Below are 136947 nucleotides of genomic sequence, written 5' to 3' on the forward strand. Positions count from 1 at the left end.
GGTGAGAGGAGCAGGAGGAAAGCAGGGGCACATGTGGACCAGAGGGAGTGGTAGTGTAGGGAGCAAGTACTGTGGGGTTGTGTCTTTAAAAGGTATCAGTGAATTCCTCATCCCAGAGGGAGGGGAGGAGAACCCATCTCAGAGAAGAGCAGGACATGGGGAGCCCTGTGCAATGCAGTGTGGCTCCTCCTGGTGCCCTGCCCCATTGCTACCCCCAGTCTCTCCCACTGCCCTGAGCCATTAAACTACGTGGAAAAATCAACAGCACTGTGGTGTCCCCCATCTCCTTCAGCCCAGCACTGTTCAGTCTGGCAGTTCCCGCATCCCTACCCTGATCTGAGCAGAGACCCAGCAATGCCCCCAAGAAACACATCAAGCCCTTGTTGGGGGCTGCTGGCCCAAACGTCTGGCACTGGGGATACACATAGGAACTGTTCCCGGTGTCGTTCCCTCTACCCACCTCCTCCCAGTGCAACAGCACTCACAAGCTGGCCAGTTACCAGAGAAATGGGGCAGATCCTGCCCTGTTCGCAGCCCCTTTTCCTTACCATGTATCTGGGCTCAGCTGTTGCCTTGCTGTGCTTGTCTCTGCCTGGCTCCCAGCTTGGCTTTCGTTAAGAGCTGGGGTCATGCACAGTGTATTAACATGCTTAGCCTTCACCCACGACATGGTTAAGCTGTATTCCCAGCCCCATCTGTGTGAGAAGGTGGCAGCAACCAAAACCAGGCAAACAGAGGAAGAGATGGAACTTTGCAAAAAGAAAAACACCTTTATTTTTAAACTCTTTCTTTAAAAACGTATTTGTAAAAGTTTACAGCATAAAAATAATATCTCATGGCTATAAATGTGACATAGTACAAATCCTACAAATACATCTGTAAACCTAGGAAAATGTTAACTCTTTGGTACCTTAGTCCAAACTCTGTTTTTTCCTTTGCCCTCAGGATGGTTTCTGACAGACAGCGTGGAGGCAGGTGCTGTTTCTGTTCAGAGATGCTGCAGAGTAACAGCATGATGCCAGCAAGCCAGCACAGCAGGACGGGGAGATGGCAGAGGGCAAGCTTTGGGCAAGCTTTACAGTTATGGTGCAATCCATGAAGGAGGAAAGGACAGGAACAATGGGACGCTGCAGGCCTCCCAGCATGAGCTGGCTTCCCTGCCTCCTCCCACCTCTGCAAGAGTCATCTCTCCAAAGTGCCGCTGGAGCTAAATTGGAGCAGTTCCCCTGCCTTTGCCAAAGCTAACTGGATCCGTCTTGGCATATCCCAGAGACTTCAGCCCTCCGGGTGAAACATGGGAATTATGCTGGGAGCCCAGCAACCCATGTGCTGACCCATGAAATTTTTGAATGATACCTGGCCTGCCCTGGGCAAGTCCTGCAGACAACATGGTACCTCCACTGTTACAGTCAGCCTTGGCTGCTCAGCATCCAGGCTGGGCTGCAATCTGCTGCGGGAAGGACCTGTGCATGGCCCAGGAGCTGCCCGGCACCCAGTGGGGACCTGCAGCTGCCCTGGCTGCTCTCTGCCTGTGCAACCACCTGGGGCGAAGGCTGCCAAAAGGCTGCTGAGGGCTGCCAAAGAGCAACCTTCATGTTCTCCAAGTGGGAGCGCAGCCAGGCTGCGTCCAGGCTCCCGGGGGCTGGCTTGGCAGCCCACTGCTCTCCTGTCCATGTGGGACATCCTGTGGTTTGCACTGTGAACTGGCCACACCAACCCTGGGATCTGAGCTAAGCACCGAGCCCGGCCAGAGCCCTTCCTCGCGCCTGTGCATTGGAGCATGGGGTTTGCCTCCTTAGCACGTTAGCTGATATCTCATTTTAGAAAAAGCCCCCAGAAGGAGACATCTGTGAAATCCCCTTCTCCAGATCTTCCCCACAGCCAAAACCTAACCCACTGCCCAGTACCCTGCATTTGTGGTGCTGTCTCTCCCCCAGCCCAGAGCCCTGACTGGGAAGAAGGGGAAGAGCCATTTCTCACTTCTGGCTGATTTCCTCCTGGCTGCACATCTGCATTGCACTTCTGCCTCCCGTCCCCGTGGGACTCTGCCACAGTCCCCTTGGCAGGTGAACAGAGACAATTTAGTTACAAGTAAAGTCCGCTGTGCTCTAGATTTCTTAACACGACACAAACAAACACTAAACGTGACACTCTCACTTAAAAAAATAATAACACGCTCAAACTGAGAAGGACAAAAGGATTAAAACCGGTGCACACATCAGTCTGAGAAGCATCTTAAATGTGGAAAGAGACACCAGAGTGTCGCATTAGTTTCTGGGATACACTTAGGTATGTATGAAATAGTGACTGGCAGTAGGATTATGCATATACTGGTGCTGATAACGATGTAACAGCTGTAGAGTAAAATATAATCTACAAATAAAAGATATTGCACTAGAGATGGGCCCAAGCTGTGGCATGTGTCCCTTTTTGGGGGGCTCAGTTTGGGTCCACCTCTAAACACAAAAACACATCCAAACAAAAATACTAATCATCAAAACTAAAAACCTGGAGGGACCGGTTCCCTTCAGAGTCTCACTGGAGAAATTATGGCTACAAAACTGATGGGCCCAGAACTGCCGACCATTTCTCCTGGCCCTCACCCGGCGGGCCACGCAGGGACTGGAATGTCGGCAGCAGAGAGAGAGGGAGCTGGGGGCTGGAGCTGGCTCCCCGAGCGGAGAGAGCTTGTCTGGGGGGCTGCTGTAAGCCTCAGCCCTGCCAAGCCCTCTCTTTGAGGAGAGCTGCAGGGATGCTTAGCAAAACGTGTTGGCTTTGCCCGGCTGCCAGCCTGTCCCTGGCTGAGAAGATCTGCTCGCTGCAGCGGGTGTGCATGCCCTGGCTGAATGGTGATGGGAACAGTTGAGTAAGAACAGGAAAGTACCACAAAGTGCAAGACTTGGCCCTTGCAATCACAGGGCCAAAGGCAGATATTTGGTCATATCTCTCTGGAGTGGAGAACGGTACCATTGTACAAAGAGTCTGGCGTACCTACTTTAAGAAGGAAGAGGGAGGTGGGGTTAGCACCCCGTCAGCAGCCAGAACAGGTTTTGATGCAAAGAATAATTGCAATAAATCTACAAATGGGACAAAATGCAATAGGCATCCAAGTGTAGCTAATGCCGAGCTAACAGGACAGGATACCTGAGTTCCCCCAGAAGGGAGAAGAAATAGATCTCCTCTTTCAGGACAGTGGAAACTATTTGATAGTGGGAAATTAGTAATTTCATTAGTAATTTATCTGTACAAGATGGAGATTACTACGGGATTTGTGAAGTAAATAAGCAAATGGCCAAAGGGAGGGTGAGAAGGGGTTAATTGATGGGGAAATCTTTGGGCTGGACAGAGGTAGTAAAAGCAGCTCTCTAGGGTTGCTCTTGATGCTAGAAGTATTTAATATGTTTATTAGTCAGTCCAGCCCAAAAATAACAGCTTGTTAACAAAATGTGCTGATGACCCAATGTCTGGAACAGCGGGGAGTATCTTGGTTAGAAATGCTGGAAGAGTAGAAAGACGTAGGTGCTTAGATTGGTCAGAGGATGACTCCAAACTACCAGTATGTTGTGGCTGGGAAAAGGCCAACATTATCCAAAGCTACACCAGGCAAGTCAAATCCAGTACAGACCAGAACTATTAATGCCCTATGCAAGGTCTAGATTTGACCTCACCTGGAGTACTGGGTACTTCTGGTCACCTTTGATAGAGAAGGACAAATTAAAAATGGAGCTGGTGCAGACAGGGACTATTAGGATGATCCGATGTGCCATCCTACGGGCTCAAGTTGCAGTGACACGGATCCTACCAAGCACCTGACATGTTAGAAAAATAAAGTGGTCTGACCCCAAGGATCTCATGAGTTACTGCTTCTCTGCGGTTAGGATCATTTAATGAACTGTGGCCACAGAAGATGGCTCCTTCATTACAAGCAGAAGGAACAGAGCATGGAAAAACAGTTGTCATTCACAGTGTTTCCTACGGATGGTGGGGAATCTGACCACATGGGCTGAAAATATACTCCACCGGCTGCCAATAAAAGTACTATTTCTTATGTTCACATTCTACCAAGGGCATCAGACCACAAAACATCTACTTCTCTTTTAGCTGCATAAATGGCAGCATTGCAACGATAGACCACTTAAAACAGAAGCTGTTTTGCTGGGGATTTTTGGCAGAAGTTTCATATTTTTAAAAAAAAATAAAAAAATTCTTAGTGGCTTTGAGGTGGAAGAAGCCCAGCAAGATGCTGATTGAATTTCTGAATTTGTAAACCTGCATGTGCATTTTTTGTAGGATGCACAGAGATGTGCATGAGTAGGGCAACGAAGGGGTTAATGGGAATGGGGGGCATGCAGCGAACAGAGCTCTGTGCAAGGCAAAACTTCTCCTTTCAGAAAAAAACCCCTGCTAGTTTCTACGGTGTCAGAGCTGTAGTTCTGGGGGCCTAGCTTTCATCAGTGCAGAGGTGGGGTTCACCACTGATTTCAAAAGCCTGGTGTTCCTCCTGCTTTGAGTCTCCTCATTCAAGTGGCAGCTGAGAGCACCAGAAGTCCCAGTCCTGCCTGTGAGAAGCAAGAAAGGAGGTGAGAAGCAGGAGGAAGGTCTCTGCCCTTTTATTCTTCAAAACACTTTCCAAGAGAGAGGAATCCTCCCCGATTCCTCTTGCTCTGCTTGGTTCCCCATGACACTTCATCCACAGCCCTGACAGGCTGCACGTGGCTGTGCCTGACCCCTAGAAAGTGGCAGGGTGTGAGATACAGTTCAGCTGGGACCAAACAGCTTCCCAGCCTCTCTCCCTCTCCCTCTTTTGAGATGTCCGTGGGTTGGTGTTCTGGCATCCTTATTGCTCCCCATAGTCTTGCTATGACTCAGGAGGGACCGGTGAGACCTCCCATTCTGAGAAAGGGTGTTTGGGTGAACAGTCTATCAAAAGGGAGCCCTTGCTTCCCAAAGATAAGGCACAAAGATTTTGCAGCTGGCAGGGTTATATGATTTCCCAGCAGATGAGCTGGGCTTAGTGGCAGTAGATTAATGAATAGCCATATTGCTTCCTTATACTGGCCCTGGCTAGTGGATTAATATATTTGTTCCCTTTAAATCTTCAATGGAGAATAATTAGCTTAGTGTCCACACAGACAACACGAACAACACTGGACTGCCCTCTTTGCTACTACAACAGAGTCATTATGAGAGCATTTTGAGTTCCTGGCATGCCCTTGGGGCTCCTGGTGCCATGCTGGGCACAAAAGGGTTCGGGGTGCGACAGCCCCTCTAGGTGTGTGCAGAGCTGTGCCCCAGAACCATAGGTACCTGTAGTGCTTGTGACACTCTATCCACCATAGAAGAGTTATCAAGAAAGGAAAACGGTGATTCAGTATCTCTGAGACGCTGGCTGGTCTCTCCAGGACTTGGCTGTGCTTGGAGGAGAATCTACCCAATGTACTCTTGATCTCCAGCAGCTGAAGGTTGATGTTGCAGGTTCTCTACACCCCAGCAATGGGCTCCAAGCAAATCATCTGTCCCGGTTGCATTTCACAGAACCATGGTGTGGTTGGTGCTGAGACCATCAGAGAAGTGCTGGTGCAGAGGAGATGAAACTCATTGCCATGGAGGGGGAAGAGGCTGGAGTATCATCTTAGCAATGCAGAAAGTGGCGTCTCTTGTGGACATCCAACCCACGTCTTCCACTTGAAAAGAAAATGTTGGTCTGTGAGATGTCTCCCTCCTGCAGTGGTTTGATCATTGAGGAGGATGTGGCAGTGATCTGGAAGGTTGCTGGCACTGAGCCACCTCTTTGTAAGGGGGAAGGGAATGGCAATGGGGAAAAGTCTTTAATTCCCCACCCAACACTGGGAGATGGGAGGGAAGGAGGAATGCTGGGACAGGTGGGGATGTCCCAATGTACAAGCGCAAAGCATGGCTCTCTGTGACGTCTGGGTCAGCCCTTCAGCTGGTCTCACTGTGGGGAGATGCAGAGTCAGCCCAGCTCTGACTACAGGAAACTCTCCTCCACCTCTTGGTGCCCTGTGGTCGGCTCCTGGCAGCCTGCCTGTGGGTCGGATTCCTGCTCCTCATCCTGCCGGAGGCCCAGAGGGCTGTCACAGGATATTGTAGATGATGTGTTGGCCTCGTTCAGCGTAGAGCTGAAGGGAGACAAGGAGGAGAGAGAAATGAGTGCCTTGTCCCAAGTGTCCTGGTGAGAGAGGATTCCCAGCGGCTGAGAAGCGCGTCAATCTCCTGGCAGCCCCAGTCTATCTGAGTAGCTTTCCACAGGGGGGCAGACAGTATCACTTGGGTCTATTCAGCCCTCAAACACAACATACAGCCAGTTGGGCTCTGCGGGCTGTGCACCCCAGTGTGCCCTACTCCTTGTAAGTGGGGGTCTCTTTTCCCCAGCTGTGCCAGCTGATGTACGGAGACATGATATGACACGACACCTTATCTTAGCTCACATCCCAGCTCCTCTGGTTCATCTTCATCCCTGCAGGCTCATGCAAGGTCGCAGCACTTCAGATGGGGATGACGCTGCCCTCCTTCTCTCCTGGTAAACCCACCCCTGGTCTGTCCCATAGCAGAGCGTCACCATTTCCTCTTGAGGCCCCCATTTTCAGATTTGGGCAGTGGGGGGAAGGGACAATATTTAGAAGTGATGTTTTTACCTGGCCCGGCTGATGGAGACCTCCTGAGGGAGATCGCAGACTGCCTCGGGTTTGGGGTCGGGAAGAGGGATGATATAATCATTCTCGCCCCCGTTCTGGTGCACGGCTGTGTAGAGGATGCTGCCGGTGGGGGAGCTGGGAGTGAGCCTGGCGTTGTTCAGCCCAGGGATTGTGGGTCTTGTGCGGACAACAGCAGGGTGGTCACTCTTCATGAACTCTTCATCCACCTGCTGGTACCTCTGCTCTCACAGGGCAGGTTACCAAAGAAACGGGAAGGTCTTGTGAGTGGAGAAAATGCACTTGTGTTATATTTGCTTTCCCTGTCTGCTAGGCTTTTTCTAGAAGGGCTGGCATCTTCTAGCTTGGTTCAGCTACCCTGTCTCCACCAAAACCAGGTCATGAACATTTCCTAAGGGAGAGATCAGGGGCACAACTCCACAGCTCCAAAATACCAAACAGTTGGAGGCAGGTTTTTGATCTCCTGCCAGTTCTGATTTCCGCAGTTGCTGAGATACCAGCTGCCTGTCTGGCAATGCCAGTTGTCTCAGCAATGTCCCCAGGATGCCCAAACCACCTTCGTGCTGTTCAAACTAATGCAGCCTTAGTCACAGCAAAATCCTCTGGCACAGCAACACTAAACACTGGTCTCCAAACCCTGATTGAGGGCTCTAACCAAGGCAGCATCCTCCACAGAGCACTGACCCTCTTCTGTCCCTCCAGCACAGGGTCCTTTGAACATACCTTTCTGTAGCAATCCACCAAGAGGTTTCCCATAAGCACCACCAGCTGTGAGAAGGATGGTCTGATCTCAAACTTCTCCTCCCAGCACTTCTGCATGATATCGTAGCTAACAAGAGAGAAGAGAGAGCACTCTGGTGAGTTAGCAGGTGGGGAAAACAGAGGCAGAAATGCTTCTGCAGTTTGTGTAGGGCAGGCCCAGGGCAAATGCATATGGGCAGCACTTACATTTCATCAGAGGCGTGGGTGGGTTTGGACATCCGATAGCCACGTTTGATGGCGTTGTAGAACTGTTCGTTCATAGGCAGTTCGGGGTATGGAGTCCCCCCTGGGTGTAAAGGGAGAGCAGGAAATCAGGCTGGTGGATTGCCTGCCACCCCCATGCCAACATGCATTTCACACCAAGGTTTCCTTTTTTCTTTACCTTTCCTGTTTCATTTCACTTCTAAATGGCAACGTCAGCATGGGAAAGAAGGAGACAGGGAATGAAGTGCTACTCTGACTGGTAAGGTTGGGACTTGGGGATTAGAAATGTATTTCTATCGTCTCTGGGAAGGGATCCTACTAACATGCTATCAGACCTACAGACGCCACCATGATCTCTAGGGCACTTACCTAGAGTGAATATCTCCCAGAGGAGAATCCCAAAAGACCACACATCACTCAGGGTGGTGTAGAGGTTGTTGAAGATGCTCTCTGGAGCCATCCACTTAAGGGGCAAGAAGGTCTAAAAGGAAAAAAATGGAACAAGAAGAGAGTCAGCTGCATCTACAGCACTTGTTTCAACAGGTGAGAGTCTGACACCCAATTTACAAGCAGAGAAGACCCTTCAGAGCTGTCCATCAGCCCAACACATCTGCTGACATCTGCTGTCAGCTACTTCTTGGAGGGACCAGTTTCCTCTTTCCTTGTGCAGGATGAGCTCAGCAGGCAGGAGGAAAGAGTGGGTGTGCTACATCCATTTCCATCACTGTCTGCCATGACGAGCTGTCATGGTGTGCGTTCTCTGTTTCCTAGTTCTTGGGGAGTCCACTGACTTGCACAACGTGACCACAGCATTCCTGAAGGGAGTCCAGGCCAATCTGGACTTTGGAAACCTGAGACCAGGCTGGAGAGGGCTGTGGGATGACCAGAAAAGAGCTGAAGGACACATCCAGCTTTTTCCTGCTCTTACTCACTCAGAGTGATACACGAAAAGGAGCCTCACTTGACCAGCTTGTATGCAGCACTGGCTGTGCTGTTCCTGGGATTCGCTTGCACAACGAATACCAAAATAATCTCCAGGAAGGATTGCAAAGGGGCCCAGTTTCATTTCCCGTTTTGGAAGGAAAACCAGCTAGGCCAAGGCTGGACTGGAAAAGCCCAGCCCCTCTGCAGGAGGGTCTCCCTGCCCAGGCACTGAGTGCCTGTCTGCCATCCCATGCAAATGGGAGACAGCATGAGAGAAGTTAAGTAGTTCATAGAGTAGATAAAGATTGGGGTTCGAGAGGCCTGGCTCTACTCTCAGCTCCCCCAGCCTCAGTTTCTCCGGGAATTACATGGCCTGCTTTGCTTGGGGTTGCATGTTCCCAAATGCCCCAGGGCTGGAGTGGGCATGCTGCTGTTGAAGTCACAGGGGAGGTTCTGGGGAAGCTCAATTACAGCCTCATCCTCTCCTGCCTCGAAAGATTGGAGACGTCTTTCTGGAAAGTAGCTGCTCGCAGGAAAACACTTCCTCTTACCCTGTGGTCTAGTGGTTAGAGCAGAAGTCTGTGAACCTCTTCCCAGTGTGTCCAGTGACTCACCGCAGCACTGTCAAGCTGCCTAACCTTGCACTCCTCCTGCCTGCAGCTCAGGACCAGACTCAGCGCCATGCAGGGAAGGGATGCAGCACTGCTGCCAGTGACAGGCTGTGCTGGGGACAATCCTTAGTTTTGCTGCTGCTGCCCAGGTTCTTCTGTAAGAGCCTGGAGATATGGGCATGCAATACTGCTACTCCAGAGCGTGCAGAGCACATCAGGTGTAGGATGGTTGGCCGTTGACACCATCTCCTGGGAGTCCTGCCCTGTCACCACCCCAGGGCACAATGATGGACAGGTGACTCACAGGGGGAGCATGTAGGGGGTGCCAGGCCCAGATCCCTGGGAAGAAGGGGCTTGCGTGGCTCAAGGTACTCACGCTGCCTTTGGAGATATAGTTGGAATCCCTCATGATGTCCCTCGCCAGGCCAAAGTCACAGATCTTCACCAGCTTCCCCTCGCAGATGAGGACGTTCCTGGCAGCCAGGTCACGATGCACACACTGTAGGGGGAAGGCAGGGCACTGTCACTGCAAGTGGCCCCCAGACAGCCCGAAGAAGCAGCCCAGCTCCAGCACTAGCCCATTTCTGGGGCTACAGGGACAGGGGTCACCTCACATCATTTGAGGCATCTCCTCCACCTCTAGGGACAACCATGGCTCAAGGGCACTAGCAAAGCTACCACATTTTCGCTGCGCACCTGGACTGCTACCCCTGTGACAGCAACAGGCATACAAATCTGGCAAGGGCAATGTGAACAACCCAGCAGAGAGGGGATTGCCAGGGCCTGACCAAGCAAGGGGGCTGGTAGGCTGGCAAGGAGGGGGTGTCTCCATCTCTGTTTGGACAATCCAACCCAGCAGTCTGAAGACATCAGAGTTACACCAGCCTAGCTTGTGCCTCCTGGTTTGCCAGCATGTTGGATGTTTTCCATATGAACAGCCCAGAGGTTTGCTCAGGACCCTGCCAGACACTACTAGTGAGCATGATGATATTACACCACTGTAAAGTGTGACTGTGGGAAGCTGGGAGCTCCTCTTCTGTGCTCCATGGGGGAGCACTGACCATGCACTTTTGGGGATCAGACTGTCTGGCTGGAGGCAGAGAGCCAGGAATTTCTCTCCGCATGTCATTGATGCCATCCCTACCCCTTTTCTTATCCCTGCCCTGTGTGATGTTTCACACGGTCCAATTATATTACTGCCTGCCCTGGGCTATGCCAGACCTTAGGAAATCCCAGAGCCTAGTCCTCTGTTGTGGCTTAATTTCCACTAAAGAAGCACTTCTGATGAGGCCTGGAGAGCTCAGAGCATGTGGTGCAATAGGGGTGTCCATGGAGAGTAGTAGCTCTGCTGCAGAGTGCCTTGTGCTTTTGCACAGGGAGGTTATCACTGTTTGGTCATCCTGGTAAATAGGGATGATATAATACCACAGCTGTGTTGCACATGGCTTGGGAGGAGCTCCGAGTCAGGGAATTTGAGGTCTGAAGCTCGATCTAAGCCAGGGTTAGCTGTCACGTGCAAATATAGTCATGCTGATCCTCAGGGCTGTGTTTCCAAAAAGAAGTGGTCAGCAACTCTTCAATTGCATGGCCACTTCTCCCATGAGGAGGTTGGCATGGACAGAGGGACAGTGAGCGGAAGTTGACCACAGGACACAGCAGAGCATTGTTGGCCTCCACCGCTGCAGGCACCATGGACCAGCCGGGATACATACATTTTTGGAAGCCAGGAACTCCATCCCATTGGCCACCTGGAAGCTGAAGCCCACCAAGTCCATATAGCTGAGGAGCGGAGACTCGTTTATCAGTGTCACCCGGTCTGTTCTTTCAGGAGCTGGAGGGCAAGCAGAAATGGATGTTGGTGTTACTCAGCACACTCATGGGCTGCCCGCCAGTGGAAGGACCCACTGGGGATTGCTCTGCCTCCAGCAACAAAGGGACAGAGCTGGGAGCTCCCATCGTGAAGGCATCTGCCACCACTGCTGGACTCGTCCCAAAGGTGACCTTTCCAATATGGACGATCCGTCTCTGCAAGCAAAGGCATCCAGCGCCCAAAGTGCAAGCACCTCTCCCTCCCGCTATGGCTGAGCTGTTACCTGACGGGGAATAGCTGTCCAGCTCATACGGGGTGCCGTAGTTAGAGGACTCGATGTCAGCGTACTTGACTTCACCCTTCATGTCAGACATGGGCACATAATCCAGTGAGTCGTCCTTGCTCATGTCCATGTAGCCCCCGTCGCTCTCCACAGACAAGGAGAGGTGACTGTGGGGGCATGTAAAGAGGCTGTTCAGATCCAGAGGGGAGGAGGAGATGCAGGGGATGGGAACAATGATTTGTGGGACTGCAATTCCTGAATCCTCAGCCCCGGCACTGAAATGTCCCACACAGCAGGGAAAGAAGCCCTGCATCATGCATGCAGAGAAGTGCAAATGACACTGGAGGCCTCCTTCCACCACCTAACAGCTCTGGTGTCCTCAGGGCTAGCTTTAAACAGCCCTGCCATCTTCCCCTGCGGGTCTCCAGGTATCCTTGCCCACAGGCTGCAGCTTCTCATGCCCACCTTGCCTGGCAGAGCACAGGCTTGGCTCAGCACACGAGCTCAGCACTGGGGAGGGCAGGAAGGGGAGGCAGGGCCATGCAGCTCCACAGGCACCCACAGGGCAGGACGGCAGGAGACCCAAGCCAGAGTGGGCAGGTGAAACCCTCCACCTTGGTGGTGTATGTTCCCAGGCTGGCCAGGTCTGACCTGGAGAAGACTGAACTGAGCAGGCAGGACACAACTCTTTGTCCACAGTTAAACCTTCCCAGTTTGGATCAGCAAACATCTGCACCCTTGAGCACCTCTCCCTTGCGTGACCAACAACTGCATCTGGGAAGCAGCATCTTGAGGCCTTCCACATGATGGTGCTGGGCAAGGGAAACCTGCTGCATGGCCAGAGCTGTCGGGCATGTCCCCACGGGCTTGGGAGGCTGTGCTCGGTGCTTAGGAGGATCTCAGCTGCCTTCAAGCAGAAAGCACAGGGGGCAGCTGTGCTGATGTCCTAACACTGCTCTATTTTACTATTGTTTTGGCGTGCTGGAAGGAAATGCTGCTTTCTAATTTCCCATGGGACCGTTTCTGTGCACTGATCTGCCTGCATCCCTTACAGCTGGCAACTGGATGAAGGACCATTTTCCTTTCCTTGAAGCACCTCTTGTGCAACTGCACTCCTTCTAGCACTTCTCCCTTAGGCTCAGTAGCAACGAGACCTGCCCTGAAAATGCAGAGCTGAGGTCTCCAAGGGTTAAGACATGCTGGGAAACCCTTCGTCTCCATACTCGAAGTGTAGCTGTGGTTATGCCAGTAAAGTTAACGATGCCAGGGAATATTCCCAACTGGCATGGAGCAGCCAGTGTGTGTGCTAGCAAACTCAGTCTCCAGGACACACAGATTGCCTCTGCTAACTTCCCGTCTGCCAGGAGCTGTTTGGAGGTGGCTTGTTGGCACATGGGCCAGTCTCACAAGGTAAGAGTGGCCAACTCTGTCCCAGTGCTGGGCCAGTGTTTACTTTACTGGTCTGGAGGAAATGTAGGTATCCTTCCTGGCAGTACCAGCCTCCCTCATTGATGGGGGCTAGGATGGGGTAGGCACCAGGGAGGAGGACAGTGCTGCTTTCCAGGTACCTCTGCACATGGTCCTCCTTGGCGGTGTTCCCGTACACCTCTGCCTCTCGCCGTGCCTTCTCTCCATAGGACTGCAGGAAGGTGTGCTTGTTACGGTGCAGGTAGTCCACCAGGTCCCCATAGCGGCAGTACTCGGTGATGATATAGATGGGCCCTGGTGGGAGAAAGCACCTGTGTCAGCCCTGCCTCAGCCCCGCTCACTCCCCGGGGCAGGGAATTTCATCCCACAGGGACATTACCAGATTGCAGGATATCTAGGCAGGGCCAGGGGGAAAAGCCATCTTTCTGGGTACCGAGCATTTTTGGAATTTGAAATTTGTGTTTGGGGAGGGAGGTGGGGGTTAACAGAAACACGCCTTCTCAGTTTTAATCAGGTTGGAAAGAAAGGCTTTCAGAGCCCCACAAGGGTTTCCTAGGGGAAGGGTGAATCATTCTGAACCAGAAAACAGGAATTATTCTCTCTGAGGACAGTTCTCCTACTCAGAACAGCCCAGGGCAGCAGGGAGAGGAGACAAGGCGCCCAGGGTTCATCTACCTCCTTTGGTGCAGGCCCCCAGCAAGTTCACGATGTTGAGGTGAGGTCCCAAGTGGCTCATGATCTTCAGCTCGGACATAAGGGCTTGCTTCTCGCTGCTCCGGGCAGTGGCTGTTGGGGAGAGCCGGTGTGAGCGGCAGGGTGAGGAGCGGAGCACATGGGCACCATTCGGCCTCACAGCTTTGGGATGGGGAAAGGTATGGTGCGGGGACAACTCACACTTGAGCATTTTGACCGCCACTTTCATGGTGGACTGCGAATGGCTCAGGCCATGGGCTGTTGCCTCCACCACACGTCCAAAGGCACCGGAGCCTAGAGTGCGTCCTGCAAAGAAACAGCGAGGAGACAAGATTGGCAGTACTCCTCGAGAAGAGGTGAGGCGAGGAGCTTGGAAAAGGCAAGTCCTCTGTTTGAAACCACACCAGCCTTGCTGCAGTCATCCTGGTGGGCATGGAGGTGGTGTTTGTGGTTGGGGCTGGTTTCTGTCCGGCTGGGAAGGGAAGGAGCTTCCAGCCATAGGAAAGGATAGCCAGGAATAAACCAGTGCCTCATGCCAAAGGGAGCAGCTGGCTTCCCACCGTGGTCCCAGATGGTCCCTCTGTCCCAGGACCACATCGTATCTTGAGGGATCTCTGTGCCCTTTCTGGGTTGGTCTCTTTTGGAGATCCCAAACCCATTACCCCCAGACAGCCAGAACCCCAGGGGTCCATCAGTGGGACCTGCACAGCCTTTACCTAACACCAGCTTGTCCCTGGGCACCTCCCAGCTGGAGTCGTAAGGCAGCTGCATGGGATCCACATAGATGTACTCATGCCCATCGGAGCTGACTGACTCAATCACCTTCCAGCGGATTTCATAACGAGGTTTCTGGAAATGGGAGCAAAGGGGAAAGAGAGATCTGAGGGGCTGAGGATCAGGGAGGGCATGGGGGATGTGGATGGGCTTTGTCAGGGAGTCTTTTGTCCCTGCAGCCATTGCCCCATCTAGCCTACAGATGCCGGGGGGGCCACGGTCCCTGGAATGGGTGGGATATCATCAAGCCCATGCCAGCAGGAGCTCACAGCTTTGCTCTTCCCAGCCACCCTGACATGGGGGTACCACTGTGGCAGCCTGGGAACGCTCTCCTCTTTTACCTTCTGCCACAGGACAATCAGGATGATCAGGGAGATGACGGTGAGGACCAGCAAGGCCAGGATGACAGAGATGATGACCACTTTGAACGGCAAGGCTACAATGATAACAGGGACAGCAGTTAGAATCCTCCAACCTTGCATGGCCTGGGTACCCTGGGAAAAGGAGGGGACAACAGCACAGAGGGATCCCTGCACCCTTCCCCTTTCCTCCTCTAGCCACCATCCCCCTCCTGCTACACAACTCCCCCCAGACATCGACCCTGAGCTCTCCTCTGGGTGGGGGCAGTCCCTGTCCTCTCCTCCTGGGCAGACCTGCCCAGCACTCGCAGGGCCAGCACCCAGGGATAACGGGGTGATGGGTTGTTACAGCTTGTTGAAGGGCTTCCTGCCTTGGGAGAGGTTTGACCATGGGAGGCTGTAAGGAGCTAGAGGGGCTGGTTTGCTTGGGGGAGAGCTGGCAGCTCTGGACCTGGGCTTAGATCATCATTCCTCATATTTGGGATGTTCAGCGCATGGATGTTTGAGTCCGTGGCACCATCTAGTGACCCACGGGCTAATAACAAGATACCAGGAACCTGCTCAGGCTCTCTCATCTCACCTCCCTGGAGGGATGACCCTGCCAGTGGATATAAGGGCTCCAGACTCCTCCTGGAGCAACCTTTCCTGCTCAACCCAAAGGAGGCTTCATTTTGGGCAGAATACCCAGGCTTCCTGCCTTCGAGGTCTGCAGCCATCAGAGGACAGTCCTGGCTCTTAGCACCTCCATGCTGGAGGCACAGAGAGGGAAGTCTAGCTCCCCATCACCTGCTCAAACGCCTCCCGCAGCACTCACCGTGTGGGACCAGAGTGATGTCCTGGGAGTTGGTGCCCAGGAAGTTTTGCACGGTGCATCTCAGGAGCAGGGGCTCGTCCACCCTGTGCAGCTGCAGGGTGCTGTTCACGCGGTACACCTGCAGCTTCGCGTGGTACGTGGCATTGGTCTGCAGACCGATCTCCGCGGACTCGTTCCCCAGCAGCCGGGTGGGCTGCCCCTTGGTGCTGCACCTGGTCCGGGGGAGGATAAAGGCACCTGAGAGGCAGCTGGGACCACGCACCACCATGGGATGCCGGGCATGTGGGACAGCAGAATACAATAAAATAATAGTCTATTATTCTAATGAATGTGAGAGTCCAGCCATTCTCATGGGCTCCATCACTCCGCTTACCATTTGATGTCGCTGCAAGTAGACCAGCTGATCTCCGGCTGGGGCATGCCTTCAGCAGAGCATGTTACGGTCTGCTCCCCACTGCTGGCACTGCTGTTCTCCTTGAGGTCCACCACTTTGGCTGGCACTGAAACCAAGAGACAGTGATGGGAATTAATCCTCCTTTCTGACTGCAGGATGGAAGGGGAACGTGATTCCACTGTACCCCTAACATGGCCTGGGGGTGAGGAGACAGTGAGGTAGGACTCATCACATCAATCATGTTTTATTTTTGAAAGCTAACAGCAAAAAGAGAAAGGTTTGAGGGGGTTATGGAGGAGACCTGCCCCCATCTAGCTTGCTTGGAGAGCACAGGCAAGCACAGGGAAAAGTCCTGGACATCAGAGCTGCGCAATCATCTCTGCATCTACTACCTTGGGCCAGGGCATGAAGGCCAAGCTGCTGGTTTCTGCACTGCCTCCCTGTCCTCCTGCTCTGAGACCAAGCGTGAGATATCTCAAATGAGCATGTTTCTTGCTTGAATGCTCTTCCTTTAACCAAAACCACTCTGGAGCTGTAGTCAGAGGAGTAAGGGCTTCAGCCTGAGGGTCCTGAGGCAAAGGATGGAGCCATCCCCTGAGACTGCCCCCACACTCCTCAGCCCCATGTCTGCATGCCCATCCTCACCATTTATCTGCAGATGGAAGGACAGCTCCTGCTCATCGTCCTCATTGGAAGCCCGGATGGTGTAAAATCCTCCTTCTTCCTGCTTCACCCGTACCAGCACCAGAGCCGTCTGGTACCTGGAGGAGACACAGTCCCCAAGTGATGGGTGTGGGAAGGTACCTCAGGACTGACAACGCTTGGAGGTGACCAGCGCCCATCCAACTGAGGCATGCTCAAAATTCACTCACAGAAAGGCATTCAACCACCAACCCATGTCCAACAAGTGATTTGCAGCTTACTTTGTGAATTATCCCCTCCCTGCACCCCGGTGAGGAGTGATGGGCCCTCACCTGGTTTCTGACAGATTCCTGCTGGTGATGGTGAACTCGCTGTTGCTCTCCACGGTCAATGTCTTGTTGTTCTTCAGCCACACGATGTTGGGTTGTGGGTAGGCCTCCACCTCCACCTGGATGGTGCGGCTCTTGTGGACCTCAGCATACACTGTGCTGGGCAGGTGGGTGTGGAAGCGCACGAAGCCACGCTCTGAGAGGGGGCAGGGGATAGGGGGGGTCAGAGTTAAAAAGAGACCCCTCTCCAGCCCTTTGGACAAACATGGATCTGGCACAAAACACCCTGAACACACAGAAGTGGTGGGGCAGCTCCAGATCCATCCCTCAAGGCTTCAGGCTTGCGTCCAAAGGGAGTGGGGGTGCAGAGCCACACTTTGGAGTAGGGGAGCTCATGAGGCAGGCAGCACGCAGGGAAAAGGCTGTTATCTTGTAGGGATGGGGCAGGTTCCTTCAAATTACATGAAAGAAGGACAGATGCAGATGGGAGGTGGCAATTTGACCTCACAGTGCATCGGCACTGCACAGTGCAGAAGAGCTCTCACCCACACCCTCAAGTGTCTTAAAGGGTCACAAAAGCTGTGGTGGGGGGTTTGGGATGTTTTGAAGCCAAGAAGTGGGCAGGGGTGACTTGGGGTGAGGGCTGTTTTTTTGCCATGGCTACTAAGGGCAGAGGCGAGGAGGGGAGGGAGCTGGAGGTTGTGCGGAGAGAAGAGGGTGTCACCCTGGGGTATCCTGCCTGGATGCCCATGTGGTTTGCTGGCTTTGGGCACGTGGGCAGCGACGCACCGATCACATGGACCGTGATGTCTTTCCGATCCGTTTTCTCATGGTAGCCCTCAGAGACGTTGCAGACGTAGGTCCCGCTGTCCTCCAGCTCCGCATTCTGGATGATGAGGATGGAGCGGATCTCATGGGTGGATCCGGGCAGGAAGTCAGTCACCGGCTCTACAGCCTTCCCTGCCTGCACAACGGGGACAGGAGATATGGTCTGAGAAGTCAAGAGCATGTTCTGCCGTTGGAGCTACAAAGCCAGGCTCACAGGGAGGGAGGAAGAGGGGGTAGAGGACCCCAGTCTGGCTGCCACAGGGACAGGGAACATGCATTGATCAGAGGCCACTGAGACAGACAGCCTTAATCCAAGGATCTCCCCATCAAGCCTCCCTGTGTGGCAGCATCATCATCCCACAGCTTCTGCCATGGGGTGAAGCTTCCTATGAAGCTTCGCCTAGGATATTGATGAGTGATTGCCATGGGACATCTGGGCGAAGGCTGGAGCTGCTGCCCGGAGCCTGTGGGGCTGGAGCACTCACTTGCTTGCGAGGATAATCCCAGTTGAAGTTGACTAGCTCATTGCCGCTCACGGTGCACATCAGGGTAACGTTTTCTCCCTGACGCACTATGGTCTGCACTGCGCTGATGGAGACGTTCACAGATGACACTGTGGGAAAGGTGAAAGAAAGGAATGAATAATGAAGGAAGGGATGAGTGGGCACCCAGTCCATTTATCCTGCGTGGACTGGTCCACTGGAAAGTCTCTTCCCTGAGGGATAGAGCTGACACTTTGGCAGAACCCATTGTCTAATGGAGACAGGACTAAATCCAGCCTCCAAATTGATCAGGGGCATCGCTAAGGAGACAGGGGGAGAGCTTTGCTGTCCCTGCCATTGGGCTGAAGGAACAGCCACAGCAGGTGCACAGGTATGCTAAGACAATGGAAGCTCACCCTGGATCCTGTAGACATAGAAGGTGTCTGAATCCACCTCCTGGTCATCCACGATTGTCCGACAGAAATAGGTCTTATCCTCAAAGAAGCCTTTGAATCCCTGTTGTGGGTCATAAGCAGCTGGGATGGGGTTCTCCACCTTTTTCTCATAGAGGGTCACCTGCATCTGCGGGTTGGTCACGCGGCATGGGATGATGGCCTCTGTGTAGCCCGTGATGAAGATAAAGAGCTCTTCGGAGGTGATTGTGGGGAGGAAGACTAGGGAGGGATCTGTGGGAGAGAGGGAACGCTGGTTACGGAAAGCTGCTTGAAGCTGAACCAGGGCTGCTCTGTGCTCCTTCAGGACTGCTCCAACACAGGGCTCTGTCTCCAGACTGGTGGGATGCTTCTTCCCTTAATCCCCATGGCAAAATAGAGCTGCAATGTCGCGGGCTTGCCAAACCTGTCCTGGGAGGGTGAGAGAGACCCAGACGCTGCCGCCTAGCACCGTTGCCTCCCCCACCACTTGTCCCAACACACCACACATGGGTCTCTCCCATGACCTGGCATACCAGAGACATGCCACAGCCAGATGACCTGCCATGAGGGCTCTCCTGCAATGGGAGGAAGGATTTTGAGAGGCCAGTCACTTGGAGACAGGACGATAATCCAAAGACCTCTTTCTCCTGGTTGTTAAACCCTGTGGAAATGCAGAGACAAGGACATGCTGTCCCCTACCTGGAACGTAGATGTACAGGGCTTTCCTCTCTGCTGGCTCTGGAACCTGGTCAGGGCTGTAGGTGCACGCATACTCCCCGGTGTGACGGCCCGTCACGTTCCTGAGGGTGAGATTGCTGACGAAGACACCATCCCTGTGCTCCAGCGAGGCAGTGAGGGGCTGACCCTCCCGTTCCCAGACCAGCGCGCCATCCCCATAGCACAAGAGGGAGAAGGTGCTGTGGAGGCCGAGGACAAGCTCAGTGTCTTTGGGTTCGATGTGCAGCCCGCTGGCCCCGGATGTTACCTCCAGCAGACCTGGGAGAGGAGGGAGATGAGACCAAATTGGATTCCTCTGAAATCCAAGGAGAAGCACGCTGGAGCACAACCTCACACCAATGTATTTGGTTTGTAGTGTCAACCTTTACACTGAAAAATAACCTTCCTGGATTTGTCCTCCTTGGCGTAGCCACCACTGACAAACACATGCTCTCCTCAGAAATGTCCTGTTGACGTAGACCTTCGTGGGTCACCCTTCATTCCCTGTACCTCCTGAAAGCCTTACTGGGGAGGAAATAAGACATCACGGGGTTTAGCAATGTTCAAAGGTGCCCATCTTGTCTGTGGCAATGCTGGGTGGAGAACCCCCCATTTTATGCTTTAATTATGTCTGTCCCCGTCCAACCTTTCTGTGAGGTAACTGCGCCCTCAGTGCCACCCAGTGCTGCCCAGTGTCACGGGGCGGTGAGGAGCAGAAGGCTGGCTTGGGAGGGATTTGGGGCAGCTGTTGAAACGGTGGGTGTGAACAGAGATGTGCTGGGAGGCAGCCATGCTGTGATGCTGTTGCACCAGCCCAAGTGGCATCCTTGGTGAGGACGGGGCTGGAAATGGGGGTGACCTGGGCCTCCCCCACGTTTGCTCACATTCTTGGCTTTTATGCATCCTGTGAGCTGGTCTAGATGGCCTGGGGAGCTGGCAGTACAGACAGTACTGCTGACCCCAAAATGAGCCTGTCTCTGCAAAGGCAGAGGTAGGTCTCAGATGCACCTTCAAAGGCTTGGAAAGGCCATGCGTTTAGCAGGCAAGGGGGAGAGGAGGAGATGAGGCAGTTCCCTGCTCTGCTGGCTGCCTCTCCACAGGGACAGTGTCAGACGGGACACAGACCAGGCTGAAACAATGTCAGTTTACAAGAAAGTGAAAAAGGAATGAAAGCAAAACCTTGCAGGAAATCCTTTGGAAGCAATAGAGCAGGCAAGGTCTTCCTGAATGGCTCCCCGTGTCTCTCCCAGCTTCCTTGCTTCACCCTTTGCCCAGATGTCCCAGTGGGGCTGGGATACATGCTCCTCCCAGGTGTCCCCACGGGTGGGCAGGGCAGCTGGGGACAGCGCCCAGGGACTCGCAGCAAGGCTGTAAACAGCCCAGATGCAGCCAGGTGCCCTGCTGCCTTGCTGTGGGGGGTTATTGTATATATGGGGGTCTGACCGAATCCTTCCTGCTGTGGGGGTGTCCATAATGTCCAGATAATGTGGGTTCTCGGGTGTCTGCTAAGGGCTGAGCGCACCTGGCAGTGCTCCCTCTGCAAAGGTCTCCTCCTTCCACCCAGCTGTGCGTCAGCACGAAGCAGGTGGGGACTTTACATCCACCCTGCCATAGGATTGGGTCAGCATAAGCCCATGGACCTGAGTCATTAGGAGGGACAGATGGCCTGGAGCGCGCTGTGCACCCCTGTGCCTCCCCACGGCATTGCCCCTTTCCTCCCCCTTGCCCTGGAGCAGGCATCCCAGGGCAGCATCCCCGTGCAGGCCCCAATCCTCTACACACCTCCCCAGCCACAGCACTCACCGGTGAGGATGAGGAGCCAGAGAGATGTCTTCAGAGAGGGGCACAGCATGGCGGGCTCCGTGGCTCGGTGGCCAAATCCTGCCAAGAGCAAAGCAGGATGAGCACAGCACTGCTGGCAGAGGAGGGGTCCCTCGGCCACCCCGGGCAGGGGAGTTCCCGAGCTCTCACCCGAGCCCCGGGCTCCCTTCTCCACCTCAGAAACCTCCCATCTCTTTCCAGTTTTCAGCCTTTCCCTCGTGGTGGGATGGTTAGTTCCCCCTCACGCTGGATCTGCAGAAGGAGCTATTTCTAAAGCATCTCCTGCTGGTAAACAGGGATTTTGCTGGAGGCTCCAGCAGTTGTGTCAACTCTTGCTCATCTCTGCTCGAAATGCCACTCCACCCGCTGCAGAGCCCTGCCTTTCTCCCTCCCTCTGCTCTACCGCTTGCCTTTTTTTCCCTTAGTTTTTGTTTCCCTCACTCCCAGTGAGATAAAACTTGCTAGCAAACAGATCCCCCTCCAACCCTCCCACATTTTCTGCTCCTTCCGATGAAATAAAACAAGCCCAAGGAAACCCCACAAAAAAAGGGTTTCTTGTATTTGACTTTTAAATATATATATTTTAAGGGAATATTTAAGAGGGCTTTTTAGTTAAAAATCCCTTTTACCAACATTTCTCAAGAAATTTTTTCCACAGAGCGTTTTCAGCCCTCCCTGGTGCAAACCGAGAGCCCAGAAGAGATGAGGCCAGAGCTCCCTAAGAGCAGTGGGGTCTGTCCCCCGTGTAATGGGGTGACAGGTAACCTTCCCCATCTTGCCTGCAGCGATGGGGGTGAGTATTTCTGAAAAGCAAAATGAAGAAGCTAACAAGGGGAAGAGTAAGGGGAAAGGCTTCCTCTGTGCCTGGACAAAGCTGGGGGGAAATGAGTTCAGTAGTCCTGAACTTGGTTGGGGATGGTCCCGCATGGAGCTGAACTTCACAGCTCAGCCACGCTGCAATCCGGGGCTGAGCTCCTGCCCTGCCACTGCGCCACCTCCCCTCTCCCAGCGCAAGAGGCATTTTGAATCTGCTCCCAAGGCAGACCCCAAGGAGAAGCCCCTGTAATGCCGGCACAGTGCTCTGAGGAGCTGCTCGCCAGGCACGAGGACGGCTAGTGGCAATCTGGACTTGCTGACCTGGCCCCAGGCATTGTCTCTTCCTGAGCGGCTCTGCTGCCTCTTGGCCCTGGAGCGGCCTCCTGGACTGCTTGATGTTAAGGAGGAAATGGTTTTTAAATGACGTGCGCTTGTCAGATGTTTTTATTATTCTCTTGCTTTGGCTCAACAAAAGTCTGATCTACCAGCAAATCCTTCCAGGTCTCCAGCTTATTCAGCAGCTTCCCTCTCCCCACTCCAGAAAACCCCTCTGTGACTCCTTCTCTCTTCTGCATTTGCCAGAGGGGATGAGAGCACTTACGGGGAAGAGCTGGGGGTGGGTAGGATGAAAGGACCGAGGTGAAATTCAGGCTGTAAATGAATGTGACCTCACTGCACCCACCCAGAGAGCACCAACCTGCAGGAGAGAGCAGGAGGATGGACAACCTAATCTCGCTGCCCCCCAAGGCACTGCCATGAAGAACAATTAGCTTTGTTTCCCAATTCTCCTTTAGAGAGGTGTGTGATTCATCCATTATTCAATGTTCAAGGTTGTAAGGACAACTGGGATCCTCTCCTTTCACCCCTCCCCACCTGCATGCACAAGCCAGGCTGTATTTGCGCCCCCCCGCCCCCCCCCCCCCCCCCCCCCCCCCCGGCAAATAAGGTCTGCAAATAGCCAGCAGCTAAGGTCTTCCCAAGCTCATGCCCAGTTTTTAGCTGCCTGTCCAGCTTCATGGCTGTCACTGTTAGTCCTGTTGCAGGCGAGATCTTGGCTTCCTCTACCCACACAGACAGGTCCCTCACTCCACCAGTGATCTCTGCAGGATCACTGATGGGGCAAACCACTGCTCTGCTGCAGCCGGGGAGCCGGACGCGGGTGCATGCTGGTGCTGGGCTGGCATGGCTGTTGCTTCGGCGAGCAGTGAGAGCCCTGCAGCCTCTGGCTGCCGCCTCTGGCTGCCTCCCCTGTGTTTGTAGCTGGTTTTAATAAAGCTGCTGGTTTTGCAGAAAAGCATTTCTCTTGGAGATGCTTCCCAAGAAGAGTGGGAGGGTGGCAACGTCTCGCAGAGTGGTGACCTCTCCCTTGTTTGTCTGCTCTGGCCAGGGCGAGAGGCATGCTCAGAGATGCTGAGCTGTGCATGTCCTGCAGGATGCACGCAGAGCCTGGCTAGCAGAAGGACAAACCTTTCTCTCCCTGTCACGAGGACCTGTGTGCTTGCACATGTGGGTGCACACAGGCATTTCACAAGGGATGCAAATGCACCCAGCTCACTGCCAGTCTTGAGAGCACTTGTTTCCCTCCTCAATCTCAGCTTTTGTTCTCAGCGAGAGCAATAAGATGCACCCTGTGAGTGCCAGACAAGGAGGAGCTGAGGTGGGTGCAGCCCCACTCAGTGATCCAAAAGCAGGTGCCCAGACATTATCCCACCCAGGGACCCAGACACAGGCACCTACACGACGCTCAGCTGCCTTGGATTGTCTCCTCCCAGCCCTATGGGTGAGCAGGGTGCCACAGACCCCTCAGACTCCTACATCCTTCCCACGGGCCAGGACCTGAGCATTTTCAAGCCACGGGACCGTTTGCCTCCACCCATCCTGGCACATGCCTGGAGGCCGGGGAGGTCCTGCAGCGATGCCGCGTCTAGCGCCCTTCACTCAGCCTTGCAGCTCCATGGCAGCCTCCCACCTTGCAGCCGCTGAGGTGAAGTCCCAGCTCTCCATCCCCGCGTTATACCCCTCACCATCCTCTCCTTCCTGCCAGCACAGGTACAGACCTTCCCTCTGCCCCTCTCTGGCACCGTGATGCCAGGGCAAGCCGTCCCCGGCCTGGCAGGGCAGGGAGCTTTTCTCTTGAACTGCACTGTTTATTATTCTAGAAGAGGAATTTGGCTGGGAGACAGGAGGTCAGCTGGCTCACAGGGAGGCCGGGCTGGCTGGGCGATGCAGCCCCGCGCCCCCACTCAGCCCCACACGCCTGTGGGGTGGCTGCACTCTCCCCGGGGGCTCGAGTCCCTGGGGCCACGCCAGGGCTCTGCTGAGCGCCGGGGGGGAGGACGGCTTCCCGCCAGCCGGCACGACACGTCTCTGCTCACCTCCACCCTGCCGCCCAGCGAGGCCGGGAGCTGGGCACCACGGGACCGGGAATGTCTGGGACGGTTTTGAGTCCAAACGAGAGACACATACAGGCCGCTGTCCCTGCCCGGTGACACAGCCACATTGTCTGTCCTTATCTTTCCTCTGTAATCACATCAGCCCGGCCGGCGCGCTGCTCGCGTGGCTGCAGGAATGCACCCGGCGGCCGCTCCTCCTCTGGATGCCGGGAGCGGAGAGCGGCGTTTGCAGGCGAGACAAGGGAGAGCTGAGCCAGCTCTGGGGCTGTCGGGTTTCCCAGCTCACTGCTGTGCTGGTGAAAGGAAAGCGTCCCATAGCTGGCAGGGGCCAGGCACTGCTGAAAGCCTGTTCACACATCTCCGGCCTCGTGTTTTTGCAGTGTGTTGCATGGGGCGATGGGATAAATCGGGGCCCCCCAACATCCCTGAGCAGCAGCAGCGTTGTGCACAGGGCACCCCAGGTTCTGATGGCTCGCGGAACCACACTCTCACAGACAGGACACAGGCAAGAGGGCCAAAGCAGAGAGGTCAAACAGCACGGCCAAGGCCACGCAGCAGGACCATGGGTGTGCCAGGACCGAGATTCAAGTCTCATGATTCCCCGTCTCATGACTTCACAGCTTCTCCAGAGCAGCCCACTCCCGTTTCTCCTGCATTTGAAATCAGATGACAGCTGAGCTTTCTCCTCTGCCTCCTCTCCCACTCCCCCGCTCGCTGCTGTGAGCGGTGGCCGGGGGCTGATGCCTCTCTGGTTGATGAACTTGGACAGGAATTTCTGCAGCAGGAGCAAGGCTACGCCCAGGGTTTTGGATACAAGGAAGAGCCGTATCCAGCCTCTGCTGGGGATGGTCCCACCTTTATTTAGGGAGGACCATTCCTTCAGCCATCTCTGCCACTCCTCCCACCTCGCAGTGCCTTGCTAAGGAGCTCAAGCATCACCAAACCTTATTGATTTATTACCATCCCCCAACTCCAGACCTATCTCTTGTTTAAGGATGCTAGTAAGCCAAAGATGCCTTTGCTAATGCCCAAAATATGCTGTGTGGGCTCAGTCTTGACTATTCTTGGGTAACAAGGCAAGAATTTCCTTTGACTTTGCTCAGCATGCCCTGCCACACCTCTGAGCCCCCTTCCCTCTGAGCTTGCTCCCAGCATGTGTACGGTGCAGTGCTCCTGGCAGAGCATCCCAGCACACATGGCAGCCACTGCTGGCACGAGCATCGCATGGCACTGCCCACCCCCAAGCACGGATCACGTGGGACGGGACCATTTCCAGCCCTGCAAATGCCTTAAACTATGGGAGATCTACACAGATAGGCATCCACGCCAAGGAGGCCCTCCCAGTCCACTGCCCTCCTCCCGAGTGTGCCTAGACCACCTTTCTCGCCTCTCCTCCACAACCGCTAATGCCCTGCAGAGAACCAGTAAGGGGGTCCTGCAAGCACCCCCAGAGCTGTAGGAGCTGTGGGAGCTGGGAACCAGCCTGCAAAACTGGTGCACAGGGAAGGGGATGGCTCGGCGTGCCAGGGATGGGGAGAGCAGCCACGACTGCCCTGACAGCCACTTTGGAAGGAGCTCTGGTCCCTACAGACCATCGATCAACAGCAAGGGGATGTGCTGTCTGCTGGAAAACAGGGTACACAGCTGCCTCTCAGCAAATCCCATTTACATTTCCAGGGGCAATTCCTGCATCCATTGCCCCACGTCGCCTTTCTCCCCTGGCTGTGCTCCCCTTGCCTGAGCCTCCCTGCTCCTGCGACGCTGGGCAGAGGTGCTGGCTGCCATCCCAGCCCGCGAGGGCATCTCGGCTGACGGCAGCACGACCGTGGCAAAGGAAAGAGCGGAGAAGCGAAGCCAGGCCTCTCACACAGCCGCCAGTCCTTTCTCTTCCTCTGGCTTTCTATTTCTAGCCCCTTGTCTTGCTGGGGCTGCGCTTCCAGGCGCTCCTGCGATGCTCGCCGGCCCCGCCGTCCTGCCAAGCAGGCCAAGGACATCTGGTGCAAATTAGCGGGAAGTAAAATATACTTTATTTCTTCTTTGTCTAAGTGCATCTGAGTCATTAAGTGAGATCATGGGTGCCCGTATGCAATAAAAAAAACCCTGTATGGATCCCATGATCAATGCTGCTTGCAGCCAGGGAGCGAGGGCTTCTCCTGGCCGGGGGAGCACCGTCCCCTGCTTTTGAAGGCAAAAAGCTCCCCAAGCAAAGGCTGGTAACCCCTGAAACCCAAGCCTTGCTTGTCCAGCAGCAAAACTCTTTGGCTTGTCCTGTTTTCCTCTGCCACCCTCCCCCCAGCCTCTGCGACTGCTTCTTTCCCACCCTTTAATCTAAATAAAGCTGAGCGGGTTTTTTTTTTTTCCTTGGCTGGAACCGTCCGGAGTTGCAACATCTTTCCTCTGGGGTCCCTCGGCTCCCATGACACCGCGTTTACTCACAGGCCAGATTATCATCACAGAGCCCTTTTTCTTTTTCCCAGCACATGGCTAGAATTACGCAGAGCACACACATGGGGAGCCTGTCGTCCCAAGGCCCATAAACAGCTGCTGATAAAATGCAGAGGTAGGAAATCTGAAACCAGGCTGAGGAGCAGAGGGGCTGGGGAGTCCCCGGGGTCCCACAGGCCATCCCTGCCCAAGGGATGAACTCCTGGGGGAAAAACCCCCCTTGTGCGGCCACCTGCCAGCGCCAAGGGGGTTCTCAGGCTTTACCCAGGCGCTGGTGAGACCAAGGGATGCTGAGGGCCCTGGGTGCCTACTTGCAACATGCCTGGGTTTGGGGTTTTCTTTTAGTCATGCAGAGGTGGGGTTTTGCAAGCTCTCACAGGCAGCGTCGCAAATGCCCGAACCCTCTGAGCAGTTTTGTCAGAGCTCCTTGGTCTGTGAATACGTGATTAAAGCCACAACAACAAGCTCTCCAGGAGATGGTCAAAGCACGGGCAGATGCCACCTTTGGGGCAGTATGAGCTCAGTGAAACTGTGCCCATACGCAGGCACAGCTCTCCTGCCTGCCTCTGCTGCAGAGAGCAGGGCTGGTGCGACTGGAACCAACCCTGCCCAGAACCCCAGACCCTGGTCCCCAGCTTCGGTGGTGCCTGGAGAAGGGGGTTGCATGGTCATGAGGACGCTGGTCCTGCAGCAGACAGCAGGACACAAGCTAGCACAGCCAGCCTCCTCCGAGCCAGCCACGGGCTATCACGGGCTTTGACAGCATCTGTCAGAAAGCCGAAAATGAAGACTGTGACCCCAAAGCAGGGAGGGAGGCTGCTGGGGAGGATGACAAGTCCACGTTGAGCCTCGGCAGTGTGATTCAGCGGCCCTGGGGTCAGACATGTGAGGAATGGGGTGGGGTGGCGAGCCCCACGCAGCCCCGTTTCGGCTGCGGCCATCCTCCCTCTCTGAGCATGCAGGGACCGCGACGTCCATGCACGCGATCCAGCAAACCTCCAGCCATGGTCTCTCCACAACGCATCACTGTGAGGAGCTGGCACGCGGGACGTGGGACCACGGCGAGCCCTGCTCTCTCACCCCTAATCCCCCCCCACTTTCCTCCCTCCATTTTAAGCCCATGGGAGACAGAGGAAACGAGTGACCTATTTAGTGCAAGTTCAAAATAAAACGAAACATCTGTTTGGAGAGGTGCCAGCATTATAAATAATCCCCCAGCCCCGAGTGTTGGTGTTCATGGCCCTTTCGGCTGCGCATGCTCCCCCGCTTCCGCTTTCGGAGGAAAGGCCGGGCCCTGGGGCCGGCGGGGCTGCTCCCCGGAGCCTGCAAGCTTGGCTGGGGCTGTGGGAAAACCCTGGGTGAGGACCAGGACTCACCTGGGGCCGGGAAAGGAGGTATGGGGGCATTGGGAGGAACGGCTGCCACGTGCCGGCCAAGGCCGATGTGGTGCCTGGCTGTCCCTTGCTGCATACTCCACCCCTCGCCCTGGCCAAATCCTGCCCACCTTAGTCTCCCTAGGGCAGCCGGTGGGTGCCAGGGCCATGGTGATGCTGGGGCTGGCCCGTGGTGGTGCTGGGACTGGCCCGTGGTGGTGCTGGGGGCTGGCCAGCGTTTTGGAGCACAGCCCTGAAGTCTGGCATTGTGGACGACTGGGGATGCTCACACCGGGTGTGTGAGCATGTGAGCAATGCGAGTTATGAACGTGGCTGCAGAGCACCCAAACCACGGGCCAGGACCTACACAGCTCCCTGCATCACCTCACTGCTGGCCCCAGGAAGAGGCAGCTCCAAGTGAGTAGCAAAGCCTCGGGGCTGGCCGGTAGCAGCTTCTCTCTGGCCCCTCTATCCCCAAACTGGAATATTTGGGGGTCCCAGCTCCCAAGCATGTGGGGCTGGATGGGGCTGGCCTCTCCGAGCAGAGCTCATCTGCTCACTTGATGCTTTTCCCCACCACTGGCAGAGTGGAGAGGGGAAGCAGGAGATGTGGTAGCAAGGGCTGGGCACCATCCCGGCTACTCATCCCATGCCCTGCCACCCCCAGGGCTTTCCTCACTCTCGTGCCGCTGCTGCCAGAAAGCCGTGTCTGCCTTCCCGCAGCGATTCAAGGGGAGCACTTTGCTAAGGTATACGCGAGGGGGAAAACAGTCCCCAGCACGTCGGTGTCTCCATCGCCTACTCACGATCTCTGTTTGAGGGTGGCTGCTATGGTGGGGCCAGGGCTGGGGCCAAAGGTCCCGGCTGGCTCTAATTAACCACTAATCATCAGCTGCGAGGGGAGGGCGATGGAGGCAAGAGAAGAAATAGAGCCATCTTCCTCTCCTCTTCCCCCTAGTAAGATGCAGGGGCTTTGTGAAGCCCTGGGAGCAGCCGGAGTGTTGTGGGCTCTCCAGCTCCATGTCCCAGCATGGGACATGGGCAGCCTGATTCTCTGAAAATTTCTGTGAGACATGGATCTGCTGGGGAGGAGGAGATAATCTGCGTGGATGCATCGGCTCTTCTCTTCTCGGCTGCCTGTGAGGGACCCGAGCTTAATCGCTTTGTTCTGGGGTTTTAGGCTCTCGTGGCTGGGATTAGGCACTCACCAGCTCTGTGGTCAGGGCACCCTTCACCCATCTGTGGGACGTGAGAGGAGCCTGGCACCGTGGCCAGGGTGGGAGAGGATGGGGCCAGCCAGCGCTGGGGTGTGAAGGGCAGAGGCTGCTCTCAGAGGGGGGTTGTGTTTGATTTGGCCCTGCTACTTCTGGGTCCCTGAGAGGGAGAAAATGCAGCTGCTGGTGCAGCTCTTGGTGCCAGGGGCTGATCCTGCCCCCTCCTCTATGAGCCCACCCATGGGACAGGAAAACCGGGGTGGTGGCACCCAGTCCCAGGACTGCAGAGACAGCCGAACCGCAGTGCTGGGGGCAGCCACCCTCACCCTGTGCCTCCCCCCCTGCCCGCTGGCAAGCTGGGGTCAGACTCCCAGCAGGCAATTGCACGTGATGAGGGGCTGGCCCCCACCTCCTTATAACAAGAGAACCTGGGGGCAGTGATGGAGCTTTTTGAGGTTGGGGGGCACAGAAAGCCAAGCACATCCCCTGTGCAACTGCAGGTTGCACAAGGGATGCCTCTCTCTTGGATAACCTCTTCCTACGTGCTCTGGGCAGGCGGCACGAGCCGTGCTTGCCATCCTGCACACAGGGTCCTTTATAACCTCCAGCGGTTCCTCTGCCCTCAGTCATGGATCAAAAATCAGTTCTCTGCAAACAGCCCCTGCCCCCAAAACCCCACGGATCCTCTGGAGGAGAAGCCGAGGCAGGGCTCAGTGCCGGGGCTGGCAGCTGCCAGCACCCCCTGCCTTTCCCTGAGCACAGCTTTAAAATGGGCACCAAGTCCTGCTCCCCGCACCAGGAGTTTGCCTCCCTGAATCAGACCATATTCTCCCAAACAGCTCCCAGTCTGGAGAGGGAAACTTGGCAGCTGCCTGTGGGGAGAGAGGAGGGGACCCTTCTCGCGATGCCGGCAGTGCTCAGCCCCGAGGAAAGCAGGGTTTCTGTTCTGCAACCATTTGCTCAGCAAAGGCTGAAACCGAGGTGACTTACAGTTTGCGAGCGGAGAATGCGCTTTCAGAGAGCAGGGCTCGAAATGGTGTATTTTCTGCTGGCCCCAGTTCAGACAAACCCACAAGCAAACATATTTTTTTGTATAAATAAGACAGTGTGTCTCGCCAGTTAAAGCAATTCAAACATGAATGTAGCAATTTAATTGGTGCCAATTACTGTGTCTTGGTAGCATTAAGATTTCAGTCACAGACTCTTTTGCATGGTAGACGGGCCAGAAGGGGGAAGGCGGAGGGACCGGCAGGATGGGGCCTCGCACCGAGGGGTACGCTTGCCTGTCGCCTGCCCGTCTCCTGCCTGCTTTGGGAGCCTCGTCCCCCTGAGCAGCCCTGGTGCTGCCCGTGGGTCGTGCTGAGAAGGTACCTCCTACTCCATCTGTCTCCTGGTTTGCAGCCTGGGGTTTGACAGCCAGCGCAGTGCCCTGGTTACATCCCTGCACTCTCCAATCCTTCCCTGCTCCTGGACCCCACAGCCTGCTGTGAGCCCCATCACACACCGGCTCTTGCTGAGCCTGGGGAACAGCATAGGATGGGTGTAGTGGAGACTTGGACAGATAAGCAGGTGCCCCTGCAGGCATGCCTCGGAGAGGACGAATCCATCCATGGGTGCAGGACATACACCACTCGCACTACACCAACATGGCTTTCCTGACAGCAGTCTTTCTGTGGGAGCTTTTGTGAGCTCCCTGCATGGGCTCTCCACACTGTGGTCCTCTGGCTCTGTGAGTCAGTGGTTGCAGAAGGGTACAAACACAGACCAGGGCATGCCACAGCCTGTCCCCCAGGTGTGCGCCCAGGGACGATGGAAAAGCGGGGTGAGAGGGGCAGCGCATCACTGTACGTCTCCTGCTACCAGGCTGGGTGGGTGATGGACCTGTGGGACCCCCTTGCTCAGCACATGACCCATCCCAGCACCCCTCTGTGCATCCCTGGCACGTGTCCCTGTCCCTGTCCTGGCCGGGTCTGCTCCGTGTCCCCCATGGTGCCAGGAGAGCGCTGCACTTCCAGGAGGAGGCTTCCTGGCGGGAGCAGAGAAGAGCAGAGGTGTGCTTGGCTTGGGGAACCTAATTAGGCAACTGGGGAGAGGAGGAGGGGAAACAGCCACCCCTAAACCAAGCCTCGTTATGTCCAATTTGCCTGGCGGAGCGGAAGGAGCCTCCTGGAGCTGCTCCAGCCTCTCAGGAAACAATACCCGGTCTATACCCTCCCCTCACAGCTCTTCTCCAGGGGATTTCTTTCTCTTGGTTAAAGTACAAACAAACAAACTCCACGAAGTGTTCGGCCCGGATCCTCCCTGGCAGCGATAGGATGCATCCAGCCAGCCCCAAGCCCGCGCAGTCCCCAGCTCCCTCCAGCTCTGGGCCAAAGGCAGCCCCCGCTGCCAGCACCAGCAGCTGTGCTCCCACGGGATTCGGCCACCACACAGCTCCTCCGCTCCCTGCCCTTTGCTGCTGCATGCCGGGAAGACGCTTTGCAGGAGCCTGACCCTAGGAACACCACTGCAATGCCATCCCGCTTCAGCATGGCATCTGACACCAGGGCCAGAGGGACCTCGGTGACCGCCTGGTCCCAGGGTGAAGCTGGGCGCAGAAGTGCCTGCCTGGACCCTCTGGCAGTGGCTGGTCACACCTGTCCGTCATTCGGGTGATGCTGTGGCCAGCCAACATGGTCTCTTCTTGCAAGGCATTGTTCTCAAAGCTAGAGAGCATTTCTTAACCTCAGCTTTCCTCTGGTGCTCACTAAGACAATTTCATTTTGCCCTAGTCCTGGAGAAGGGCTCAGTGCTCTCCTCTTCCTAACAGTGTTGTTTCTGAACACTTCGGAAATCCTGTCACAGACCCATCAAAAATGAGGCTGAAAGAGATCATTGGGTCATTGCTCTGCTGCAGTGCCCACATCTCCCCAGCCAGAGGTGTGCCCGACATGTCCTTTGAAACCTGTGGGGCTGAAGGCGCCCAACCCCATGTCTTTAAACCTACAGACATTTCCCCTAAAAGCTAACTTTTTTCTTTGCAGTGACCTTTCCCGTGCATGAAGACTGTGTGCTACCTCCTCACAACACCCAGTGACCAACGAGCCCCATCAGCGCCTCTCCCAGTCCTCTGCAGCCTCTTCTGGGCTTCTGATCACCCTCCCTGCTCTCCCTGAGCCTTTCCACTCCGTGTGCATCCCTGCTGAAGCGCTTGGCATCACTTGCTGGGGAGGACCCACTCCCTCCACCCTGCCTGTTCGCGCTGCCTCCAGCCGTGCGCCTTTCAGCACATCCCATGGGAAGAGCTGTAGGTTTCCCTGCACCACGCTGCAATCTGGTTTGTGTCCGCTATAGCCCCCAGATCCTTTCCCACCGTACAAGCTGCCTGGGCTGTTAGCTCCCAAGATCGCGAACAGCCATTTAATATTTCCTTCCTAATGGCAACATGTTGTCACAGCTTGCTATTGCCTGGTTGATACCAGACTCCTCCCAGAGCCCTTGGGATCCTCCTGCACTCCGATCTGCCCGCACACGGGCTGCCCACCCAGCTTGGTGCCAGCCCAGAGTTTAGTACGTGCGCTCATCCATCGCCCAGGCGGTTAATGTAGAGATTGCAGAGGACCAAGCCCAGGCCAGAGCCCTGCGGGACCCCACTAGAAATGCCCAGGACTTTGGACAACAAGCCATGGCTAACTTCTCCCTGACTGCAGCATTACAGCTGGCCGTGCTTGTGTTCAGGCTGTGCTCCCCGTTCAGACCGCAGGCACCCTGAACCCCTAGCCCTGTGCAGGGATGCGGGAGATGAGCCAAGGGCAGGTAATCGGGTGGCTGCGGTCCCTCCGCCTGCTCCTTCAGCGAGGACCCTCCATGTTGTTGAGCTGGAGGAAGGGACAGCTGGTTTTAGGGAGAGAGAAAAGCCCTTTGCGTCCTGCAAATGGGTCGCTGTGACTTGATGCTTGTCCAAAACACTGACCCCTCTTGATGCACCGACTGACTCGAGGGGTGTTTCCTAGACACAGGGACACTGCCTGGGATTGGTGACTGCCACCGGCGCCACAGCACACCCGAGCCTGGGTGACATCAATGTCAAGGAGTGACTTCAAGCCTCATGTCAGACTGTGCCCAGGGCTGGCTGCCAACTGGGATGGCTACCTGGCGGCTCCCCCTCAGAGCCAGCCCAGCACGTGCCCCCTGCCAGGCAGAGCGGCATCTTTGCCACTGGCTCTGGCTGCCTGAACGAAATGTGCCCCTTTCCCGAGAGCACGGGGTACACAGGCACCTTGTCCTGCAGGGTGTTGAGGGGGAAATGACCCTTCAACCAGCCCCTCAGTGGTCCCTGGGGGGCACTGGCACTCAACACTGCTGATCCTTGTCATCGATGGGAGACCCTCTGAAAAGATTTGGGACTGCCAAGCCCCTGCAAACAGGGTTTGCACGACAAACCAACTGCTATTCACCCACTGCTTTAGCAGAAGCCCCAGGTGCTCTGGGGCAAGGATTGAGCAGCACAACATCCCTTTCCACCATAAGTCCTGCTTTCAAAGTCTCCCTGTTGGCAGGTGAGTGCAGCAGCTGGATGCTCTGAGCCCACAGTGGTCCCAGTGTGAGCACCAAAGCCCCGCAGGTCATGCAAGCCCCTGTCCCCGGGCTGTTGGGGCTGCCTGAGTCAGCACAGCTTCACTCCAGACCAGCTCCAGCCTGTTGGAGGCCCTCAGCTCCTGGGCTCTTGGGACAGCAGAGCGGTTGCCCACATCCATGCCTAGAAGGGTTTTACCAGGCTCTACCCCCTCCAGTACCCAGCACGCCAGGGTGCAGGCCCTGAGCAGGGCTTGCAGATGTCCTTCTCCACCTTGGCCTGGCCCACAGGAACAGGAGTCCCGCCAAGGGCACAGACCGAAGCGGTGTGGTCCTAGGAGCACCCTGCATTTAGGGATGACCATGGATGTGTTCGTTCGGCCTAACACTGTGGCGATGCTGCTCTGCAGTGGGACACACTCACGCCTCTAAAAGATGTCTCGCTGGGGACGATGAGCAGCCCCTTCCCCACACACACCCCAGCCCTCCCACAGTCACTGGGCTGGGAGAGCCAGGGTAACCCCCTGATCCAGAGAGGGACCGAGAGCTCCCCAGGGAGAAGCAGAGATCCCCTGGGTCCCGCTCCCGCTGCAGCGGGGTCCCCCCTCCTGCCCTACAGCCACAGCGTCCCCTTGGCTCCCCGCAGTCGTCCCAGCTCAGGACCTGGCGAGAGCTGACAGGACGGCTTTTCCTGCAGGGTGCCGCAGAGCTCGGCCGCTCTCCACCAAACACCACCTCCCCAGGGCTTGGCAGGGCGTTTTGGGGTGCCAGCCCCTTGCAGGGGAGCAAAGCCCCTTCCACAGCAACCGGGCTGGCTCAGGAAGAGGGTCCTTGGGGTCCGTACCACCTCCAGCGTGAGGTTTCCTGGCCGGAGAGCCGGAGCAGAGTGGGAGGGCAAGCCGGCACCCGGGTGGGCAACGCGAGGACTTACCTTGGGCAGGGTCCCACTGGGCAAGCGCTTGTGCCGCACGTCCCACGGGCGCTGGCCGCCCCGAAATTCCTTCCTCTCCTCCTCCGCACTCTTTATCTGCTGCCTGCCGAGGCTCTCCCTGCCCTCCCAGCCTTCCCCAGCTGGCAAGGCTTTTCCACTTAAAGGAGAAAGAAAGGGAAGGCAAGAAATGAAGTGGAGGGGAGGAGGGGAAAAAAATTAAAATAAAATCAAAAGGAGAGGCAAGGCTGTGCCAGGGCTGGGCTGCAGCCAAGCTCTCGCTCTGCTCCTCTAGTGCATCTCAGCAGCGCCCTGGGCAGCCCCCAGCCCACCTGGGAGGGGGTCTGGCCGCCTCGGGCCCCAGCATGGAGCAAAGCCCCTGGCCGAGGGATGTGCACGCGTGTGTGTGTGCGTGTATAAATAAAAGGGACCTCGGGAGGAGGAGAAGGGGGGAGGCTGCCTCGCCAATGAGGAGCGGAGTCCCTCTGACTTCCTCCCTCCACCCTCTGCGGGGACCCTTTGCAGAGCAAAACCTGCGATTAAAGCCCAGCAGACGAGTGCGATGGGGGGAAAACAAATTTAAAAAAAGGAGGAGAAGCCAAAGTGGCTGGAAGGAGAGGGGAGTTTTGCCGCAGGCTGCCGATGAGGGGGAGCGGCAAGGGCCCGGCTAACGGGAAACAAAAGGAGCCCGGACCAGCCTGGCTCTCGCCTCCTTAAACCAGAGGGAAGGAGCTGCTCTCTCCCTGTGTCTGCTTTCAATTCTGGCCTTTTTCCCTGTTTTCTTTCTCTTTTCTTTTCTTTTTTTTCCCCTCAAGCCCCCCCCTCCTGTTTTCTTTTTTTTTTTTTTTCCCCTTTCTCAGGATATGAGGGGATGTTTAGAAAATCCGCTGCCCACGCCAGCAGCTGACTCATGTTTTTATTAAAGAAGGCCTGTACTGAACTGACTCCGCGTATTCCCCCCGGACGCCTCCCCGAGCCGTGCCGTGCCGGCACTGCGCCTCCCGCCCCGCTGACCCCCGGCCAGCCGCGGCCGCTCGGGGACCGCCAACGCACCCTCCCAGTCCTTTTTTTTTTTTTTTTTTTTTTGGATCGGGGAATAAAAGGTCTTGTGCAACTGGGATGCTGTCGCAGAGGGTGGGTTTGGTTGGGGACTCAGGACCGTTTGGGCTGCCGAGGGACGTGGAGCTGGGAGAGGCGTCAGGAGTTTCCACCTTGGCCGTGCCATCATCTCATATGTCCTGCACCCCTCCTGCCCCAGGGGGGTGGAAGCCAGCTGATGGACCTGCTTTAAATCCTCCCTACACCTTGATGAGTTCAAATAAAGTTTCTGAGATTGTCTCAATAGGCAAAACATTATCGTTTGTCCAAAAGGGGATTTTTTTTGCAATTTGTTTCGGCACTATAACAAGGTGCAGAAGCTCTTTGGATCAAAACTGTCTTTTGACCCATCATTTCTTGCCACCATTTCCATCTTGGGGATGTGCTTTTGTCTGATCCAAACAAGAAAAACTGCAAAGATGCACTGGCTATCCTGAAAAAGGAGACTCCCCTGAAAAGATACCTTTCTATCTTTCTTTTTTTTCCTTTCCAAGAATGAAAAAGCCCTTCCCATAAAGACAACACCACTGAAATCTGTGTTCCTTGCTTGTTTGCAAGGCAGACTCATCCCCTCCTGCCTCGCTAATGAACGCCTGCACAATGGGCATGGCTAATGATTCCCGGGCTGGACGAGCCGGAGAGATTGCCGTTTATCGTCCGTTATCTCGGTGTTTTCTTTGCACCGATGAAAAACCAAAGGGGAAGGTCTTTATTCTGTGCAGCCGCGGAGGGCGAGGAGAGCCGGGCTGCGGCACCCCCGGTTATCCGCAGGCAATGAGCGGCACTTTGCACAGGGCTCGCGTGCCGGCTCCACGCCTGGCAGGGTCTGGCAGCTGGGCAGGTACAGCTGCGGACAGGGTAGGGGAGATGTGGGCCTGGCTGAGCCCAGGCAGGAGAGGAAAGCCGGGGAAAGGAAGGATGGTGGAGAGGCAGCCCCCCGGGAGCTGGAGGGGCTCTTACGCCAGGCTGCATGGGGGGTGAAGCGGTGATGGCTGGGCGAGAACCCGCTGCTCCCCTGCGCCGGGCTGGCCAGATTCCCCGACTCCAGATGTGGTGGCGGCCATGTGTTGGGGGGCCCTGGCAGCCCCCTCAGAGCCGAGACAGTCTGTCGTGCAGAAGAGGAGCCAGCGAGCGTGAGAGCGGCTCATATGGGGGGCAGGTGGCAGAGGGGACGTGCTGCACACATGGCTCTTCCTGACACTTTTCCCAAGGGATAAAGACGTGTCTGACGGATCCCTGCACGGGGACATGTGGGCTGCTGGGAATAGCTCAGCAGAGCTGTTTCCCGGCAGCGTCTCCCCTTCAAGGACAGCATCGCTGCTCCCAATGCAGCAGGAGAGGGAGAAACCCGCTGGTACAATCCTGCTGGGCCCCTCGCACCGGGGATGGTCTACCTGGGGTGAGCAGGGGGTGGAAAAGCTAGCATGGACCACGCTTGAGGGCAGACCATCCTGATCCTGAGGTGGGATGTATTCCCCACCTCTTCCCCCTGCAAACAAATGACCCCAATACCCCCTCCCGGGCTGAGAGCAGGGACAACCTCGGCAAACAAAACCCTCTCCCAGGAGAAGTCTGCAAAGGCCAAGGTTCATTGTTTTGGGATGCTGAGAGGGCCCTGGAGAGCCCACAGCATCCCGGCAAGCACATGGCGGCCCGTGCTATACGTCCCCAGGGAGCATCCAGGGCTGCGCACTTTGTTTAGGAACAGCACGTCGGGGTTATGGCAGCTCCTGGGAAAGGCCAGCTCAGAGGAAGCACCGAAGCCAGAGGGACTTGCTTGTGTGAGCGCGTGGGCAGAAGGGAGCAGCTCAGCTACCTCTGCCTCACCCCCCCCCCCTTTCATTGCTCACCTCTATTTTTGGCGCCTGCACCCCCGTTTGTGGCACTTGCAGGACTTAGTGATTCCCCCAGGGCTGGGACAGCTGCAGTGTGGGCTGCCAGAGCTGCTCTTGGCTGAGATTTCCAGCCTCAATAAGCATCGTTAAGTGCTAGCGAGGGCTTGGGGTCATGCAGTGCAGCGTTTCTGGTGGGGACAGCAGCCACTGAGATAGGGACACTCCAGGGTATTTGGACTGCTCTGGCATCACCTGGATCAGAGTAGCTCTCTGACATCCTGCCCCATCCCAGGCAGAGCTGGGACCACAGGGAAAAGCCCATATCCCGCGCCTGACGTGGAGAAGAGACACCAGAGCCAGGTTACCCAACATGATGGTGGGAACGGCTGTGCTGGAGTCAGCGACAGGTCCCATGTGCCAGCGGGTAAGAGGCAGGTAGGAAAGAAGCAGCAGATGTCAGCCTTTCCCACTTCTCCGAAGGTTTAACGAAGGCCAGATTCGCCCCTGGCTTCAGTTCCTTCGAGTCTCTATCAACTCCAAGTCAGCCCAGGAATTTCAGCATCGCCCTGATGCGGTGTTGAGCCGCAGACCACAAAAGAGGAGTGGCAGGTGCCGGGGAGCATGGCACCACATCTGGGCAACCCATCCGGCGCAGCAGCTGTCAGCACTTGCTCCTGGCTGGATCCATCTCTTGGGCCCTGGGGAGAGCTGCATGGAGGCTTCATCCAGCCCTTTCCAGAGCTCTGCCCCGGCCTCTGGAGGAACCGCTGCCCTGTGCATGGTCCTGCTTTGCCAGGGTGGCGGTGGGTGACAGCAGTGCCCAGGGAGGAAAGGGAGGCAGAAAGTGCCGGCCTCCTTCCAGAGTGACCATGTGGCTGAGCACAATGTGCTGGGGAGCATCCCAGGCTGGAGAGCACCCTGCGGCACCGTGAACGCTGGTCACGGACACCACAGGGTGACAGTGGTGTCAGGAGGTATCACTGAACCATACGCCATACGGTGCTGTGTCCCTACAGATGCTGGCCCGTTCCCTACATCCCCCGGGGTTCAGGTGCTTGGAGGAGGCACTAGCCAGCAGCGGAGGATGCTAGCCCACTGCCTCTCCCTGCCTCGAGGTCTTTCCGCCCCCTGTCCCACGCACTCTTCCTAACCCCCATGATGAGCCTTGGTATTAAATGTGCTCCGCAGAGCCCCAGGAGGCAGCGGCAGGCTCCTGGGTGAATACTAATAGCGATGCCGTCCGGTCGCCCCAGACTTTCCCACACATCTGCAGCCACTTAATGTGGGAATCGTTAACCCTCTGCTTACGCAGTGCCTGAGACGTGGTGAAGGAGCGAAACACGGCCAGGATGCTCCCCGCCAGGCCCTGGCCACCTTCGGGACCCCGTGTCTCCTGTTGCAGGCTGGGTGGGCAAGCCGTGCTCAGCACCCATCGGCTGCACAGCGAGCACCCAGCTCTGTGCCGGTGCAGGGGGAATCGCATCACCAACCCGGTGAGAGCAGGGGCCCCGCACACGCTGGAAAGCAATGAGAGATGCCAGTGTATGTCCCTGTCCCCAATGCCCTCTTGAGGATCGTCCCAAGATTTGTGGCATTTGCATTTTGCTGGGAAAGCTGATCCCAAAGAGCAACACCGAGCCCTGGGGAGGGGAGAAGGGGGCTGTACGGCAGTGCTGGCAGCACATCAGTTTGGGCTATCCCGGTCCAGCACCCAACTCTCTGGGAACCAGCTCTGCAGAGCCCTCCTCAGCACAGGGACACAAGTGCTAGCAGAGTTGCAGTTCAGGCATCTGGGAAAAGCCAAAGGGCACACGAGAGTGTGCAGTGGGGCTGATGGAGCTGAGCAGGGGGTTGTCCTCTGCAAGACGGCTGCACTGATGTCTCCGTTTCCAGAGAGGAGGGGATGCTCTCGGGGAATTCGGTGGGGCAGCTGTGCTTGCCGCATCCCTCCCTTGCTCTCTGGGATGCTGCTCCAAAGGTGTATGGCAGGAATTATGCATAGGAGACATGCTCTGCTCTCTCTTTCCTCCTGCTGCAGGACGGTGGCAGGAGAAGCTGGGGAATGGGAGGAAGGTGCTGGCTGGGCTGGGGTGCGCATGGGGCCACGCAGCTCTGGGATGTGCTGGTCTGAGGCCACCGGTTTGCCTTTGGGAGCAACAGGGGCTGGGGGGAGTGGGGAGGCCACGGGCCCATGGGGCTGCCAGGGAGGTGGTGGAGCAGGAGGCTCTGGGGGGAAAGGGGAGTGAGGGAAGGCACCCACCCGACCCTCTGTGGGCATCTTCCTGCCCTGCCGAAACCATGGTGGGGGTTCAGAGCAAGCCGGGGGACAAGGCAGGGCTTGGTTTCCTGGGGTGAGTGCCTCCTCCATGGGAGGAGGAGGTGGTGGGGTGGTCTCCCCTGCAAACCTGCTCCATCTGTGATAGCTGCTTGCAGCCTGGCCCTGGGGACCTCCCGGCCCTCCCTTCCCCAGCTCTCCTGCTTCCAGGAGATGGCATCACTCGATCACGGATAGCAGCACCGAGCCCCAGGGAGCGTCGGGGGAACCCTGGCCGCTTTCCCTCTCCGCCGCATCTGCCTGGTTTCCACCAGGAATCTCAGGGCTGGAGGACTAGCAGGAGCTCCCCAGGCTGGGTTTGCTGCTGGGGGTCTCTGGGGTGGATAGAGAGGGTACTGCCACCTCCTCTCATCCAGCTGGGGACCCCCAGGGGCTCTGGCAGCCCCTGACCTGTTCACCCATGGGACCCTGGTGTGGGTGGCATCCTGGGGCACGGAGGGTCCCCAGCAGTACCCTTCAGTACTGGGGGAGGAGCAGCTGGGATGCTCCTCGGGGAGCCCACGGAGGGGAGCCCATGGAGGGCTCCTCACCTGCCTCTCCCCCAGCATAAACTTTGCCAACCATAATACTCACCAGTAATAAACAGGCCAAAGAAAAGGAAAAGAGGGAAGTTATCATCGGTAGATCTTTATGGCCCAATTGTCTTCCCCTGCCCCCTTCACCCTGTGCCAAGGGAGCTCGTGGCTGTTAGCAGGCACCTGGTGATGCTACGCCCCACTAAGCCCTTCACCTGCCACAGGGAGGATGCAGGTGTGGGGTGCTGCCCCCGGACCCCTGGACCCCCAGTCCCCAGCAGCTGCCTGAGCCCTTGGCCTTGGCTCCATGGGCTGGGAAAAGGGAAAGGGGGGCCTGGGCTGCCCGTCACCGCCCGCGGGAAACAGCCAGCAGCAGGAATAACCCCAGCAGCCCCCATCCCTGAAATGCAGTGCCCCTGGGGTGGGGCCCATCAGCCACCTGCGTCCCTCCGTACCGCCCAGCATCCACTCACGGGGGATTTTCTTCTTTTTTTCCCACTCCCTGAGCCAGCGTCTCTTTGCTGGAGGAGGAGGAAGAAGGCCTTGGCTCTCTTGTTTAAACAAAGCCATGGTTGCACTGAGACCTTGGGAAAAAAACAGAATAGATGGGGTTATACGGCGCATCAATCAATCTGCGCTGTGGCGTGAGCTGAGATCATCACCGGGTGAGACGGTCATGACGGTCACCTTTGTCACGAGGGAGGGAGACAGGACAAGGCTGGGTGAGGGGCCGGGGATGCTGGGGGGCACAGGGAGGATGCTGCAAATTGCTCACCTCTCGTGGTACCTCGCCAGGTCTCAGGAGGCAGAGCCCGGGCGATGCCAGCTCTGGGGGTGATTTCCCATTGCTGGGGTTGATTTCCCATTGCTGGGGTTTTACTCTGCTCCCTTCTTGCAAACCAGATCCCCTACCTCTTACCATCCCCCTTTGATCTCATCCTGGCTCCCACCTCTTTGCGGGGAGTGGATGTGGCACAGGGACATCCGTGTAATATTTTCAGCCAGTTTCAGTCGGAATCGGGGCTGGAGCAATGGGACGAGGCATCCAGGGCTGATGCAGAGCCGCTGCGGGTCCACAGCTCCGCGGTTAGGGGTGCTGCCCCGTTATGGCTCCAGCGCGCTGTGCTTGATTGCAGGATGGGAACGGCAGCAGCCTGGCCTGGCTGCGGCTGGGAGGGCTGCGAGGTGGGTACAGCGAGCTCTTGCAAAGTCCACCGTGAGCAAACAGATGACAGCAGTGCCGCAGGGGCTCGGGGACGTGCCGATCCCTCTATGAACACAGGAGAGCTCAGGATGCCGTGGGGAGGAAGGGCTGGCGTGGGAGCGAGCGGGGCCCCAGGGAGCACGAGGGGCTGGGTGCTGTCCCCAACCCACCGGCTAACGCTGGGGACATCTGCCACCGGCTGCAGGGGGGGAAGAGCAAGAAATGGTTGTGCGTCAAATGCACTGAGCTCTTTGAGTCAGAGAGGCTTTGCTGGTTTTGTTACCATTTTCCTTTTAACCCCACAAATCTGGGAGGCAATTCCACACTGGAAACACTTCCCACGTTCATATCAGGAAAAAGCTCTGAAAGTCTCTTATTTTATCCCCTCCTCTCAATTTCATTCTAAATCTCTTTTTTCCCTGCTTTTTTTTTCTTTTTTCTTTTTTCTTTTTTTCTTTTTTCTTTTTTCTTTTTTCTTTTTTCTTTTTTCTTTTTTTTTCTTTTTTCTTTTTTCTTTTCTTTTTTCTTTTTTCTTTTTTTCTTTTTTTCTTTTTTCTTTTTTCTTTTTTCTTTTTTTCTTTTTTCTTTTTTCTTTTTTCTTTTTTTCTTTTTTCTTTTTTCTGTTTCTTATTGTCAAATTCCAGGCTGTTGCTGTCCCGGGAGGGTGAGGACCGACCAGTCCTCACCCTGCTCATGTTTCCAGCAGGGAAAGGGGCTGGTGCAGAGAAAAGGACAGAGGTGGCCTTGGGGAGGTGACAAAACACCCTCCTGGAGCCTCTGCGGGGCTGTGCTTTGGTTTGAGGAGAAAAAGCCAGCCTGCAAACGATGACTGTGACTACAACAGTGGTGGCCAGCACAGCCGGAGTGTGACACCAGTGGGGAGGGGGATGTTGGTGGGGAAGAGGCTCCCGGCTGCAGATGATGGGGTTTTCTGGCCTGGATGGCACAGAGCTGATCCTCAGTCCCCCACCCGCCTCCGGAGCAGAGGTGTGTCTGGCCTGACGGGTGACGAGCGGGTGATCTCCCACATCCCACCTTGCAGGCAGACGCGGCTTCGCGGGGGTCCTGTTTCTGCTTGGGTTTCCCTATCAGAAAATGTATGGGGATCTTCTTGCTTCTTTAAGAAAGGAAACAGATGAGAAACTCCTCTTGCTGCAGGGTCGGGAGCCCCTTGGAGCCATGTCGGAGCCCAGGGACTCCCTGTTGGGTCCATGGTAGGGGCGTTCCCCCTGCACACAGCTAGCTCTGTCTGTCTGTCTGTCCCGCTCTCTGGGGCCGGGCTGAGCTTTGCTATCGGGGTTGGAGGGGTGGGTTTGTCCCCGGATGGAGTAAATGCAGGGGGACCCAGAGCCTTCCCTTCCCACCAGTCCCCCATTTCCGAATCAGGCGGATGCTGCTACTGGGCGTGGGAAAGCACCACCCCAGAGCAAGGGTTCGGTGTCCCCCAATGTGGGGACAGGGCTGGTGGCAGGCACAGCCCAGCTTGTCCCCTGCCTGCAGCTGGGCTTTAACACAAGGGCTCAGACCAAGGCACCCTGCTCCTGGGGTACAGATGGCTTCAGGGATGGGGTGGGCTCCCTTGGGGCATTCTTGCTGGTGACACCCGCTATGCCCTAGTGTCCCCAAAGCCGGCTGATACAAAGGGACCATGGCTGGTGGCGTGGGGACAGCTGTGGGGTGGTGACAGCAGAGGGGACGCGGGGTCCTCCGTGCTCCCTGGGGTCACCCACCACCTCGGCCCCCCTGCAGCCGGGGTGGGAGGTTTGAATTCGCCCCCCTCGCCCGCTGGGGTTCCTGCACTTTGAAATGCAAACCTGCCTTTCAATGCAAATGCTGCGAGAGGTTGGGCCCAATAAAAGCCTGTGGGCAGGGAGGTGCCTGGCCCCGGGACACAGCTCCCCAAGGCGCCCAGGTGAGCGGCGGCGAAGGAGGGGCGGCCGCCTCCCTGCCAAACCAAACCCGGCCCGCAGCCGGTGGCACGGCGGTGCAGCATGTGTGCGGAGCCGGCTGGGGAAGATGTATGTAGGTTATCTTTTGGATAAGGACACCAACATGTATCCTAGCCCCGTCCGGCATCCCAGCCTCAACCTCAACCCCCAGAATTACATGCCGGGGCCGCCCCAGTACTCGGACTTCGCCAGCTACCACCATGTGCCGGGGATTAACAACGACCCGCACCACGGGCAGCCAGCGGCCGCCTGGGGCTCCCCCTACACCCCTGCCAAGGAGGACTGGCATTCCTATGGGACCACCGCTGCTCCTTCCACCGCCAGCCCGGGGCAGTTTGGATTCAGCCCCCCAGATTTTAACCCCATCCAGCCCCCGGGCTCTGGACTCCTGCCTCCGCCCATCAGCAGCTCGGTCCCCCAGCTCTCCCCTAACGCCCAGAGACGCACCCCATACGAGTGGATGAGGCGCAGCATTCCCAGCACCAGCAGCAGCGGTAAGGAAACCCCCCAGCCCTGCACCCCTGCGCCTTCCTTGGTGCAGAGGATTCCTGAGCTTGAAGTCCTGCGGGGCCGGATCCTGCTCCACGGCTCTCCCTGCATGGGGACTGCTGGGAGGGACAGCATGCTTGGCCTGCCCTAGGCATGGCGCCTGGTCCCCAAAGAGCAGGGAGACCCCACTGCTGAGGTGGCAGGGGCCGAGGATGGGCAGGGAGGGTACCATCCTTCTGCGTTGCTGACTGCTGGGGTTATATGGTTGGAAAGTCCTTTTCCCTGGCCGGTCTCTGCTCCTGCACCCCTGCCCTCGCCTGCCGCCACTGGGTAAGATGGGCAGAGCCAGACACCCCCAGGATCCCAGGGCCCTGCCAGCCCCGAGGGGGTGTTGGACGGGGTGTCTTGTGTGTGCAAGGGGGAGCATGCGGGGCAGTGGCTGTGAGCTGGCGTGCAGCTGCGTGTGAGAGCCCGTGTATGGGGGGTGTGCGTACGTGTGTGCAAGGTGCCTTATGCTGCCTGCATGTGTAGTGTGTGTGTATATCTGTACAGGGAAGGTACCATATGTATATATGGGGAGGGAAGGTCCTGCACGCACTGTGTGTATGTATGTAAGATGTATTCAGTGCGCGTGAGGTGCTATAGGCTCTGTGTGCGTGTGCAAGGTGCCATAAGCAGTATGTGTGTATGGGGCTTGCTGTACAGACAGCGCCAGTGATGTGTACAGGGGATGCTACATGCTCACTGTGCGCGTGCAAGGTGCACTCTTGAGGACAGTGCCGTGTGCGGTACGTGTGCAAGGAGTGGTGTGTGTGTGCATGTGTGGTGCGTGTGCAAGGCGCGGCGTGTGTGCGCGCATGTGTGGTGCGTGTGCAAGGCGCGGGGTGCGTGTGTGGTGTGTGTGCAAAGTGCGGTGCGTTTGGGGACCGTGCCACGTGGAGGGTGCATGCGGGTGTTCCAGGTGCAGCACGCTGTGTGTGCGTGTGCGCAGCGTGTGGGTGCCGTGCGCCGCGTGAGCGGGTGCCCCCGCTCCTGTGCCTACCGCTGGCCTGGGCACCGAGCGGCCGTGCTGTCCCCAGGGCCCTGTCCCCCTGTCCCCGGGGTCCTGTCCCTGCTGAACTCCTGACCCGGGGGCGGGGGAGGCGTCTGGTCAACCCCAGCCCCCTGCCCTCGCTGGGCGGGGGGGGGCCCTGCTGCCCACTTCAAAGGCGGTGGGCAGATCCCCCCTTGGGGCCAGCCCAAATTGACAAGGGCTTCGCTTTGTCATGGAGATGGTGGCCGGCTCCTTTGGCAGCGAGGTGAGGTGCGGGGCCCTTTGTCCTGCCCTGCCTGCGCCCTTTCATCTTCCCCTCCAGGCTGCGATCGCCGCTGCCAGCCCAGCCTGGACCCGTCCTGCCCGCAGCGGGACCCTCTGCCCGCTGGGCTTGCCCAGACCCGCCACCCCTCTCCGGTGCTGGCCATGAGCTCTGCAGAGCACTGCGGGGGCCAAACTCACTACAGGAGTGGTCTGTGCATATCTCGGGGGCGAGTTTGCTTTCGGTTGCCCCATATCCCTGGCATCGGGGCCAGGGCTCTCTGTTTGCAAAATGTCTCCAATTTTAGGCTTGTTTCTGGCTCTCCGCTGTCCCTGCGTGGGGCTGGCCAAGCAAGGGGCTCGTGCAGAGGTGCCTGGGGTCTTCCAGAATGTAAAATAGCTCCTCGTGTTCACCGGATCCGTGTGGCAGGGATGGGGATGGGGCCGGGGCCGTCCCAGCGGGACCAGTGGCTGCGGTGGAGCAGGCAGAACATCCCGATAAACGGAAAAAACCAGCCCCTGTCTGGAAAGAGGAGGGGAGAGGCAGGCTGGTATTTCCGGGCCCATTTTAAGCACTGAATATACCTATTTAGGAAAAATGCCTCCCCCCATACCCAGTGATGGAGACCCACAAGCGTGCCGGGGCTGAGGGCTTCCCTCTGCCCCGGGGTGGAAGTGGGGTGTGATCCTGCAGCCCCCCCATGCAGCTGGGACCCCCCCACTTCTGCAGGTTTTGTAGGTCCGAACGTCTCGGAGAGGAGGTGGGAGGGAAAATTAATGAGGGGAGAAAGGCATCAGCACACCTCTCCTCTGGATCAGGGGCACGGTTTTACCCCCAGCAGTGGGGCCAAGATAAAACAGGGGCTTGAAAGTGCCTCTGATTGAGTTAGATGACAATTGAGTTGATTGAATTCTGGAAAAATATCATTAGTTGCTTAGTTTGTATCTCTTAGATTAAATACATACAAAGGGAGAAATAAATCAGCCTTGTTCCCCTTGCACGCAGAGGAGGAGCTGCCCCAGCCCAGCGATGCGGGGGTGGGTGCTGGGGTGAAAGCCCCTTTCTTGTGGTGCTTTCCCAGGTCGGATGACCAGCGAGGTCCCTTTTTAGGGCACTTGGAGATTAAGGATCTGTCCTTGCATCTCTGCTGGGTCCAAGCCCAGCGCTGCCGGTTGCCAAGCGGCTGCAGGGTTCGGCTGCGGTGGGACCATGTGTTGGGAGATGGTGGGATGCAGCCCCGTGTTTTCCAGGGCTGCCCTTTAATTAAAAAAAAAAACAACAGCCTTTCTCCATTAAGCTTGAAAGAGAGCAGGGCAGAGAATGGTTTGACATAGATAAGGGTGAAATTCTTAGATGAATTATTTTATTGAAATCAATAAACTGGATTTTAATCAGTCTGGATTGATTAACTACCCATCTCACCGCAGTGGGAATAGGAAATGAATACATGGACTTTTTTGCTATAAATATCAACAGTTTCACTGCAAGTGCTATAAATCATAATACTTCAGAGGGTTGTAAATTAAGGTTCCCTCTCTGTCTTGCCTTATATAAACAGCTCTTGGCCGCAGTTTGAAAGCTTTTGGGAAAGAGCTGTGGGGTGTTAAAAGAAAATGTTATGCAGGGAATATGAGTGTGTTGGGGGGTTCTGCAAATGCGATCCAGAGAAAAATCAATGAGAAATCTCCCAGTGACTCATTGCAGAGTCAGGCTTTACAGGGGGATGATTTTATATACCTGTTGCTAAATACGTGCCTGCTTCACCCGGCTGAGTCAGGACAACCCTGCAGCAGAAGGGATTGCAACGCCAGAGGGCTGGTCACTGGAAATCGGGAGTTAAAGGGAACCAAGCTGGAAGATGTCCCCAGGCCTCATTTCTCTCTCCGATGTCACCTCTTTTTCTGCTCATAAAATCTTCGCGAGCAGCGTGTCAGAGCCTCATGCTTCCTCTTTATTCGCAATTATTTGCAAACTTCCCTGTGAATTGCACCCCGGCTCTATAAAAAGCTCAGGAAGGCGGCTGGAAACGACGGCTGGCTGAACTTTGAAATTCACCCTCTGCTCGTTAGTTATGCAAATCCTCAGCTACTGCTTCTGGTCTGGCTTTTAGGTCACTAATCAAGCTGGGGCCGCAGTGCTAAATATTGCAAGTGAAAGTGCAATTGGGGCATCCCTTGGGGGGCAAATGTGCTCGGGACTCCGCGTGGTATCAGTGCCTGTGGTGTCCGGGCAGGTTTTGGGGTGATGGAGAGCAAATAGTGACGCTCCAAGCGTGGGTGAGCAGTGATTTGCTGGGTGTGCGGTTTTCTGTCTCAGTTTTCACTATTTCCAGCTCAGTTTTCCAGCTCTATTTGTTACCCTAGTGAGGTCCATGAAAGCTGGAGGAAAGAGTAAAAACCCCAATAATGAGACAGAACCATTTTTCCTGGACAGGCGGGGTTCATGCCGTGCATGGTACGTTTTGGGGTGATGGTGGTGACTGGAGGACGGTGCATTTCCGCAATCAGTCCCTGCATGGGGGACCCCTCTTTAGGACATGGTCACTCCCCCTGAGACCCTTTGCTCCCCCGGCTCACTCGGTGTGTGCGTGCATCGGGCCCCATTGGTCTTCTCCCCTTGAATTATTAACCCACAACCTGCTCCTGGCCCCAGCTGCCATTTGTTGACTGCTTAGCCTGCTGGCCAAGGTACAGGCCTTTCAAACTTTCCTAGAATTGACTTTCCTTGAACAAAAAGGGCTTCCCTGGAGCACTGGCGGTACCTACGTGATGGGCTTGGCTGGCTAATACCCCGGGATTAGCAGAGGGACACTTTAAACCTCTGGCCAATGGCAGATGTTTCCTACAGGGGACCCTTCAAGGACGCCCACTCCAGTGCTGTTAGTTTTGCGATCGCCCGGATAAGGGGCCAGATCCTTCCCCCACGCTGCCCCACGGTAAGGATGGGCTGAACCCTATGGGGCTGCGAAGGGGGAGAGAAGTCCCGGTGCCCAGCCAGCACCACCACCGCCTTGCTGTCCTCCTCCTCCTCCTGCCGCAGGCAGGCCAAATCCAGCCAGGCGGCTGATCCAGATGAGCTGGGCTCTGTGCTGCGGGGCTGGAGTGAAGGCGATGCTCTGAAACGGGCTGTTTCCAGCCCACGTGCGCTCGCCAGCCCGCGCGCCGCCCCGGCACTCCTCGCCCTCCCGCGCTGGTGCGGTCTTTGACCCCGCGCAGGAGCCTGGCTGGCGGCGCTTGGCTCGGCGCTCGTAAAACCATGGGAGCAACCAAAGGAATCTGCCAGTTGCCAAAATAAAGGGTTGAATTTTCCCAGCAGGGCTGGGAAATGCTTGCCCCAACACCCAGCCTCCGGTTGCTGCCCCCAGGGTTGAAGCATCTCCTGCCATGTTGCTCCATGTCCAAGAGCATGGGGTTGTGATGGGGAACCGCCAGCTCGCTGCAACCACTGGCGGCCTGCTCCTCATCCCCTTGGGGTTTGCACCTCCTGGGAGGAAGATGAGGCTTGCAGGAGGGGTGCCTTCACCCACGTGCGTGGGTGTGGGTGCAGATCTGGCCCAGTCCCGCTGTGCCGGCAGTGCGGAGCCCAGCCGAGGTCAGCCTGTGCTCCTGCGCACCGGTCTGCGCTCTCCGAATCCGTCTCTTTGCCCAGGTGTTTCTGCCCCTTCCCAGCAGCCGGGCTGCCCTGCATGACTGTGCTGTGTAACAAGCCCTGGTCTCTGCCTCCCGGCTCTGCCAGTCCCAAAACCTCCAGGCAAGCAACCCCCAGCCACACACACTCACTTATAGCAAAGCTGTGGGGCTTTTTGGGAAGCACAGAGCTTGATCCTCTGTATGCAGGAGACTAGAAAGCCATCAGGACAAGTGGCGTGGTTTTAGAATCATAGAATCACAGAATCGTTTAGGTTGGAAAAGACCTTTAAGATCATCAAGTCCAACTGTTAACCTAACACTGCCAAGTCCACCACTAAACCATGTCCCTAAGCACCACATCTACACATCTTTTAAATACCCTCAGGGATGGTGACTCCATCACTTCCCTGGGCAGCCTGTTCCAGTGCTTGACAACCCTTTCAGTGAAGAAATTTTTCCTAATATCCAATCTAAACCTCCCCTGGTGCAACTTGAGGCCGTTTCCTCTCGTCCTATCGCTTGTTCCTTGGGAGAAGAGACCGACACCCACCTCGCTACAACCTCCCTTCAGGTAGTTGTAGAGTGTGATAAGGTCTCCCCTGAGGTTTAGGGACAGTGAAATGAGCTGGGCTGTCTGTCCCGAGCGTCAGCATCACTGCTGCGTAGCGCGGCTGCCGTCACCTCTGCTCGGCAGAGGGAGCATCGACCCCTCCACACAGAGGCAGCTGGAGCACATCTGGCTGCCAGATCGGGGCGACTACAGCCAGCCTGGAGGCTCCTGAGCATTAGGAGCTAACCCCAGCCCTCTCCCAGGCCTGGGGTCTCTGTCATGGGGCATCACTCTGCCGGCTGCCCCCCTTTTTGCAGTGTGTGGGGGGATTTCCCCCCACGGAGCTGCAGAAGGACTGGGGGTTAAGCTGTCCAGGGAGTCCCACCAGTGATCAGAGCCCACAGCGCCGACCCTGGGACTCCACTCTGGTTTGAAACTGCTTCTGTGCCTCGGTTTCTCCATCCGTAGCATTGCCTAAGCTATACCGGGGGTGTGGGGAAGTTTTCCTTGATGCTTTCCCTGGGGAGGAATGGCAAATCCTGATAGAGCACCGATTCTTCTGGGACCAGAGGATTTTATCCTCCTTGCAAGTAGATGCTGCTCATTCAGAATAAAGCAGCTTTATCATGGAGAGAAAGCACCCACCCTGGGGGGGAAAGCCTTGCACTCCGTCTTGCTGCACTTTAACTCCAGTGTGGACGAGTTCTTTCCCTGGTGCTCACTGGTGACGGGACATTCACACCTGATGTTTTTCAGCAGTAAAATATTGTAGTGCCATCAGATGGTGTGGAAACGCACCCGGTACAGACAGACAGGCAGACGAGGCTGTACTGATGGAGCCACTGCGTGGCCAGAGCATCGCCAGGAAGGTGAGACCACGCAGGGCTGCTCCGGGAGCACGTTGCCCAGGCTTTTCATGCCGGTCATGCGAGGAGCCGCCGTGCAGTGGGGCGTGCAAGAGCCGCTGAGCAGCCGCAGGGCCGGCCGGCCTGGCAGCAACGCCGCCGTCCCCCACGCCAGCACCTCCCGTGCAAAGCAGCATGCAACGCGCCCGTGTCCCCAGACCTCGGGGACCTCTGCGGTGGGGCGCGACAGCCGGCACTGCGGTGGGCTCTCATCTCGGCGGCTCCGGCGAGCGGGTCGGGGCTGCTGTACCCCGGCTGCCCTGATCGGAGCCCTGATGGCTGCATAGCGGCTTCCCACGGAGCCAGGGCTTGCAGCTGCTGCAATTTTGAGCTGCTTTGACCTGTGAAATAGGGACCTTTAGAAAAGTGCACAGGTTTATGCTCCTTGCTGCTGGCAGCCGTGCTGCTCCTGCTGTGGCTGGGAGGGCTGTGTCCCGCGGATAGGGATGCTCTGTTCGGAGCTGGCCTGATCCCCTCTTGGCTGTCCTGGGCACACTGGGCCGGGTGCGTCGCTCTGTGGGACTGGGGAAAAGACAAGCTCCAAAAAACGTATGCCAGCTCTTGCTCCTTCGCTACTTTCTGCCTCCTGCCAGGGTGCTGCTGCCACTCCATGGTCTCTTTCCTCCCTGGTTTGAACCAGCCCTTTCCCAGCGCTTCCTAAAGCTGCTCACACCAGCCTCAAAATACCCCATCACCCTATAGCCTATCTTTTAAGGTGTTTGGAGGACCGTTTCTTATTTAAAGCCGTCCTTTGGGCAGGCCAGGGCTGGAGAGGGTGAATTACCACCTCCCTGGCAGCCTCTGCTGTGGCCATCAGGCTGCAGAGCCCGGGATGGTGGGCACAGGGATCTGGCTTGATTTTCCCTTCCCCTGTCCCTGCTTCCCCGGCAGCTGCAGTCCAGGGTAGGAGCTCCAGCACCCCCATCCCCAGGGCAGGCCTGCCGTGGGGAGCAGATCCGGGCTGGGGGTCGGGACCCCGTCCCCCCGCGTGTGTGCGAGTGTGTGTGCATGCACACTCAGGAGCGCATCCTTTGGGGTTTGCACAGCACATTAAAGCTATTCCCTTATCTAATCACAGCTCAGGTGAGTGCTATTAGGGTTACATATTAACAGTGGTAACGATACCCTCTCCCCACGCAGCCATTGGCCCTGCCTTGATCCCAAAGCCGAAACCCTTCCCACTGGCCCTGCGAATGGCTCCATTTGGCTGCCTGAGCAGTTCCTTTACCTGGTCTTTTGGGGACAAGAAGGGGAGACTTTAAATGCATAGCGGGGCTGGAAGGGGCTAGCAGCTGTGCTAGGAGGCATCACCAGCATCCCCTTTGCACCCCATCCACGCTCCCTCCCGGTGCAGCAGCAGCAGCGCCGGGCTATCCCGGTGCCGTGGGACAGCCCGGTCCACCTCCGATGGGCTTCCCTGGAAATGCGGGAGTGCCTCCATCCCTCTGCTTGGCCGTGCTCCCCGCTGCGGCACCGGGGTTTCCCCGTAGGTACGAGGGCTCCCTGTAAGGAGCCGGGCTGGCTCATCCCGAATTTCCTCTTTCCTTTCACAGAGCCATAAAAAGTCTCCAGGAGAGAGTTAAGTGTAACCCAGCATTCATATTCAAGGTAGTTGCATTATTCATTGTCAATAGTATTTCTTGTGAATCCTTCTCTTTTCCTTGTGAATCACCCACAATACATTCCCGAATTCAGCAAACATCACCGAAACCAGCAATTAGTCGAGATGAGTAACTTTCCATCTCTGGCTTGGTTGTGAGCCCTCTGCTTTGAGTCTTTGCTATCTGATATTGGGCAGCGAGAGACTGGTGCCCAGCTCACACGGTGACGGCTCGCCGGCGTGGCCAGGTATCTGCCAGACCTGAGGCAAATCACAGGCTTCATCAGGGATGAACGGTGAAGAGGGAATAACAAAGAACAAGCTGTGATGGATCTATTTACAGCTGCAGCAGGAAATAATAATTCCTGCTGAAATTCATGGCATACGTGGTATTCACAAACCGCCTTATTTCTTTATTCTTTTTTTTTTTTACTTTATCTGTCAATTCCATTGCTTTCCAGCTGTTTTTTCTCCAAGCAGTGGCATTCAAATAGCAATATTGCAAATAAGATCATTTTTAAGTCATTATCTCTTCAGAAAGGCTTTTGCTTTCAAATGAAAAAAAAAAGTTCAATTTATATGAGAAAGAAAAAAACTTGTAGGAGTCCCTGAACCTGGAGCAGACAGAGGGAGCCCGGCTCCTCACGGAGCTGCTAAACTCCACATAAATCTCCGCTGGCGCCTCTGGTTTATTCTGTAACTCCCTGGGAATCGCTGTGTTTGCAAATTCAGCACAGGTCCCTCCTGGGCTGGGATGCAGAAGCCCTTCTCACGCCGACGAACCCTTCACCTGCGGGGTGGCGAGAGGAGGCAGTGACCCCAGGGGAAGGGCAGGGGTCCCGTGGGAGAGCGAGGGGGGAGCGTGGGGTCCTGCGTGGGCCAGGTGCCCCTGGCATCGCTCCAGCCCTGCGCTGTGCCATGGTCGGTCTTGTTTCGAGCCACCATGGCCGATGTGTGCCGAAGAGGAGACAAGTGCTCGGGAATGCTGCTGTAGAGCCCTCTTGCACTAAATCGCTGCATTTCAGCCGCGTGTCTGCAGACATCTCCATACACATCTTGCTCAATCAAATTACTTTTTTTACCCTGCTTTTACCTGCAGTCACCCTGTGTGGCCAGAGGCAGGTCTGCTCTCGGCGGTGGTGGGGAGGGATTAGGTGTTCACTTCCAAACAGCCCCAGGATGAGCTGGGCTCCCTGACTCTCTAAAGTGGTGACTGAATTCATCACATCCCTCAAATATGGGTTAGCGGCTAAAGCCCAGCCCTGGTGCTGGGAGATTTGGTTTCTACTCATGGCCGTGTTGCAGCCTTGCCATGCTCCTCCCCTCCTCCCTTTGGTGCTCCTTGGGGACCATGCTGGGACCCTTGGCCATCCCGGCCAGCCCCTGGCATCATCCCGCCCACGTTATGCTGAGCCCATGCCAGCACCTACTTCCCGGAGCAATGGCAGGAGGACACCGAGAGTGACATAGTCATGGAAACTGGGTGCTAACTTGAATTGCAGGGCTGCTGCTTTTGTGCCTGGGAGTGCTGGGGTCAAGTCCCAGCAGGGTGAGACGCCTCCCGTGCCCACCCCGGCTCCCACGTGCACCCAGGGGTGCACACACACTCATGCGCTTCCACACGTGGCTTGCGCAGTGGCCAACGGCAGAGGCTGGACCTTTGCTGGCTTTTGTTTATTTAGTAGAAAACCAGCTGCCTTTTGGCATCCCATGGGATGCTGCAAGAGGAATGACCCCAGGGGAGCACCTCTCCCACTCGCAGCATCCCGTGGCCGTGGGTTGTCCTGTCTCCGATGCTCTGTTACATTTATCTTTCAGCATCAGAGGTGGCTTAGGAAAGTCCCCATCTCCTTGCAGTGGGGAAGCAGGGGAGAGACACCCTTAAAACCAAAATTGAGTTGGATGAGAAACAGATTTGCAGCCTGGGGGCTGGGGTTTTGCTGTGTGGAGATTCTCTGATGTCTGATTAGTGTTGAGTCCACTCTGGAGTCTCTGAAGCACACTTTTGCTCTGCGCCACCCAAACTCCTGCTTCCACTAGGATGGTCAGAATTTAATAATATTGCTGAGATGTCTAGATGTCGATCAGATTTGGCCCAAACTGACGGATGTGCCAAGGACTCGTTAGGGGGAACAGATGAACAGGATGGCAGGCACACAAAGATCCCCTTTCCTGGGGGAGGCAGGCTGAATGTGAGGTTATACGGGTTGCTGGGTCACTAGAAATCCCTCCCCGCACATCTGCAGCAGTGATGGGCAGTATCCTGTCCACTCTGGTACACCCAGGGTAGCCCTGGGAAAATCCACGGAGCTGTTCTGGGCTTGCTCCTGCTCCTTCCCATGGTAGCACCCCTCTCAGCAGCAGCAATTCAGGAGAAGATGGGCAAACATGTCTACCAGGCAAACAAATGGCTGGGTTCCCAGTCGGAAGGACAGTGGCTGCTCAGCTGAAAGCATGGCTCTGTCCCTCCCAACGCCCTGGAACAGGATTTTGTTATTTCGGGTGGAGAAGCAAATATTCACAGCTGTGTTTAGTCCCCACCCGTGGGCTTTTCTGCAGAGGAAAGCACTAGGGACTTGTCAGCAAACTGCCGGGCATGGGCACCCTTCCTCAAAGTGCCACCCGCACGCCCCGCAGCCCCTGGCCCAGGCAGAGTTCAAGCCGTTGGCTCTTGTTCTGCAGCTCGCCCTGCATGTGCGCGATTTAATGAAGGAGCTAATGGAGAAGGCGGCTCGGCTATTTTTGACTGTATTTTTCTGCTAGAAAGTGGCAGGTGCTGCCTCGTGCACAGAGGAGATGTGGGGCTCAATGGCCCCAAGCTCTGTCTGTATCTGGGGGGCCCCAAGTCAAGAATTGGGCTGGCTTCGGTCAAACATGACTGGCCCACGGATCCAGTCCCTGGGAGTACTTGTGCACCATGTGGGCTTTCTTCAGTGCATCTTTAAAGACTGCACCAAACGAATAAGCTGCTGCCCTCTGTCTGAGCTCGGTATCGGGGGGAGGAAAATAACCCTTTTGGTGGCAGAGAAATGCTGTCATCCCTGGGTTTTACCTCTTTCCCCTGTCCTGATCCGTGTGCCTTTGAGTGATGGCACCTTGGGTTTGGGCTTCCTGGAAAAGAGCTGGGCTTCTCTCAGCCCTCCCAGGCTGTACCTTTGCAGGCAGCTTGTCCTCAGCCCACCACAGGGCTTGCAGCTCTGCTCCTCTTGGGGATGGTGTATCATGGCACGTGGGATTTATAGTCCATCTTCTCGGGATGCCTCTGGATCCCTCCTGCTCTTTCCACCAAGCAATTTCCCCAATGCCCAGGTGCTTTCCAACATGGAGAAACACCCTGGTGCTACCCAGGATGGGCATTAAATCCAGCAGGACCCTCACAGCTCTTTTCCACTGATCCCCAGGACATTGCCATGTTTCTCCTGAGCTCTCCACGGGTGGCTGTGTAGGTCCTCCATGTCCTCGGTGCTGCTCCTACCCCTCCCTTCCATCCCCTCTTGGCTCACCCCCACTCTGCTCTCTCTGCCAGGCAAGACCAGGACGAAAGACAAGTACCGGGTGGTGTACACGGACCACCAGCGCCTGGAGCTGGAGAAGGAGTTTCACTACAGCCGCTACATCACCATCCGCCGCAAGGCCGAGCTGGCCGCTGCCCTCGGGCTCACCGAGCGGCAGGTCAGTGCTGTGGTGTCCCGGGAAAACCCACATCCCGGGTGGAGATGGGGCTGGGGAGGGGAAGGGCTGCAGCCCAAGCAGGCAGCGGTGGTCCCACCTTGCTCTGCATCTCTGCCTTCTCTTCCAAACTCCAGGATGGTCCCCCTGCCCCAGGGGGACCCGAGGGTTGTCATCCTTAGCTGCATCTGTCCCCATCTCTGCATCACCGTCTTTGTCTTTCTGCAGGTGAAAATCTGGTTTCAAAATCGGAGGGCGAAAGAGAGGAAGGTGAACAAAAAGAAGATGCAGCAGCAAAGCCAGCCCACCAGCACCACCACGCCGACCCCGCCGGCCGTTGGCACGCCGGGATCCATTGGAGGCCTCTGCAGCAGCAGCGCCCCGAACCTCGTCTCCTCGTCTCCGCTGACGATCAAGGAGGAATTCATGCCTTAACCCCCTTCACCAGCTATAGACACCAAGAGATAAGCACTATGCAGCAGAGCCCAGCCGGTCCGTGTGGTCTGAAGAGTGACAGCCCCTTCCCAAAGACACGATGGTCCCCGGCTGAACCAACGGGGAGGCCAGCGAGGCTGGGCGAGGTGACACCAGGACCTTCCCAAGGGGCTGGTGGGCTCTCTCCTATGTAAAAACCATAGGTTAGGTAGTATTGCTCTCCTGTAGGAAACATGCACCGGTCTGGTCTCTGGTATTTGTAGGCCAAAGCAAGGTCCTAATGTCAGCAGAAGGAAGGGGGGGTGGTGGAGGATGGCTTTCCTACGGTGCTTCAGGTGGAGCTGGTAGGACCCTTCCTTCGGACCTCCTGGCAATCCAACTGCCTGGCGCTTTTGGGGCCGTTCAAACAAGACCGAACTAGAAAAAAGACCTGGCTGGACTCAGGGCAAAACAAATTTCCGCTGAGCTGGTCTCCTGGATCTGCTGCACTGGGAAGGGGGGTGCCGAAGGCAGAGTGAGTTGGACTGCGGGAGCCAGGCAGGACCCTCGGCCATGGGACCCAAGGGGGGGACTCCTTCAAACCACAGCAATGGTGGCAAGCCGGAGCATGCCCTTGGCGAGAGTCTCTGCACATCCCCACCCACGTTCCCCAGCCACCCTGGCAGCGCCTGCTCCTGCACCCCCAGCTCTGCCCCTGCAGCCACAAAGAGCCACGCGGAGACGAGTCCAGCAGCCCCAGTGCCCCTGGCTGTGCCACGGCAAGGCAGCACTGCAGCCATGCTCCACCTGGAGCACGGGGAGAGGAGAGGAGAGGAGAGGAGAGGAGAGGAGAGGAGAGGAGAGGAGAGGAGAGGAGAGGAGAGGAGAGGAGAGGAGAGGAGAGGAGAGGAGAGGAGAGGAGAGGAGAGGAGAGGAGAGGAGAGGAGAGGAGAGGAGAAGAGAGGAGAGGAGAGGAGAGGAGATGGACCACCCTGCTGAGCCCTGAGACCACCTTCCAGTGGGGAAGGGGAGGAGAACAAGAAGGTTTGCCATCGGGATGAGGTGCAAGAACCTGAGGCCATCCAGAAGGACCGATACTGGGAGAGCTTTGAGGTGCTGCTCCAAGGGAGTGCAGCTGCTGTGGGCACCGGGAGCTGCTGCCAGGGTGGACAGGGGCCATCTCAGGCAGAGGAAGGGCTGGCGCGTGCCCTGGTGATGGAGAGGTGGTTTCCAGAAAGGCAGAAAAGTGGGGTTTTCCTATTTTATTGAAAACCCAAAGGACTCCAGGTTTTGCTCTCCGTCTCCCCCCTCCTCCGTGCACTGCACCACCTCTCGCCCACTGTGTGCCCTAGGCCAGTAACTGATACCCCTCTTTTCCTGCTGGTGAGCTGCAGCTGAAATGTCCCTTCACCCTGCTGAGTCCTGACCACTGTATTGGCCCAGGTTTCTGATGCCTCAAAGGCCAGCGGGGACAGCTGGGACACAGGAGGGTCTGCGGCTCCTGCTTGGGGCTGCGCCTGGTGCTCCTGGGCTGCGGCTTCCCAAGACCAAGATAGGGATGAGGGTGCATGGGCCTCACGTGGCAGCTCACATGGCCTTTCCCAGCGCCATTTCTCTGAGCTCCAGAAAGGTGGGGCAGCAGACATGTCCCCCACTGCCTGCAGAGTGTCCGGCCAAGCCCTCACATCGCACCCAACGCTGTTTGTGCATCGCATCCCTCGTCTACCCTGTCCGCCTCCAGCCTCACACCGCTCCCAGCCCCTCATGGCCCAGAAAACAAGGTGCCCAGGCATGCTGCGGCTTTTACAAGCGAGCCCCTGCCATCCCGCTGCGCCCGCCACCCCACTCCAGCTCTCGTAGGATTTGGGTCTCCCTCCCGCAGGGGCCACTGACACCTTCCTCAGCCACCACTGCCAGCTGCGCTCGGTGGCAAGGATGAATGTTTGCATTGGCTCGGGACTATGGCTCAGATTTTGTATATATAAAGCAGAACTGGTTTTCCTTTTTTTTAGGCATCGGTGAAAATAAAAGCGAGCAGGAATCCCGCGTCCCACGGGTTTGTTGCTGTCTCCTCCCGGCCTGCAATGCTGCGGCAGGGGAGGGATGCCAGCTCCGGGGTCGCACTGGCGCCAATGCCTCCGAGTGCAGCCGGGGTCAGGAGCGAGGGGTCCTGCCCAGCCCCACCAAAAACGGTGCAGATGGACGTCTTGATGCAGCAGCCTTGCCCCTGTAGCATGCGGTGCGCCCATCCCGCAGGGACATTGCTGGGGGTGGCATGGCCTTTGCCACTGAGAGGGCTGGCCGTGCCAGGCGACCTGATGGCTGCAAACTCACAGCCCCGGGGGCAGCCGGGGAAAGGGTGAGGCTGGGCTTGGGCTGGCGGAGGCCAAAGAACAAGGCCAGCTGCCCACGGATGTGGCCACCTCCCATTGGCGCCTCCTGGCCTCTAATCTTGTTTTATGGCTGTTGACGGGCTGAATATCCTCCTTGTCCAAGAAGAGCAAACAGAGAATGAGGATGTGAGATAGTGCCTGGGACAGCTGGCATCAGTGCCTGACACTCTCCTCTCTCCATCCCAGCCACGTCCCTCTGGTCCTGCAGGGCACCGAGCAAGGAGCTACCCTTGAATCCCTGCCCAAAACAGCTCCTCCAGCCCCAAAATGTGCCAAGCGTTGCCTGGAAAGAGGCGGGGACGTGTGTGCTGAGGTGCCAGGCAGGGCAGGTGGCTGTGGAGGGACACCTGATGCAGGATAAAGTCCTTATGGGCGGAGGAGATGGATGACCAGGGGCAGGATGAGGTGGCATTGCAGAGAGAGGGACAGAGCAAAGGGTTTTTTTCCTGATCTTGCAACAGCGGCTGCACCTACTGCTGCACCCTGGTAACGCTGCTCTCACCGGCACGGTGCCTGGGCTGCCCACGGCATGGGACCACCCTCTCCCTGCACCCCGGCAAGGGGATGTGGGACATCAGGAGCTAAGACAGGCTGGGGGAGGCAAAGGAAACTGAGCCGGTGCCATATGGGAAAAGGGATAGGACTGGATGGGCCACCTGCCCAAAGGGCTGGGCCGGACTGGGGCAACTGGGGTCCACTTCTGTGTGGAGACTCCAGCATGGTCCCCGTGTTGGGGGCTGGCTCCTCCACATGCATCCTCCTCCCTCACCAGGCTTCACCTGCCTTTGGCATCCAATTTTGTCATTGCCACATGGGGACCTGCTGGTAGGATCCTGCCCTGGCAGGGGATGGGGTGGTGGCAGCCCAGCCCCAGGCATCACCGTCGACTGCAAGGTCTGGCTCAAGGGGGAGGCTTGAAGGGGAACAGAGTCCGGGGGGGGGGGAGGGGGATGAAATGTACATCTCCCAAATTCACTCGCTGCATTGGGGTGCCCATGGGTAGGCGAGGGGCCAAGCTGGAGGGAAGATGCTCCGCCACCCGCTCGGAGAGGCTGCGGGTGCCATTTACAGGATGAAATTCCAACTGATACCCTAATCTGGCACCTGCCTGTTTGCACAGCAGGGTAAAAGTCCAGCAAGCCATGGGCTGTGCCCTTGGGTCCCTGCCTCCCGTGTGTGCACAGGGAGCCGGTGCTGGCGGGAAGAGGCAATAAATGCGCCCACACGCCCAGCCACCCCTTCCCCCAACACACACACACGCCCCTTGGCCGGGTGACGAAATGCATCTGCTGCGTCCCCGCTCCCGTGTCCTCCCCTGCCTCCCTCCAGCCATCATTTGGGCAGGGATGGGCGAGCCCTGCGGGGTCCCCCCTGTGCCAGGAAAGGGGCTGGTGGACCCCATGTCCCCACCAGCTTTGGGACCTTTGGTCTAAACCTCCGGGACACGTGTCATCTTGACGGTTACACCCCTGGCAGGTGACAGGCACCCGGTTTTAGCACCTGCAGCAACTGCCTCCCAAGTTGCACGGCCCCACGTGGAGCCTGGGTCCTTATGGGGACAGCCTGGCTCCACAGCCAGGGGACACTGGGGACTATCCCCAACAAGCCCCCGCAGTTTCTTCCTGTTCCTTCCTCTGCGCTTCCCACCAGCTCCCGCTACCCACCTGCACCGCTCCTCAGAGAAATCTTGAAATCATTATCAAAATAAGGCCACGCACACCAGGTGGCCGAAAACGCTGCCGGCCTGCCAGCAGCCTCCGGCATGGCACGCTTCCCGGCGGTGACTAACCAGAGCACCGCTGCCGTTGTCGCCTTCCTCGTGTCTCACGGAGCGGATCTGGGCACGGTCCCATCTTGCTGTCAGCCACCTTCTCGCCTCTTCCTGGGCGGCTGCCGCTGGGATGTGGGTAGGCTGCCAGAGCAGGGTGGGCAAGGGTGTTTCCCCAGCCTGTGTTCTGCCCTCTCTTTTCCCACCGATGGCAGGCAGTGCGGGCAGTGCCAGTGCCTGTCGGGCACTGCATCGGGATGGAGAGATGCATGTTTGCTTTCCTGCAGCACCTACCTTTCTACCACCCCGTTGCGCCCGTGCTTCAGCCCATGGGAAGGGAAAGGTTTACTTGATGTCCCAGGGGTAGCTCAGGGCTGGGGTGGGAGAAGGCAAAGCTTGCTAGAAAATACTTGCAAGCCCCGTGTGTGCTCCCTAGTCCCAGGCCTCTGGGTATCAGGGCATGGGGACAGCTGTGTAACAGCGCTGTCCTCCGCCTGAGCTCTCCTGGGTTTTCTGGGGTCCCTGGACTGCACTGCTCCTCACGGAAACACCCCTCTGGCTCCTACTGCCTCTGGCGGGTGCTGTTCCATGAGGCGGGTCTCTTGCTGGCTCCAGGGCGATGCCAGACTCGAGCCAGCTCTGTAATGAGATGCTGGAGCACCCTAGATGCCCGGGGTGAGGTGTTTACTCCCTGGCGGTCCCAGGCAATGGAGAGCTGATGGTGCTACCAGAGCAGCACCAGCCAAACCAGAAAAGGGAGCTCCAGACACAGAGCATCCCAGTGGCAGCAGTATCAACACAGACATTTCAGGGTAGCATCAGCCCTGGATGTCTCTGCTAGTAAATACTGCCCTGGAGACAAGAAGACAGGGGCTTGAAGTCCACCCAGGAAAGGCTGGGTGGTTTGTGCAGGGCTCAGTCCATGCTGGCAACATGAGGCTGGGGCAGCTGTAACAAGGCGGCACCAGCCTATCCCCTCCTATACTGTGGCGGTGGCTGTGGGACACTTCTCTTTAGGTGGATCCCGAGGGAAAAAGCCAAAGGGGTGATTCAGATCACACAGGCACGAAAGGCAAACAAAGCATCCCTGCCCCGAGCAGGAAGGGTGAGGCTGGGACAGACACAGCCCCCGGCCACCAGCCTGGCCAGCTCCGGGCTCAGCGTTCCCCGCCAGCATCCCAGCAGGAGGAGGAGTGATGGGTAAGTCCAAGGCAGGTAAAACCTGGATGGGTGAATTCCCAAAGACTTTTTTTTTTAGAGGAAGCTGTGAGTGTGTGAAAAAAGATGTTTGTTGGGTTATACAGTTTGCTCCTTCCTCCTTTCCCGTTGGGAAATCCAGGTAAATGTTAGCTCTGAAAGACCCACTGTGCAAATCATTGTGTTGGATTCTGCAGAAATGTATCTTTATGCTCAGGGTCCATTTCTTTTCGGGGAAAATTTTCAGAAGTGCTTGGAGGGCTGTAGGAGCACGACTGCCATTAAATGTCAGGGGGATTTGCTCTTACATCGGGCAGGCTGGGTCCTCTCAGTCCCAGCCCTGTCATTGTCCTCCACATCCCCAGAGCTGCCTGCTCAGCCTTAAACCTGAGCAAAGCAGCTGGGGACAGGTCTGGGGCAGGTTGGAGCACCGTAGGGCATTTGCAAGGAAAAGGGACACACACACCCCCTGATGGACTGGGCACAGTCCAGGGAGAAAGTGAAGGACAAGAGGATATTATCAAGGGAAAGAGGCGTTACTGTGGGTCCTGAGGCAGACAGCAGCTCTCCTGGTACCACACGGGCCCTGGGGCGTATGGGGTTGTCCCCTCTGGCAGCCCCACAGGGGACATTTCCCACCATGAAGGTGGGAGAAGAAGCCACAGATCAGCCCTCTGCCACCTCATTGGGGATTTGACTGAGCATAACAGGGAAAAGCCCGCATCTCCCCGGGCTTTGGGACTGTAGATCCCACTGCTGACTCAACAGGGATGTCTGAACCCTGGAGATGTGACCTGTGCTCCAGCATTGGGCCCACGATATGCTGGACTCAGCTGCTCACCCTGGGGCCTGCCTGAGGATTCTCTTGCCCCCAGCACGGCGGGATGCGCTGGTCCTACGCAAAGGAACTGATGGCTGTTGAGCATCTCCCTCCCCTGGGCTGGGGACTGGGCTCGGGCAGCACGAGGAGAAGTAACTTCTGACCTGCTCAGGCTCCAGCCATGTCCTGCCGTAGGAAAATCAGCTCAGAGCCGGACAGAAAGATGCTGGGAGCTTCCGACATCTGCGCTTGCACTGCTGCCACCACTGCCTGGGGCACGTGGGACCCCGGGGTGCCCAGTGGCAGGGTGCCTACAAAGTCAGGTCCATCCCTAGGAAGACCTGACGCATTCGTGGCATGAGTAAGGCAGCAGCCGTTCCTCCTCACTGCCCCGGCGGGGGGCTGAGGTCCTGGACTCCCCCCCCCCCCGCCCCCGGCAGGGGTGCTTTTGACAGACAGCCCTTCTCCAGCCTGCCGAGAGCCGTCCCCTCCTCCTTCCCTGCTCAGCACACAGCCATCCTCAACTCCAGGCAAACCTTTCCTCCAGCCCTGCTCCCCCAGACCCCCCTGCCTCCCCCCGCCCCGCCAGCCCAGCCGGCAGGAAAGTGGCACCCCTCCTTGCCTGTTATCGCTTCGCCCGCTCCCTCTTCTCCCTCCCTATTGCCGGAGAAAGCGAGAGGAAAAAGTGTTGGAGCGGGGAGCGCATAGCAACAGGATTCTGGGATGAAGAAGATTCGGCAGCAGCATCTGCGGGAGGTGAGAGCCGGGAAGCGGGGGTGCCCCCCAGGGCTGGGAGCGGGTTAGCGGGGGCAAGGCGTGCCCATTGCCCTGCAATCACCTGCCCGGGGAGCCGCCGTGTGCAGACTTTTCCCCGGCAAGGACTGCAAACGGGGATAGTGTGCGTGCGTGGGGCCGAAGCGGGATCGTGGGGAGAGGGATGGGGGGCATTTCGTAACCACCGCTCCTGCCTCGCTGCAATTAGCAGACCACAGAGGCCCTGTGCTGCGGGCAGAGCTGCCTGCTGCCCGCCCCGGCTGGCTGGATGCTCTCTCCCATCCCTCCCTTGCGAGCAGGTGCTGCCGGTGATGATTCATGTTGTGTCTGGCCGGGCGGCTGTGGGTGGGCATCCGGGGGCAAAGCTGGCTCCCCGCGGCGTGGCTCCCCGGGGACGCGGCTCTCACCAGCCCCGGGAACTGCCCGGTCTCGGGGGGGGTGGTGGTGAGGGGTTCCCCTTCTTGCCGGGATGAGCACAGGGAGCTGGGCAGCGGCTTTCCCACTTGCAGCTGGGATTGCCTCCTCCTCCATAGGATTTAAACGGGTCTGGGTAGTGCTGGACCCTGAACTCCCCTGGTGCCCTTTGGCAGCTGGCAGAGCTAGAAACACTTTTTATATCCTGCTGGAAACCCTTTTTAAACCCAGCTTTCAGGCTTTACTATCCTAGGCTCCCCTTCACTGCTACTTTGCTCTTACCAGGCTCTCTGGGTCCCCATCTCCCCCCGTGTTGGGGACCGAGCCCCTTCTCGTGCCCATCCCGCATGGGGACACGGTGGTGTGGGGTGGCAGAGCCTGGCAGCCACAAGCTCCCTCGTGGGGACACACTGCTGCTGCTGGTGGGTGAGCCCTTCCCAGAGCATGCCAGGCAGCAACCCAGTGCTCTGAGCCCCCTGGGCTCTGCCCTCTGCCAAACTGTGCCCCCTAACCACAGGGCAGGGCGACTCCAACCTGTGCCAGCCTTCAGATGAACAAAAACCCAGGAGAGTTTCATCCCTGCCAGGAAATTCCTAGGGTATTGGGACATGATGTAAAAAAGCCAGCAGTGGCCTGGTGAAAGCCAGCAGCTATCTGATGGCCCTGGCAGCCTCAGGGCTGCCTACCTTTCTCCGCTGTTATTTGGAGGCGTCGTCTGGCTCTTCCCTCTCCTCCTCTTTCCCACAAATTGCTTTTTCAGATGACTGTGACTGCAAGTTCCATTAAAAGTTGTCTTTGTCCCTTCCAAAGGCTTTCTGAGATACTTGAATTCCTCTGCTGCTGGTGATCCTGTTTAACATTTATTCAGGAATTCATTTAGTCCCACAGCGATCAGCTGGAATGGAAAGCAGATGTCTCCGGAGTTATTTTCCCCATTCCCAGCACTGCTCAGGGCCCTGCTGTCCTTCATTACCCAAAAATACTCTTGCTGAGCTCCAGACGGAGAGCCTGGTGCGCGCAGCCACCCGGCACCTTGGGACCACCGTGTCCGACGCTGGCATCGGGCTTGCCCGGAGCCGACCGTGGCTGATGGAGGAGTTTGCACAGCCCCGGCTGCAGCGCCCACCCCGGGACCCCGACAGCCTCCTCTTCCTCTCATTATGATCCACTTCCCATCAGTGAGCCGGGAGTTTTAAGCCTTCTCACCAGACATGTTTTAGACATATGGAAATTCCTCTTTAACAGAGAAGATCTTTCTCAGGTTCTAAGGATTTCAGGTCAGCTTTTGCATAATAGTATTTCCAGAAGAGCTGAGTGGATGTTTTTTATTTGTTTGATTATTTGCTTTGGGGGTTATTTGGTAGAAATGGACTAAAGCCCATGGAGGCCAGCGGTGGGAGCCAGGATTTGGGCTGCCCCTCCCTGTACCGGGCCAGGCTGCCGAGCAGCATCCTCCTGCCTGAGCCGCTGCCCTCCTCTGCCTGCCACAAACTGCCTCAAACCTTCCCCGCTCCTTCCCCAGGGTTTTCGGATGAAAGACCATAAGCATTTGCAGCTGTGCATACTCCCTGCGCTCTGGACATTGCTGTAACGAGTTTCCTTCAGCCTCAGCAATCTCCAGCCCCCAAACCCCCTGTGCTGGCTCCAGCACCGCTTGCTCCCTCTCCTGGCATGTGCTGTGATCCCGGGCTGGGGGAAACCGGGTTAGCGCAGCCCTTCAAGGGGCTCTTCCGCGCCATAGAGATGCTTTAGTTACTTCACTTTCTAAGTGATATTACATTTGAATTAATTTTTATGCTGTTTTTTTTTTTTTCTCGAAGAGATTAACAAGCAATTCAAACTAATCTGAAGTGACTCACACTTTACAGACGCTCTGTGCTCGCACACGGCTCGGATCTGCAGGGGAGAAATCTGGCGTCGGGTGGCATTTCTCCCAATCAAAGGCTGCAGTCCACACACAAAACACTGACAAAATAACCCCACAATGCCAGTTTGAATGGAGACAAAAATATGATGAAAAAGTAACTGTAATCTGGCTGTTTTTTCATGGATACAGCTGACTTTTGCACTGGTTTAATTAAATTGGTTTACAGGAAATGATTAGCATAGGGCAATTTCCTTATGGAATCCAGCTCTTATCTTGGCAGAGACTAAAGTGCTTTTTCTTCTCGGTGACCTTTGCTTTGCTGACTTCTTTGGGAGCATCTTCTGGTGAATAATGGAAAGTGGTGCCGTGTTCAAAGAGGACGTGGTTGCCAAGGGAGCTGTTAGTCCTCGTCTGTTTATAACCGCGAGACAGGAGCCCAATTTGAAAGATGGCAGTTGACGGTGGAAAGCACTAGAGCAATATCGTGGCACTAGAGCACTTCAGCTGCTGCTGAAAAAGAGAATTCCTGTTATGACAAAGGCTGAAAGGGAGCATTAATCCTAAAAAAAGGGCTGGAATCGAGCCAGTGCGCGAGATTTCCAGCAGCCTTAGGTAGAGAGGTGTGCATCTCTCTGCTATTTGGGACAAAGATGGGCTGGAATCCTTAAATACTGCATTTTGCAATTCATTTTAAGTCAAGCAAATAGGCCAGGTTTTCTGTGATTTCTATGGAAAGGCTATGATTTGGGGCATTTTGGGGCATCACAGTCATGGAGCAGCCTCCATGTGTGTTTTCCAGCAGCATCCCCGGCCCGTGCCTCCCCAACCTGCCCGATGGGGACCGCAATGTCACCGTCCTTGGGGTCTATCTGACTCCTGAGCAGTCTCTGCTTTCTGCCCTGGGGTCCCAACTTGAAACTGCAGAGCTCCAGCTGAAGATATTACTAAGGGGGGCAGTCATCACTGAGACACGGGTGACAAACTACATCCCGTGGTCTTTGAAAAGGGTGACTGAGATGGGGTCCGGGCCATGTACAGTTTGGAAAAAGTCCAGTTGGTTCCTTTCTTTTCTTTTTGTTGCTTCTGTGTTGATTTCCATGCTACATCTGACGGACAGGCACCTGCATTTCATCAAGTCATGCGGCTCCAGTGGTGCCCTCTTGCAGCTGTTTAGGATTCAGGCAGAGGTGCAGGAATTAGGCGAGAGGATTTAATGATCTCCCAGCATCCCTGCTTGCTGTTTTTCTGTGATGCAAACCTGGAAAACGAGAGCTCCCCAGGCAGCGTGATGGACTGGGAAGCATTTTTTGGGGGGAAGACCAAACTGTGATGGCCCCGTAGCTCCTGTCCCCACCTGGCAGGGACCTTTGTGAATACAGGTTTTAGCAGCTGAAACTTCTGGGAGGGATGCTGCAGAGCAGTCTGTCCATCACCCGCAAACACGGGTTGCTGCGAGTCATGCCCGCTGTGCACGCTGGGTTAATTAGCAGGCATGGCCACGGTTTGGAGAAGTTGCTAAGCCGGAGAGCTGTGTTAAACAGCTGCAGGAGGGCTGCCAGGTAGCAATGGTTTTATAGCAACAGTATTACATTTGGGTCACATTTTGGCTTTTCAGCCTGTGTTGCTGAAGCTTTTCTTCTGTGACGTTGGCATCAAGCGGGGATGGGCTTTTAACGGTGGGTTTTAGTGTGACGCCATTGCTCGGGTTGTGCGCTTCAGGTTGGCTTTGGGAAGAGTTTGCCCTGGTTCGTCCTGTTTGCACGCCGGGTGGGGATGGGTTCACCTCCGCGTTCGGTGCCTTTGGCTGGAGGAGCAGGGTGCACCCTGCGAAGGGTGGGAGCATGCGGCCATCGCCATCGGCAACACAGCTCCTTGTCTCCATGGGAACCGGCAGCAGGAGCATCTTGCGGTCCAGCCGGAGAGGAGAAGGAGGAGGATGAGGAGGAGGAGGAGAGGAGGTGGCTGCCACTTTCCTCGGGGCTGCGGCAGGGCAGCGCTGGGCTCTGCTCGCCAGCCAGCTCTGATCTCCCCAGGGGATGGAGGTCTGCTGTGGACTCTGAGCACACGTGCCCACTGGTGGCCAGGGGACCCCCACCTCGTTCTGGCTGAACATCCCATGGGCTCGTTCCCTATGATCCGTGAACTCAGGGACATGGAGATGGCTGCTTTTTCCTTTTGAGAGTCCAGGAGGAAGGGGAGGCTCCCAAATGGGCTCCTTCTGCCCTGGTCCTTGTGCCCTGTCAGCAGGGACCCCAGCATCCTTCTGTCTCTATGCCTCAATACCAGCCAAAGCCGACAAACCCTCAGGCAGGGGCACAGCAACACAGTGGCACAGGGGCAGGATCCTCATCCCACCCCTTCTTGCTGCCCAGTCTTGCCGAGGGGATATCTGTGACGGGACCTCACCCGGCAGCTGCTGGCTGAGGCTTTCAGCTTTGGTGACTGCCGGTGGGATGGGAGCCGGCAGGGATGCCCTCCCCGCTCTCCCAGGGTCAGGAGGTTGGGGAAGCTCAGACAGCCCGAACATCTCATTGCAGACCTGATGTGCGCACACACACAGATGCCAGGGAGCCTTCCTGGCGCATCGCCCCAACCTAAATGTATTGCAGGACTCGCACCTCCTTCTTGCAGAGCTGAGGCAGCTCCAGTAAGGAAGAGAATGGGTTATTCCCCTGCCTACTGAAGAGCTGCCTGTGCCTCACTGATCCAGGGCAGATTAGGAAAGCTGGAAGAAGCTTGCTCAGCAGGGACAACTGGGAGCGTGTCACTAAATCCCCACAGTGTAGGCTTTTGGCAGCTGGAAAAACATGAAAAACGCACAGAGCATTTAATGGCAGCCGAGTGCCCGGCACAGCCGGGGCTGAGGGCATCACGCTCCCTGGCATGCTGGCGATGCTTCTTGCCCTGCTGTCCTTGTGCCCATGCCCTGCAGGAGATCAGGAAAGTTTATCATGGCCCCTTGAAAGGATTTCTTGGGAAACTGGGGTTGCAAGATGAGTCCTGGCCTCCCAGGGTGAACCGGGGCCATCCTGCCTTTCCCAGGGGAGCTCTGGCCTTGTGGGATCGCATTTATCCCCTTTCCTCGCAGAGCAGGACGTCGGCTGGGGTGGTGCACAGAGAACTGCCGGGACAGGGTGTCCTCAAGGGACAAGTGTCAATGCTGTGACTCGGGGTCACCAATTCACACCTGAGCTCTTGGCGCTCCTTCCCTCTCTCTCACTCTTCATCCCCTGTTTTTATTCCTTCCTCAACCCCCGGGTGCCCTCTCCCATCCCCTGCTCTCTCGCTCAGCCGGTGACGCCAGAGCTCCTGGTGAGCCCCAGCAGCCAAGACGGGGACCTGGGCTCCGAGTGTCCGGAAGACAGAGGGAACTGGACGGGGCGGCTGGATTTCCTCCTCTCCTGCATCGGATACTGCGTGGGACTCGGGAATGTCTGGAGGTTCCCCTACAGGGCTTACACCAATGGAGGAGGTACTCGGGCATCCTTTGGAGTGGCCACGTCTCCCTCTCGCTGAGCTGGGCTGGTGGGACATGTCTCTGAAGAGATGCCCCTTCCCCTTCTTGGGGCTGGGAAGTAGCGTTTGTTGTTGTGGGGTGAAGCCTCCTCCTGCCCCCCATGCTTGCTGTAGGGCATTAACCTCCTGTACCCATGTGTGGAAGGGACTCAGCAGCCCATCTCTGCACTCACGGCTTTGGAGACATCCCCAGCTCCGTGCTGGACTGAGTACCACCTGAGCATCCCCCTTGGTTTCCAATAGCTTCTTGGTCTGGTGTCCTCTGGGACTCAGCAGGGTCAGCAAATGCTTCCCAAGTATCGAAGGAGGGGAGCGAGCCTTTTGCAATGCAAGAGCCCAGTGTGATGGTCCAGAGTGACCAGCTTGTTCAACTACTCCCAGAGTAACTGCTTGTCACATTGCTGTGGTTTAATGTGACAGCAGCTGGCAACTCAGCACCACACAGCTGCTCGCTCACTCCCCCCGCAGCGGGATGGGGGGAAGAGAATTGGAAAGGTAACAGCGAGAAAACTCATGGGTTGAGAAAAAGACAGTTTAATGGGTAAAGCAAAAGCCGTGCACGCAAGCAAAGCAAAACAAGGAATTCATTCACTACTTCCCATGGGGAGGCAGGTGTTCAGCCATCCCCAGGAAAGCAGGGCTCCATCACACGTAATGGTGACTTGGGAAGACAAACGCCATCACTGCGAATGTCCCCCCCTTCCTCCTTCTTCCCCCAGCTTTATATGCTGAGCATGACATCATATGGTGTGGAATATCCCTGTGGTCAGTTGGGGTCAGCTGTCCCAGCTGTGTCCCCTCCCAGCTCCTTGTGCACCCCCAGCCTGCCCGCTGGTGGGGTGGGGTGAGGAGCAGAAAAGGCCTTGACTCCGTGTCAGCACTGCTCAGCAGTAACGAAAACATCCCTGTGTTATCAACACTGTTTTCAGCACAAATCCAAAACACAGCCTCATACCAGCTACTATGGAGAAAATTAACTCTATCCCAGCCACAACCAGCACACACATGCAATAATAATTGGAGAATTTCAGGGTGTTTGTGAAAGTTTCAAGGAGAAAAAAGAGTCTGTGTGGAGGGGGAAAGCATGGCACCGGGTGAATCCCAGCCCCTTCCTCCTGCACTAATGGTGAGCTGCTGCCCCTTGCTGTCTTCCAGATTTTGGTGTAGGTCCCTCAGGGCCACAGATGTTGAATGAACTTTATTCCTTGTCATAGGTGTCTTTAGGTGTTTGCTCTGTGTTATTTTTTAGGGTGTTTTTCTTGCTTCTTGCAGGAGCTTTCCTGGTTCCTTACTTCATCATGCTGGCCATCTGCGGGATCCCCATCTTCTTCATGGAGCTCTCGCTTGGCCAGTTCTCCAGCCTGGGGCCACTCGCCGTCTGGAAGATAAGCCCTCTCTTTAAAGGTGCGTGAGTGAAGTCCAGAGCCTCTGCACGGCCTCTGGAAGAGCTGCTTGATGAGGGCATGGACCAGCAGCATCGTCCCATCATCCTCAAAGCTCGTGTTAGAATCAAAGGTTAAATCCTGGGGGAATCCTGGTGGAGCAGGCTGGACTTCTGGGTTAGCTGTTTTAGTAGCTGCAAGGTATATATAAGATGTATCAGTCTTCATGATGTCACGATCAGCTCTAGAGATTGTATGAAAATTACTAAGCGAGCTAATTTACAATATACAGCATCAAAGCTAAGCAATGACTGTTAAAGAAAAAGGTAAGAATAAAGCATTCCAAAAAGGTCAAATCAAGTACTTTTACTCTCAACATTAAGTTGGAGTAAAATCATCTGTATGATGCAATAGATCATCAATTCAGAGAAGGCATGTCCAGAGGGTATAATGGCAATAAGAGGCTTCCCCCACCAGGCGAACCTCTGACTGGTTAAACATTTGGCTGCTGAGATCCAGTGTCTGACCCGGTTTTGGAAGTGCTCCGCTCCAGAGAGATGGCTCACTCCTTCTTTACCCTCTCCTTTCTCCAGGCGTTGGCATGGGCACGATCCTCATCGTCTCCCTGGTGGCCATTTACTACAATATGATCATTGCTTACGTTCTCTTCTACCTCTTTGCATCCCTCACAAGCGACTTGCCCTGGCAGCACTGCGGCAACTGGTGGAACACCGACCTGTGCCTGGACCACCACGTCATCAAGGTGGGGAACACCACCTTCCCCGTCAACATCACCAACACCGTCAGCCCCAGTGAGGAGTACTGGAGGTAAAGAGGTCAGCCTGACCTGGCCATGGGGACATGGTTGGCATCCAACTGGGGAGAGCGTGGGGATGGGATGAGGGGTGAAGGTGTGTGCTGCACATCTCATGGCATGGTGGACACCCATGGTGGGTGCTGTGGGTGCAGTGATGGGCTCTTGGGGTCAGCTGCGGGTGATATCTCAGTTTAGCCATTGGGATCATGTCCCTGGGATGTGGAAGGTGTCCACGATCTAGCGCTGCTTTCTTGGCCTGGAGATAGGTTAGACTGGAATGCATCCCATGCCTGGACCGGCTGGGAATTTGCTCTCAAGCCGCCAGGCATTCCCTCTGGGCTCTTTAACGCTTGGTGGAGAAATCACACCGACTGCTCCCCTTCCCCGGCAAATAGCTGCCAGCGCCTTGTTGCTCTTGTCTCGTTGCTGAGATTTTTGACAAGGTTATTTTTTGCAGCAGAGGCATTGCTAGGTTCAGAGAGAGTCTCGGGAAGGTGGCGGGGGGTGCCTGCGGCTGCTCACTTGCGGTTCTCCTTTCACCCTAGCCGGTACGTCCTGCACATCCAAGGGAGCTCTGGGATCGGGGATCCCGGGAGGATACGCTGGAACTTGTGTCTGTGTCTGCTCCTTTCTTGGACTATCGTCTATCTGTGCATCCTAAAGGGAGTCAAATCCTCTGGCAAGGTAAGGGCTGGACAGTCTCTTTCGGGGGGATCTACAGCGATGCTCACCAGTGCCTGTGATTCTCTGCACATCTGGGAAAGTGAGACCCATAAACAGGTGGACACAGGCCACTTCGGGGATGGCTTGCGCACCCAGACACCAGCAGGGCTGACACCACTGGCCCTGCTGCATCCCAAGGACCCCAGCACTGCAGGGTGATGCGGTGTCCCACCCCGGGGACAGGGCTGGAGGGGAGCGCTCGTGCTGTGGTCTCGCTCCCGGCTCTCCCAGCTGGTTCTGCTCTCCCGCAGGTCGTGTACTTCACCGCCACCTTCCCGTACCTCATCCTGGTGATGCTGCTCATTCGTGGTGTGACCCTGGAGGGGGCCTGGAAGGGGATCCGGTTTTACCTCACGCCCCAGTTTGATCACTTGCTGTCTTCCAAGGTGAGCAGGATCTTGTGCAATTTGTTCAAGACACAAAAATGAACCTTCTCCTGCCACCTCCAGCATACAACAGAGCTGGTTCCCTTACTCAGGTGCTTTTTCTGGCCACCCCCCGGCCCGAAGTCCTCTCTCTTGGTTGCTCCCAGACCAAAAACATTTGCCTTTCAGCAATCTGCCTTTGCTCCACACCTTGTCTATACTGCTCTTCCCACCTGGTCCAGCCCCATGCCTGCGTTTCTGGCTGTCCATGCAGGGGAAGGCGTGCTCATCACCTCCCCTGGGTACCAGGACCATGGGCAGGATTAGTCCAGCCCCTGTGATGGGCTGGGAGGTGGCGATGGGTGCCTGTGGTGGATTTGGCTGTTCTGTTTTTCTTGGCATGCGGAGTGGGGAGTTTCCTTGGCTCAGCAGGCCAGCTCGGCTCTAAAACGCCCTTGTCAACCCTTCCGCTATCCAGCTGTGCCACTACGAGTGGTGAGCGTGTTAGCGAGGAAAGGCAAAGACCTCGTGGGCTTTGCGTGTCTGGAGGGCTGGGGAAGATGTGCTGGGGGCTCTGGGGAAGCATATTTCCAACTCCCTTTTCCTCGGGGGGGGTCCAAACCCCTGCTCTCCTCAGGCCTGTTTCCTTCCCCCAGGTGTGGATCGAGGCAGCCTTGCAGATTTTCTACTCCCTTGGGGTAGGCTTTGGGGGCCTCCTCACCTTCGCCTCGTACAACACCTTCCATCAGAATATCTACAGGTGGGAGCCAGCTGCTGTCTCTTAAAAATTGTGGGTTGAGGGGAGCCATGAAAACCTCAGCCGGTGAGTTCAAAGTCAGCAGAAGCACGCGGTGCAGCGCACAGTCACCCAGCACTGCTCCTTGCCTAAGCACCTTACAGATACCTGGCAGCTTGCACAGGCTCAAGAGGGACAGAGGGATCTCTGGAAGATTCTCCTAAGTGTCAAGACACAGTGCCTGGCTCAGAAGTTTTGGGCTGCAGGTGCTGAAGGCTGAGGATATTTGAGGCTAGTTATGCATGTTTGTCCTGTCCCCAGCATCCATTGCAGGTCACCAGCAGAGAGGAGAATCTGGCTGTTGGACATTTGGGCTGATCCCCTCCACTGGGGAAAACAAGCTTGGGAGGAACCCCACAAAATGACCCATGTCATTAGATATATGCTCCTTTTGACCCTGGAAAACACATGCCAAGAGAGGCCCTGGAGGAGAATCACACCGGGTCACCTTACTGTGGCACCTGGGGCTGGCAATGCCACCATGCACTGGTGTGGGTTGGGAAGGAGTGGGCATCTTCAGAGCATCTTCTTTCTCCTCTACAGAGACACGTTCATAGTGACCCTGGGCAATGCCATCACCAGCATCCTGGCAGGGTTTGCCATCTTCTCTGTTTTGGGATACATGTCCCAGGAGCTTGGGGTCCCTGTTAACCAGGTGGCAAAAGCAGGTGAGGCCAAATGAAGACCCTTTCTCCTTCACCCTCTGCCTGGGAGCACTGAGGAGCATCCCTTCCAGGATGGAAGGCATCTGAGGGTGTCAGCATGAGGGCTGGAGCTGTATGCTCAGCTGGCCGAGGGGAGGGAAGAGAGGAAACCAGTTCCTGACGTGCAAACCTTGAGCAGCACCAAGTGATGTCTAATAAAGGCCTGAGCAAGGAGCAGGCTGGTTCTCCTGCACCTCTGCACCCTCTGCTGCAGGACCTCTCCTGCCCATCTTGCAAGAGCGCCGGCAGGTCCCTGCCGTGGTGCCGCTCTCCTCTCCTCTCCTCTCCTCTCCTCTCCTCTCCTCTCCTCTCCTCTCCTCTCCTCTCCTCTCCTCTCCTCTCCTCTCCTCTCCTCTCCTCTCCTCTCCTCTCCTCTCCTCTCCTCTCCTCTCCTCTCCTCTCCTCTCCTCTCCTCTCCTCTCCTCTCCTCTCCTCTCCTCTCCTCTCCTCCATCCCCCCGTGCCCAGCGCTGTCACCCCCTTTTCACTCTGATGTCCTTTGCCTCCCCTAGGTCCTGGCCTGGCTTTTGTGGTGTACCCCCAGGCCATGACAATGCTCCCCCTTTCTCCATTCTGGTCTTTCCTGTTCTTCTTCATGCTGTTAACCTTGGGCCTGGACAGCCAGGTAAGGACAGAGCCCACCAAGCCAGCCATGGTGCCCAGGCAGCCCGGGGGGCTCAGGGGACCCTTTTCTCCTTTGGGTGCAGTTTGCCTTTATGGAGACCATCGTTACGGCAGTGACAGATGAATTTCCCTACTACCTGCGGCCAAAGAAAGCTTCGTTCTCAGCTGTCATCTGCATTGTTCTCTTCCTGATGGGTCTCATCCTCACAACAGAGGTAAGGGTGTGGGGCTGGATGCATCGTGGGGACCAGCTAGGGACTCATTTTAGGGAGAGCTTAGGGCAGGGGCCGAGTTTGCAGAGACACATGTATTCACATCAGCTAACAAGGTGGAAGAGAGAGACGATTGATGAGCCTGGGCTTCCTGGGGATGTGTGGTCCAAGGGGAACGACACAGCATTATTCCTGTCCCTGCAACAACCCCAGAAGGAGAGTGATGTCTCCTGAGGGTGCCTGACCACTGTCTTCCCCAGTGCCCCCAAAGGGCCTAAGGGGACGTGTCCCCAAAAGTGGGAGGATGTGGGTGGGGGTTTATTGGGATGCTGGTCCCGGGGATGCTGGTCACTGTGCTTTGCCTCCACAGGGTGGGATGTACTGGCTGGTCCTACTGGATGACTACAGCGCTGGCTTTGGTGTCATGGTGGTGGTGATCACTACCTGCCTCGTGGTGACACGTGTCTATGGTAAGGGGGTCTGTCCCCACAGGGGCACAGGGAGGAGTGGGCTGTCTGTATCAAGAGAGGGATTTAGAGGGAGCGGTAGGGGAGCCAGCAGCCTCGCGATGGAACATGAAATACCTCTGCTCCAACCTCTTGTTTCTTCTTGGCCATCATTGGATTCACCTCTCCAGAGATACTTGGGGTGCTGAGCATGGTCCCTCAGACAGCACCAGCTGGGCCCCCCTTCTTGCATCTCCCAGCTGGGAGGGGAGACACTTCTTTGCTGTAGAGGATGCAAACCACCGCTTTTGGTCAGTGCAGGGCAACCTGGTACAGGCACCTGGCTCTGAGGGAGGGATCATGGCTTCCGAGTCCCTCTCCCTCTCTCTCCTCCAGGCATGAAGAGGTTCTGCCGAGATATCCACATGATGCTGGGCTTCAAACCAGGGCCCTACTTCAGAGCCTGCTGGATGGTCCTGTCCCCAGCAACAATGATGGTAATTGCTCAGCTTGAGGTGCTGGATGGTGCTGGAGAGCTGCAGTGGTGCCAGCATCCCTGCATGACCTCCCCTTGTAAGAAGTCACTCTGCTGGCGTCACCTGTCCCAGGGACCATTCTGGTTCTGCTGGGAGGTCTCCAGGACTTTTTTGAGCATGAGACCTTCAGAGGGCTCTGGGCTGACCTCGCTTTCTTCCCATCCTGCAGGCTCTGCTGGCCTACAACATCATCAAGTACCAGCCCTCCGAGTACGGCAGCTACCGCTTTCCCGCCTGGGCTGAGGTCCTGGGCATCCTCATGGGAGTCCTCTCCTGCCTGATGATTCCTGTGGGCATGGTGATAGCTGTGCTCCAAGAAGAAGGGACGCTGTGGGAGGTAGGAGGTGTTGGAGCCCGGCATTGCTGGGGAACACCCCAGAAATGTGCAGGGGTGACCACGAACCCCTGCTGAGCCTGTATTCTTCCACAATTTCTGCATCCTTTCTCCTGGAAGTGTGTGTCCCCATCCCTCCTTGCTGCCCATGGGGTGTGAGAGACGGTGTGTCCTAGGGCATTTCCAGCAGTGTCCCCTCCCACGATGTCAGGCAGGCACTGAGTGAGGCATGCTGCTTCCCAAGGGGCAGCCCTGTACGCATCCTCGCCCCCTCCCCCCCCCCCCGCCCCCTGCCAAACAAGCCTGCTACACCTTGCCCTGTGGGGAAGTACATTGTCCTGGCTTGGGGTGGGCATGGGCACATGGGACTTTGCACCCATTTTGCAGGAGCAATGACAGAGCAAGGAAGGCAGCTGCCGGACCCGTGCAGGCAGCCACAGGCAGCACAGATGGGATTCCTCCGCTGATAGGTTTCGCCTAGGAGCAGGTTATGGAGCTGCTGGCTGCTCACAGCCTTCCCAGCCCCGGCTGGGCTTTGCTGCTCTCCCCAGGCTGTTAAAAGCGGAGGCAGCAGAGCTTGCTGCCCTCCCCAGGCAGCAACTCGCCGGCTGGAGCACTTACTGGCTGCAACCTGGCCTGGCACAGCCGTGGGCACAGTGGCATGGCCGGGAACCACCTTGGCGGAGGCTAACCCCTTGCCTGGGCGACTCTAACCCCACACCACAGGGCCATAGCCCTACAATAGTCCCTGGCTCCTGCAAGCCCTCACCACCAGCACCCACAGACCATAATACCTCCCCAGCCCACAGCAGGGCACTTGTACAGAGCTGCCTTCCCAAAAAACTTCAGGACAAGCTTTTGGCCCCATCCCATCCTCACTGGGGGCTCTTCCACTCCCACGGGGCTTGCAGAGCACACCGTCCCCCAGGAGGAGTGGGTGAGCTGCTGGGTGGGGGTGCCGGCCGGGGAGCGGAGGGGGTGCCGGTGCAGGGTGCCTGTGCTCCCTCCGCCTGTCTCCTCGCAGCGAGTCCAGCAAGCCAGCCGGCCCGCCATGGACTGGGGCCCATCGCTGGAGGAGAACCGGACCGGCATGTACGTGGCGAGCCTGGCTGGCAGCCAGTCCCCCAAGCCGCTGATGGTCCACATGCGGAAATACGGGGGCATCACCAGCTACGAGAACACGGCCATCGAGGTGGACCGAGAGATGGAGGAGGAGGAGGAGTCCATGATGTGAGGGGACCCAGCGCCCCATGGGCTGAGGGGGGCTCACCCCCCCAATTTGCACAGGTTGCACTGCGGCACTTCAGGACAGCTTGGGGGGGTCTTTTGGGAGCTGCTGACTCTGCCGGTCTCCTCACCACCACCCTGGCCCCACCAGGACAGAGCTGCTGCTCGCCCCGGTGCCCCCATGGTGTTTCTGTTCAGTGTGGCAAGCTGTGTGACGAGTTCGTGCATTCGTGTGACGGTGTCTGGTTCAAGTGTCCGGGCTGCCCCGCTCCCACCCTCAGCCCCAGCCCTGCCCTCCCTGCTCAGGGATGCTCGGGCCGCAGGGATGCTCGGGCTGCAGGGATGTTCAGGCTGCAGGAGGTGGGGAGGAGGAGGAGGTCCTCTGCGTTGGTCTGTTCTCTGCTTGTGTGTATTTAACTCCAAAAACCCACAAACACATGCGAGAAAGGACTGTAATATCCTCCATGCCCTGAGGACAGTGTGTGCCGGTGCGCTCCGCTCACACGGAGGTACTCCAGCAAAACCAGCGCAAATCAGTGTCCTGCTAAAGAAGTCTGACCCAATAAATGAACAGTTAAAAACAATTAGAAGGAAAAAAAAAAAGCTTTATAAACAAACCAGCTTGGGCCTTTCCAAGCTTGTAGATCCCCCAGGGACCTCGGTGGGTCAGGGCAGCTCTTCCCCATGGTGACTGGCAGGGCTGGGGTGAGCTGAAGGAAGGGAAGAGGCTGGGTGACCTGTTCCCCATGTGTGCAGGAGGTCAGGGACAGGTCTCAGCTGGACCCAGTGCCAAAGGAGGACCTGTGTCCATCCCCGAGGGGATTCTGAGGGCTGTCCCTAGCCCTGAGTGCTGCTTTTCCAAGGGAAAAGTGAAGGGCTGGGTTTCAGTGCCTGCGTGTGATTTTGGGGTAGCTCAGCCCGGGGCCCATGTTCCAGAGACCCCATCTGCTGCCGATGCTGCTGGCCTGAGGGGTGCTGGTGAGCTCCTGGACAGGCTGCACCCAACACTGCCAGTCCCCAGCACCCCGGTGTCGTGTGCGCCTTCTCCTGTGTACCGTCGGCTCATCATTAAAAAGCGATGTGTGACACAACCTCTGCGTTGGTTATTTGGGGAGGGGGTCCTCAACATGCAAGAAGGGCACATCTAGGGGGGCTTTGAGGGATGGGGAGCACACTCCCCCTGGGCTTTGTCCTGCAAATCTCTGTCCTGGTCAGGTTAAAGCCAAAAACCCAGGATAAACAGAAAAATTAGGGTTTATGTCTGGATTATGCATGTGGCCCTGGTGCACTGGGCTATTAACCCCATGGGCCACGCAGCCCTGGGTCCAGCACCATGGGCTGAGCCTCCAGGGTGAATCCTGGCATGAGGCTAAGGTTTTCCTTAACGACCTTTCCCTGCGGTGGAGGAGATTTAATTATTGCCTTCGCCTTCCGAGAGCATGGGGCCAGCTCTGACACCTTCTCCTCCTGCCTGTTTGCCTCCTCATGCTCGGGGATGCTGACCTCCCTCCCCGACTGGCTCTGCCCTTCCTTTTCCCCGCAGGACCACCGATGGCTTTCCACGTCTTCCTCGCCATACCCCACCGTGGCTGCAGCCTCTGGGGATGATGGGGGTCCCCCAGCCCCAGCTTCTCCAGGCATGTGGGGCTCCAGCAGCACGAATGTGCTGCAAAGCACCTTCAGCCGCTAGCCCCCGGGTTAATCATTAGAGGCCAGCCATAAAAGTGTCGCTGATGGAAAGTTCAGGCCGTGGCGGCTGGGGAGCGGGGAGGGCCTGCCATAAACATTTATGGCCCCAATGAATCCCTCGCTCTAACCTTGACACTATTTACTGAGCAGGAGGCCTCAGGAGGTCACGGCGTTGCCCAGCCATCACTGCGGGTGCTGGCCGGGGAGCCCAGGCTGGGCTGGCCCCAGGAGGGGGACACACGGGGGTCTGCATGGTGTGATGGAGCGGGTGACGCACTTGGGCATTTCATGATGTTGCTGCTGGGCACAACGTGCCAGAGCAACCAGGAAAGCCCGACGCCTTCCCATGGCATGGAGTTGGAGGTGCCTTGGCCTGACCAAGCTGGTCTGGTCTCTGCATGTCTCCGACCTTTTCCTACCCGCATGGGGTCCTGCCACATTCCCCAAATCCCCCCTGTAATCCTGGGATCCTCTTGGCAGTTGCCATCAATCAGTGTTGCGTTGCAGAGCGATGGGAAGGACGGAGCAGAGACTACACCGGGGATGTGGTGGGGAGCAAAGCTGACACTGGTGAGGGAAAACCAAGGGCAAAAGGTGCCGGGGCAGTGGCACAGCTGGAGGACACGTCCCCCGGGCCATATGCAGCTGTGCATGGGGAGGCGTGGGACTCGCTCGTGGCAGCACGCCCTGCTCCCGGGACCGGCGGTGCATTCGTACCCTGCACCGCAATGTGGCCTGGGGTCCGATGCCATCCTCCCCACGTCCCCGGAGGCAGGCACCCCCTCCACTCTTGCCACTTTGGCCTCCCAGTGCGTCCCGCTGCTCTCCCGGAGAGCCCAGGGCTTTCTCCCAGGCTTTTCGCAAGACCCTTCGGCACGGCCGGGGCTGCCGGGGCGGCGATGGGCTGGGCAGGGAGGGGCGGCCGGGGGGCAGGGGCAGTCCCGAGGGTGCCTGGGTCTGCGCCCCTCGCCCTGCCTGTCCCGGGCCGGCGAAGGGGGTGACGGCGGCGGCGGGAACGGTCCGGTGCTGACACCTGCTGGGGCCGCGGCACATGGCAGGGCGGGCGGGGGGGGGCACCCCCGGCGAGCAGCGGGACCGCGGGTGGGACTGGGGTGTGCGGGGCAGCGGCGGGGACTGTCGCATCCCGTCCCCCACCCCCCCAGCCCCCACGGTGCCAGCCTGCCTGCACGGGCAAAGCCCGGCAGCTGCCCCTGGGAGCCCCCCAAACCCATCCCGGGCTCGGCTGGGGGTTTCTGTGCCCTGCACCCTGCAGCACCAGCTCCCCCAAAACTCTTCTTGCTGCCCAGTGGGCAAGGGCAACAGCTCGGCCCCCACCTCCCAGCCAGCTCATGGGGTCTCCCAGACACCTGCAGCCCCCGGAGCCCTGTCCCTGGGAGAAGGGCCGGGTTGGGATGAGCCAGGTCTGGGGGTGACATCAAGCTCTCCCGAAGCCCCAGGGATGCTGGTGTCCAGGGGCAGGCAGCGCCCAGGGTACCAGCATCCTGCAGGCAGGAGCAAAGCGCCTGCCGCCTGCAGCCGCTGCCCAAGGCTTGATCCCAGCCTTGATGCTTTCGAGGACAGGAGCGCGGTGACGGAGGGCCAAGGCGGTGGCAGACGGTCTGAGTCACTGCAGTGACGGAGAATCATCCGTTTCCATGCTCAGAAGTTGGTAGCTATTTATTGCACTTGAACACCAAGAATAAAACTGACACTCGCCCTCCCTCCCGCACCCACCCCGCGCCCGGTCCCCCCGCCGCCCACCCCAAATATTCAGCAGTGATCATTCTGTTCACAGCCACAGGTTCCAAAAAAACAAAGGAAAAGGAAACAAAATCAATCCCTCCCCCCGCATCAAGCGCCCGCTGAATCCAACACGGTCACACTGCTCGACAGTTCGAGTGCACTTACAAAAAGATAAGAGAAAGGCTTCAGCTGCAACCATACGGACTGACAGACACGAGGGGACAGGCAGCTACCCCTCCTCGGGGCCTGTTTTTTTGTTACGTGACAAAGCTTGGTATACTCTTAATTACAATATATTTTTTGCAATCATCTTAAATAAATATTTCCATAGAGATTTCCTGTATGTATATATATATTTTTTTATATATATAATATATAAGAGAGAGAGATATCTCATTTTTTTCTTAAACCACTGTTAACATATTTTCCCTGCTTGTCCAAAAAAATGTTACAAAAGCCCTAAAATTGTGCAACAGTTAGAAAAAAGGGACAACAACCCAAAGAAGGAAGGAGCTGCTCAACATAGCCCCCTCCACCGCCCCCTCTCCCACTCTCTGTCGACCTGTGGGTGGGAAGGACATTCAGCCGAGTGGCAGGGAACCGGTAGGCGGCCTTTGGGGGATGGATGGCAGAGGGGCCACCAGCCCCCCTCTGATGTTCCCACAGCCTGTTCACATCTGGGTTTCCCTGCCTGGTATGGATGAGCTGGGATCTGCACCTTTGGAAATGGGTAACAAACAGTGAGGTCTCTACCCTGCTATCAGGAGGACGGTGGTTGCATCAAGAGAGCGGTGTACACCATGAGATGTGTCCTGGCGGTGGGGAAGAAGGGTTAGCTCGGCTCCTGGGATGATCAGAGGAGACGGTTATGGGATCTTCTGCTGACAGACACCTCTTGGATGTGGGGCTATATGTGGCTGCTCTCTCAAACACGGCACTGCTGTTTGCTGCTCCTCCCCAGTGATCCTGCCATGGGCTGCAGAGCAGACCATGAGCTCAGAGTGCGGGCAGATGGCTGCTGCTGCCTGCTCCAACCTCTGGGGCTCCATGGGGGCATCAACTCATGGAGGGCAAAGGGAGGGGAGGCAGGTTTGGGGTCAGACGGCGGTTCCGTGCCTGACAGATGGGGCATTTACTCGGGATGGGGAAAGACAGCTCTCTCGGCTGTGCCTGGCCAGGGTAAGGAGAGGAGCACCCGCTCCTCCAGCAAAGAGCAGAGGCCCAGGAGTGGCCTCTTCTTCTTCCAGAGCGGCCGCACCAGCAAGACCTGAGAAATGGTGATGTTGCAGCTGGACCTGGACCCTGGCAGCCAGGAAGGGAAAACAGGCAATTCCCAAGCCCACCCGTGGAGCTGGGAGCCTGAGACCACCACAGCAAGTGCTTCCACTCGGATATCCCCTGTGGTCTGTGAGAGGTGGAAGAGATGATCAGTTTGGAGGACTTCTGAGTTTGGTTTGACTCTGATGGCCGGGCAACCAGGTGGGTCGGGCTGTGTCTGTACTAGGAAATGAAACATGCCACAGCCTGATGGGGACAGGAGGTCCATGGTGGTGAACTCCATCCCAACAAGGTGGCCTCGTCCATATTGCTTATTGGGAACATGCCCTGGACCTTGTCATCCCCAGAACCATGGTGGGATTGTTGGGGTGATGCCAGTTAGTACGTGTGAGGGACAGTGCCAACAGCTTAAAAGTACAGATGTAAGGGCAGCGTCCCTGGCTCTGTGAGCCAAGGAAGGATGGTGGCAGTTGGTGATTTTTTTTTTTTTTTTTTAGTTTTCCTGCAAGTTTAGGAGAAATCAGGAAATGTGAAGGAAGACAGAGACAGAAGCTGTTCACCACAGCTACTAAAAGAAAGGGTGGTGGTTTGTCAGTGCTTGCTCAGAGATGCTGTGGGGATGCAAGAACCTGCTCTGGAGAAGCAGGGTGAGGTGGGGAAGAGAAACGAGGCAGAACAGACCCCTAAAGTGCAGGTGCTTAATGTTGCCAACATGGGCAGGTTGGGAAGTTGGGTCTTCCTTGGTCAGGCTTCAGCTTGACTGGAAGACTAGAAAGAAGTTGAAACCCCAGACTCTGCTTCCCTTGGAAAGGATCAGGAGCATTTTAGGTGTTGCAAGGACATCCAGCTGCCTCCAAAGGAACCTGTCCCTGGAGAGATGACAGTAGGGAAGCCCCAAAGAGGAGAAACCACCTCCAAGAAGACAGCTCAAAGCCTCCCTGGAAACCAAGATGTTCCTCCCTAGCAGTGACTGCCCAAAGTGGGCTCTCAGTGAAAAGAGATTGTATCTACCCCAGCACCTCACCCGTCATCCCCGGCAAACCCCACCACACCCCCTGTCCCAGTCCTTTCTCCAGCAGCAGCTGCTGGAGCAGCTTCACCCGCACAGCCCACCCGAGGCCCACAGCTATCGGCAGCTCCAAAACCAGGCTGAAATGACACCTGCACTACAGCCCCCATGCAGAGCCCTGCCGTGACCTCGTCCTTCCTCATCCATCTCGTACCAATCCCCAAAAATACTCCTGACACCCAGAGAGCCTGTGCATCAGGAGGTGGATAAGACACTCACCATGGCTGGCTTCAGAGCCAGCTCTGGAGAGGGAGAGAGAGAACTATGAAAGAGTTCAGTCCTTCCTTTAAAAATGAAAAAAACTTCAGCACTACACAACTGCAGGAAAAAAAAAAAACAGATCTGTAAAAACACCCACACTCTACCTTAAAAGCTAATCCTCTCCCTGCATGGATTTCCCTGCTTTGGGGCCATCTCCTGCAAGCCAATGCAGCTCCACAGTCAAACACCACAGGTCTGCCAAGGGCATGGGGACGTACATTTGCACCCGTGGAGAACCTGTGTGATTTGCCCCCAAAAAGGCATCTCCTACACACATCGCCAGCAAGCAACTATCACACCGCTGGCACACACTGAAACACCTCTCAGGGCCTGTTCATGCCCCAACAGTTTGGATTTCTACCCCTCCATCCAGTGGGAAAATATTTTTGCAGTCTGCAAGGATGTGGCTGCGTTTTGCGCAGCAGCCGTCCCTGCCTTGACAGAGAGCAAAGCATTCAAAACCACAGAAAAGGCAAAATACACACTCAGAATTTACATGGAGAAAACATTTCCTTTTTTTTTTTTTCTTTTTTTTTTCCCTTTTTTTTTATGTCCAAAACAAGCGGGTTTTTGTTCATGTCTTTGTTTTTCAACACACGCACCGTCTAGAAAGTTAAACGCCATGCAGATGAAGAGAGTGCAGCTAGAAAGTCCCCCGGGGCAGCAGCGCTGCAGGAGTCTCACATCAACGAGCAAAGAGGTTCCAGTAGGAAAAAAGAGAACAAGAAATGGAAGAATTGCCGGAAAAACACCCACCCTCGGACCTCTACCTGACGGCAAAGAGGTGAGACCAAAATTCCCCTTCCCGGCCATGTCTTCTGTCCTGAAAGCCACGTCCCGGTGGCTCCCCAAGAGCCGCCGCCTGGGTTTGCCCTGCAGGAAGATCCATGGGGTGCAGGAAGGTGCCCCGGGGAAGGGGGTGCCCCTGGAGGTGGGTGCCCCGGGGACGTGGGTGCCTTCGCCCGCCCAGTGCTGTGGGACGGGATGGGACGAGCCGCCGCGGCGTGGGGTGGGGTCTGGCAGCTGCAGGACCCGTGGTAGGAGCATCGTGGCGGCGCAACCCCTCACCAAGTGTAAACGCAACGAAAAACAGCAACCCCCGAAAATCCCCCCACCCTCCCTGCCCTAAACAGTTGACTGTTTCTAGTTATTACATAAAGATCCATTTCAGCAAATACTCAAAATCAAGTTACGAAATACACGGTAGGTTGTTTTCTTTTCCCTATAAAAAGGCATGCGCGCAAAGTAGAAGACAGCTAAAGGCTTGTTTGTTTTCTTCGAAGCACGATCAGATTCTGCAGAGTTTTGTTACTTTATAAAGCTTGCATTCCTCATCGTCGCTGGAAGGAGTCGTGTGGGCGATGGAGGTTTGCGCCCCGAATTGGTGGCCAGCTTGGTCGACCCCGTCCCAGCCTGGGAGCCGGGCGCGGGGGGAGCGCCGGGTGCTGCATTGGAGGGGCAGGGGTGGGTGCTTCGGCGGGGCTGGGTGCTGGAGTAAAGGATCCAGGCTGGGTGGTGGGTGGGGAGGAGGGCGCAGGAGTGATGCTACCGCCATGGCATGGCTGGGAGAGCCCCGGCTCCCGGCTGTGCCGACACGGTGCTGGGAAGCAGTTGCCTTTCTCCTCCTCTCTTCTCCCAGCTTCGCCGGTCCCTGCTCCGAGGGGAGAAGGGAGGAAGGAGGGAGAGCATCCCTCTCAGCACGGCAGCCGCTCGGAGCCAGGGCACAAGCCTACTCGCCCTCCTGGGAAGGAGCCAGCCTACAATCCTGGGAAGGGAAAATAAACAGATAGCCTTTACTCACCCGTCCAAACACTGCCCTCCTCGCCCAGGGGCGCGCGGAAGCTGGACTTTGCAAAGGGTTTAAACTGCGGTTCCCCGGCTGAGGCTGCCGGGAAGTGGGAGCTCAGGTCAGGAGCCATGGTGGCAGATGGGGACCTCCATAGCAGCAAAGCAAAATCCACCGGTGCACAGGGAGGGTGCGGCACAGAGCAGCTCAAAACTGCCTCCCTGCCCTCCTCTTCCTTGGGGGGCTCCCAGCAGAGGTTGGGATGGAGGCGGATGACGAGTCCGAGACCAATTCAGGAGACGTGCCAGGTGGTGGGGGGTCCCAGCAACTCCATGCAGCCGAGGAGGGAGGCCTTTACCCCGGCACGCATCATCTCGCCGGCCAGATGCTCAGGTTTAGGTTCATGGTTTCTCTTTTCTTGGTTCATGCAGAGGAAGGGGGCCCAGTGCCCCGGCCCCGGTGGGGTAGGGGGGTTCGATGGGATGCTTGCGCGGCACCGGCAGGGCCGTTGCGTGTGTGCGGTGAGAAGCGAGGGGTTATTCCAGCAGGAACCAAGCAGCAGAGCCAACAGCCAAAGTCCCGTAGGTGAAGATGTCGGAGGAGGTCTCCACTTGGTAGTCAGTCAGTGACAAACCCCACACGGGCAGGACCGCGCTTCAGCTGCAAAACACAAACCGGGCAGAGTTTTCTTTGACCATCGCTTTGGCAGAGCATCCCTCTCCCCACTGCCATCTCATGGCCGTCGGCCACCTCCTCCCCACTGCAGATCCTCAGGGCAGGATCCCACCCGCTTCGCAGCCTCAACGCCACAAGGAGCCCACACCATCCCCTCCACGCCCCCCCCGTGCCCCATCCCCGGAGCCTCACAGGGCTTACTGCGGTAGGACGGAGGGGGCGCCGGATCTGTGGAAGTGGACGATTTGCCATTTGCCATCCCGGCGGTGCCAGATGCGGCTCTCCTCGGACTGGGCGGTGCGAGGGATCCCTCCCGCGTCCACGTACTGCGTGATGCGGATGTAGGCAATGCAGGCGGACTCGTCTCCCATCAGGTGGATGTGGGGGTTCAGGATCGTCGTGTGCACGGGCTTGCTGTTCCGGGACCACACTGGAGAGGGGACAAATACAGGCAGCTTTAGGCAGGGGGAGGAGTTTGGGTGGCTCTTGCCCAAGGCGGCAGCAATGTGGGAAGGGGAGATGCTTGAGTTAAGCTCTCTGCTTGGAGGGGCTGAGTAAATGCTGCACGGGTGGGTTCAGGATGGGTCCACGTAGAAAACAGCTAACCAAACAACTCCTCTGCGTACAGCCCGGTCCCAGTTGACCTAGCAGGCTTGATTCACCTCCTGCTGGGATCTTCCAGATCAGCCAGAGGTGTTCCCAAAGCCACCCTTACCCTCCTCTCTCCAGCAAGCTGATGGAGGTCGAGACACAGCTGGGCCCATGGGAGGTGGGAAGGGTCCCTCAGGAGGCAAGGGGGCTGCTTACGGTTTTCGAAGTAGAATCGGTGGAAATCCAGGCCTTCCACGAGGTTGCCCAGAGCCTCGGGCTCGAAGGCAGTCATCCCAGGGTCACACATCTTCCTGGGGAGGCGGGAAGGGGAGAGAAAAGGGAGAGGTAATCTCACTGCTTCTGGCGTGAGAGCCTGCAAAACCCAAACGGCTCGTGCTCAGGATGACTCCCCCTCAGTCTGAGACCAAGGAGCCTCTGCACCAGTGAGCAATTCAAGCAGAAGTCTGGCCTCTTCCCTGCACTCTGCGTGAAGCCCACCCCACCCCACCTCCAGCCCACCGACTGCAGCCAGGACCCCAGCGAGGCAGGGTGAATTCTCCATTGGTCACCATCTCCAATTAAACCTCCCAAAACACTGCCGTCTTCTTTGTAAGAAAGAAAAACAGCAGGGAAAAACTCATATTCTCTGCTCTGTATCAAAATACCCCTGCTGCGATTCTCTGAGGCAGGGATGAAGACCTGCACTCTCTCAGAAATCACTAATTAAATAGGCCTTGGACACAGAAGAAGTGTACTCTGAGGAGCATCAGCTCAGCGAGTAGAAAGCAGTTACGCTTCCAAGCAGCCTGTGGCAATCTGGGTATAATGGATACCATGGATGCAATGTTCCTTCTTCCACCATAAATCACGTTTACAGTTATTTGTCTTTCTGCAAACCAGAAAATGGGCTCATCCATGACAATGACACCAGAGAGATGTGGTCAGCTTAGTGTGAAAGAAGCACCAGGTTTGGAAAATTATGTCCCCTGCTTCTCTTGGACGGTCTCCATGCCCCACCACCACGTCAACCTGGTCACCCTGCCCTGGGCAGCAGTAAAACCTCCTGGGCTGTGGTGTCACGGTGAGAGCACCCGCTCCGGGAGGCTGAGCCCCCGGCCTGGCCCAAACCCACGCTGGGCACACTCACGTGTAGGACTCAAAGTCGCCGTTGCTTATTGCTTCGATCAGCTGCTCTGTGACTTTAATGATTTCTTGCTTCCGTACTGTTGGTTTACAGAGAAAAAGAAAATAAAAGGAGAAAACAAACCAAAAGTGCTGGCGTTGCAATATCGGTGAGGTATCTTTTTCTCATTAGAAACAGACGACAGGACATTGGGGGCCATTGGAAACTGTCCAGGGGAAAAGCAGGAGAGGGACTTGGGAGAGAGATGTGGGGAAGGGCTCTTCATCCCTGGAGAGGAAAGACCTCCAAAGTCAGGGCAAAACTGAAACCCCCTGTATTTTCCTAAAGAGCAAAAGGGTTAATCACTGAGTGGTGAGCTGCTCTTGGCCCAAAAAGGTGGCACAGGCTGGTCTTGGCTGCAAAGCCTTGCCAAGCCAGGACTTTCTACCCCGTGAACTCGGAGCAGGGGCCAGCCAGGGCAGGCTGGACCAAGGATGCTCTCACCTCCCTCTGAGACAAGAGGAGAGGGTCTCAGCTGGGTGGGAGGATGGGTGGGTGATGTGGCCATCCACCCCGGGAGACACAAGGAGGGACCCCATGAAGGGCACGGCACCATGCAGCTGCTGCTGGGGACCCCAGGCGCTGCTGGCTCAGCTGGGAAGGGACCAGGCTGCGAGAGCGGGTTTGGCTCCCCGGGATGCAGGAGGAGCTGCCAGAGGTAACCCTGGGCTTATTAACGAGGCTCTGCTTCAAATGCAAATCGGCGTCATGCTTGACTTAATTTTTTTTTGTACCATGGCTAATGAAAGGAGAGGGAGCTCGTTCAGAAAGGAGGAGAGGGACCGCCATCACTTCCCAAGCGCCACCTGCCTCTGTGTCTGCTCTTGGGGAGCCGTTCCCCAGGAGGACAAACGTCCCATTAACTCTTATGTCAGGCCAAAGTCCATCTTGCTTTGTGCTGGGATCGCTTCATTGAGAGACTTTACAAATTAGCACCGACAAATTATTCCCTGGGTTATTCTTAGAAAGCTGGCCCTGGCAGGTGGGAGACAGGGATTTCCCCTGGAGGCTTTTCCCAAAGTGCCATTTATTTTGGAGGAGCGGGCGGCCAGGCTGCTGTCCCTGCAGATTTCTGCCATTTCCATGCCTGCTTGCAGGGAACATCCCTGGTTTTGGGACCCCCCCTACTCGCCAGCAGTGCCCCAACTGCTCGTGGTGGTGACTCAGCAGTGAAGCCACCTGTGGCATTTCATCCCTAAGGAATGAAAGCCACTTCTGAAGGGCCCCGAGGCAGCTCGATGGTCGTGGGTTTTGCTGTAGCCAATATCTCATTAGGGTGGCCAGACTAATGACCTCGGGGCACCCCTCCAAAACAGCCTGCCCACCCTCCCGGGTACCCCCACCGGTACCTTTGGTGTCTTCGTCCTCAATGGTGGTGTTGGTGCTCTCCGATGATTCCTGAGCAAAGAACAGAAAGGAGAGACGGGACGGTGAGAGGGGTCTTCATCCCGTGCCAGGCAGAGCTCGTGTGTTTGACAGCCCCCCGAGTCCGACCCCACAGCGCTCGACTGTGCCAACGGACAGAAACCAAGGAAAACGCCAGCAGGTCCAACCCGTCCTCAACCACAGCTCTAGGGCAGCGCTGGCAGAGCCCTCCCTGACCCTCCACTCCTTGTAGCCAAGGGCACAAGAGCTGGGCTGTGGAGGGTCTCGTAGGAACGGCGCTGCCTTTCCTACCGACACCTGTGGGGACAGAGACGGGGGCAGGTCCGGGGTGGGTTGGTGGGTTCCTAGGAGCGTTGCCGGAGGGGCAGGGAGAGGGGCTGTGCAGGGGTGGAAGACACCATGTTGACTGTACGATAAAGAGAGAGATGTACAAATTAACAGCGAGGAGGAGCTGGGATGAGAAAGAGGGGACTGTGCAGGAGTGAGAGAGACCACACTGACCGCAGAGTAGGGAGAGAAATGTACAATAAAACAGAGTGCTTCCAAGACCCACATGGACCACCGAAGGCTGAGACACAGCTCTTTCAAGAAACAGCTGAGCACTACACAGATTTGGGGGGGAGGGGGGTACTGACCCCCCGTCTCTCTCCAGGAGCCCCATCAAGGCGACTCTGCTAGCGGAGCTAGAGCAATAGCTCTGCTAGCTCTTCCCAGCAGAGCCTTGCTTATGTATTACCCATAATACCCCGATGTAGGTTGGCAAGGTGTCCCATGACCATACAGTCCCCGCAGAGGCATGGAAGGTGTTTCTCCAAGGCTCCTTGGACCGATGCAGCCTGCAGACCTGAGTCAGGAGAACTGGGAGAAACGGCATGAGAACCCATCAGCAAGAACCAGGGCTGGCTTCCCACCAGCTGGTGGCCAGCAAGTGCCTGCACCAACCCTGTTAATGGGGTTTGTGGGTGATACGGCTTTGAGGATGTTCCCTCCAACCCCGGTGTCCCTTCTTCCCTACCCCGAGGTAACTTCCAAAAATGGGGGAAGCTGGAACATGTAGATAGGCCCAGCAATATCAGCATTGAGGAAGACGAAGGACACTCACCATTAACTGAACGCTGGAACTGGACTTTCTTTTCTGGAAAAACAAGGAGAAGAGATGGAACAGGAAGAGACACAGAGTGAGAAAGGCAGAGAGCGGCACGTGAGAGGCAGCAGCTCCTGAGCCACCCTTCGTGGTCCTCGTGGAGGGGCAAACGAAAGGCGCGGGGGGCAACCTGGTGCTCCTGTAGCAACATGCCGCTGGCTGCGGTGCTGGTGGTGCCATGCCAGCTCCCTCCCCGCGTTCCTGCTGGCACCTTTCTCTCCTGACCTGCCACAATCTCTGGTGTTGCTCATCCCAAGGACCTGGCTAGTCCAAAAGGGAGTCCCCTAGGAGTCAATGACCACTCTGGTGGCTTTGTGACCAGGTCAGCAAGCTCACAGGAACAGGAGTGGGACGCTGAAAAGCTAAGGCAGCTCCACCACCTGTACAGCCCTGCGCCCACTGTGAGTGCCGTACTGAGGTTTACAGACTGGAGCTGTTCTGGGTGCATCTGCCCATGTTGCTGACTAGTATGGAGACGCTCAGTTAGCTTTGGACCTAGACCAGTACTAAGCTGGCTGGTTTCAAGCCAGCATGGCTATTGCCACTCGACCCCACAAGGCAGACACACCGTGTGGGAAGCTGTCCTGAGCACAGCTCCAGTGCTTTAAATCAGGACAAGTCTCCTCCAAGGAGAAGACCTTGCGCATGCACAAATTTATCTCCATCCTTGATCACTACCGCTAGGCTTTAAGGCTTTTGGGTTGGGTGACCCCATAGCCACGTTTCTGCCTGCAATCCCAAACTACTTCTGGACTCTCCTTCCTTGCTGTGCTCTGCTCCTCGTCTCCATCTTTAATCTAGCCAGAAGACAGGGGGACGTGCAGGCTGGCCTCATGCCCTTTCTCCACCTCCAGCTCCCAGGGGATGAATCACAGCGGGTGACAGGGAACACCAGTGTGCAGGAGTCAGAAGCTGCAGTGCCAAATAACAGTGTGTTTTACCAGCATATTTAACAAGGCACTGGCTCTGCCTGCCCTATAGAGGGAAAAGCAGCGCACACAGTGCAAATCTCTTGGAAAAGTCCATGGAGCGACCCGTTAGGGTGCGTGGGTGGGCTGCAGTGTAAAAACTGCTGATATCCATTCCCCCTCATTGCTCCTTTCATATCCTAACTGCCTCCCACCAGCATCGTCACTGAGTTTCCCCCTCTGCCTGTGCAGCTCTCCCCTCCCTCCCTAGGTCCTACGTTAATCCTCGCCCCTCCTTCACCGAAACAACAGATGTCCTAAAGGGCAGAGCGAGCTGTGGTATTTCGGAAGGAACCTCATGGGAAACGGAGCCGCCAGAGTTGGGCTGTCTGCAGGAGGGGCTGACAGCTTCTGCTACCCAAGGACACGAGACGGGGCAGTAAACTGCAGAAATTTCAGACGCAACAGAATGCAACACAAAGCAGTGACCGCGTCGAGTCTGGACATACAGTAACAGGATGCAACACGGGGCAGTGAGCTCATTAATTTAGGACGGGACAGGATGTGACATGGGGCAGTGATTTCATTAGTTTACAATGTGACAAGATGTGACACTACACAGGGCAGTGAAGGTATCATAGCTGCTGGGACCAGAAGACCTCCCACAGACCCCAGAGCAGGGCTCGAGGGGGATTTTTGGTCCTGTGAATGCTTTTAGTAGGGGAGGAACCTCCTGGGGAGGGTGAGTTTCGAGCCCTCTGAGCCTGGGCTAGCACCACCCCAGTGCTGAAGGGCTGTGCGGGCAGGCTGGAGGGCAGCACCAGCTACCTGCTGCCCACCTGCGTAGCTTTGGGCAGGAACGGCAGGGGTGGCTGCCTGGGACCTGCCTGCTCTCATGAGGATGGTCAGTCCGGCAGGCTTCTCCAAATGGGGACACAACTCTTCCGACAATGAATCACACCACCTGGCCTGACTTACAGCCCTGCTCTGAGCAGGCAGGACCGTTCCCTTCCCACCTTCCCACCCGCCCAAGGCAGGTTTCCAGGTTCCTGCCTCGCTTTTCCAGCAAGATGGAAAGAAATGAACGTTACCCAGCGATGCCCTGACATCTGCCAGCTGCCCACGGTGGGCTTCGCCTGGAGCACCCAGCCTCCCTGTGCCCCCGTGAGTGGGTTAGGCTGTGAGTCTCCCCAGGCTGAGCATGGGAATGAGAGGTGGGATTGGTAATGCTGAAGGTGGCCAACACAAGCAACCTGTTGGGAATGAGTTTGCCTCTACTTTGTCTTCTCCTCCTCTACCTTCCTGGCCATCTAGCCAGGCTGTCTCACCTCCACTTGTCAGAAAGGGGGCAATAAAAAAGCAAACTCTTTCTCCAGAGCTTGTACACCCTCTTGAGCAGAGTGTTGGCTGGTAGACTGCACTCAGGATGAAGCCTCACTCGCTGCTCCCCGCTCACCGGTGAGGGGCTGAGGACAGGGGATGCAAACCAGCCTCTCTGATCCCGCTCTGAAACCAGACCCTCCTTGCTGAGTTTCAGTGATGGGCCAGAAGGCTGTTTACCCAAACTAGCTGTTTTGCTACAACAGCAAGTGCCCCTCTTCCCAGGATAACGTCTGCCCTCAAAGCTACTCTGAAGTCCAAGAGGGAGCATCATTAGCAAGTTGGGCTGGCAAATGGACTTCTACCACCATACCATCCAGGCAATGCTAGAGATGAAATTCAAGACTGTCCCTTTCTGCTGGAAAATTAGATTCAGGACCGTGCCTGATGAAGTCTCTCCATCCACCAATCTCTCCTTTTACAGCTTAAAAACGCATCTCCTGATTGCTCTCACCTGTGCTCCAGCAACTCGTACCAAGTCAGCTCTACCTGTGGTGTCACTTCTCAGGTGACTCCCAGAAGCAGCCGGGACCTCAGAGCAGCAGAGGACAGGCCAGCAGTGGCTGGCAGATGGGTTGCTGAGACTCCCATGGGACCTGTCCCCTCTGTGCCAGCACTATTGTCCAAATCTAGCAATCCTGTCCTGGAAGCCACATGATATCCTGACACCACGGCCCAAAGCAATGGGGCCCCATTGCTCTCATAGCAATGCAGGCCATCAGCTTCATGTTGCAGAATAACACTGCATGGCCCGGTTTGAAGGGTCCTGCATGGTCTCAAGCCTTGCAGGCTTGTCCTGTCCCAGCTGCCAGGTCTGGAAGGAGTGGGAGAAAGACAAGCCATCCCTAGACCTCTGGTTCCATTGAACATTTGGACTGAGGAGGGAAGAAGCCAGCTGAGGGCTCGGCTCTTCCAAAACCCTGCGCCCCTCACAGCCCCACAGCTGGGTCCCTACGAAAGGGCCAGAGGAAGGAGAGCAGCCGTGCTGCAGTCAGGCTCCCAAAGCTCTGCCTGACACCTTGCACCCCTGCCCTGCGATGGGAGATGTGATCACGCCAGCTCTCCCCCGCTGAGTGAGAGCTTGTATTCATGAAGGGAACAGGTAAGGAGAGAAAGACCCTCACATGGACCATTCCTTCCTGCAGGAGGAGTTTGTCAGAGCTCACTAACCACCACATCTCTGTATCATCAGAAGCAGCTGCTCAGCAGCAGGATTTTGCTGCCTCCAGGAGCCACCTTGTCCTGGAGAAGAGCTGTGGCCCCACCTCAGAGGAGCAGGTGAACCTGAGGGCTCTGCAGCCCAAGAAACAAGGTCCGCCAAGCACCGGCTTGTTTTTAGAGCATCACCAAGCCATTTGCTCTGTCAAGCATCACCAAGTTCCTTTGCTCTGTTTGCCATTGGGCACAGGGGGCCAGCAGCGCTGCCAAGAGGGTTAAAGGCACCCATGTGCCACCCAGCAGCACACCAGCCCTTGGGGACGGGATGGGACAGGAGCTGGGGGGCAAGCCCAGCCCCACCAGCCGCAGCGGGATGCATGCTGGGGCGAGCAGGAGATGCAGCCGCCCATCTCACCAGACGGCTGCTACCAGGCTGAAGCCGTGGCTCCAGGCTGCAAAGCTGCCTCCCCCTGTCCCCTGTCCCCTCTCCTGGTCCAGCCTCTGCCTCTCCCCCTCCCTGGGGGCAGCAAGGGGCGAGCGCATTTTGCAGGCAATGAAACAGCAGCAAATTCCCCCCGCGCACCCCTCCAGCACCAGCCCGCTCCCCTCGCTCGCCACACTGCAAAGACTCCTGTTCACTGCCTGTCCTGGCAGGAGCCGAGCCGGTGGCGCAGGGAGACACCGGGACAGCCGGGCCAACAGCTGCCCTTTAAAGCGCGGGGTGTCGTGGGGACCGCCGGCACAGCACGGAGACCCCCACCGCCGCCCCAGCAGCAGAGGGGCAGGCGGGAGAGGGCGGCAGGGACAGGGCTTACCTTCACGCCGTCATTCTTCTTGTTGCCACCGCTTTTGCCTCCTGGAGAGAGGAGGAAGGAGGTTAGGAGAGCCAGGCAGGGCACCAAGACCAGGAGGCCAAGGATCAGCAGCATGGTGCCAGGTGGCAGAGCGGCAGGACCCCGCGGGACCAGCCAGTGGGTTTCGTCCTCTCTCCAGCAACCCCTGGTGCAGCCCCCGGGAGCTCAGGGGCGACCTTGCCGGCAGGGTCCCGTCCTACCCCAGTGGCTCTTGGCCAGGGGCATGACCCGTCTCCTAGCGTCACGCCGAGTCCTCGGGGTGGCTTGGAGGGGGCCGGCGGGGCCGTCCGGCGGCAGGCGGGCTCCGGCCGGGGGGTGCTGGTGACCGAGCGTGGCGCAGCGCGGTGGAATGGGCTGCCCGCCTGCCGTCCTCTAATTTTAGCCCCATGCTGCCGGGATCATGTGCTGCCAGCCCGCCGGCCCAACAGCTGCAGCCCACATTTTGACAATGATGAAAAGCAGACGCCTTCCCTGGTGCCCACCTACCGCTGCCGGCATTGCCGCAGCCCCCCGGGCTGTGCAAGCCACCCCGCTCCCCCTGCACCCCCGGAGCAGGGTGGGATCGATGGGGCTCAGCCCCCCACGGAACCCCATCACCCGCCGGCCCCGCCGTGCTCCTGGGCAGGGGGGACCGGCGAGCCCCTGGGCTGTGTGTGGGACGGGCAGCACTACAAGAGATGCTTTTGAATTTCATGCCCTCCGATGCTTTGTGTCTGCCGCGTCTCCCGGCGCGGGGCCTGACACCGGATCCCCCCAGCTGTTGGACTCCTCCAGCCCCGCCGCACGCTGCCCACAAGTGCTAAATGTGTCAGCACGATCCCCCCACGACAAATGCAGATACCAACCCTGGCCACGGCCCTCTCCCCCGGCACCTGGCTGGGCCAGCAGCCCCCGTCTCCCCTCTGCCCACCTGCTACACCTGACTCCTGGGGCACCTCGCAAAGCACCCCGAAACACCCGTCTAACACCAAACAGCTGTGTCCTGGTTTCGGCTGGGATAGAGTTAAATTTCTTCCTAGTAGCTGGTACAGTGCTGTGGTTTGGGTTTAGTATGAGAATAATGTTGATAACACACCGATGTTTTAGTTGTTGCTGAGCAGTGCTTACACTAGTCAAGGACTTTTCAGCTTCTCGTGCTCTGCCAGCGGGAAGCTGGGAGGGGGCACAGCCGGGGCAGCTGACCCAAACTGGCCAAAGGGCTATTCCATACCATGGGACGTCATGCCCAGTATATAAACTGGGGGAAAGCTGGCCGGGGGGCGGTGACCGCTGCTCGGGGACTGGCTGGGCATCAGTTGGTGGGTGGTGAGCAATTGCATTGTGCATCACTTATTTTGTATATTCTTTTTTCATTTTTTTTTTTTTTTGCCCTTCCTTTTCTGTCCTATTAAACTGCTTTTATCTCAACCCATGAATTTTACTTTTTTTTTCCCCTATTCTCTCCCCCATCCCACGGGGGGTGGGGGAGTGAGCGAATGGCTGTGCGGTGTTTAGCTGCCTGCCGGGTTAAACCACAACAAGCTGTCACCAGCCCACTCAGCCAGTGTGCCGGGCTCGGCTGGCTTGTCCCACCTCTGCCAGGGCCATCCCCAGTGCTGGGGAGGGCTGGAGGTGACAGCGAGCGGATGAGCTCTGCAGTCACCGGGCTCCTTTTTGGTTCCATGTCTGGGAATTGCCGGGACCCGTTGATCCCCGCCTCTGAAATCCCAACTGCATGGCTTGCTCCAAGGCAGCAGGGTGTCCCCAGAGGGGACAGCTCTCAGCAAGGGCACGGGGGCAGGGGGGCTTGTGGCTGCACCGAGACCTCTCCTGGTGCACAGGCGGGGCTGCCGCGCTCTGTCCCTGCTCCTGTGTCTCCATGCAGCCCTCGGGATGTAGGGAGGCAGGAGGAGAGCGGGGGGCCCTGCAGGATCAGCGCCCTCCTGCCCAGGGAGGGACCCGAGGGACCCTGCTGCTATCTGGCTGCAGTGGCGCCCGGGGACCTTTCCGACACTGTCCCAGTGCAGAGGATGCTCCCCCCAAGCCACAAATACCTCCAGGACACAAAACAAGCTGCCTTGAGCCCTGGCTGCCCCCAGCACCTGCACCCCCACCCTGGCACAAGCTAGATGGGTGGGCGGATGCAAACCCCAAAAACCTAAACCTCTGGGGACTGCCATGCCTCAGCCAGACACCTTTTCTCTTGCATCCTAAGGCAGCAGCCAGCCTGGAGGTACCAGGTGACCTGACCTGGACCACCACCCCATGCCATGCATCCCCAGAGGCACCAGGCTGCAACCTCAGACCCCCTGTGACACCCGAGGCAAAGCCAGCTCTCCAGGGACCCTATGGGTTTGCCCTGCGCGCCCTGTAAGACAAGGAGATGAGCCCCAGAGACGGCACCTACCGGAGAAGTTCCTGGTGGCCAGCATGGTGGTGAGGATGGCTCCCTGAAAGACACAGAAGGCAGAAGGAAAGGGTGTGCTGGGCCCCGGCCCCCCACACCCCTGCCGCTCCCCCCAGCCCTGGGGGAGGAAAGCCCTGCGCATCACCTGTCCCTCGGCCACCTCGCTGGAAGGAAATTGGCCCACGGGGCTGATATTCTCCTCCTGTCATCAAAAGCAGCCCTCAGTACCCAACTCCATATCCCCAGCGCAAGGGCGTTGGGTTGCATTCTCCGAAACTGCTTTCCCTCCAAGATTAAAGGGATATTAAATATCCCTGGGGCACATTTCGGTCTCGCTTTACCCTGCCCTAGATGTAGCACGACTCCGCTGACCAGGGCCAGCAGCTGGCAGGGAGGGGAGCCACCGGGAGCGGAACCGGATTTAATTGCAATTAAAGCTGTGCCAGCTACGAGCAGCAGGGCAGGAATTTTTCATGGGAGCCACACAAAGATCACCACCACAAAATAACATTCATAAAAATGTTTCCTCTTTTCCAGCTGACTCTACTAACTAGTTGCTCAGCGTATAATGAGATTACTTTGGACTAATTGCTTACAGTAATGGATTACTATTTTGAAGTGTATGCCTGAACTAATTTGATTACTTGTCTAACTGAAAAGTAATAATAGGTTATAGCCAGTTTCTTTTCTTGATAATCTTGTTAGTAGCCTGCAGCTGTACTGCTCTGTGCCACATCACGTTCAGGCCTGGAGCGCTGATGGCTCTGACAGCGCTGTGTCTCCGGCTCTAGAGGAGGCATTGCGATTTCCAGAGCCCGTTCCCAGCACCGTGCTGCCGGCTGGGGCTGAGCAGCACCCAGGAGATGGGTGCTTCAGGGAGGTGCTCCAGCTCGACGGCGAAGCCTGGGGAGATGGTGATTTCAGAGGGCGTACAGGCTGTGGCACATGGCAGCATCCAAGAAGGGAAAGCCTGCGGGGCTGCTGGTGTGGGCAACCAAGCCAGAGCTTTTTGCCTGTCTATGGATGACTTTGTTCCTTGGCTGCAACGTGGTTTGGTTATCAGGCAAAGGGGTCTCACTGTGCCTCTCAGATCCATGTCCTGCCACAAAGAGGAGCTTTCTTTACACTGATTCCAAGGGGAAAGTCCTCGCCTCAGTGTCCCGGACAGCTGTGTGACTCAGTGCTTTCCTTCACCATGGCTTTCCTCTAAGCACTTGGGAACCCCCGACAGATGCAGCCACCAGTCCACTTGGCCTCTTTTCCCTTCTTCACAACGGGGATCCCCAAATGCCCATCAGCCCTATACCGCTGACCCAGAGACACCACCCTGTCCTTTCCCACTCAGGGAACAAACTCCCCAATGACCTTATCATGCATTTTGCAGCCAGCTTGGAGACTATGAGAGTTACCTTCAGCTTCCTCCGGGCATTGAACTTCTTCAGACAATCCACCGTCTCCTGCCTGTGCATGCATGACGCCACGGTGGCACGGTGCTGGGAGGAGAGAGACCCGGCTCAGAGCAGGCGCCGAGGGGGAAGGGGCTCCCCCGGCCCCACTCTCACACGCCCGTACACGTGTGCGGTCTCCCGCGGCTGAGGCACAGGCCAGAGCTGCCTGCAGCAGCAGCATCAGCATCAGCATCAGCTAAAACTTTAATAGGCAGCGGGAGATCAAAGCTCTGGAGTCAGCAGGATCTGCTCTGGCGGTGGGGGGGTTTGCAGGGAGAGCTGGCTGCCCCCTGAGTTAACCCCTCGACTGACCGGCCAGGTTTAGGAGCGTGCTCAGGGTTTGCACGTGGTATGGGGTCCCAGGGTTAAGCCCGTGGACTCCTCCTGCCTTTAGGAGCTGATTCAGAGTGAGAACCAGCAGCCAGAGCAGCGGGGTGCAGCGAGGGCTGGGGAGGGATTGCTGCTGGGGTGTATGGATGGATAAACACGAGCCTGCTCCCACCCTCCCCAAGGAAAGGCTCCCCCAGCGCTGCATGACACCAAGAAACCAGCCTGTCCCCACCAGGGCTGGGAATGTGCCTGTCCCTCCCATCAGCAGCTCCCCTGGGACACACTGTTTGCATTCACACTCCAGGCTTTTCTCTGCTGTAAAGCCCCGGGGAAAAGGCTGCTCTGAGAGCACTGGGGGGAACCATGCCAGGAAAACATCTTCCCAGGATGGAGAAAAGAGTCGGACAGCACGTTTGTTAACATGTGCTCCCCAGTGAGATGTTCCCCCCTGTGAACTCCCACATCTCTGGACCTTCGACCCCAACCGGTGAGTGCCACCAAACTCACCGATATCCAGGGGTGCTTCAGAGCCTCCGCTGCCGTGATGCGCTTGGACGGGTTTATGGTCAACATCTTGTTGATGAGATCTTTCGCTTCAGGAGTGACCGTGTCCCACTCAGGGGAAGGGAACTGCCAAAGCAAAGGGACCGGGGTGAGAGGTGGCAGGGAGCAACGGAAGGAGCAGAAGCCCTTTTGCATTTGGGTTGGTTCTCCTGCAACCCTTTGCTCCTGCCCATGGGACAGGTTGGAGAGACAGTAGCAACTGGAAAGAGCTGCCAGCTGGAAAACTGGAGAGCAAGGGTGGATGGAGAAAGGTGGAAGGCCCAGGACAAGACCTATCTGTCCGGCAAAGTGGACCTGAAACGTGCTAGTGTGTGCACCTGGGCACGGCAGCTTGGCCAACCCTCTGTGACCAGAGCAGAGGAAAGAAACTTGCTCCTGTCTGTCTGAATTTGTCCTGGTTGCTCTTCTGGAGCAGCAGCCTGCAACACAGGGACAGCAGGGAAGAGGGGAAACAGTGAAAGGGGGGGAGCAAGACAAACCCACTCACATCATAAGCCCCAGCCTTGATCTGCTGGTAGAGTCGGTGCTGGTCTTCATCCCAAAAGGGCGGGTACCCGACCAGCAGGATGTAGAGGATGACGCCTGCCCGGGAGAGGAGATGTGAGATCAGTAAGAGAGAGTTCATTGCTGGAGGTATGAACAGACCCAGCCTGGGGACTGGCCCAACTCAAGCAGAGAAATTGAGAAATTAGGGAAACAGGAGGATTTGCTCCCCGATTAAAAAGCAAAAGGCTCGCTGATGGCTCCAGCTCCACGCTGACGTGCTCAGCGGCTGGGGAAATACATGGCTCTGGCAGCCACCATGCACAGCCTCGAGCCAGGTGCCCCATGAGGGCTGGGCGATGCCTCCTCCCCATCGCTGGTGGAAGAAGGCTCCCCTCTGGCTGCAGCTACGTGGAGGCATTGCCTGAATCCAAGGGCACCGCAGGGCAAAAGAGCCGGCATCTCCCCTGCCTGGGGGCTTTGGGTGCATAGCGAGGAGGTTGATCCTTCAGAGAAGGGTGCCACTGGACTGGGAAAGAGGGTGCCGCTCTGGGGACAGCCCAGGGTAACGTGCCACCTCTTGGGTAAACCCTCCACCTTGACCTCCCCAAGACATGTCTAGCAACTGCAACTTGGGACAAGCTGGATCAACAGCCTGCCTCATCCCATGCAGCCCAGCCCAGCCTGCTCCCGGCATTTCATCCCCAGTCTGACTTACCGCAAGCCCACAGGTCCACGGCTTTGCCATAGGGATCCTTCCGGAGCACCTCGGGGGAGAGGTATCCCGGGGTGCCAGCGAAACCTGGGACAGACAGCCCGTCATGCACCACTGGCAGGTAGCCCCCATCCCGCACAGCTTGCCTGGTGCCCGACCAGCTGCTGCGAGAGCCGAGAGCCCTGGCACACGCCGAGCCGGAGGGACGGGCACCCTCCCTCCAGAAACCTCCGTGTCTCCCGAGAGCAGAGCAAACAGCAACAGCCAACAACAGCAGACAAACCCCAGGATGGTGCAGAAGGCTGGGGTGCTCTGGCATGCACCTCCAGCACTTGGACGAGGCTTTCCTTCCCCGGGTCTGCCCCTGCCACCAGCTTGTCCAGCTCACCAGGACATCTCGGTGACTCACCGAGTCCCTGTGGAGCTGTTTGCCTGTGCCCTGGATCAATACCGGGCTGTTTCCAGGGGCACAGCTGGAGCCATCGAACTCCTCCTCACCCACCATGCCTCCCAGGCTGTGCTGCCGGGGCACTCCCATAGCCCAGGGTTCAGGTTCTGGGGATGCGTGTCCCTCCTGGAGCCCCCCCTGACCAAACACACCAACGAGAGCTAGAGTACGCCCCGCCTTGGGCCAGTCCTACTCACCAAACCACGCTTGCTGGTCCCCCTCCACCTCGATGGCAAGGCCAAAGTCAGCCAGCTTGACGGCGGCACCCTTCAGCTTGGATGCCAGCAGCAGGTTCTCAGGCTGCGGGAGGAGACAGGGGTTGGAGAGGAGTGAAACCCCACCGGGGGCTCTGCTGTTGCGGGGGAGCTTCCCAGCACAGCACGGAGGAAGGTCAGGGCTCTGGATGTGCTACCCGATCTGTTTGTCCTGCTGTGTGTCGCGATGTCCGTGGATCTTTAGAGGACCATGGACTACAAGGACCCCCCTACGCCCTCTCCCTTGTGCTGTTTCACCCTGGAGCTGGTCTGCTCTGTGGCTTTCCAGAAGCCCTACATGGTGTTCCTCCCTGCTGTGTTTCAGCTGCCCTGGAGGACCTTGGGCATTGCTCCACAGGGTTTTGCATCACAGGTGGGGTCCCCACATCCTCCCACAGGCCCTTCCCCTGCAGCTCCTACCTTCAGATCCCGGTGGACCACCCCCATCTGGTGGCAGTGCAGGACAGCCTCCAGGATCTGCTGAATGCAGTGGCTGTGGGAGAAAGAAGAAAGCTCACAGAAGTGTCCAGCGAGGCAGAGTTTACTTAGACACTTCTACTTGGCTGCATTTCATCCCTGCTGCCCCTCTCCCCATCGTGCTTCCCACCAGCAGCCCTGCAGCACAGCTCAGCGTCCCCCTCCACCGAAAGCCACCCACCCGTGGAGAGCAGCCGTAACCCAGTAAGACCCACCAGAGCTGCTGGACACCCAACTGCGGTGAGCAGGAGCATGGGGGCTACGGCAGAGCCCATGGGGTCCCCAGAGAAGCAACACCGGGGAGCTGGGGTCAGCGGGGTTCCCCAAGCTGGCAGGGAGGAGCTTCCTCCTTCTGGCTGGAGTCACAATGCCAGCCCAGATTTGGTCTGCAAACCCAGGCAAAGCAGAGGTGCTTCTCAGATGTAGAGCTAACCTTCGCTTCGGCCCCATTTCCCCGGCCTCCTCTAACATGGGTGGCTCTTGCTGCATCTGTTTGCTTTATATCTAGTTCATTAAACCCCAGCTCTGCTGCATGCGTGAGAAAGGAAGGGAAAAAGACTGAGGCGATGATCACTTCTGCTCCAGAACAGCTGTGTTCAAGGCAGAAGGTCTTTATTTACATGTATTTTATTTTATTTGTATGACACTAATAAGTGGATGGGTTGTAAGTGGATTCAGTGTGGGCAGCCCATTAAATGAGCTTTCTGCCGAGAAATAAGGGATATTTCCATGCAGACAGAGGTAGCGTAGAGCTTACCACCCCCTTGGACACTTGTACAGGCTATGCTTATCCTGAGGGCAAAGCCAAGAGGCACAGTGATATCTGGAGACTGGAGAGGGCCAAATCATGTCCCCTCAATAAAATGAGGCTGATGCTGTCCCCTGGCCGAGCTGCAAGGACCAAAAGGGTGGCTGAAATGGTACCCAGCTCCCTGCCTCTGCAGCAGGGTACCTGGAAAGTGCCAGTGGGAGCGTGGGAGGGAGCGGAGCTCCAGCACACCCTCACACTCAGCCTGTCTTGACTGCTCCTCCTTAGTGCTCTCAAGTGGTAAATGCCAGAGAAACGCTTGCAAACGACTGTAATGCAGCTGCAAGGGGAAAGGGTGAGGACTGCTGGGTGTCTGTGCTATCACGCTCCGATGCTGGGCTTCCTCCCTGCCAGCTTGGGGAACCCCGCTGTCCCCGCTCCTTTGCGGGGAGGCCAGGTGCGGGCTGTGCCATCAGCCCGGGGAAGGAGGATGCTGCGAGCGATGGCTAACAGGTGCCTGGTTCGAGGGGGGGGACCAGCCCTGCGGTAACACATGCACTTCTTGGCACAGAAGCTGAGTGAGTAAAACAGAGCTTTTTCTTTTTTTTTTTGCACTACACATCTGGTTCATGAGTACGAGCTGCAGAGCAGCTGTAAAACACCTCCCAGCATGGAAGGAGCTTATGCTGCAGAAAGCCAGACACATCGGACCCTGGGAGGGAGCAGTTTGCAGGAGAAAAGGACAACTGCTACCCCCTCCGTGGCCCGGCGTGTGTCCATGCTCACCTGGCATCCGCTTCGCTGTAGTACTCCCTTGCCACAATGTCCTCAAAGAGCTCCCCGCCGGTGACCCTGCGAGAAAACGGGGGGAGTCACGCTCGGCCATGTCAGCCCAGCACGCAAGGGAGCTGGATTGATTTACAGCACGCTCAGCCCTGGCAGCCCCCCCCCCCTCAAAATGCCGCTGCACCGTGCACGGGGGGAGCGTGGGGGGTGCAGGGCAGGGACCTGCCCTCTGCCCGGCTTGGGGGACCCAAGCTTGGTTTAAACCCTGCCCAAGAAAGGCTTGGGTGAGGTGGAGGACAGGGGAAAGCTCGGGGCGGGGGGGCTGCGGGGGTGCAGGGCGCATCGCCCTGGGGTGGAAGCATGCAGCTGCCGGTGGATTAAGAGATGCATTTAACTGTTACTCACAGGTCAAATATCAGGTAGTGGTGGCCCTCTTCGGAGATGCTGTCGTGGAGCCTCACTGCAGCAGAGACAGAAGGGTTAATGGGGTACGCCTGGGTCCCACCCCGCTCCCCGGGAACGCCTTTGCTCCCCTTTGGGCACAAGCAGGAGCTGGAGGAGGGCAGAGCGGGGCTATTCCTCTTCCCTCCTCCTCTTGCTATTGCCGCTGGCTGGGTTGGGGGGGGGTCCCCGCTCAACAGGGGACCCCAGCCACGGCCCCAGCCCCGGGCAGCAGTGCAAGGCTCAAAGGTCATGTCCAAATCAGGGACTGCCCGGGGCTGGTGCCTGGCCGAGGTCCCGAGCAGCTGCTGGGCTATCTTGGGCACTGGGCAGGCTGCAGGCACGGGTGCCCCCAGCCCTCTGCCCCATCAGGAGAGGTGCCCGGGCGCAGGGAGAGCTCAGCCAGGGCGCTGGGCTGCCAGCCCTGGCACCGACGGGGATTTTTTTATTTTCTGCTCATGATCTTCCTTTTCTCCTTGGGAGGTCTCAAGTCGGGGATATCCAGGAATCACCATGGGATGAGATTCCTTCGGAGAAAGCGCTCTCCCCGTCTCCTCCCGCTGGGCTGGCATCTCGCCCCGCTCATCGCGCCGAGAGGCACCCTCTCCCCTCAGGCACGTCTTGCCAGGTGCAGCCGGGTGCAAACCTGCCACCCCGCAGCTGGGCTCTGGTTATTCAGGCTTAGATCCCTGCTCACAGCTCAGCAGGCAGATGGGCAGCGAGGGGAAAGGCACAGAAACAGGCAGGATGTATAAATAGAGACTGGTCCAGCATCCTCTGCCCCCACCTCACATTTTGTTCTGATTTCCTTGAGGCTGTAAATATTTAACCCTTCCTCTCTGCTCAGTTGGTTTCAGCCCGATACGACTTTCAACATCTTTGAGATCTTTGGAAACCAGGGAGGAAAAGGAAACATTCAGGCGAATGATTTTGTGGGAATTTTTGCTCCTAGCCCATTTCACCGCAGCTAAGTCAGCTGAGCCCTGCATGGAAACACCTTCCAGACTCGAGTCTGAGCCTGGGGAGATAACAAGCCCCGCCACCGAGTACAGACACTGCGCTGCATCGCTCTTATCTCCCAGGCCAGCAAACGCCAAACACTGCTTTGCTAGTCCTACCCCTCCCTCCAGGCTCAGTGGGCAGATGCAGCCACTGCTGTGAGAAGCTGCCAGCGGCATCGCCTCACCCTGGCCAGGGCAAGGGGCAGAGGACGTCTGCTGAGCCGGACGGCATCTTTCCTCCTGGTCTCTCCTACGGTCTTGACTATGGACACAATTTTCTCATCTTATTCCCTGGTTATCCTTCCCCACTGCCCGTCTCCGCAGACATCCCCTGTGCTCTGACACCTGTGTCTGCTCCCTCTTTTTCTCCAACACATAATCCCAGTTTTTCTGCCTTCCTCTGCTGCAAGAAACACATTTCCTCCCGTTTCATCTCACCCAAGAGGGGTTGGGGGTATTGCACCTGGGATCCCGCAGAAGCCAAAGTGTTCAAAGGAGGATTAGGCAAGTTCGGTGCAGACAGGGCCAGCCTAACTATAAGCAGATGGTCCGGATACGTCCCCTGCTTGGGGAAGTCCCAATGCCTGTGGCTGCCAGGAGCCAAGAAGGTATAAGAAGGAGCAGCCACTCTAAATACAGGCTGATCCTACAAGTATCTGTTACTGGTCAAAGTCAGAAAGAGCCACGCCAGCCAAACCGCCCCAGCTCAGTGCCAAGAGCCAAGGCAGGAGCAGGACACAGCTTTGGGACTGAGAGTCAGAAGACGACGCGTACCCGGAGTTAAAACTCCAGCACTGGGCGTAGCCAAAGTTTCCCCAACAAAGCAAGACTTCCCTGCAAGGACACGCAGCTTTGGGAAACGGTAGTTTTCCCTAATACATCGCCCTGTCCCGTGGATGTGCTGCAAGGTCGTGGGGACCCGGACCTGCCCTCCACCGCCTGTGCACGGCTTTCTATGCAAGCCTCTCCTCCCGGCACGGTGCAAAGCACAGGTTGGTTCCTCCAGGATCACAGCCGCAGCACGGCATTCCCACGGGAGACGGAGGGACCCACCTCGCTGCAGGGCACGAGTGAGGGGCCAGCAAAGCCCCTCGGCAGCTGGGGTGCTTCTCGCAGGGAGGGATGGAGAGGGGTTTTCTGCCTCGCCTTCCCCATGCCCCTGGCAGCAGTGGCTCCTCTTCCTCTCGTTAGGGCTGGTCTGCAGCGGCACAGCTCGTTCCAGCTCCTGGGTGGGTAATTAGCCAGCTTGTGCTGCATGGCAGGGAAGCTGTGAGCCCAAGTTTCCAGGCAGCAGGAGCGGTGGGGGGGTGAGGGTGTGGGGTGGGGGGTGGGGAAGAGCCTCCTGGGTATAAATAGCATGGAGATTGGGCTAGTTAGGATCTCATGCCGTTAACCCCTTCCAGCCCTGTGCAGCAGGGTTGCTCGAAGCCTGCCATCTCTGCAGGTCACGGCCAAACAGCGAGGTGTGGTACAGGGGTGGGGGAGAAGGCACAGGGGGGCTGAACCACACGACAAGGTGTTTCTGTCCCCAGAGACCCCGCCAGCCCCATGGGCAGGTGATGAAGAGTAAAGGGAGGAAGACAGTGGTAGGGAAAAATGGGCCAGGCTGGGAGCCCGGCGAGCTCTGGCTGCATGGCCCAACTACCGTCCTGCAAGTCCTCCTGGGGTGGATTCCTCTGTTTTCAGCATTTCTTGCTATTCACGCACTTTACAGCGTGTTTCCTTCGGGTCTTAGCAATCCCCACGTGTATTTTGGTGCAGAGGAAAGGCCCCGGCTGCTGCTCTGACGGGGACAGGCTGAACTCCCCACCAGGACCCCAGCAGGGCAGCTCCTGTGCGGGGCATTGGTCCTGCCGGAGCAGAGGCAGGGGGAAAGACGGTGACCGGATCCTGCGGGGTCCGGCACCCCGGCGATGCAGGGGAGACCTGCCACGCAGCCGTGTGCCTGAGACAGATGGAAGCTGACAGGCTTTTTCCGAACTGAAATATTTATGGGGCGGGAGCGGCATGGCTGGTCCCAGCAGCCCTGGGTCCGGCTCCCTGGATCTGCTGCAGCAGTTCCTGGGGAAGGACGGATCCAGGCCAGCCGGAGCAGCGAGGGGGCCAGGGAGGAGCTCAGCCAAAGGGGAAACCTCCCAGCTCCCGGCTGTGGGATGCGAGGGCTGCAGAGCTCCCGTCCTACCCCCAAATGCTTTCCCAAAAGCTGCAGGATCCCACCGGGGTCGGCACATCCCGGGGTGGAGCGGAAGGGAGAGGGGGTTCATCCCCGCTCCTGCTGCTGGACCATCCCCAGGGACCGACAGCTTGCATCAGCATCACTCTCAAGGCTGGGGTTTGGGATTTTTTTTACTGCAGTTTTTTCCCCTCCCCTCTCTCTCTCCTTCTGGCCTATTTTTGTCTTTTGCAGGGGCTCAGGAGTTTTCCTGAAACAGCTTTTCCGAAGGAGGCTACTCTCAGATGGACGGTCGGTGGGAAAGTCTTCGCTTCCCCCCGCCATCGCTCCTCCTACACGCCCCGCGCTGCTGCTGCTGCTGCTTGGAGCTGCAGCCGCTTTTTGGAGCATGCAGAGGAACACAGCACCCGAGGGGGGGGAGAGGAGTAAAAATAGTCCCTTGCAGCCTACTGGGGCCCCACTTCTCCCTGAGGGAGCTATGGCCAATTGGGTTAGGTAGGACCTATTTCAGTCCCCCCACGCTCGGTGAAGGCCTTTCTTCCCATGACCCTGTTTGAAGATGCTGCCTCCCCGTGAGGAAGAGGGGGGGGGGCTCTGCAGATCAATGGGGCGGGCTGCCACCGAGCCCCTTCTCCATCTCTGGGGTGGTGGCCGGCACGCAAGGGAAGAACAAACAGTCCGTGCTGCTGCGGGCAGGGCTGAATCATTGGTGGGGACCCCCCAGCCCCGGCGGGGGCATGGGAGGGCAGGGGGGCAGCGGAGCCAGGCATGGAGCACGGGCAGGTTTGCTTGGCTCCTTGCCTGGCACGTGGGGGGCGAGCGGGGCACGCTTACCGATGTTGGGGTGCTTCAGGAGGCGGCAGATCCGGGCTTCTCGTTCCAGCTTCTGGTGATCTGAAAGAGGCAACGGCCCTAAATTAGCATCTTGGGAAAGGGAATAAACCGCTCTCAGCTCCTGCCGTGCTCTCTCGGAGGAGCTGCCAGCATGGGAAACCTGGGGGGACAGAGCAGCTGACAAGAAGCAAACCCATCCTTTTTTTTGTTTTTGCTAAAGGGTTTGGGGACATGTTCAGCATCAGGGCCTGATGGACAGTATCCCAGCACGGATGCAGCCCCCAGGCAAGCCCCCAGTCACCGATGCCATGGGCAGACCTGGGCTTTGGATGATCCCTCACCCTCCTCTCTCCCTTCTCTTTGCTGAACAACTCCCGATCGCTTCCCGAATCCCCCGGAGCTGCCTGGGTTATCACTGCCAGCAGCACCTGTTCCGTTTTCTCGTATTCAGCCAAGCACAGGCAATCAGCAAGGACATTTCTGGCCCCGCACGGTACAATTTGAACAATCGAAGATAGAGCCAACCAGCGAGAGATGTCAAGCTGAAATGGGGCTATCCACTGCTCCTCCCCTCTCTCCCAGCCGTTTCACATCAGGTCTTTGCTATCCTACATCGCAAAACCCTGGCTCTGAAAATTGGCTTAGCTCTGGTGCCTGTCTCCGATCAGGCAGCACAGGTCCCTCTCCCCAGCTTTCCCCGGGCTCGGGGATGTGAGACAACGGAGCTCTGGGCAAAGCAAGTTGAGCTGAGCCAAAAAGCCTCCACCCTGGGGCAGCCCAGAATGAATTTTCAAATAAATCTGTTTCTTTTCCCCTGGCTCTGCACTTTTCTCCCTCCTTATACCTGACCCAGCCACCCTGCGTGGAGGTGCCTTCTCTGGAGGCATTTCATGCTAGCAGGAACCCAGCAGCCGGGAGAAGCGAGGATATAATTAGGGCTGCTCGTCTCTCAGCGCTATTGCTGTTACCTTGCAGGTTCACACCCCAGGGTCTCGCTCTGCATCGAACCAAACCTGGGTGTCCCCGACTGCTCAGACTTGAAGGATACGTAGACCCTTCCCTGCGGAGGCTGGAGCCTTCCCCAGGGTTCAGTATCCCCCGTCCAGTGACCGCGGGGCTCGGCACGAGCAAGTCACCCCAGGGCTTGGGGTTAGTTTTGCAGCCTGTGCTGGGATCCGCGAGCTGAAGGCTGGGACAGCCTCGGTGGCCTCGTTCAGCTCCCCATGGCGTTCCCCCCTAATGGGGGACAACCTCCCCAGGGTGGGACGGGGCGACAGGGAGAGGTCGGGGTTTAGGCTGTTGCTTTTCTCAACCAAAATCCAATGTGGGGTGGAGGACAGGGACAGGATGGAGGGACAGTGTGACCAGTGGGGAAAACACTCTCCGGGGAATGGGGGAGCTGCTTTCTGCCCCCTTTTCTGCTCCTGCCTGACAGTGATCTTAGGTGAGTCACCGATCGTCACTCTCTGCCTCAGTTTCCCCATCTGCAGCACGAAGGCTGGGGCCAAATAGCCCACGGGGAAGCCCAGCATTGCTGGTGTCCAGTAAAGCTCCTTTGCTTGCTTAGAAGAGGCCAGAGATCACAGGAGAGGGAGGTGAATGTGACCCTGAGTATGGAGCAGCTCCCGGCACCGCTCTGTGTGCCTGCACGCCGCTGCCAGTCGAGCCTTCAGCTGCACAGGGGAGAGCGTGGCTGCTGGCGGGGGGCGGGAGGTTGCCCCATCCCTTCCCTGCCACGAGCCGCCTGACTCGGCCCTGGCTCCCCGGCTGAGCCGCAGCAGCAGCAGTGCCGTGCAGCCCCCCCCACAGCTGCTGCCCCCCTCTTTGTACCCTCGCAATCTGTCGCCACCGAAATGCCTGAGGAGGCAAAGCCCGGCACAGGCAGCTTGGCGGGGAGCGTTGGGAGGCTGGTGGGGTTCGATAAACCACAAACAGCACGGGGAGGGGGTGGGAGACCAGCGAAAACCAGGCGTAATGGAAAATGGATCAGGGAGTTTAAAGGGGGGCAGAGATGGGGTCCCTCTGAAGGGGAAGCGGACAGAAGTGGGGACCCAGCGGCACCCGAGGCTGGGAAAGGTGCTTATCCCTACGGGGTGAGGGCTGGGGACCCCTGCCCGGGGACCCCCGGGCAGTCCCCAGCGGCAATGCCCCGGCAGGGCATACCCCAACGCATCCAGCTGGCCTTTGAAGGGCGAAGCCGTGCGGGTGCGGGGGAGGCTGCCGTGCCTGCGAAGCTGCAGCGCCTGGGGATGCAGCCCTGGGTAACCCCGGCTCTTCCCCTTGGCATGCCCTGGTGTGCGAGCACCTGGTAGAAAAGGTCGCGGGGGAGCGTGGCCATCGCTCACCCCCGTGCCACGGGCTCAGCTGCAAAACCCAAGGGGAAGAGCTGCCTGAAATAAGCTGCCTGCCGCCCGGGGAGCGAAGGCAGCCTGCGCTCCCGGGGGTCTGCTCTTTCCAAGGCTGCGTGGGTCCTGCTCGGGCAGAGCTTCTCTGCCATCAATGCACAGTGAGAACGGGCTGGGCGCGGGGGCAGAGCCCAGGGCTGGGTCCCCGGGTCTGCGGTTTCCTCCGAGCATCGTGTGGATACAACCTCTGCACGGGGTCGCAGGCTGGCAGGGGACCCCCCGGTTGCGCAAATCTCCGGGACACAGCTTGCAGGGGCTTTGCCCGTGGGTGGGACAGCTGTGCCAGAGCAGCGGGGCAGAGGGACAGAGGGACAGGGGGATGTCCCTCAGGCAGAGGAACCCTGCCAAGCCTGGGGGGGTCAGAGCATCCTCCCACCCATGTGGCATGGCACATCCACCACACGGTGAAGTGCTGCTGGGGGCAGCGAGCCACGGCCGCAGCCCCTCTCCTGCCCCACAAATCCAGCTGCTGCCTGGACCCAAAACCCTTTTCTCCTCCAAAAACTCCGGTTTCTCTCCTGCTGGCTCCCTGTGTCAGCAGCCGGGAGGACGTCTGAAGAGACCATGGGGATGTTTTGCAGCTCCTCTCACCTTCCCCGCAACCCCTCTCCTCTCTGCACACCTTCCCTCCTGCCCTTCCCGTGTGACACAGCCGGTGGCACATCCCGGTGGGGATGTGTCCCTTTGGGGATTGCTCCCAGCCTGGGGAAGCGCCACCCCCCATGCTAGCACTGCAGAAATGGGGGTTTCAAGGCTGTTAGCAAAAGCAGCTGGTGATTTCAGCTGGCAGAGCAGGGAAAATAACCTCGACGAGGTCTCTCCAGGGGACAGAGAGACAGACAGACAGAGAGCCGCTGCAGGAACAGCGCAAACCCCAGAAGAGGATGGAGAGGGGCAAACTGCCGGAGCGGGCGAGTGGAGGCAGGAGGGAGCAGAGGGAAGGCGGCTCAATCTGCTCCTCCAGGCAGCCCTGCAAACCGGGAGGCGTTTGCTGCCCGCTGCCAGCTGGGGTGCGCAGGCAGGAGCCGAGTGCCGAGGCCAGCACCGCACACCCTGCCCGGAGCCCGGCCGGCTGCCCCGGGCTGGGAGCCTTTGGCCTCGGAGGAAGGGGATGGTCTGCATCCCCAAAGAGGGGGGCAGCTGGGAGAGCTCAGTGTCAGTGCTGTGCCACTTTGGCAGCGCTGTGGGAGGGAGATTGCAGAGCACTGGTTTAATTTGAGGTCAGAAAGGAATTTGTCACTGTTTTCTGCGTTTCATTTTTGCCTTCGGAGGTGAGCAGTGGCGTCAGGGAGAGAAACCGAGGGAGGGAGTTAATTAAACCCTCCCAGCAGGGCGCTCGCTCCCGGCACCCATCCTGCTCTCCCCAGTGCACCCGGCCAGGAGGAGCCGGAGCCGGGGACACGGCAGCTGCTGTCCCGTCCTCTCCATCCTCCTCATCACAGCTCCTCTGCCAGATGCCTGGGGGCAGGGGGGTCTTCAGCTTCAGGCTGAAGCTTTTCTGTGCTGGCTCAGCTCAGCCTTGCCCCGAGGAGCAGTCAGGACAGACCTGCCACCACCTCTTCCAGCAGCAAAGCAGCCAGCGTGCTCCGCCGGGGCGATTAATTAGACGGCAGTGAGGGGTGAGGGCCCATCTCCAGACAGGAATGAAATCGATCCCCCACCCAAAGAACCTTCCCATTTCACTGATGTAGGTACATGAGTAAGGAAATCCACAGCCCCTGGGAGCGGGGACGGGGGGGTCAGCGGGGGGCCCTCTCAGGGAGGTGATGCTCCCGAAATAACTGTGCTACCCAATGCCCGAGGCCGGCAGCAGTTTGACTTGCTGCAAGGCTGTAACCATAATTTTGCCGTGACATGGTGTGCAGGGTGGTGGTGGTGTCTTAGGGAGAGAAATGGGGTCCTACAGCTCCCCGGGCAGGTTGGGGTCCGGGAGCCCCCCAGAGCCCTGGCACAGCCGAGCTGCAGGTGAATCCCCGCGATCCGACGGGATGCGGTGAGCAGCCACCAAGATGGGACGTCAAGGAGCTCAGTGTGTACCGCAGTGGAGACAGGGTGGGATAAGGGGGTCCCCCACCGCACATCAAACACCCCCCGCCTCGCCGCACATCAAAGGCATCATCCCGGCGCCGTGCAGAGGGGACAAATTCCCTGCTCTGCAAACCCTGCTCGCCTCTCGCCTCCCTGAAAACGCCCCCAGCACCTACCTCGAGCAGACAGCTTCTTGGTGTTGATGATCTTGGCCGCATATTCTTGTCCTGCCAACACCTTCACGCATCTCCGAACGATGGAGAAAGCGCCCCTGGGAAGACAAGAAGCCGGAGGGAGAGGTGAAGGGCTCGGCACGGGCAAAGGCATGGCTCAGCCCTGACATGCCTGTGGGGCGAGGGGCAGCCACAGGCACGGGGACGGGCACGGGGATGGGTGCTGGCTGGGGAAGGGGCTTGGAGAAAACATGGAAGGCTCTCCGTGAGCTTCCCTGCACCCCTGTCCTCGGGGGATGATGGGAGCAGGCACAGGTAGACCTGGGGATGAATGCAGGATTTGCCCCTCCGTGCTCCCCGGGACACCCCTGGCATCATGCGCCTTTCCTCCGCTCCCTCCCAGGCTCTGCCCTACCTATCCCCCGGGAGAGAAGGGACAGTGATTCACCGGGGGTACTGGCTCCCGAGGGACACCAGGATGGCTGCAGCTGCCACGCAGCACTCAGCCACTTCACTTTTGTCCATGTATGTGTCTTTGCATGCTCTAGACCTTGCAATCGCAGCAGCACTTTGCAGAAGCGGGTGTGAGCCCCAGCCACGGGTGCAGGTGAGCGGTGCAAGGTCCCCCCCCCCAGCTGCAAACCTGTGGCACCAGCAGGGACAGCCCAGGCGACCCTGTGAGCAAGGACCACCGGAGCCAAGCAGGACGGGGATGGACGATGCTGTGGCTTGCGCACATGTGAGCCAACATGCAGGGGTCTCCTGGCAGGCAAATGAGCACGGGTGCTTGGGAGGCTCCAAAGAAGCCCCTCGGCCCCTGTACCCCGAGCCCTGCCAGCTCGTGGCACTGAAAGTGCCGGCGCGATGCCGGGAGCTGCGGCATTGCACACACACACGCGCAGACGCACACTCCAGCCCTGCTGAGCACAACCTTTGTACCAGGTTCCCTTTCCTGCCAAACCTCTCCAATCACTAAAATAACAACTATCAAAAGCAATCTCACCTCCCGCCCCACCTTCCCCCCCGCTCCCCGTCGCCCTGCTCCCGCTCCCTGCAGAGGAATAAAAGGCCGCAGGCTGGCGAGCGGCGGCGGATAATTGATTTTACCGGTGGGGGCGGGTGGAGACGGGCAATTTGGGTTTGCATGTGATCTTTAGGAGAACAGGTGAGCAGCGGGGTGCAGAGGGATGGGGCGGGAGCCCCAGCGGAGCCGGCAGCCCACGCACCCACCGCCGCCGTGCAGAGCATCGCTTGCGGCACGTGCCAGGCAGGAGCCGGGGGAACAGCATCCCGGAGCTTCCCGGCCTCCCCGTCCTGCCATTTAATCCTGGCTGCTGGAAGAGCCTGGCTATTAACATCCCTGTAGTCTGGGGGAATTAATAGGAAAGAAGGGGAGAAATGCTTCGTATCCAGCTTGTCGTGGGTGGGGGAGACCGGAGCCATCGCCAGCCCCATGGTGCTGCTCTCCCCGTCTTGCACTGCCTGGGGTCTGGGGTCTCCTGTGGGTCCCTGCCACCCGAATTTCCTCTTTTTTTTCATAAAGACGTGTGCTGCTTTTGCAGTGCCAGGAAAGCCTGCAGGAGTGAGTGCAGCAAGCAGGGAAGCCCCCGTGCCCACCACCCCCGCTCGGGGTTTCTACCCCAGCCGCAGGGTTTCGCTGTGGGACCTGACGTGGGGTTGGAGGGACGTAGGTGTCCCGGACCCCCTGGAGGCTGGGGACCCCCGGCCACTCCTGGTCCCACTGCCCACAGCCACTTACTCATCCATTTATTCAAGCTAAACCGAACAGCGGGGAAGGGGGAGCCGTGGGAAGCAGGATGCGGCAGCCGGGGACGGGATGCGCCGCACCGGCAGAGCACAGGGTTTCGCACCCCCGGCTGCATTTGTGGTTTTTGGCTCCTCCGGGCCTTTTTAACAGAAACCAAAGCAAGACCCTGTGAGCCCGGAGGGTGGCGGGGACATGAGGTGCTGGGCGCGGGTGCAGGACACCCAGGGGTACAGCACGCTCTCCATAGCCCTGTCCCAGTCCCAGTCGGGTCTGCGCTGGCCGGGACTCCCCCCACGTTGGGTGTTTGACCCCACTGGGCATTTCACAGCAGCCAGGCTCTGCTCCCCGTGCCAGGCTGCTCCCGTGCTTCCCAGCCCCATGTGGGATCTTCCCAGCCTGGGGGAAAAAATCCCACCTTGGCTCCATACACATCTAGCATCTCCTTCCCCACGAACGCAGGCATCCCCCCTCTGCAGCGGGGGCTCACGGCACGGTGTGAGCAGTGCAGGGGGTGCCAGGCAGGGAGCTCAGACCCATCTTGCTGCCAGAAACCCCTTTGGAAGGAGACGTGTCCTGTTCCCCGGCCGTGGGCAGCAGTGTGGGTCCCTTCCTTGCCTGGCCGCTGGCTCTTTGGATGGGGCCGACCCCATCACCGGTGGCGGCCGGGGGCCCCCATCTCTGCCTGGCTCGGAGGTGGGGCATTCATCCTAGATGAGACAGCATGTCCTAATTTTAGCACTGGATGGCTATGTCACCCACAGGGCCATGGGTAGAGACCGTGCCCGTGTCCCCCCCGACGGCTGCCATTTCAGGGTGATGCTGGACCCGCAGCCCAGCAGCCAGCCCTGTCCCTCCAGCCCCGAGCCCTGGCACTGCTGGGTCCCAGCCCTGCAGCCCCTGTCCCTTGGTCCCCCAGGGCCAGGCATGACCCCCGTGCCCCGTCCCCACGGCCTCCCACCGCCAGCCCGAGCAGCGGCTCTGCCACCGGGGTGCTCCGCTTCTCCCTTTTTCACACCTTCCCTGCCAGTGCCAGGCTGCGCTGCTGCCGCCCTCCCTCTCTTCAACACCTCCTCTGAGGCATTTTATCTCCTTTCTAGAGAGAAGTGTGTGGGCTGGGGATTTTTTGTTCCTCCATATATATTTTTTTTTTCCTTTTTAATAAAACCCCTCTCCTGCAGCTCTGGGAGTGGAGGGGCTGATCGTACCGCTCGGCACGGTAATTGTCTCCAGCCTCTCCCTGAACCTGCCGCGGGGGCGGATTCAGAGGCGCCGATGGAGCTGCACTTTATGTTTGTCCTACTCTGGGGGCCGTGGGCAGGATCCTCTCCCCGTCCCCCCCCCACGCTGGCCCTCGGCCTCACCCCATTCTCTCCTGCAAGCGTGGGGTGGCGGCGGGGATTGGAGCAGCCCCTCACTTGCTCGGCTTTGCCAGGGCTGCCATGGGAGCAGGTTTTCCTCAGCTCCGTGTCCCCTGCTCGGGACAGATGCCCTCCCTTGTCTGAGAGGTGCAGGGATGTGCCAAGGGCTCGTGCCCCACGGGGCAGGCTCTGCAGGCTCCCCCCCATCTCTGCCCCCCCCCCCCCCCAAAGCCCTGTCATGGTGCTACCATTAGGTGTGTGGCATCTTAAACCCCCGGCTTGCCTGAGTGTCAGGATGGGTGACAGCCAAGGAGATGGCAAAGGAGCACAGTGGGTGCAGCAGCCTGGCACCCAGCACCTCCCCTCCTGCCAGCCAGGCTCAGGGACATCCCGCGTGTCCCCCAGCAGACCATCCCAGTCCCTTGGGGACAGCAAACTCAAGACGGAGCCTTTTTGCCCCGAGCCCCTGTGGGATGCTGCTCCCCTTTGGGGTCTGGGTGGGGGAGAGCTGTGCTGCCCACCCTGCCTTGCCCCTGCCAGGACGCCCCCACCCCAACCGGCACCGGGAGCATCTTGCTGGGGGAAGAATGCCGTTTCCCACCGTGAGCGGCTGCCACAGCAGAGCAGAGATGCGGCGCTTCATCCTGGTTTCCCTCTCTAAGCCCACAAAGTGGAAATTTCCCCATGGGAAACCGCTGATTTTTGAATGTGCCAGGATGTGCTGGAAACCATCCCGGTGGAAAATCCCCAACCAGCTCCACGGCACTGTGACCAGCCCAGTGAAGCCCCTAACTCGGGAACATGCCTCAGTGCTGCGGTGGTACCCGCCCCCCGCCGGAGCGGAGGGGAAAGCTGTGGGATGCTCCGACCTGGGGACGCTGCCCCGAGCCGCCGGCCGAGCCGCGCTGCCCCTGCATCACCCTGGGAGGTCGGGCGGGCCAGGCTGGCCGGGGCGTGATGCTGGCGGGGGGCTGGCGAGTCCCTGCTCCAGCTTTGCTCCTTTATTCGTGAACGTGTTAAAATGCATCTGTCGAGGTGGTTTTACACCGTGGTGGTGCCAGGCGGTGCGGGCAGCCCCCGAGCCTGGGTGCTCAGCCTGCTGTGTCAGCGCCAACCTAGCAAAGCATCGCACCCCAAACGCCTTCGGGAGCCCTCCTGGTCCTCCCCCATCGCACCTGGCCTGCAAGCTCCCCTCCACATCCCCGCAGCCACGTCTGCCCAGCCAGGGCCCAGCAGCCTCCCCGCAGGCACCCAGCAGCCGCTGCCTCTCCTGCCCACCCCCTGCCCACCCCCTGCCACCACCACAGAGCCTCAGAGCCCAGAAAAGCCGAGAAACCTCTGGAAAAAGCAGGTCCCAAACCCCACATTGCCACGAGCTCCCCGGCGGGTGCCTGTCCCCCTGCCTGCCACACCGGACCTGCTCCCCGACCTGCTGCTCCCCGCCAGCCCTCACAGCTGCCCCGACGCCGAGGGGATGGACATGCATGTCCTGGGACCGGGGGTCCGCTCGCCTCCGAGGAGCTGCACTTTGTAGCAGCAACCTGGTCTCCCCATTTGGCTGGGGAATATTAGCAGCATTCAGCCTGGCACAAAGTCCTCCCCTGTTTCAGCCTCTCAACTTCTGCATCTTTGTCCTCTCCTTTCTCCCTCGCCCCCGTTTCGCACGCCCACGCGTGTGTGGGCGCGCGTTTAGGCGCAGGCTGCCCTGCGCCCAGACGATGCGGGGCTGCGGGGCTGGAGCAAGTGTCCATGCCTACAGATGGACGCAGCTGCCCATCTGAAGCACGGGCACCAGCCACCCGGCACAGCACCCCGAGCCCGCCACCACGCCGCCGAGCCGCTCCGAGGGGAACGTGGCCTCATGCCCCAGATTTACACGCCAGCTCCGAAAAAAGGCACAGAAACCAAAACACAGGCACACGCCTGCTCACTTTTGCACCCGTTTTACAGCCACACGCTCGGTGAGACATGGAGCATCCCTCTGCCCCGCACGGAGGACCTGAAATCTCCTGCTCCACCCTGGGGTGCTCAGTGCCCCCCAGGATCACCTCGCCATGCACAGGTGTTTCTGTTTGCACACACATGCACAGACACATGCACCCTGATCCAGGCACACGCGATGACACCTGGACCTGCCGAGCTGAGCCCTCCCTGGCAGGAGAGTCAGGTCAGGGCTGTGGCTCACCCGGGGGGCACTTGTGCTGGGACAGGGGCAGGGGTGGGAGACACCCTGGGTCTGTCCAAGAGCCGCCGGGATTCTCCGGGGGCTGCCAGCAGGCTGGGTCTCCTGCAGGACTAGCCAAACCCCGGTGAATCCACACAGAGAAATTCCCTAAAGAAATGTGAGGGGCACCCGCCGCTTTGGCTTTCCTCCTCGGCTGTCCCATCTCTCCTCCCGGCTGGAGAAGTTCCCAGGGGAGCCGGCAGCATCCTCTTTTGGGAGCGGCTTTTCCATAAGAGGGGCTGCTGCCCCCTCCCCGGGCAGCTCAAGCCCCCTGGGGTGACCCGAGCCCCTGGCCAAGCACCCATCGGCAGCCGCCTGAACTCGGGAAGGGACGGAACGGGCAGGGCTAGGGCTGGCAGCCCCCATCCTAACCTGAGTCCCCCCCACCGCTCCCCGGCGCGTTTGCTCCGTGCCTGTCTCCTTTCCCCCATCTCTGGCGGTTCCCAGAGCCGCTGAGGCTCTTCCCCAGCCGGGGCACAGCCCCACTCCGAGCATCCCAGCCCTGACTCCAACTTACTTGCCCAGTTCCTCGAAGAGCTGATACTCCTCGGTGAAGCGATTGCAGGTGATGGTGGCCATCCCGAGGGGCTGGAAATGCTCCCTCCCCAGTGCGGAGTTTGGGGCAAGCAGCTCTCCTCTCGCTCCCTCCCTCTCCGTGTGCTCCCGGGGCTCTCTCCTCGCTGAGGTAAATAAGGGAATATGTTTGATTGACAAGCCCGGAGATAATGATGAGGGCAATTTGTCTTCTCAGCTTCACAAGCCTTCGTCAGCATCCCCGTCCCCATGGCGACCACCACTGCCAGAAACGCCCTGTTTCTGTTGCCGGGGCAACTGCTTCCCAAACCCGCCGCCCGCCCATGGGGACAAGGGCCCTGCTGGGGACCCAGCCCCGGGGGCTGCCCAGGGCTCACCTGGCTGCTGCGGGAGGGGGGCAAGTCTAAAATGCAAATATTAAAGGCAAGTTAAAGGACGTGGCAGTGGTAGAATAATTGGGGCAAAAAGGGTTTCCATGGAAACCGTGGTTTCCATGTTGCAGGAGGATGCTGTCACCCTGGCAACGGCTCTCCCCCCCCCCAAAATACAGGCCCTGCTGGTGCCAGCAGCGGCATCCCTCCGGGGCCTGGGGGGGGCTGCGGGATGGGGGACACACTGAGGCGGGGCGGGGCGGGTGGGAGCAGATGGAGCAGAAGTGTGTCAGGAGAAGCTGGAGAAACCATGGCAGGTCCCCAGGTCCCCAAACTGGCCCGCCGTCAGCCGGGCTCCCCGGGGGGGGGCTGGCCCCGATCGCTCTGCACGGGAGGGCTGGCTGTGCCGGGGACCTGCTCTCTGCTCCCCGCTTTGCCCACTGGCTCTCCCCGCGGGCCCGGGGCTGCTGGGGGAACAGGTCCCCTGGGTCCCCCGTGCCATGGGGCGAGCGGCTTGGCGTAAAGCACAGCTAGAGAGGGAGCAATAAGGCTGTGTCCTGGGCTGCTGTTTCCCTGGGGCAGAAAGGGGGGAGATTTCAGAGCGGGGGTGGGAGGAAGGTCTGCCCCCCTCCTCCTCAGGCTTTTTCTGCTGAGCCACCCCTCTGCTGCGTTTAACATAAAAAAGCACAAAAAGGGCAATAAAAGTGGAGTGACGAGGTCCAAGACCACGGGGGAGTGGTTTCCCTCTGAGCCCACCTTGCTGCCAGCACCCCTGGCAGCACCCACTGGGGACCCAGCACCCCCTCCTCCATCTCCACCATCCCTTGCACCCTCCCACCTTCTGACACCCCCCCAGCAGAGCTTTCTTCTAAGCTTTTGTCCTGTTTCTGGATGATTTTGCAGCAGAGAGAGCCCCCGCCGCCCTGGGAGAAGGGGCTCCCACTGCCAGCCGTGAGGGCATTGCCTTTGGCAGCTGAGATGGATTGAGTTCCCCTTCAGGCTGCCATGGAAGGGTTAAAAGGAAAAGAAAAGGCTCTAACCAGACAAAAATAGGGAGAAATCTTTGAGAGGAGAGAGAGAAGGAGGAGCAGAGAGAGGGAGAGAAGAAAGGAGGTGGAAGTGGAGGAGGACAGCAAGTGGTGGAGTGAGGAAGAAGAGGGGGAGGAGGAGAAAGGTCTAATGGCTTTTCCATTAATTGTACCGTTACCCACCTTCATCCCCACCTTGCATCTCCGCATCCAGCCTCCCGCTCCTGCGTGGCCCAGCTGGAGGGGACCCTGCGGTCCTGGTGGCAGGGCAGGGACGTGATTCCCACCCATGGGCACAGGGACAGGGCCACGGTTCCCAAGGGCTGGTGGCCTCCCAACCCACCCTGGCCACGCCACCGCACGGGCAGAGCACACCGGGCACCCTCACCTGGGGTGAGGGCGATGCACGTGCGCGATCTGTGCCCTGGGGATATGATGGACCCCAAAACGCCTCCCTGCCCGTGCACGTCTCCTCCCCATCCCACTCCCACGCACAAGGGGGCTTCATTCGCCATCCCCGGGGCCATGCCGGGAGGCAGGGGGCTGCTGTGGGGGCCGGTGCAGCCGGATGCTCGGGGGAGTGCTCTCCTCCTCTGGCTTTTTGCTGCCAGCCCCCAGCAGCCCCTTAGAGCCGAAGGGTGAGAGGAGGAGCCCCGCAGGCGGGAGCCCCCCACACCGGAGACCCACGACGCCCGTGGGCGGCTGCGCGCCCCCGCCTCGCTCCCGCCTGCGCCAGCGTACGTGTCCCTATGGGCGCCGCAGTGTGACCTGCCCTCCCTTCCCGTGCCCACCCCCACGCTGGCACACGTGTTCAGCCCCACAGGCATGACTCTGCGTGCTCCCATAGCTGGGAGGAGGGATCTGTCCCTTCCTCCCCCCAGAGACCCCACTGCACCCCTGAGCCCCGCGCCCCGAACCCCTCGCCCAGGGCAGGGGGCGATGGCAAAGCCCCCCGTGGGGACCCTGCCTCCCTCCCCAGGTTTCTCCAGCTTGGCAGAAACATGGCTCTCCAGAAAGGGTTTCTCCCTCCCTGCCCTCCTCTCTATTCAGTTTTTTCCCTTTTCCTCGGCGTTTTTCCCTCTCTGAGGGTGAGGGGGTGTCAGGCTTCTGGGTGCTGAACACTCTCTGCTTTGCCAATGATGTTTTCCCAGGCGGGAACCACTGCGTGGCTCCGCTCCCCAGTGCCTGGGGACAACCCAAGGGGAGCAGGAGCTCTGGGTGGGACCTTCCCGCTCCATCCTGGGGGCTCTCCCACCAGCTCCCGGGGAGGGGAGCAGTCCCAGTCCTCTCCCGGGGGCCTCAGGATCCTCTTCGGATGTCTCTCCTCGGCCGATGTCTGGGTTCCCGGCCACCCCAAGGTTTGTTCCTGCAGGGCTTTGGGGAGCCAAGCTGCTCTCCTGCCGTGCTCGGGTCTGGCCGCCTGATGGAGACCTTCATCCCCAGCGGCTCCTCTCCATCACCCGGCTGCCTCTCCAGAAATGCCTCCTGCTCTCCCCACACCCGCTCCAGCTCTAACCGCAGATATTTAGTTTCTGCGTCCCAGCATGGGACTGCCCCAGGATGGGCACCTGAGGTCTGATGCCAAACGCCAAACACACTGGACGGGCAGCTGCCCCACGGGGTTCAGGGAGAACCAGCGTGTCCCTGGGGGGCTGCGGCAGGTCCCCCCTCCTCCCAGGGGACGGGGCTTGCATGGGCCTCAGGGAGCTTGCAGCAGTGCCTTGCATGCAAAACCAGCGGGGCTGCGAATTACGTATTGCAGAGATCCCAAAATTACTGGGACAGTTTCACACACAAGCTGGGGTCTGGGGGATGCTCAGTTGCCGTCCTTTGGGAAGCTGAATTTGGGGTTATTTTTAGATAAGGATTATAAATACCGTGGTAAGGAGAGCTGATTTACATTTAGGGTTGTGTTTGCAAACGTGCCCTGTCCCTGCGGGCCCCAGCGCTCGCTCCTGCAGCCACACAGAAACTGCTTTTGGCTGGGACAGGGTATCTGCAGGGCCACCCCCTCCCTGACATCAGGGTGTCCCCAAAGCCACCCTCTCCCCGACACCAGGGTCTGTGGGCAGGGACCCTCCTGCGGACATGGCCATAGATCATGGAGACCCCCAACAGGCGCCGTGCGGCTCCTTTGGGCCATCGCGTGCTGGTTCTGCGGGGGGGGAGAAACCTCTGCAAAACCACACGTCCTCGGACCCCTGGAAGGAGAAAGGACATGACTGCCTGGCATGAGATACAGCCCCTGGTCCAGAGCATCCTCTCCCCGGCATAAGGTGCCAAGGATGCCCTGCCGCCCTCCCACCATGGAGGTTTGCTGATATGTCCATCCCCTTTCCTGCCACTGGGCTTCTTCCCTTCCCTCTCCCTGTGGAGCTGGAGACGCTGCCAGGTACCGCTAATCCTGCACGTCCTGTCCCAACGCATCCCGTCCCCATCCTCATCCTATCCCCATCTCCATCCCATCCCACCTCCATCATTCCCATCCCACCCCATCCCCATTCCGACTCCCTCCAGCCGGCAGGGTGGAGGCGGCCGGTCCATCCCGACGGAGGAGAGGCAGCCACTATCCCTCCACCCCACCCCGCTCTCGCCTCCCCCCAGCCCAGAGCCCCGCTGGCCCCAGATGATGCATCCCCCTGCCCCATCCTCTCTGCAGGGCGCCGTCCTGCACCCAGCTCCTGCCCGGGGTTTGGAGCAGCCTTGGGCGTGCGCGGCTCTTTGAAGGGTGGTTGGGAAGGAGGGGAGCGCTCAGCCTGCCTGTGCAAACACATCTCCTGGGTGCAGCCTCGGGGAGCTCCACCGCCAGCTCAGCAGCATCTCACCGGCCGCATTAACCCCTTGGCAGCCAGAGCGCACGGGCACTCCCAAGGGGCTTGAACTGTGTGAAAACACGGGATTTTGGCACATTGCTGCATTTTTCCCCACAGAGGCCACTAATGAGCAGCGGGATGGGGAGCCCCTGCAGCGGCCACCGCCTGCCCCTTCCCAGCCCGACGTACATACAGCGGGACATTCCAGTCCCATACGGCGGGACTGGAAACGTGGCGAAGGACAACTGCTGCTCTCCAAGCACCCAGAGGTGCTCCTGCCTACTTTTCCTCTTTCTTTGGGGGGACTAAGACTTTCCCTCAACTGTTTCTTTTTGTAAAAATTCAGAATGCAGCTGCTTTAATTAAAAAAAAAGAACGCAGACGCAATGCTATGGCTAGGCTGACTGCGCGAACCCGGCATCGGCCCAGCAGACCAGAAACTGGAAGTGAAGCAAAACCAGATGAACCTTTTCATGGGGATATTAGTAAAACTGAAGGGACAAAAATTGAACATGTTTTCATGGAAATTTCCATTTTTGAAGGAAAAAAAAACCCTAAAAGAAGGACTAAACTTGGATGCGTTTATATAAATATGGAAATGAAAGCCGCTTCCCGAGCCTTGTCACCGCCCCACGGCCAGCCCCGCTCTCCCGCTCCCTCCAGCACCGGTTCCCCCGTTGCCGTGACTCGTGCCCGAGCCCCTGCAGCTGTCACCCCCTGCCCTCCTCCGGCTCCGGCTCAGCCCGCAGCAGCCTCCTCTTCTTCAGCAAAGCGTTGCTTTATATTCAGCAACCGGTTGGCTTTGCCAAATGGCAGCCGGCGCCGCAGCCCTGCTGCCGAGGGGCACACGGGCGGTGAGCACCCCAGGGGACCAGGCTGGCCGGTTGAGGTAGTTCGAGGATGTGCAGCGTCCTCCCGGGGCTCGCCTCGGCCGGGGTGATGCCGCGGGGCCCGGTCCCCATGGAGCAAGGTGCTAAGGGAGCTGGGGACGGAGCTGGGGCTGATGGAGGAGCTGAGTCCCCCTGTGAAATCTGTCCTTGATGCCATTGCAGGGGACACGCCCGTAGGGGTGCGGGGGGCCGACGGGACGGCACGGTGACGGGTGTGCGCGGAGCAGCTGGGACCAGCGCGCACACTGCCACGCTCTGGCTTTGCAAACTCCTTCCCATCGCTACAACAAGAGGCCTCCTCTATTCTGACTTGCTGTCAGCTGCTTTTTTTTTTCTTTGTTTCTACAGAAAATCCCAATTCCCCCAAATAATCCAGCTAAGAGTAAGGGAAAAAAAAAAAAAAGAAATACAAACGTGTCATTGCATTCTTTTCCCGTCCCCGTCCCTCTCTCACACACAGGGCTTGAAAGCACACTGAAAGGTATTCAGCGTGCACGCTGCCAATTGTCACATCTTTCAATGACAGATTTTAAATGAATGTTATTTTGCAAGGGAGAGAGAAGGGGGAAAAAAAAAGAAAAAGAAAAAAGCCCACACTGCTCATCCAAGAGCTGACAAGTCCTAACGGGCCTCATTTTCCAGAGACAAAAATAACTATTTTCAAAATTCACAGCAGGGCCTTCGCCTACACACGCTGCACCAAGAGAAACCTGTGGGGAGAAATGTAAAACACATTGTGTAAATGGAAATGCACCGTGCATCCAAAACGCTTTTAAAGCTATTTACCCTCTTTCATCCTTGCCAGCTCTCCTCTGAGCACACGTACACACGCTCGCACCCCGAAGGCGCGGGGGCACGGCGCTTTGCTGGCTGCCCCGGCTCCCGAGCTGCCTGGCCCCCGGCAACCGCATGGGCTGGCTCCCCATGGCAGGCGGATGATGGGGAGGTGTTTCCCCCCCCACGCGTGCACTGCTGGGAGAGCAGTGCCCATCTGCGGCGAGGGGACGCGGTGCAGGGCTGGCGGGCGGGAGTTGTCCCTGTCCCCCCCCATGGCTTCGAAGTCCTACAGCTACAGAGCAGCACATCGGCCTCTGCAGAGACCTTCTTGAGATCCTCCTTCTGCCCCAGGTTCAGCAGCGGGGACGTGGGGAGGGGGACAGCCCCAGTGCTGGGAAGGGGCAGCTGGGGTGGTTGGCTGGTCGGATGCATAGGGAGGAACACATAGGTGCTGACAGCCGTGCACCTGGGGGGTCTGGCCAGGCAGAACTGTGGATGAAAAGGTCTGCTGGGTGGCTGACCCGTGTGAAGTCCACCAGAGCTTGGGGCAAACCTGCCTCCCAAATGCGGGGCCGTGGAGAACCATCTGTCCTCTGAATGCATCCAACCACATCTCCATGGGCCATAGCTCCCCACCGGGGCTGCTCCCAGCCCCCCAAGCCAGCAGAGAAGAGAAGCCACGGCCCCATGTGAGGTCCCTGTAGCAGCAAGGCCGAGTCCAGCCTTGACGGTCTCAGATCTGACATCCATGGTCGGGAATCCATCCTTCCACAAAGAAGCATAATAGGGAAACACCGTGGTCTTGGGTTTGGGGCAGGCCCTCCAGTTCCCAGAGCAAGAGCAAACAAGGCAGCTGCCTGGCAGCACACAGAGTCAGGAGCATGTATATAGAGGGAAATGACGAGGGACAACCTGCAGGCAGAGCCGCGGAGGCTGGCCAGCCCCTCTGCATCACCACCCCAGGGTCCTGCGCTTCCTCCTGCCGTTGCAATGGCCAACACTTAAAGCTTGCGATTGCCTGCAGAGTCCTTGAGAAAAGGGTCTCTCGCTTTGGAAGGGGCTGTGCACGGGCCAGCCCAGATCAGCGGACTCATACACCGCCGCCGAGCGGCACAGCTGAGCCCGCATCGCCCTTCCTTGCCCTGGGAGGGTGGGACCACTGGGACCACCTCCCTGTGGCCACCGGTCCAGCCAGAGAGGAGAGGTGTTTTGGGGTGAACCCTGGAGCAAGGGAAAGCAAGAGGGTGCTGGCCACCTCCCCGTCCGTCCCTCTCCCTCGCTCCCACCCTGCGGCACTGCCGGAGCTCCACCCCGGCCAGGTTGGGTTGGTGCTGGGGGAGTCTCCCATCAGATGCGGTTGGACATGAGCCTGGTGTTCAGCTTGCGGAAGAAGGAGCGCAGCTTGCAGATCTTGCACTTCTTCTTCTTGTTCCTACTCTTCAGGGGCTCCCCACCACCTTCCCACTCCTCCGCATCGTCCTCGCTAGCCCAAGGTCCCCAGGCACCGCCGTTGAAGTCTGGGTGAGCCCGGGGGTTCTCTGCAGGGTACCGCACTGGGATGGCCGTCCGGTTGTAGTGCACCAACCTCATCAGGAGGGTCCTGACCACATCTGGGCGCTGGTCCGAGAGGTCATAGCGCTCGTAGGGGTCAGCAGTGATGTTGAAGAGCCACACAGACTTCCTCAGGCCATTGGTGAGACGCTCCAGGTTCCACCAGCTCCCCGGGAAGTTGGTCAGGGTCTGCGGGGGGATCCAGTCGCTGTACCCTGGGTCACCGGTGAGGAGCTTCCACTCCCCAACCCGGATGGAGGCTTGCACGGCCGTGTTCCAGATGCCGAAGCCGTCCTCCAAGGAGCCATACTTAGCATGGTTGTACAGGGGGTCGATGTTGTGCAGGATTTCGGTTCGCGGCGACTCCTTGCCCTCGCTGATGGCAGGCCAGACGTTGTAGCCGTCCAGGCCTGGGACATTGCTCAGGTTGCCCCTGGCCAGGCTCACCAGAGTTGGGTACCAGTCCGTGATGTGAACCAGCGCCCAGCTGGTGCGGCGCTTGCGCTTGATCAGGGGACTGTGGACAAAACCAATGCCACGGACTCCCCCTTCCCAGTACGTCCCTTTGCGGCCCCGTAGTGGCCAGTTGCTTCCTCCGGAGAAGGTCTGCCCGCCGTTGTCGGTGGAGAACACGATCACGCTGTTGTCATAATAGCCGTACTTCTTGAGGGCCCAGGTGATGTTCTTCACCGCCTCGTCCATGCACGTCACCATGGCGGCGTACTTGCGGCGAGCGACGTTGCCCATGGAGCGGTAGCGGTAGATGTACTCCTTGGGCGACTGCAGAGGTGTGTGGACCGCCTGGAAGGCCACGTAGATGAAGATGGGCTCCTTGGGGCTGTGGGACGCCAGGATCTTGCTGACACGCTGGGTGTAGAGGAAGGTGGAGTACTTCCCACTCTGGTCCCAAGCCACGTCCTCCCCTTCGTGCAGGTCGTAGCCACAGACACCCGGCCCGTCACAGTTGTCGTAGGTGTAGTAGTCCACATTGCCCGTCAGGGAGCCCAGGAAGGTGTCGAAGCCCCGACGGGTGGGCAGGCACTCCTTCTTGTAGAAACCAAGGTGCCACTTGCCCACCATGTGCGTGGAGTAGCCAGCTTCCTGCAGCTTCTGGGGCAGGGTGACCTGGTCGAGGGGCAGGCAGTTGGGCTGCCGAGGGCGGATGATGGAGTGCTGCAGCCCTGTGTGGATCTGGTACCTGCCGGGGAAGAGCCAGGAGGAATCAATGATGATAGGGAGTGGTGCTGGGTGGGGATGTGATGGCACTTTATGCGCTGGAGACCCCAAATGCATGCAGCTCTCCGTGTCACCCAGCCCAACCCCATGGAGCAAGCTCCATGCCAGAGACAGGGAGCTCCTCATCCATCCAAAAGTAGGAAAAGCAGATGCAAAAAGAGAGAGAGGGGGCTCAGCAGACATCTCAAAAGCACGCTGGGCTGCTCTCCCAGGATGCCACCAGCAGCTGGCCCCACTGCTGCCAACCCAGGGGAGGTGGCTGGGCTCTGCCAGGGCTGGGCAGCACAAGGAAGAGTTGCGTAGTGATCCCTGTGGGTTTGCAGTGCCCCACCTGCCTGCCCACGCATCCCTGTCCTCCCCTGCTCTGCACACCCCGGAGATGCCTGGGATCCCTCCAGAGCCATCAGGAGAGAAGAGAGGCCTTTGCCTGGACCCCGGTGGGCTCCACCACTCCCAGGCAGCAGGTGACCACATCCATAGGCACCTCCCTGGGGCCCACTCCTCAGCAGGAGATGATCTGATGAAATCTGCCTCCTATGGTGAGTGCTGACCTCCCAGCCCTGCTCCAAGGAAAGCCCCACCTGTCCCAGGAGGCAGAAGGGCCCAGGATCAGGGGAGACTGTGCTGCCGTGGGAGGGGGTGATGGACCAGCATCCAGCCTGCCCTGGACAGTGCAGCACTGAATGCACAAGCAGGAAAAGCACGGTCCGAGGGACTCGTAGATGCAGGGGAGAACGATCCTTCAACCCCACAGCCCAGCAGCAAATCTCCAAGGGCCAGTGTGAGAGCAGCACAGGACTGCCTGGGGACACAGCTTCTTGCCCAGCACCGAAGGACATCATGGCCAGAGACCACCCTCTCCCAAAGTGACATCCATTACCCAATGGCATCCACATTTTTGGCCTTGCCATGTGCCCCTATTTATCCCATGGGAAAATCAACTGTTTACCCAGGAAACCTTCTAGAGAAAGCCAGCAAGACGCCTTTCTCTGGAGGATCTCCATCGTCTGCCAATACACCGGGGCATCTGTCTAGCGGCGAGCTGGGATTAAGCCGCACGGAGCTAAGGAAGGGACAGAAGCGGGTACATGACTGGGGTGTGAGCAGGCGCTGGCTTACCTGCCGGTTATCAGCTGGCTCCGGGATGGGGTGCAGATGGGCTGGATGTAGTAGTTCTCCAGCTTAACGCCCTCCGCTGCCAGCCTGTCCAGCGTTGGCGTCTGGATATCCGAGCCGTGATACCCGACGTCGTGGTAGCCCTGGTCGTCAGTCAGAATGAAGATGATGTGGGGTGGCCTGGCGAAGGCGGGAGGCAGCGATTTCTCCATGGGGTCCGTAGCCACGTCGGCCACCAAACTGGGCTTCATCCAGTCCCAGGATAAATAGCCAAAGCTGAGCAGGCTGACGAGCGAGAAGCCCGTGAGGGCATAGACGGCCATCCCGGAGCACGCTGCGCTGCCTGCGAAGGGAGCTACTGTCCCGGCATCGTCTCAGAGACACGGAAGCAGGAGGACTCCCCCTCCTCTGGGAGAGCCCCCCGACCTAGAGGATGGTCCCCGAAACCCCTGCAGCCAGTTTTGCGGGAGCAGCACCCATGAAGGCACACTCGCGCGCACACAAAGGGCTTAATCCGCCGGGGCTGGGTTGCCTTCAGTCAAAAGAAAATAACCCTCGCGCCGCTCCAATCAAACACATCTGCACGGCAGGACGGGCTCTTCGCAGTGATTAACGGCAGCCCCAGAGCTGCTCACCAAGCGTCCCGAGCGCTAGGAACACTCCCTGGCTTCTTGGTGTTTTCTCGCTGGTGTTATTTCTTTATAAAGAACCCCATAGAAACCTCGCTGGAGAAAGTAGCTGGCTTCGCCTCTGCTCCAGCCCTGCGCCTGCCCGGCTGTCCGGACGGCTCGCTCGGGATACGACGATCCTTTTCTTTAAACTCCTGCGGAAGAGGGTGCTAAAGTTCAAGCCCAGAGGTGCCGAGCTCTCCTCCTCACCCTCCAGGGAAGAGCCGCCCTCTCCTTTTCTCACCCTCCGCTCCAAGGCAGAGAGTCCCAACATCTGCCCGGGACGTGGGCTAAGCCGCCAGGTTTATGGGGAGCCGCAGGCTCGGCCCCTCCCAGCTCAGCGGCTCCAGGAAAAAGCTGGGAAGCCCCGGAGCGTGCAGGGTCCTAAGCGTGACGTTCCCCGAGCCGCTGACGCTTCCCTTCCCGCTTGCCCCGGGACGTGTGATGCGTGGGCCAGGGCCCTGGTGGGATGCTCAGCTGAAGCCCTTGCAGCATCCAGCCGGGGAGGGTAGCAGGGAGGGCTGGCTCCCCAGGAGGGATTGCTGGGGCCAGCTGCCCGCGCCGCCAGAATCACCATCCAAACAAATCCTGGGCAAGGGGAAGCTGCAAAAACTTGTTGGGACACCCCCGGTGTTGAGTAAAACCACCCAGGGGCATGCAGAGCACTACAGAGTGGGGTGGGCGCTGCTGCGCCCATTTTCCAGCAGGGGAAACTGAGGCAGGGAGGGGCCATTCGTACTGGCCCATGGCCACAGCCAGCCAGGGGCCAGGTTTGGTGTGAACTAGAGACCTCCGCCAATGCAGGCGTACTGCTCTGCGCTTGGGGTACTGGGACAAAGGGCCAGGTCAGTGCCCTGAATCTTCAGGGGAGCTTTTGGGAGAGATGAGTAATGCTCCTGCATAACTCCTTTTGCAGGGCCAGCATTCATCAGGCATCAGGAAGCCAGCATGCCTGGCACGCATCTCGTCCCCTCGACTTTTCCTAGGGCAGGACTTGGCCCAGGAGGGGGGATTTTGGTAGCATAAACCCACCCATGTTCACCCACCCCTGGCAGAGCCGGGAGCTGAACCCTGTGGCTGTTTGCACCATACCGATGGGGACCCAAGGGGTCCCAGCACACGGGGCACCCTGACGCAGCCCCCCCAGCCTGTGCACCCTGCCTGCCTTTAGGACTGCAGGGCTGCAGCGGCGGGGGCTCACTGGGGGCTTTGCGAGGGCTCTGCCTGCACTTAGGCAAGGACTGGCTCAGAGGAGCAGCTGAGCCAGATGGCTCCCGGTCCCCTGCTCTGGGTTCCCCTCTGGTCCCCAACCCCAGGCTTCCCTCTGCCAGGTCCCCTTCATGTCCCCTCCCCTGGGTCCCCTCCCTGGGCTCTCCCCCACACTCCCTGCCCCGGGCACTGCCCTTCCCCTGATGCCTCCAGCCCCGTGTCCCACATCTCCCCACCGCCCCGTGCCAGCCTGCCCCATGGGACCCAGGCACTGTGGAGGAGTGGGCAGGAGGGAGCACAAGGGTCCCACTCCCAGGGCAGGGGTGACTCCCGGGAAAGGCAAAGGGAGGGTGGGCTTCTCCCTCCTGGCTTTAAACACAGGCAGAGGGGACAGGGACAAGGACAGGGACAGGGAGAGAGCCCGTTTCAGCTGAGGCTCGGGGCGTTTGCAGGAGCACAGGGAGGGGTTGGGGGGGACAGGAGTGGGAGGCAGGGATGGATAGCTGTTTTCTGCGCCTTTCCCTGCTGGCAGAAACCCCTGCTCACTTGAAGGAGCGCAGCAGGGCTGGGTCGAGCCCTTCAGTGAGGTTTGATTAATCCCCGGAGGTTCATCCTTCATTTCTTTCGCCCGCTCCTCTTCTCCCTTCCCCTCGCTCCTTCCCACTGCTTGCCTGCCTCCTGCACGTCTCCCTCTTCTCCCCTGATATCCTTAGTTTTGAACAATTCCCTCCTCTTGGAAAAATCTGGACCTGACTGAAGGGGTAGAGAGAGTGGGTGGTTCGGGACCCCCGACTCCTGGGTCCTGTGTGCTCCTCCACTGTTCCCGATGGACCCCTGCAGCCCAGGAGACCTCTCTGTGCCCCCCTTGAGCTACCTGGGGCTGCGGGACTCCCCGAGCATCCCGACCTGCGGCCCTGTACACATGGCTCCATGCACACCTCGGACCGGAGACAGAATTATCGCCAGGGATTATAACCACAGCTCTTTCCAAATAACAAATACTAGTTGGTTTGGGTGAATATGACAGATTAGGGACAAAATTGGAGACGTCGGGGCTGAGATGCAGCAGAAGAAGTGTGTTTAAGGCAGCACAGACCGCTGATAAACTGTGTCTTGTTTGGGGCCAGAGGATTGAGTGGGGAGGGAGGTGCAGGAGGTGGGCAGCAGAAGGGATGCGCGGGCCGCAGGAGCGGGGCTGGAGCCCACCTCCGAGGAGCAAAAGCAGCGCCGAGCACTTCCCGGGTGCATGGATTTGCTGTCGCAGCAGCTTCTGCAGCCACGTGGTGGGTCGCATCCTGCTCACGCCTTAAGATGAGGAAGCACAGGCCGGGAGAGTCGCCCTGAATTTAAGCTGCTGTTGATGGCCGGAGGTCAGAGGGCTGAAAGGAGGGAAGGAGCCGGCAGCAGGGACATGGGTGCACGCTGGCACGGGGAGGGGACCTTCTGTGCCTGGCCAGGGCAGCCAGCTCAGGGAAACCAGTGGTGGGTCCAAGCTGGCCCCATGTCTGGGGAGGAAACAGCGGGGTTAACTCAGCTCAGGGAGCTTTTCCAAGAGCCGAAGGGTGAGTGAATAGTGAATTTGTTGGCAGCGACCCTGCTCTGATGGTTCGGGGACAGCCGGCTGGGTCCCAGCAGCACACGGACACCTCCTGGGGAAGGGGGATGCGCAGCCTGGGTTCTCCTCCAAAGAAGTGATAAAAAGGTGAAAAGCAGTGAGGGGTACGGGGAAACCGCTCTAGACCCCAGGAGAAACGGGGTGCAATGGGACCCTCAAACCAGCCCCACTGAAATCCTCTGAAGGGGAGGCAGGAGGTGGGAGCAGATGGGAGGGAGGAGGAGGAGGAGGAGGAGGGAAAGGAAGAAATGACAGCTCTGGAGTTTCAGGGTCAGGACGATTTCAGCCGGCTGGGAGGCTGCTCTGGGATGATTAATGCATCACAAGGTCTAGGGATGGAAAAAGTACTCAGGGCCTGCAGCCACCCCACCCCCCGGCCCCGACTGCTCTTAATTCAAGGCAGTCACTCGTTCAGTCTTGCTCAAAGATGTCTCAAGATCCAGGAGCTTCCTTGGAGAGCTCCGGCACGTCGCACAACGGGGAGCTTTCCCCTGGCAGCCAGCCTGGCCATGGATGCTGAGCCAGCCAGCGGACCCTGCGTGCTTCAGTCCTGCATCTGCCCAGGCAAGGACAGCCCCGCTCCTCCCCATCACATCAGCTGCTGCAACAAAAGATGCTGAATCTCCCTCCCAGCCCAATCCATGGCCGAATCCAAGGTGATGGGGAGCCCCATCGGGTGAGCTGGGTGCTGGCTGCGGAGCCGGCAGCGGCTCCGTGGGCAGAGCATCACCCACCCGCACCCCAACCGAGCCTCCCCAACCCAGAGCATCACCCACCCTCATGCACCCCAGCGCAGCACTTCCACGTGCCCGTGGACACTTTCCAGCTGGGACCAAGCCCCCCACGCTGAGAAATCATGCAGCAGCTGGAGTAAAGCCATCAGCCAAAGCCCGATATGCTGCTTTTTGGTGCTTTTTAGCTCGGCGGCACGACCTGCGAGGCAGCAAACCCTGACCAGTGCCTGGGCCGGGTCCCTCCGTGTCTCTGCAGCTGGCACAGCTCCTCGCATTTGCACAGCTGGTTCTCTAACCAAATATTTGTATATTACTTTTTTTTTTAATTATTAATTTTATGTGGCCTGGGGCAAGAATGAAAATAATCACAGCCCTTCCTGCTTTTTTCTCCCCACCGCCCCCCGGCTCCGTCCGCACTTGCGTTTTGGCTCCGAAAGCCCTCGCTGCAAACAGGGTTATGCAAACAGGCTCCGCATATTTCTCAGCGGCTGCGATCTGCCACCAGGGCCACACAGCAAAGTTTAAAACTAAGCCTCAAATCTTTTTTTTTTTTTTTTTTCCCCTTTTCTTTATTTTTTAACCCTTCCGGGGGCCGGAGCCCCTTCAGCCCTCAATACTGCCTTTCTCTCCCCATCAATGGGGCATTATGGCAGGGGAATTATTGAAAGCAGAACTCCCAGGCTTTACAATGGGAGCTCTGTGCAGGGCAAATATTGCACAATCTGTTTGCACGCCGCCACCTCAGTGCCCTTCCCCCTCCGCAGCCCTGCTCACGCCTCGGCCTCCCGAAATGGGACCTTAAAAATAAGAAATATGAAAGGTTTTTAATAAGTCCCCTCTCTCCTTCTTCAGAGCAAGACATTTGACCTAACAGGGCATCAGGGAGCTTAGCCCGGCCTCAAAAAAACACAGCGCATTGCTCTCGCCTCTTAGATGTTTAAGGGTTTCCGCTTTCCCCGGCCAACGTGTGATGCATTTACTTTTTTATTGGCGTGATGAAAGAGCCTAGGCAAGTCTGGAAAAGAAGGGAGCAGTCCCAGGAATGGAGAGAGCTTGTTATTTTGTCTAGAAGGGGGGAAAAAAGGCTGAGAGGAGGGGGCGGCCAGGCGATCCGCCGGGAAGGAAGGAGACTGGAGGCATCGCCGATCCCAAGCCCAGCAGAGGATGGGGCTGGAGGAGAACGCCTCTCCATTGACTTTGGGAGCCTCCGGGAGGTCCTGGCCATCATGCCCTTGGCCTGGGGATGGATCACAGTCCTATCCCAGTCTTCTCCTTGCCTTGAGTGCTCTTTGCTCCCCTGGTGTCTTATCCTCCAGGGATATCCCCCAGGGACCGTCTCCCCTCCCTGGTGCACAGTGGGCACGCAGCACTTCTGCCGCACAGTGCTGGGACCTGCCTCCTCCCCCCCACCCCCCAAAATCACATTTTCCCTCTCCAGGACCTCATTTTCCCCACCCCGAGCCCAGCACCTCCCTCCAGCTGCACGGACCCTGTGGGTAAAAGCCGATTTTCTAGCGGCGACCGCTGAGGCGAGACCTCGACCAGATTACAGGGATGGGCCTTGGTTTGGGGGAACTCAGAGGTTTTTGAACACACCATAATCCGCTCTCTGGAAGCTGGAGCCAGGGGAGGAGAAAACAGCAAATCTGCATCGGTTCCTGCTTATGCAACCCTCATCATTGTTAAAGGAATGAAGAGCATTGCAGCAGCAGCCATGACGTAGGACGCCGAAGCCACAGGGGGTAGTGCGTTATGGGGACAGAGAGGAGAGCATCAGCCGTCCCTCTGACACGGGCTCGGCAGCACCGGTGGATGTCGTTCTTGAAGCCAAACGGCCTTTTTTTTTCAATACCCTGCCCGTGTTTCGTGCCATTTGTGCAGTTGAAAATAATCATCATCATCATCAAAACGCACTTAGAAGCCGTAGCGCAGTATTAGAGCCTTTTCTAATGTAAACCATAGCCTCTAACAACACATGTTGGGCTTGGCCAGGGTTTGTTCCTGATCAAAACACTGCTGCTCCCCTTCCTCCTCTCCCAGTCGCCCAGCACTAGCAAAATACGAAATAAAAGCCCTAAATATGAGTCGGTTTGCCTCTTAGGCTAAGGAATTTTCTTCCGGTTTTGGTCACTGATGACACATCTCAATGATTCTGCAAATTCTCCCGTGAAACGACTTCTACGCCTTCCTGCTCACGTTTGTTTTCTTCTTTCCCCTTCATTCAGGAGACTTCAGTCCATCAGCTCCCCTTCCTTGATACAATATTCCTCCCCTTGCCTTTCCCCACCTCCCGGGAAACTGCAGTTCGCCGCCTTCTCCTTTCCTCTCCTCTCTCTAACGACTGGCGTGCTTGCTTTGAAGAGCTGGAGAGGAGCCCATGGGTTTGGCACCGCTCCTTTCTTCCCATGCCTTATGGCAAGCTTTCCACATCGCCTGGGTGCTCTCCCTCCTCGTCCTGCCCCCCCCTTCCCAAGCCCAAAATCCAGCCCCGCCTGGAAGCGAAGCACTTCTCGCTGCAGCTTCCCAGCAGAGCCCCGGGGCTCGCGGTCTCGCTGGGAAGTTCCCGGTTGATGTGAACCAGGGATGTGTTGGGACGTGGATCCCCGCGGGATTCAGGGATGATGTCAGGGGAAGCGACTCGAGTCTGGCTTCGCAGGCAGGAGGGGCTGGAGGTGAGGAACCTGCCCGCGCGCGGCAGCGTTTGATGGAAAGCTAGAGAGCACGGGGGGTGGGTGGGTTTGTGCCTGGTCCCGTCAGGCTCTCACGGTTCAATCTCCTGGGGTGAACACTGCTCTGCCCCTAGCGCGCACACACACACACACCATCCAAAAGGACTGACCTTTGCTAAAAAAAAAAAAAAATATAAAAAAAAGTCGGCGGTTCCCTGGCCTCCAAGGGCTCTCTTTGAAGCAGAGAAGGTCCCAAGACGGCGGAAGGAAGGATTTAAGCATTTAGCATAGCTGGTTTCTGGCAGCGCTGCCGTGTGACCCTGACACTGGCTTCCCCAGGTTATTGATTTTGGACTCCCCCACCTTCATTCCTGACACAATTTATCATGGGATACACAGAAACTCCTCAATCCTCAAAGTATGCAAGACGCTGGCATCGCCTCCAGCCTCACCCGGGCCGGGGAAGAAAGAGCAATTCTTCCCAGCACCCATCTGGCAAATGTCCCTCCATCCCATAGCCACACCGGGTTGCACCCCGGCACCTTTGGTAGAGCCCCCGGGACAGGCGAGGGCTGTTCCCCCCTCACCACGAGAGGAGCACCGTCGCTGCCCCCGGGAAGGCTGCTCTCCTCCTGGGAGCAGCCGCAGCAGGCAGGTACCCAGGGACGTGGCACGCTCCTGGGTCCAGGGGAGCAGCCCCAGCCCCTCCACCTCCTCCTAACACTCCGCCGGGGTCCCGGCTCCCCTCCCAAGTCACAGCACAGCGGGGAACTGGCCACCCGCTCCCCAGGGCTGGGTAGCCTCCTGGCTCCTGCCTGCCCTTAGTTTCCATCTCGCCTTTCAGGTGCAACCTCTTCAAAGGCAGAGGGTGGGTTTTGGCTGGCAGGAGATGCGACGGCCGGTGGGCAGGATGCCTGCCCGGAGCTCTGTCCGCCGCCCCGAGCCAAGGCATGGAGAAGGAGGAGGGTGAAGCCCTGCGCTCCCCAGCTTGGCTCGGGTGCTTGTCCCAGACAAGGAGCCCTTTCTCGCCAGGGGAGCTCAGGGCAGGGCAGGGCAGGATGGCCTGAGCGCCCTGCTTGTTTATAACCCCGCTTCAGCGCAAGGAAAACACACCTGCCCACGCCAGCCGGGCTCGCACCTGTAACCCATTAGGGCGAACTGTTTACCCGGGACGTGTTTCCTTAGCACCCCGGGGGGCTGGAGCGGAGGGGCTGCTTCTCCCCCAGCACCAGGGGTTGTTTTCCATCCTGGCAGGAGAGGAAGGCGGCAAGCTCAGGAGGGGCATTTCAAAGGGTTTTGCATGAAGGCCGGCCACAACCCAGCCGCTGGAGCAGGAAGAGGGCAGGGAGCACAGCCGGCCAGACCCCGGGCGCCCGCGGCTCTCCCCTGCCCACCCCGTCTCCGCAGGCAGCAGCGAGCCCTGGGCATGGGTGCTGGCAGCACCCACTCCCGCCGTCTCAGAAGGTCTCTGTTCTGTCGCTCGCTGGCTGGGGAGCAGTTCAGAACAGGGAAAGAGCCCAGTCAGACGTCGCATTACTTAATACAAAAGGTATCAATAATCCAGCAGGAGAGATGAGAGCTCTTTCTCACCGAGGATGCCAAGAGCACAAATTGCTTTCTTGTAAGAGAAAGGCTTAATTTCCATAGAACACGACAGATTAAAGCGCGAGTGGGTGGGTCCACTCTATTATCCATCAGCCTTCACTGCTAACAGGAGAGGGTGTGCTGCCTCCTTTGAAGTTTCTTCGTAGGCCCAGGGTGCCCACAGACGTTTTATCAGGGTGGAAGGCAAGATACGACGGGATGGAGCTTCGAATGCTCAGCGCTCGCATTCCCCTCTCCCCTGGGTTTGTAATGCACCAGCCTTGTTGCTGCTATTGCTTCCCAAGATGAGTAAAACCAGAAGGTCCTTGTTTAAACCCAGAGGCCTGTCTGACTTCTGGACCTAAACCAGCAGAGAAGAGGTCCGGAATGACCGTGCTGCTGCATCGGTCGTGCCCAAAGCCTACCGGAGCTTCCTTTCCTAGCTGCGCAATGAGCTCCGTCAGCAGAGAAATCTAGGATTAAACTTCGGAGCTTGGCTTCCTCCCTCCTGAATGGGAAACAGAGCAAAATAATAATAAGAAAAAACAGTTTCTGTCAGCTGAATTTACTGGGGAGTACACTGGAGTATTTCACTCGAATGGAAAACTCCAGGAGTGATTCTTCGGGGGCAGCACATTGCATTTGCAGCTAAATTCTGCAGGGTGAGATTGATACGTGGAAATAACTTCATTTCAAAGCAGAGGGGCCTGGAGCAGCCTCCTCCTGGAGCCGTGGGTCAGGGCGAGCTGTATTTACTCCAGCGCAGGCAGCTGCCCACCAGGCACCAGCAAAACCACCAGATTGAGCAAAGAAACGTGGTTACCCAAACAGAAAGCACCAAACCCAGCACCGGGAGACCTTGCAAGGAAATGTGGGCACCAAGCAGGAAAAACGTG

General features: G+C 57.9%; 5 protein-coding genes across 9 annotated transcripts; 2 read left to right on the plus strand and 3 right to left on the minus strand.

Moving 5' to 3' along the window:
* Positions 1–750: 750 nt before the first annotated feature.
* Positions 751–35103, minus strand: PDGFRB (platelet derived growth factor receptor beta). Of its 2 annotated transcripts, XM_076349659.1 has the most exons (24): positions 35039–35103; positions 34710–34866; positions 20966–21043; positions 19145–19441; positions 18428–18697; positions 18015–18142; positions 17491–17665; positions 16705–16897; positions 16376–16491; positions 15710–15836; positions 15337–15548; positions 14505–14599; positions 14106–14238; positions 13591–13695; positions 13372–13482; positions 12837–12990; positions 11269–11435; positions 10888–11006; positions 9552–9674; positions 8010–8121; positions 7623–7722; positions 7398–7503; positions 6657–6895; positions 751–6140 (listed from the first exon to the last, which is right to left on the minus strand). In XM_076349659.1, exons 3-24 carry the CDS (start codon positions 21012–21014, stop codon positions 5990–5992), a joined length of 3282 nt encoding a protein of 1093 aa, XP_076205774.1. In that variant the 5' UTR covers positions 21015–21043; positions 34710–34866; positions 35039–35103; the 3' UTR covers positions 751–5989. The 2 variants fall into 2 exon arrangements, with proteins under 2 accessions (XP_076205774.1, XP_076205775.1); XM_076349660.1 differs by lacking the exons at positions 751–6140; positions 6657–6895; positions 7398–7503; positions 35039–35103 and adding an exon at positions 7819–7839 and having other exon boundaries at positions 7691–7722; positions 34710–34772.
* Positions 35104–43709: 8606 nt separating this feature from the next.
* CDX1 (caudal type homeobox 1) lies at positions 43710–56214 on the plus strand. The gene is made up of 3 exons (XM_076350174.1): positions 43710–44136; positions 55637–55782; positions 56008–56214. The coding sequence occupies exons 1-3, from the start codon at positions 43710–43712 to the stop codon at positions 56212–56214; spliced, it is 780 nt and encodes a 259-aa protein (XP_076206289.1).
* Positions 56215–62947: 6733 nt separating this feature from the next.
* SLC6A7 (solute carrier family 6 member 7) lies at positions 62948–78190 on the plus strand. The gene is made up of 14 exons (XM_076350099.1): positions 62948–63127; positions 68718–68898; positions 70215–70346; positions 70918–71152; positions 71687–71825; positions 72116–72250; positions 72886–72989; positions 73569–73693; positions 74241–74353; positions 74436–74567; positions 74935–75034; positions 75407–75507; positions 75716–75883; positions 76905–78190. The coding sequence occupies exons 1-14, from the start codon at positions 63095–63097 to the stop codon at positions 77112–77114; spliced, it is 1908 nt and encodes a 635-aa protein (XP_076206214.1). The 5' UTR covers positions 62948–63094; the 3' UTR covers positions 77115–78190.
* Positions 78191–80446: 2256 nt separating this feature from the next.
* Positions 80447–117996, minus strand: CAMK2A (calcium/calmodulin dependent protein kinase II alpha). Of its 4 annotated transcripts, none has more exons than XM_076350161.1 (19): positions 117774–117996; positions 111910–112004; positions 107301–107360; positions 103257–103311; positions 102852–102917; positions 101261–101333; positions 100784–100886; positions 100142–100225; positions 99428–99522; positions 98884–99006; positions 98008–98091; positions 96599–96641; positions 94174–94214; positions 89871–89903; positions 88732–88780; positions 87347–87422; positions 86416–86510; positions 85810–86038; positions 80447–85593 (listed from the first exon to the last, which is right to left on the minus strand). In XM_076350161.1, the coding sequence occupies exons 1-19, from the start codon at positions 117833–117835 to the stop codon at positions 85590–85592; spliced, it is 1470 nt and encodes a 489-aa protein (XP_076206276.1). In that variant the 5' UTR covers positions 117836–117996; the 3' UTR covers positions 80447–85589. The 4 variants fall into 4 exon arrangements, with proteins under 4 accessions (XP_076206276.1, XP_076206273.1, XP_076206274.1 ...); XM_076350158.1 differs by having other exon boundaries at positions 85801–86038; positions 117774–117897; XM_076350159.1 differs by lacking the exon at positions 89871–89903 and having other exon boundaries at positions 117774–117897.
* Positions 117997–124635: 6639 nt separating this feature from the next.
* ARSI (arylsulfatase family member I) lies at positions 124636–127982 on the minus strand. Its single transcript, XM_076349847.1, has 2 exons — positions 127576–127982; positions 124636–126418 (listed from the first exon to the last, which is right to left on the minus strand). The coding sequence occupies exons 1-2, from the start codon at positions 127893–127895 to the stop codon at positions 125017–125019; spliced, it is 1722 nt and encodes a 573-aa protein (XP_076205962.1). The 5' UTR covers positions 127896–127982; the 3' UTR covers positions 124636–125016.
* Between the last annotated feature and the right edge of the window lie 8965 nt (positions 127983–136947).

Source organism: Aptenodytes patagonicus, chromosome 12 (assembly GCF_965638725.1).
Source record: "Aptenodytes patagonicus chromosome 12, bAptPat1.pri.cur, whole genome shotgun sequence".
Taxonomy (NCBI): Eukaryota; Metazoa; Chordata; class Aves; order Sphenisciformes; family Spheniscidae; genus Aptenodytes; species Aptenodytes patagonicus.

What these genes read in the sequence shown, in the direction of transcription:
- CAMK2A (XM_076350161.1), bottom strand. Translation starts at nt 117,835, where the DNA reads ATGGCCACCATCACCTGCAATCGCTTCACCGAGGAGTATCAGCTCTTC. An exon ending in GTTCCAGCGTTCAGTTAATG is followed by an intron (nt 88,781 to 89,870) that starts GTGAGTGTCCTT and finishes TTCTTTGCTCAG; the next exon opens with GAATCATCGGAGAGCACCAA. An exon ending in TGAGGACGAAGACACCAAAG is followed by an intron (nt 87,423 to 88,731) that starts GTACCGGTGGGG and finishes GTAAACCAACAG; the next exon opens with TACGGAAGCAAGAAATCATT.
- CDX1 (XM_076350174.1), top strand. Translation starts at nt 43,710, where the DNA reads ATGTATGTAGGTTATCTTTTGGATAAGGACACCAACATGTATCCTAGC. An exon ending in TCCCAGCACCAGCAGCAGCG is followed by an intron (nt 44,137 to 55,636) that starts GTAAGGAAACCC and finishes TCTCTCTGCCAG; the next exon opens with GCAAGACCAGGACGAAAGAC. An exon ending in TCGGGCTCACCGAGCGGCAG is followed by an intron (nt 55,783 to 56,007) that starts GTCAGTGCTGTG and finishes GTCTTTCTGCAG; the next exon opens with GTGAAAATCTGGTTTCAAAA.
- ARSI (XM_076349847.1), bottom strand. Translation starts at nt 127,895, where the DNA reads ATGGCCGTCTATGCCCTCACGGGCTTCTCGCTCGTCAGCCTGCTCAGC. An exon ending in AGCCAGCTGATAACCGGCAG is followed by an intron (nt 126,419 to 127,575) that starts GTAAGCCAGCGC and finishes CTTCCCCGGCAG; the next exon opens with GTACCAGATCCACACAGGGC.
- PDGFRB (XM_076349659.1), bottom strand. Translation starts at nt 21,014, where the DNA reads ATGCTGTGCCCCTCTCTGAAGACATCTCTCTGGCTCCTCATCCTCACC. An exon ending in CTATGTCTACAGGATCCAGG is followed by an intron (nt 18,143 to 18,427) that starts GTGAGCTTCCAT and finishes CCTTTCCCACAG; the next exon opens with TGTCATCTGTGAACGTCTCC. An exon ending in GTCTCCATCAGCCGGGCCAG is followed by an intron (nt 6,141 to 6,656) that starts GTAAAAACATCA and finishes GTCTCCCTTCAG; the next exon opens with CTCTACGCTGAACGAGGCCA.
- SLC6A7 (XM_076350099.1), top strand. Translation starts at nt 63,095, where the DNA reads ATGAAGAAGATTCGGCAGCAGCATCTGCGGGAG. An exon ending in GGCAGCAGCATCTGCGGGAG is followed by an intron (nt 63,128 to 68,717) that starts GTGAGAGCCGGG and finishes TCTCTCGCTCAG; the next exon opens with CCGGTGACGCCAGAGCTCCT. An exon ending in GAGTCAAATCCTCTGGCAAG is followed by an intron (nt 71,826 to 72,115) that starts GTAAGGGCTGGA and finishes GCTCTCCCGCAG; the next exon opens with GTCGTGTACTTCACCGCCAC.